A 144179-nucleotide genomic window follows, 5' to 3' on the forward strand; every position below is an offset into this window, starting at 1 on the left:
TGTAATCCCTGACCTGGAAGCTCCATACGCTGTGGGGTGGCCAAAAATGAAGAAAAAAAAAAACCAACATAGTTTCAGTGAGGATGTAGGTTCCATTTCTAGCCTCGATCAGTGGGTTAAGGATTCTTCATTGCCACAAGCTTTGGCGTATGTTGGTCATGGATGTGGCTCAGATCTGGTGTTGCTGTGGTGTAGGCCTGCAGCTGCAGCTCCCATTACCCCCGGCCCAGGAACTTACATGTGTCACAGGCACAGCCATAAAAAGAAAAAATAAAATAAAATAAAAAGATTTTTTTTTAAAAAATGATGCAAATGGAGTTCCTGTTGTGGTTCAGTGGTTAATGAATCCGACTAGGAACGTTGAGGTTTCGGGTTCAATCCCTGGCCGTGCTCAGTGGGTTAAGGATCCGGCACTGCTGTACGCTGTGGTGTAGCTCACAGACGCAGTTCGGATCCTGTGTTGCTGTGGCTGTGGCGTAGGCAGGCGGCTACAGCTCCAATTCGACCCCTAGCCTGGGAACCTCCATAGGCCTTGGTTGTGGCCCTAGAAAAGACCCAAAAAAAAAAAAAAAAAAAAAAAAAGATACAAAAGAACTTACAGAACAGAAATACACTCAAAGATTTCAAAACCAAATATATGGTTACCAAAGGGGAAATATGGGAAGGAGGATAAATTGGGATGTTGGGATTGACCTGTACACATTACTGTATATAAAATGAATGGGTAACGAAGACCCACTGTATAGCACAGGCTAACCTACTCAGTGCTCTGTAATAACCTATATGGGAAAATAATCTGAAAAGGAGTGGATATAGGTACATGTATAACGATTTACTTTGCTGAACACCTGAAACAAACGCAATTTTGTAAGTCAACTGTACTCCAATAAAATTTATTTTAAAAAAAGAAGTGGGAATTAATTATAAGTGTGTCCCCCTAAAACTGATATCTTCTGCTAGTTTATGATTCGCATCTCTATCCAAAATAATTATTCCTTTTCTTGTCCTGTTCTCCTCAAAAATTGAGGAGTATGAGAGAAAAGAGGAGAGTGAAACTGAGCAGGACTCTGTGGGGCTCCCGGGTACAAGAAAATCCTTTCTGTGTCCCCATTTCTTTTCTTTTCTTTTCTTTTTTTTTTTTTTTTTTGCCTATTTGCCATTTCTTGGGGAGCTCCCGTGGCATATGAAGGTTCCCAGGGCAGGGATTGAATCAGAGGTGTAGCCGCTGGCCTACACCAGAGCCACAGCAACACGGGATCTGAGTCGCGTCTGCAACCCACACCACAGCTCACAGCAACGCCAGATCCTTAACCCACTGAGCAAAGCCAGGGACTGAACCCACAACATCATGGTTCCTAGTCCCATTCATTAACCACTGCACCACAATGGGAATGAGCAAGGCCAGGGATTGAACCTGCAACCTCAGGGTTCCTAGTTGGATTTGTTAACCACTGAGCCGCGATGGAAACTCCCCCATTTCTTATCTGTAGGAAATAGGCCTCATTCAGCCTCTGTGACCTTCCCTGAGTTCCAAAATTATGTTCAGACAGCTGCTAGTGAGGGAAGGGATGGGATGCAGAGACATGGGAGGAGCAGTTTAGAAACAATAGTGCAGCCTTGGGGCAAGGTCCTGGTTCCCCCTCAAAGAGATACACAGAACTAAAACCCCCAACAAATGGAAGATAGTAACTACTTGGAGAAGCATTCTTCATTCCAGAAAGAAAGTCATAGGTCAATAGCCTCAAAGACTACCAGAACCCATCCCAGGACCAGCCTTGAAGAAGAATCCAAGCTTGCATCTACCCCTTTCGGCATCTGGACCCTTATCTTTTCCATTCTCCAAACTATTGAGACCAACTCCTATTCACTCCCAAAGGAAGGCACAGCCTTTTTGTTGTTGTTATTGTTGTTAATTTTACGGCCACACACGTGGCATATGGAAGCCAGGGATTGAATCTGAGAACTATGAGAACTATGCTTTCAGCCCTAGCAACACCAGATTCTTTAACCCACTGTGCAGCCAGCTGGGGATTGAACTCGCACCTCCACAGCAACCCGAGCTGCTGCAGTCAGATTCTTAACCCGCTGTGCCATGGCAGAACTCCAAGGAGGGCACAGTCATTAGGGCATTGGCCTACAGTGGCCTCCTTTGCTTGGTAAAGCAATAAGGCTATTCTTTTCTCCTTTGCCCCAAACCCTCTGGGTTTCTGCTCAGCACTAGTGGACAGAGTTTTGGCGACACTCCCTGCATCTGAAGGTAAATTCCCTTATCACCAGAGACAGAATTCAGGCCCAGATACCTACATGTAAACAAGCCTTGTTACTTCTTTAATTAACTACCCCAAGGCCAAACTCTGTTTAGATTCCTCACTAATTAGGTATCTAAAGCCGGGTTTTTTTTTTTGTCCTGTCAATTCCTCAGAAAGGCTTTGTTTTTTGTTTTGTTTTGTTTGTTTGTTTGCTTTTTAGGGCAGCACCTATGGCATACTGAAGTTCCCAGACTAGGGGCTGACTCAGAGTTGCAGCTGCTAGCCTATGTCACAGCCACAGCAATGCAGGATCCAAGCCGAGTCTGCAACCTACACCACAGCTCATGGCAATGCTGGATCCTTAACCCACTAAGCAAGGCCAGGGATCCACATCCTCATGGATAATATTTGGGTTCATAACCTGCTGAGCCACAATGGGAACTCCACAAATGCATTGTTTTTTGTCTAGAAGTATAAAAACTGCCTGCTTTTGAAACAAGAGGGAAGAGGGCAGGGCACAACCTTTAAAAAAAAAAAAAAGACATAGCCATTGAGGACACAACAATAACTGGTTAAATCCAATTAGGCCCACGATGGAGGACTGCTCAGCTTCCAGTGGACGTTGGGCCTCATTACAAGCTCACTGTGATATGTAAGCATCTAAATGACATGCCCAAGGCACCAAGACTATTCCCAGTCCCCATCATAAAAGGCTGAAAGAGTGGACAGTGGCCCAGTTCCCCCAGCCCCTTCCCCCCAAATAGTTGGAATAATCCTCCCGCTCATTAGCCTATGAAATTACCCTGCCCATAAAAACTCACTACCCCTTATCACCTTCTGAGATGCCTCACACTCTGTGGACTGTGTTTCTCCCAGGGCTTCTCTCTCATCTTTTGAGATGGCCCACACTTTATCTATCTGTATGTATCTCAATAAATCCGCTTCTTACTTATCACTTTGCATCTCGCTGAATTCCTTCTGCGCAGAGACAAAGAACCGAACTTCAGTAAGTCCTGAGACCAGGTGTGAGTATATCTAAAAAACCGTGGCTTCAAGCCCCAATCTGAGTTGCATGGTTTCACTTTGGCTACTTCTTAGGTCCCATTTCCATGAGCCTCTATGCACACCAATTAAAGCTTGTTTATTTTTCTCCTGTTAATCTTTTTTTTTTTTTTTTTTTTATCTTTTTAGGACCGCACCAGCAGCATATGGAGGTTCCCAGGCTAGGGGTCTAATCGGAGCTATGGCTGCTGACCTATGCCACAGCCGAAAGAATTGAGACCCGAGTTCAGGCATAAAAGACTTTATTAGCGGGGAATACTGCCAGCCTGACTCACAAAGGGAGGTCAGCAGTCAGCCTGTTGGAGGAGGGAGGTTATATGTGGGTGCCAAGAAAGGGGATTTCTTATGCAAATAGGGTGAAAAGGAACAGACCAATCAGTTTGGGGGAATTGTTAGTAGGATATGAACGGAAGTACAGACATTCTTCTGGGTAGTGGGATAGTCTTGAAGACTGGGTCACATGATTTCAGGGAAGACTTAGTCATGTCTCAGTCATGTCTCTCCAGGAGCTAGGCGAGAGCCTAGAGCTAAGTCTTGTTTTTCCCGGGACGAACCTAACGCTGGCAAGCCACGTACCTGCTGTTATTATTATGATGACATATTTTGACTGAAAATAATGCACAATCTAAAAGTTGAGAATTATCTTTTATTCAGTTGAGAATTGTATTTTATTTCTGAGGACTCAAGCCCAGGAGGCAGCCTCTCAGCTCACTCTGAGGGACTGCTCTGAAGAGGTAAGGGAGGAGCCAGGATGTATAGAAGTTTTTGCAGGAGTTTCCTTCGTGGCTCAGTGGTTAACAAACCCAGCTAGTAACCATGAGGTCGTGGGTTTGATCCCCGGTCTCACTCAGTGGGTTAAGGATCCAGTGTTGCCATGAGCTGTGGTATAGGTCACAAATGAGGCTCGGATCCCGTGTTGCTGTGGCTGTGGTGTAGGCCGGCACCTAGGCACCTAATCTCTGACCTAACCTCTAGCCTGGAAACCTCCATATGCCACAAGTACAGCCCTAAAAAGCAAACAAACAAACAAACAAACAAACAAACCAAAGCAAACAAACAAGTTTTTGCAACAAAGACCAGGAAGTCAGAACATCAAAAGATTACTGCTAATTATAGAAAATCAGACATTACAAATTAATGAATTTAGTGCTTTTCTAAGTGTAAGAAGGTCCAAGAGTCTGGACTTATTGAAATCATACTTTGGATATACACCATAGCTATCTGGGGCCAGTATCTTGTTCCAGCCTGAATTCCCCTCAGGATGCACTGTTGGGGGTGGCTGCAGTGGCTTGATGGCTCTCAGCCTGTTTATCTCCATCCTGAGTTCCCTCAGGGCTCACCATAGGGGGTGAGGAGTGGCTTAGTTGGCTGAAGGTAACATCCTTTGTTTACAGATATGGCAGGTGGCATTCTTAGTCCTCACAGATAAATAACATTTTGTGTTCAGGTGCCCGCAGCTGTCAGCCATCAGCAGAGGTGTGACTCCTTCCCCTGCTGGCTTTAAGTGGCTTAGATATCACTTCCCAAGAGGCACTGGAAAGTGGCAGCCCCCCCCCCCCCCCCCCCCCCCCCCCCCCCCCCGCCGCCCGCCCCAGTTAACATTACAAAGAGATCTGCAAGGAAGCCCAAGAGCTCCAGGAGGCAAAGCACCCTTGAGATAGCTGTGCTTTGGCCCAGAGAAGGCAGCACGGCCACCCCCTTGCCAGGGACCTGCCTGATGCAGGCTGTGCATCCAGCACCGCCACTGTCCTGCACCTGCAAGCAGTGGGAGTACCCAAAGGCCACCTTGGGATCTGCGGGGATGCCATGAGCACCTGGGATGGTGGTGGCGTCCTTTCATTCTATTTCATCCTTTAAACATTTATTAAGCCACTGCTGTGTGTTAGGCTCTGGGGATATGGGTAGAAATAAAAGTACCGTCTTTTCTCCCATGGCATTCAAGGCATGATGGAGAAGACCGACCCTCAATAAATGATTCAATGTGCAATACCAAGGACTAGAAAAGAAATTCATACAAAGGCAGGAATAACTAATAGAGAAGAAGTTTATTGGTGCCAAGCACAGTTTTGGCAATGAAAATAAAAGAACAAAACAGCCCTCCTGCCTCCAGGGAGCTCATAGTGCAGAGGACAGACACAAACTTAGAGGGAAGAGACAGAACTAAGGACTCAGACTGGGATCAGAGGTGTCTGGAGGGAGGTCAGGGAAAATTTCCAGGAAAGCTTGTTACTTAAATCGACTCTTAAAGAATGGGCAGGAGGAGTTCCTGTTGTGGCTCAGTGGTTAACGAATCCGACTAGGAACCATGAGGTTGCGGGTTCAATCCCTGGCCTTGCTCAGTGGGTTAAGGATCCGGCATTGCTGTGTGAGCTGTGGTGTAGGTCACAGACACGGCTCGGATCCCACGTTGCTGTGTCTCTGGCATAGGCCGGCGGCTACATCTCCTATTAGATCTTTAGCCTGGGAATATCCACATGCCATGGGAGCGGCCCTAGAAAAGGCAAAAAGACAAAAAAAAAAAAAAAAAAAGAAAGAAAGAATGGGCAGGATTCCGGGAGTTCCCGTCGTGGATCAGCAGTAACAAACCCAACTAATATCCATGAGGACTTGGGTTCCATCCCTGGCCTCACTCAGTGGGTTAAGGATCTGGGGTTGCTGTGAGCTATGGCATAGGTGGCAGACGTGGCTCAGATTCAGTGTTGCTGTGGCTGTGGCGTAGACCAGCAGCTGCCACTCCAATTCGACCCCTAGCCTGGGAACCTCCATATGCCTCAGGAGCGACCCAAGAAAGAAAGAAAGAAAGAAAGAAAGAAAGGAAGGAAGGAAGGAAGGAAGGAAGGAAGGAAGGAAGGAAGGAAGGAAGGAAGAAAGAAAGAAAGAAACAGGATTTTGCCAGGTTGAAAGGTGACAGATGAGAATCTTCGGTAAAACGATGGAGGGGGACGTGGGACTGGAAAAGGAGGTGTGGTCAGATCGGGAAGGGCTTGGTTGGACAGGTGAAGAAGTTCCAACCTGATCCAGAGCAGCAAGGAGCCTCAGGGGTCTAAAGCAGAGACCTGAGCTATAGAAACCTCACTGCCAAAGGCAGAAGTGAAGACCGGAGAGAATACTAACAGCTCAAACTCAAATGTGCTGAGTATTTGACATTCACTTTTTTAAGTCCTCTAAATGGCTCTGGGATAAGAATTATTGTTTTGATTTTACCAATGGAAAAAAACAGGTGGCCATCAAATGCCCACAAGATTCAAGCCAAGTTCACATCCACTAGATGCAAGCGAAATTCACAGTTGGCCAGCTGCAGAGCCGGAGCTCTTCTTCAGGGTGAGCAAAGCCAAAGGTGCTGGTGAGGGGACCACAAGGCTGTGGGGCCAGTGGGCATGGACTGGCGCTAGACTCAAGATCCGATTGGTGGGTGGAATCAACAGTACTTAATGAATTTATAAACACCTTCTGCAGCTCAATACCAAAAAAACAAAAAACCCCATCCAAAAATGGGCAGAAGATCTAAACAGACAGTTCTCCAAAGACATGCACACGACCAAAAAACACATGAAAAGATGTTCAACATCACTCATTATTAGAGAATGCAAATCAAAACCACTATGAGGTACCACCTTACACCAGCCAGAATGGCCATCATCAAAAAGTCTACAAACAATAAATGCTAGAGAGGGTGTGGAGAAAAGGGAACCCTATTACACTGTTGGTGGGAATGTAAATTGGTGCCACCACTGTGGAAAACAGTATGGAGATGCCTCAGAAAACTAAAAATAGAACTACCATTTGATCCAGCAATCCCACTCCTGGGCATCTACCCAGAGAAAACCATGACTCGAAAAGACACATGTACTCTGATGCTCACTGCAGCTCTATTTTCAATAGCTAAGACATGGAAACAACCTAAATGTCCATCAACAGAGGAGTGGATCAAGAAGAAGTGGTACATATACACAATGGAATATTACTTAGCCATTAAAAAGAACGAAATACCAGCATTTTTTGCAACATGGATGGACCTAGAAACTATCATGCTAAGTGAAGTCAGCCATACAATGAGACACCAACGTCAAATGCTTTCACTGACATGTGGAATCTGAAAAAAGGACAGACTGAACTTCTTTGCAGAACAGATACTAACTCACAGACTTTGAAAAACTTATGGTTTCCAAAGGAGACAGTTTGGGGGTTGGTGGGATATGCTGAGGGTTTGGGATGGAAATGCTATAATTTGGTTGTGATGATCATTGTATAAATATAAATGTAATAAAATTCATTGAGTAATAAAAAAGCAGTACTTAATGACTGTTAGAGCTGCTAGGTGAAGATTAGGAAAGAGCTAATGAAGAGATTATTATTAAAAGTTCTTTTTTTTTTTGGTTTTTAGGGCCGCACTTAGGGCATATGGAGGTTCCCAGGCTAGGGGTTGAATTGGAGCTGCAGCAGCCAGCCTATACCACAGCCACAAAAACACCAGATCCAAGCCACATCTGTGATTTACATCCCAGCTCCTGGCCGTGCTGGATCCCTGACCCACTGAGCAAGGCCAGAGATCAAACCCGAGTCCTTCTTGCATACTAGTTGAGTTCATTACTGCTGAGGAAGGACAGGAACTCCCAAAAGTATCATTTTTGAGATAAAGTTTAGACCTGAAAAAAAACTTATTGATCATCCAGAACAACCCTTTGCTCTAGTCATGCTCCTAGACAGGTAAAGGCAACACACATGCATCTGTATCCATGCTTTCCTCTGCTGGGAAGGATGGGGTCCCATCCTTGTGTCTGCTCATGGCCACCTGGGTAATTTTTTTATCCTTCTTTCTACTGAATCATATCCCAAAACATATGTTCACTGTAATTTCTCTCATCTTAAAAAACAAACCCTCTTTTGGCCCCAAATCTCTCCCCACCATCACCATTCTGTTATGTCAACCCTCCTCAGAAAACTTCATTAGACTCCACTTTCTCTCCCCTTATTCTTTCTTGAAGCCACTTCAATAATTCTATTCCCACAACTCCACCAAAATTGCTCTTCTTGGAGTTCCCATCTTGGCGCAGCGGAAATGCATCTGACTAGGAACCATGAGGTTGTGGGTTCAATCCCTGACCTTGCTCAATGGGTTAAGGATCTGGCATTGCCGTGAGCTGTGGTGTAGGTCGAAGACGCAGTTCAGATCCTGCGTTGCTGTGGCTGTGGTGTAGGCCGGTGGCTACAACTCCAATTAAACCCCTAGCCTGGGAACCTCCATATGCCACAGAAAGTGGCCCTAGAAAAGACAAAAAAAAAAAAAAGACAAAAAGACCAAAAAAAAATTGCTCTTCTTGTGCCCACAATCACTCCACATTGCAATTTCAAGTCAACTGAGAGATTTCATCTTAGGTGACCTGTCAGCAGCCTTCAACACACTTTCAAATGAGCTCACCCTGCTGATATGGGACCTCCCAAGTACCCTGTGCCGATCCACGAGTCTCACCCTTGGGGTACCCCAACCTCATGCCCTCACTATGGACAAAGTTACAGCATGGCTACCCGAGCATCAGCGTTACCTCAGCACTTTTACGGAGTTCCTGAGGCCAGAGGGATGATCTTCAGGCCTCTGACAATGAAACGAAAGCGCAATAACACCAAACTCAGCATAGTTAACTTGATCATGGACCTGTTTGGGGCCCACATGGTGATCCATGTAGCAATTTTCCCCTCGCTTCCCCATCACTGTTCCCCATCTCTCTCTCTGTCTCCTGGATCATCCTCATCAAATTAAAAGCATGCTGCAACTCTTCCCATCTTGAAAAATAACCTGTCGGTCTCTACCCCCCTCATACTCCATCTCATTTCTCTGCTGCTTTCTTGCAGAACTCTTCTAAAGACTCACCATGCTCACTGCCTCCAGTCTCCACCTCTGTCTTCTAGAAAAACCCTCCCCCAAACTGCTGTGGTCCATCCAGGTCAGCAAGGACCTCCAGACAAAAGCCGTGGTCAGCAGTGCAGCACCTTTCCTGCCTCATCTTCCAGACCTCTTAAAGTCGGAATTTTTTTTTTTTTTTTATAATCTTCTTAGGGCCGCACCTTCGGCTTATGGAGATTCCCAGGCTAGGGGTTGAATCAGCTGTAGCTGCCGGCCTACACCAGAGCCACGGCAACTCGGGATCCAAGCTGCATCTGTGACCTACACCATAGCTCATGGCAACGCTGGATCTTTAACCCACTGAGCAAGGCCAGAGATCAAACCTGCAACCTCATGGTTCCTAGTCGGATTCGTTAACCACTGTGCCATGATGGGAACTCCCCTATAACATCTTTTTTTTTCTCATATTTTACTCCTTTCTTTTTAAATAAAAAAAATTTTTTGATGGCCGCATTTGCAGCATATGGAAGCCAGAGATTGAATCTGGGCCACAGCCATAGCAACACCAGATCCTTTAACCCACTATGCCAGGCCAGGGATGGAACCCGAGCCTCTGCAGCAATCTAAGCCACTGCAGTCAGCTTCTTAAGCCACTGTGCCACAGCAGGAACTCGTATTTTTTTTTTTATTTATTTTTAAGGTGAGCTCATCCAATTCCATTTTAACACTGTTATACATACATACATATATATATATATATATGTATATATATATATATATATATATTTTTTTTTTTGTCTTTTTTCTATTTCTTTGGGCCGCTTCCACGGCACATGGAGGTTCCCAGGCTAGGGGTCTAATCGGAGCTGTAGCCACCAGCCTACGCCAGAGCCACAGCAACGCAGGATCCGAGCCGCGTCTGCAACCTACACCACAGCTCACGGCAACGCCAGATCGTTAACCCACTGAGCAAGCACAGGGACCGAACCCTCAACCTCATGGTTCCTAATCGGATTCGTTAACCACTGCGCCACGACGGGAACTCCCTAACATTGTTATAAATTTAGGACATCTTAATTGTTGTCTCAGCCTTAGCAGGCTCCTGGACTTACTCTCTGTCTAGATATCAAATTAGCTGCTCAAATTCCACATACTTCAGACAAAACTTATCTTTCTTTCCTTTCTCTCTCCCCTTCCCTTCTTCTCTGCCTTCCTCTCCATCAGTATCTATTTTTTAATCTTTTTTTGCTCATGATAATGGGGAATTTCAAGCACCCATCAAACTAGCTAGGCGGACTGGTATAATGAATCCCCATGTAACCATCACAGAGGTTCAGAAATTACTAACTCATGGTCAATTTTGTTTTTCTCCGCCCACCCCGTCCCCGCCTTGTATTAATTATTTTGAAGCAAATCCAGGGCATAAACATAAACATAAACATCATTTCATCTGTGCATATTTCAGTGGTTATTTCTAGAAGATAAAGCCTTATTTATTTGTTTATTTATTTATTTATTTATTTTTGCTTTTTAGGACCACCCATGGCATGGAATTCCCCAGCTAGGGGTCAAATCCAAACTGCAGCTTTCTGCCTACACCATTGCCATAGCAAGGCTGGATCCAAGCCACATCTGCGAACTACACCACAGCTCATGGCAATGTCAGATCCTTAACCCACTGAGCAAGGCCAGGGATGGAACCCTCATCCTCATGGATACTAGATGGGTTTGTAACTGCTGAGCCACAACAGAATGGCCTTTTTGATATTAGAGCCTCATTTTTAAACGTCATCATATGACTGCTACACTCATAGAAAATAATTTCAAACTGTCTCATAATTTTTTGAAGTTTGTTTGAATCAGGATCCAAATAAGAGCTATACTGTGTGAATGTTGACGTATCTTTTTTTTTTTTTTTTGCTTTTTTAGGGCCATCCCCGCTGTATATGGAGGTTCCAGGCTAGGGGTCTAATCGGAGCTACAGCTGCCAGTCTGTGCCACAGACTCAGTAATGCAGAATCTGAGCTGTGTCTGTGACCTACACCACAGCTCACAGCAACGCCAGATCCTTAACCCACTGAGCAAGGCCAGGGATCGAACCTGCAACTGCGTGGTTCCTAGTCGGATTTAGTTCCACTGCGCCACGACAGGAACTCCATACAAGGGAAATCCCGATATATCTTTTAAGTCTCTTTTAACTTATAGGTTCTTCTTCCCTCTTTTTTCTTTTCAATTTGTTGAAATGAGGCCTTTTCGTTCCACATTTTGGATTTTGCTCAATGCACCCTATGGTATAGTTTAACATGTCCCTCATGCCTCTGAATTTTAGGAAGTTGAGATTAACATAAACACACTGCTATATATAAAATAGATAATCAACAAAGACCTACTGTATAGCACAGAAAACTCCTCTCGATATTCTATAATGACCTATATGGGTAAAGAATCTGAAAAAGAATGGATGTGTGTATATGCATAACTGAATCTCTTTGCTGTACACCTGGAACTAACACTTTATTAGAATGATTCTACCTCAATAAAAATTAAAATTAAAATGAATAAAGAAAACTGATGTTCCCATTGTGGCTCAGAGGAAATGAATCCAACTAGTATCCATGAGGAGGCAGGTTCGAGCCCTGGCATCGCTCAGTGGGTTAAGGATCTGGCATTGCTGTGAGCTGTGGTGTAGGTCACAGATGCAGCTTGGATCGTGTGTTGCTGTGGCTGTGGGGTAGGCTGGCAACTGTAGCTCTGGTTGGACCCCTAGTCTGGGAACCTCCATGTGCCGGGGGTGCCACCCCCCCAAAAAAGAAAAGGAAGCTGAGTGGCCCCCTGAAATATTATGACAACTACCACAAAGCCAATTATTTCAAGATATGATATTATGAGTTGCTAAATCAAGTAATCATATGTAGGCATTGCATAGCCAAACCCTGAAGACTCTCTAAACTGTATCGAAGAAGATAGCATAAGCACAAGTAAATCTTTTTTTTTTTTTTTCAAAAATTTTATCTGTTTTGGTTACAGCTATGGCACGGGTTCAATCCCTGGCCTGGAAATTTCTGCATGCCTCAGATGCAACCAAAAAAAAATTTTTGTCGGTTTTACATCAATTGCATTTTTTTCTTTTTATCTGTGACCCCTTTCGAAGCCTGATCTGTCTCCCAACTACCTTCTTACCTCATCTCTGTCCCTCTCCCCTTCAGGTCCTCTGCCCAGCCACACTGGCCTCCTTGCTCCTCAAGAGGTCTTGCTATTCGTGTGCTTGGAAAGTCCTTCTCCCACGTACACACCTGGCTCGCCCCTTCCCTAAAAGGCCTTTCTTCTCTCCTCCGTATAAAACAGCCACACTGCCCCCCACTCCATCATTCTCTATCCTCCTCCCCTGCTGTATTTTCCTCTATAGCACCAACCACATGCGACATAATATATGTTAGGTGTTCACTCTCTCACTACAAGGATATAACGTTTCTCTATTTTGTTCACTACTGTAGCCCCACCATCAAAAACAATGGTCCTGGGAGTTCCCGTTGTGGCTCAACGTGACATAGTGTCTATGAGGATGAGGGTTCGATCTCTGGCCTCGCTCAGTGGGTTAAGGATCTGGCATTGCCATGAGCTGTGGTGTTGGCTCAGACACAGCTCAGATTCTGTGTTGCTGTGGCTGTGGTGTAGGCCAGCAGCTGCAGCTCCCATTCAATCCTTAGCCTGGGAACCTCCACATGCTACAGGTGCGGCCATAAATGAAAAAAGAATTGTCCTGCAGTTCCTGCTTAACGCAAAGGGATCAGCAGCATCTCTGCAATGCCAGGACACAGGTTCAATCCCCCCACTTGGCACAGTGGATTAAAGGATTCAGTGCTAGAGTTCCCGTCATGGCTCAGTGGTTAACGAATCTGACTAGGAACAATGAGGTTGCAGGTTCGATCTCTGGCCTCACTCAGTGCTTTAAGGATCCAGTGTTGCCGTGAGCTGTAGTGTAGGTTTCAGACACAGCTCAGATCCTGCGTTGCTGTGGCTGTGGCGTAGGCTGGCAACTACAGCTCTGATTAGACCCCTAGCCTGGGAACCTCCATATGCCACAGGAGTGGCCCTAGAAAAGACAAAAAGAGGCCAAAAAAAAAAAAAAAGAAAGAAACGAAAGGATTCAGTGCTGCCACATCGTTGGCGTAGGTCACAACTATGGTTGGGATCTGAACCCTGGCCCAGGAACTCCATATGCCACAGGGCAGCCAACAAAGAAAACAAAACAAACAACCAAAACGAAAAAAACAGTGGTTCTAGTAATAGTTCAACCAATATTTGTTGAATGAGTGAGCTGAGGCAAGAGAGAGGGGCAAAGAGAGAGGTTGAGCATCTGGGGTAATTCGCTGCTTGCGGAGTCTGGGGCCTAAGGGAAAGGTTTCAAGGAGGAGGGAGAGAGTGATTAGATCAGAGAAAGGAAGAGCCCTAGTCAGTCTGAGGATGTTGGGGCTGCAACTTCTTCCTCTCTCCTTCCTTTTCTTCCCCCTCCTCCTTTGAAATATCATCTATAATGTACAGGATGTTAAACTAATCTGCTTGAGTGGGGAACTCTAAGTGAAAAATATCCATCCAGGGGAGGGAGTGGGATGAGCTGGGAGTTTGGGGTTAGTAGATGCAAACTATCTATTGCATTTAGAATAAATAAGCAATGAGGTCTTGCTGTACAGCAGAGGGAATTATATCCAATCTCCTGGGATAGACCATGATGGAAGGAAATGGAAGAAACCGTAGTGTGTGTGTGTGTATACATATGACTGGGTCACTTTGCTGTATAGGAGAAATTGGTACAACATTGCAAATCAACTATACTCTAATAAAGAATTTCAAAAAGGAAAATATCCAAAGCCTAAGGCTGGAGCAACTTCCAGTCTCTAAGGTGAATCTGAGGCTCAAGGATGAATTTTAGGGCAGTGTCCATTGTGGCTTAGCAGAAACAAATCTGACAAGTAACCATGAGGTTGCAGGTTTGAGCCCTGGACTCGCTTAGTGGGTTAAGGATCCAGCGTTGCCGTGAGCTGTGGTGTAGGTCTCAGACACGGCTTGGATCTGGCATTGCTGTGGCTGTGGTGTAGGCCGGCAGCTGCAGCTCCGATTAGACCCCTAGCCTGGGAACCTCCGTATGCCATGGGTGTGGCCCTAAAAAGACAAAAAAAAAAAAAAAAAAAAGATGAATTTTAGGACATGGACAATCAGGATGCAAATGGTGGGATGGTGGCTGTTGAGAGTGGGATGGGGTTTCCAAATGCAACCACACAAGGAATCTCCAGGGCAGATCTCCTGACAGCCTGGATGGGGTGCCAGTGCCACCTCCCTCCAGAGGTGCATCTCCTCAGCAGGATCTGGGCAGCGTCTGGTTCTAGGGAGCTGGATTCCTAGGCAGGGGCCGAGGCATGCTGCAGGCTCTAGGCAGCAGGGGCTCCCCAACAGTCCGTGTGGGCTCAGAAAGCAAGGGGACCACAGTGTCGTAAAGCCTGGAGGCCCTTTCTCCGGAGCCACTGCACTGCGATGCTCCCAGGGACTCCCACTCTATCCTGGGGAAGGGAGAAGCATCACAAAAATACTGGATATTGGACATTCATTCTCTTGATGAGGGAGGACTCAGAGTTACTGTGACATCTCTTGCATCCAAATGTTGTGACATCTCTTGCATCCAAATGTTGTAAAGCAAATTCACACTTGCTTCATACATCATGCATACAGATTGACTAATACACATGTACAAATGCTCTTTTCCCAGGGTTCTCACTCTACGGAGTACAGGGTAGTGGCCGAATGGCAACATCTGGGGCTTAGAAATTCATAGAAAGTTGCCAAGGAACGTGTCACCTGGTTCTGTTTGGTCCCTCCCAGATAGAAGGCAGAACTGGTCCCCTGGGATAACTCTGGTGCCCCAAGGCGAGGATATTTTGACATGATCGAGTAAACCAAAAACAGGAGCTCAGAAGCTCACTGGTCCACCCTGTCCAGTCTCCAGCGTCATCAGGCAGCTGCAGATGGTTCTGGCCGTTCCCACTGCTTATTAAGGAGGAAAACACTTCATGAAACAAAGAGTACGCATTTCTCCCTTAGCAGACCTGAAGTCCTGGCACTTCCAAGGGTACTGATTCCTGTTGATCTGTTATCAAATGGGAGTCCTGCTCCTCGCCACTTAGAAAATCAGTTACGTATTCACAAATGATGGTAGAAAGGAAAAGCACCTTTATTCAGAATGCAGCAATCTGGGGAGATGGTGGACTTGGAGTCCCCCAGAAACTATCTCTGAAGCTTCTGCCATGAAACCTTTAAAGGGAAGGAGGGAGGTCATCTCAGTTGATCACTGAGATGGGGGATCAGAGTCGTGACCATCTCCCCGCTGGCCCCCCGCAGGCAGGCTTGTCAACTCCTTGTGATCTTCTAAATGTTCACACAGTTTGGCCACACAGTTTGTTCACAAGATTACTGAAGGGGGCGCTAGGGAAGAGATTTTAAGGAAGAGATTAGTAAGTAATCCATTAATTACTTAGTCTTCATTCCTACTTCTTTGATCTATGGAAAGAACTGACAAGTTAGGCAATATATGGTGGGATCAGGAGGTCTGCAGGGTACACTTGGGTCAAAGAAGAGTAGAGCGTGGGGGCACTTGGTTTAAAAGTCAGTTACAGGAGTCCCTGTCATGGCTCAGTGTTTAAGGAACCTGACTAGTACCCATGAGGAGGTGGGTTCGGTCCTTGGCCTTGCTCAGTGGGCTAAGGATCTGGCATTGACGTGAGCTGTGGTGTAGGTCGCAGAAGCGGCTGGGATCCCATGTTGCTGTGTCTGTGTCCAAGGCCGGCGGCTATAGCTCTGATTGGACCCTAAGCCTGGGAACCTCCATTTGCTGCTGGTGCAGCCCTAAAAAGCCAAAAAAAAAAAAAAAAAAAAAAAGTCAGTCAATACAGCTGTTTTTTTTTGGGGGGGGGGTTGTTGTTGTTGTTTTTGTTTTTGCTCTTTAGGGCCGCACTTGCAGCATATGGAGGTTTCCAGGCTAAGGGTCTAAGGGTCTAATGGGGGCTACAGCTGCCGGCCTACACCACAGCCATAACATTACAGGATCTGAGGTGAGTCTGTGAACTAAACCAAAGCTCACAGCAATGCCAGATCCCTGACCCACTGAATGAGGCCAGGGATGGAACCAGCATCCTTATGGATACTGGTCAGGTTAGTGACGCCGAGCTGGGACAGAAATGCCACAGCTTTGCTAAAGTGACAAAAAAAAGGGGGGGCTTCCTGCAGAGGGTGGTTTCCTGCCAAGAGATTCCTACATTTCCACATTCCAATTGGCGCCCTTCATGTCTGCTTTCCCTGGAAATGGGCTTGCAGGCTGGAGAACAGAGGCCACGAAGAGAGAAAGAAATGTGTTTATCACTAAATGACAGAAGGCCAAAGGCCACAACACCTCCTGATAATACAGAGAGAAAGGCCCCCTCCCCGCTCCCCACCACCCTGGGGTGAGATCAGGTACTGCCTGAGGGCCAGGTTCTTAAGGTTTCCTGTGATGCTGATATCTGAGCTAATATCAAGGAACCACACCGGCAGCAGACGAAGCTTACAAATAACAGAACAAAAATGTTCACGCTGGGTAAGGAGCTAAAATCCCCTCATTTTACAGAGCAGGATGGCAGCCCAGGAAGAATGGTTGAGGCATCCACATGATCTACAGATACACGTGTCAGGCTTTTCCCAACCTGAAACGGCGGGTGCCGTGTGAAACCTTTGATATCAATTTCAAGAACATCATTAGTAAACACAGACAAAGAAGAACAACTGCTGTCCAAGACAAAAACAAAGGCCATCTATAACTCCACAAAGAGACTCAGAAATAACTTATGTTAACTACCTGGAGTATAGCCACAGTCACTCTGCCTCGATGCTTGTCTTTCCCTCTCTCTTTATCTAATTCCATGTCCTCCACCAGAGAATAGAGAGTTTTTAGACATATCTAGAAAGGTTACAGCATTGCCAATAGACCCAACCAGCAAAAAGAATCAGTGAATTTGGTTATACCAAAAAAAGGATTCCTAGTCAACCAAGGGTATTGTGGACAAAATTAACAGATTGGAAGAAGATGCACACAGTATCTAAAGCCAACAAGAGACTGATTAAACAAGGGACTCCAGCAAATCAACAGGAGAAAAGAAAGAACCCTTGGTGAAAAATCAGCAAAGAGGGGAGTTCCCATTGTGGTTCAGCAGAAATGAATCTGACTAGTATCTATGAAGATACAGGTTCTATCCTTGGCCTTGTTCAGTGGGTTAAGGATCTGGTGTTGCTGCAGCTGTTGTGTAGGCCAGCAGCTACAGCTCTGATTCAACCCCTAGCCTGGGAACTTCCATATGCCTCAGGTGCAGCCCTGAAAAGACACACACACACACACACACACACACAAAGAAGAAGAAGAAAAGAAAAAAGCAGAGCTCCTATTGTGGCTCAATAGATTAAGGACTTGTTGTCTGTCTCTGTAAGGATACTGGTTTGATCCCTGGCCTCGCTCAGTGGGTTGGGGATCTGGCGCTGCTGTAAGCTGTGGCATAGGTCACTGATATGGCTCTGATTCAACCACTGGCAAGGGAACATCTATATGCCACGGGTGCAACCCTGTAAAGAAAAAGAAAACAAAAGAAAAGAGCCGGAAAATCCTTGTAAAGACTAGAAAATGCCCTGAGGACTGTGGGTAATCTAGACTACTGGTCCTGGGGCCCAAACCAAAGAACACTGAACAACAAAGAAGGAAGTGAAAGGTGAGACAGGCTGGCAGAGGCTGGAGAAGGCTGGCTTTTTCTTTAATGTTGCTAATCTCTGGGTTGCTTCTCTATACCCTGGAGGTCACTGCAGTGGCTCAGGTTTGATCCCTGGCCCCAGGATTTCCCAGCTGGAAGCAACCTGCATGCAGACTGTCCATTTGTTTTTTGTTTGTTTGTTTTTTGTCTTTCTGCCATTTCTTGGGCTGCTCCCGCGGCATACAGAGGTTCCCAGGCTAGGAGTCGAATCGGAGCTGTAGCCGCCAGCCTATGCCAGAGACACAGCAACACGGGATCCGAGCCACATCTGCAACCTACACCACAGCTCACGGCAATGCCGGATCCTTAACCCACAGACTGTCCATTTGTTTGAAGGAAATGGATTTCCCCAGGGGTGAGGAACCCCCAGAAGAGGTGGGAGTTGGGGAGGGGGCAGCCCGAGGGAAACCTGTGAATGGCCCAGAGGCTTTTAGTGCCTCCAGAGGAACCTGTTTTAAATTCTACACAGAGAAATCTCCCTTCCGAGCATCTTGTTCAGTCTTATAATCTACGGGGAATTAGGGTTCCATCCACCGATGAGCCCCAGTGGGAAAAGGGAGAGCAGCTCTTCTCTGAGGCCCGGTGATGGGGCAGCAGCCACCTAGGGAGTGTGATTCTACCACAACTGCCCTGAGTGGCCGCTGAAGCTGGCAGGCCCTGCAGAGCTGCCACTCCAGAGCACCTTTGGGGTGCCCAAATCCCAGAGGTGGGAAATCCGAGGAGGAGCTGCTGAGGAATGGGGCTGAAACCCCACATGGTCCTGTAACAGGCTATCTGTATACTGTCAACAGGTACAGGATGGTAAATATCCTGCTGTTAACACCAGAAGAATTTTTTGTGTGTGTGTCTTTTTGCCATTTCTTGGGCCATTCCCGCGGAATATGGAGGTTCCCAGGCTAGGGGTCGAATCGGAGCTATAGTCACTGGCCTACGCCAGAGCCACAGCAACACGGGATACACCACAGCGACCTACACCACAGCTCATGGCAACGCCAGATCGTTAACCCACTGAGCAAGGGCAGGGATCAAACCCGCAACCTCATGATTCCTAGTCGGATTCGTTAACCACTGCGCCACGACGGGAACTCCAGAAGAGTTTTATAGGGTACATGCCACGCACTTGATGTCCAGCTCCGGGCCCTGCCATCCCCGGCGGGCTCTGCCTCACAGATACTGGTTTTCCAGGAGCCCTTTGTCAGCCAACTTCCCGCTGGGTCAGCCAATGGGAAACACTGCAGAAAACTAGAGGGTGGGAGGGAGAGGCTAGGGCATTTCTAACCACCTCCCACCCCAGCTCTGAGGTTCCAGCTTCTCCACCTCCTCCCCAGCTGAGAAGCTCCGAGTCCAAAGATTCTGGCCCAACCAATGGGAGAGAAGTGGCTTTTTCTTTTAATGTTGCTAATCTCTGGGTTGCCTCTCTATACCCCAGAGGTCACTGCAGTGGCTCAGGTTTGATCCCTGGCCCCGGGAACTTCTACATGAGGTGGGTGAGGGTAAAAGAAAGATAAATAACTTTTCCTTCACCACTAGTGAGGCTGAATTTTGTATCTGGCTATCTCTAGGATCCTGTTAACTTCCTGCCTCAGTAATTGTCAAGCAGGGCCATGTCAATGTCAGTGGGTATCACTAGGGACTTGGGAGGAGTTTATTTCCCAGGTTTGTGTTTTGCTTATTAGGGAGAAAGTTTGAAAGATCAGCAGGGAGAGGACAGAGGCAAATGGTTTTTTAGATGCTCATGTATAAGTAAGGGCATTATATCCTGAATATGAATCACGAATGCCTACGGAGACTAGCTGGGGTCCCAGAGGGTTCTGCTACATCTCAGCCAAACTACTGGGATGGCTGGGCCAGCCCTGGTGCTTCAGTAGTGCTTGAAATCGAGGGGCTCAAAGATGGAAAACTCATCTGTCCTCCAGTTCCACAGGGACCAAGTTTCTGGAGTGAGAAATATCTGGAGGCAGGGAGCTTGGGGCTTGGTCACATGCCTGTCAAGCACGTACAGTCAAAATCAAGGCATTCATCAGCTACTCAGATGGGCCAGGAAGTATTAATATGCTCAAAAGATGACAGCGCTCTTGAAAAGGCTCAGGAACCACACATTGACTCTTTCGAAAAATGTTAAAATTTATTAATAATAGTTAACATCACACAGTTAATTCAACTAGCTCTTTTATCATACACGACAATATCTTCACTAGTCTGAGCGCTCAAGGATGTGAGATGATCTGCTATTGAGCACAGTACAGTCAAAGGCTGAGAGTCAGTGTATTTACATGGGCAGGGCAGCATCCACAAGGAACTATCACCTAATCGTGGCAACAAAAACGTTCAAAAGGCATTCTCCAGCGTTCTTTCCTGAAAACCAACAATACATCTTAAATAGCCACACACACAGCTCTACCTTTTAAAAATGTGCAATTTCATAGACGGTGTCTGCTGTTCAAGTTCAAAAGTTAAAAATCCATCTCTGTTTCTTGGGCATCCCTTAGTGACACACAAATCTAGACACTGTTCTCAGTACAAGTTGGATAAACGTGCAAAAGTTGAGTGCTGTTGAGTCATGTCATTCCATCGTTCTATTTTGAACCTTGCATCCTACTCAACAGTGTTACAAGGCTATCTTCTCCTTACCATGAAATATTCAAGTGGAGTATGTGTGGATGTGCATATTTTCTTTCAGATGCAGAATTAACTGCCCTCAAAAAGCAGGGTACGGAAGGTTTTATATCCCACCCCTCCACCCTGCCCCCCGAAGGCAATTTCAAATAAATACTTCTTATAAAAACAGCTCAGCCTAGGCAAGTCCGTGAACAACACTTCTGGTAGAACCGTCACAAACCAAACCCAAGGCGAAATTGGCTAGGAGGGCACAAATCCACCCAAAGTGTTGTCCCTGAGGTTTTATTTGTTTGTTTGATTGTTTAATTGTTTAGTTTTGGTTTACTATCAACAATGAGACTTTTTTTTTTTTAAGGTCTTGGTGGCTTCCTTTACCTTGTTAGAGGGGTTTAAAATATTACCAACTAACTACCCTAAGAATGATGATTTCTAAGCAGGGTCTGTGGAAATGCGTCCCGCTTCCTTTGTTACAAGTCTCTAGGCAGAGCAGCCACGTTGGCGTGCCTTCTTCGGTCCATAGCCCCAGCCTCCTTCACTCTGCCCCCAGCCACCTTCCAGGTTTCTGAGTCTGCAGGAAAGGAGGAGCTGGGAAGGAGCTGCTTGACCATTCACTCACCCTAAAGAGGCTTTCCTTCTCTTCCTGTAGGTGAATGAGGTATTTCCAGTAACCAATCCATATCTTCCGCTTCCATCCTTCAACCACACTGACCTACTCATGAGGCTGAGGCTGAGGAGACCCTGTGCATCTATATACATAACAAATTAACATATAAATACATCACGTACAACCAATCGTAACGTACAGTGTCAAAAGGAAGGAGAGCAGGTGTACTTCATGAACTAAAGAAATTTCAAATATAAATTAAAATGAAAATACAGTGTTTCTACTTCTGCAAGAAAAAAAAAAAAAAAAAACATTTTAAAACATACCAAAAAGTCTCCCCTCCCCTAAAGGTCCACTGCTTACAGATGACTCGTGAACCCACAAGGAGATGGGGCAACAAGCCCACTCCCAGGCCATGTTGACCCTTGGCTTTGGTTTCGCTTCCTCAGATACAGGATGCTGCGATTCCAGGAAAAGCATCCACCGGAACCCACTGGGCAAATGCTTGTAGATGTGATTGAAGAGGGGCTGGCCATGTGGCTTTCCCCCTCCGTTACCACCCCCGCCTCCTTGCAAGGAGGAGGTCTGTCTGTCTGTGGGAGAATCAGGCTTAAGTCAGTGGAGACCTCTCAGAGCTCTGAGAGGAGAAAGGGCAATCCACCTCCTTGCCGGGGGATGCTCTCCACCTAGAAAATTCAGGTTCAGGCTCCAAAGTGAAGCAACCGTATCTTGTCATTAGTGTCCTCATCCTGTAGGATTATACTTGGACATGGAATCTGGCCACGGGGATTAGCAAAGGTTCATTTTTTCCCGAGTTTTAAGAGAACCAATGGTAACGGTTGTGATGAGTGTGAACAAATCCTTACTTCAAACTGGGTTTATCTCAGCGGGCCAAGGCTTGGGTACCAAACTCTACAGTGAGTAGACAGAGGAAAAACCCAGTTCAATTAGGTCCTCTTTGCCAAGGAAAAGCCAAGAGGGTCTGTCTCTGACACAAAGGGATAGCGTCTTATAATTTAAAGCAGAAAAGAGGGGAAATCAGAGGAAGTTCTTCCAGCTTCTGGGGGTCTACCGCTGTCCAGCCTCTCGGATGCGGCAGGCCACAGCAGTGATGAGGGCTGCCCCCTTCCCACTGCCGTCCTCTGACTCCAGGAAGGACACGTCACATTTTGGAGCCAGGTCCTTCACTGTCTCATGCATGATTTTGGCAAAGCTGGAAAAGACAGGAAAAAGACAGGGAAAAATACATTAGTTGTGATTGAATTGTGTCCTCAGAGATGGGACCCTAAGAAATAATGCTGGAAACCTAGGAGAGGGTGAGAAGTACCATGTGTGAAATAGTATGTTTTGTGTTTCAGAAAACAGAGGCTTGGAGAGACCAGCAACATTCCCAAACTCCATATCACAGAGGGTGAGGGGGATGCTAAGATTCAATGCTAGGACAGAAGTCTGAGATTCTGGCAAGCTGTGTTCTTAAAACCTTAGCAGTGAGAGAGAAGTTCAACAGTGGTGGACCCCACAAGTGGGCCTTGTCGAAGTGCATTAACCTGTTCATCAGCTCTGGAGGGGAGGACCAAGCCCCCCCACATGGGAGATGCCATTTTCCAGAGCTGTTGACTCACATCAGACCCATACCTAACCCCAAATGTCATTACAGGCAAAAGGAGCAGACTTAGGGTGGTGGGGAGATTATGGGGATCCCAGATTCTCCCTGATATGGGACTACAGAAAGGGATCATTGGTCACCATGTGTCCCAGCCGAGCAGGCTCCAGTTGCTCGTCCCCATCTGCAGAGCTGAGAGCACCAAGCCCCAGGGCTGGTAGCTCGACCTCTGTCCCCTCCCGACCTCGCTGGGGACTAAGGTTCCTATTTTCACAATGATACTGATCCTCAACTAGATAAACTTGGAACCTCCCAAGGTTCACTCTTTTCACTAATTGTGTAGACTCTGGGTAAGTCTCTCAACTCCTTGAAACGATCATAATGAGAGCAGGTAACAATTTAATCGATGGTCCCTCTCCATCCTACCCACTGTCCTGGGAAAGGGCACAGCCCTAGTCTTTTAACTTTTAGCTGAAAAGCTTCCAGAAGAGAGGGACGGTATGCAAGTCAGGGAAGAAAAGAGGAGAGAAATAATGATGAGAGGAGAAAAAGGTGGAAGAGATAAAGACAGGAAAAAGAATAAAAAGAGAAGAGAATTCAGTACTTCCATACTGGGAGCAACAGTGGGAAACGTTCTAGAAAGGGCCAGACAACAGATACTTTGAGTTTTGTGGGTCCTGTGGTCTGTGGCAGCTACTCTGCGGTTATAGCTGAAAGTAGCCACAGACAACACACCAATGAGCACAAAGGTTGTGTTTCAATAAAACTTTATTTACAAAAACAGTCGCAGCTATAATCTGCCAACCCCTACCCTAGACTGTAGGAAAAAAAAAATCTTGCTCAGAGTTCCAGCGTATATTTACTAGAATATTGTGGCAAGAGCACTGTTTGGAATGGTAAAAAATCTAGCAATAACTCAAATATTCATCAGTAGAATAAAACTATAGTATAGTCATTCAAAAGTATGCTATGCAGCCCTGAAAATTAATGAACTATGATTGCGTACTTGCATGTGGATGCATCTCAAAACCATGAATGCAGTATGAGAAAAGCCAGTCCCAAAAGAAAAGAGGCCAGATGATTTCCCTTACGCTAAGTTCAAAATTAAGTAAAACTAGAGTTCCCATCGACTAGGAAAAATCCGACTAGGAACCATGAGGTTGTGGGTTTGATCCCTGGCCTTGCTCAGTAGGTTAAAGATCCGGCGTTGCCCTGAGCTGTGGTGTAGGTTGCAGACGCAGCTCGGATCCCTCATTGCTGTGGCTGTGGTGTAGGCCAGTGGCCATAGCTCCAATTAGACCCCTAGCCTGGGAACCTCCATATGCTAAGGGAGCAGCCCAAGAAATGGCAAAAAGACAAAAAAGACAAAATTAAGTAAAACTAAGCAACATAGATGCATATGGAGACATATGGGGGAAAAAAAGAAAGCAAGCAACTTCACCACCACAGCACTTACTCCTGGTAGGGTAGAGTGAAGGTGCAGTTGAGAAGGGCTCATGGGGGGCCTCCAAGCTGGGTGGTGAAACACAGATTAGTTTATTAATCTTTAAACTATAACATACACGCTTTGGAATGCCTGATAATTTGCCATAAAAAAGAGAGAGGAAAGTAAGGAAAGGCAGAGAGAGAGGATGGACAGGAAGATGGAGACCAGACACTCACTGAGGATGTAGCTTGTAGAGGGTCCCGTCCACGCCCACCGTCACTTTGAGGGTGTCCAGCCCCCGGTTTTCTCGTATTTTGTCCACCACGGCGGCCATGCCTGCACCGCAGAGCTGGGCTGCCCGCCGCGCCACCACCGTGCACACCTCCTTGACAATGATGCTGTCGTCGCAAGTGCTCTCAAGCCCCAAGTGGTGCAGGATGGCGCGGACCTGCAGCAGGGCCAGGCAGTCACTGGGCAGGAGAGACACAGCAAGAGGTCAGTCACTTACTGACAGGGCCTGGTGGCCCGCCACTCTGGGGGCCCTGGCTCCTTCATCAGGAGCGGTTCCAGGGGATCTGGCCTCCCCCAGAGACGTGCCTTCTATTCTCAAACTCAGTTCAGGGCTCATGTCACTGGCGCGTGTGGACAAGAATGTGAAGAAACTGTTCCCTACGCCACTTTGCCCAGGCAAGGGAGGGCACTACTGCCACAAAACTGATACTCAAAACAAAAGGAAAGGAGTTCCCATCGTGGCACAGCGGAAACGAATCTGACTAGGATCCATGAGGACACAGGTTCAATCTCTGACCTCGCTCAGTGGGTTAAGGATCTGGCATTGCCATGAGCTGTAGTGTAGGATGCAGACACAGCTCAGATCTGTCGTTGCTGTGGCTGTAGTGCAGGCCGGTGGCTATAGCTCCAATTGGGCTCCTAGCCTGGGAACCTCCATATGCTGCGGGTGCGGCCCTAAAAAGAAAAAACCCCACAAAACCCCAAAGGAAACTTACTGCCCTTGGTTTCGACTTGTTTGGAAATAGCAAAGATGGTGATCATATGTGCATGTGACAGTTTTCAGCCACGAAGCCCTTTCCTGCCCAAACTCTCATTGTTCACAGGTCAGCCGGACAAGCATCACCATCCAGATGAGATGCCTGTTCTATTTCTACTCCTTACCCTTAGATATCTGAAACCTATTATGCACTATTTATGAAACTAATGGAAAAAAAACTATCTGAAAAAAGTAAACAGAAGTGCAAACTAGAACATACTCTGTCTATTCACTGGTACAGATACACAGGTGGGTTGTCCAATTCCTGGTTTTCTATATGCCTGAGAGTAATGACAACAGCATTAATTTTTAAAAGGCTCTGAAATTCAGTGTTTTAATTTGGAGCAGACTTTTCCACCATTGGACTGGAGGAGGAAGGCTTTGCTTTAATGAGCCGCCACAAGGCATATTTCTGCCTTGTCTGACAGGCCAACCTTCGCTCAATCCTGGCTGCTTTAGTACCGCAGTCAGTGGTTAAGAAGAACTCTCCTGCCAAGCATAAGTACCTCAGTGGGTTACCTCCCTCCATGCATTCTTTTTTTATTAATTTTTTAAATCTTTTCCTTTTTGTCTTTTTTTGGGGGGGCGCACCTGCAGCATATGGAGTTTCCCAGGCCAGGGGTTGAATGGGAGCTAGAGCCACCGGCCTACACCACAGCCACAGCAATGCGGGATCCGAGCTGTGTCTATGACCTACACTATAGCTCATGGCAACACTGGATCCTTAACCCACTGAGCGAGGCCAGGGATCGAACCCACAACCTCATGGTTCCCAGTCAGATTCGTTTCCGCTGCACCACGAAGGGAACTCCTATCTTTTCCCTTTTTTTGGTCTCCCAGAGACATGGAGATCCCAGGCCAGGGGTCAGATCTGAGCTGCAGTTGCAACGTACACCACAGTTACAGTAATGCCAGATCCTGTAACCCACTCTGCTGAGCTAGTGATGGAACCTGCATCCTAGCACTGCAGAGATGCCACTGATCCTGTTATGCCACAGCAAGAACTCTCCTCCGTGCATTATAATTTACATTCTATGAGCAGCTATCTTTTTCTCTACCTTTGAAATTGATCTAAAACCCAATAGTACTGCTTTGCACGGGCCCACGACAGCTTAGCATGATTTTTCATGAGAATATTATGTATTTTCCCTTAAAATGCCAACTCTCCATAAAAGATTTTCCCCCCAAAATAATAACATTTTTAATGAAATCAATGACATGGGAAACATAACATTATGTTAAGTGCAAAAGTCATGATATAAAACAGAATATATGGCATGACCCCAACTGTATTTCTAGAATGTATTATATTTTATTCACTCACCTACAAATATTGATAGGGAAAAGACTGGAAGGAAATATACCATGCGTTAATAGTGAGTGGTGGGATTCTAGATGGTTTTTATTTTCCTTACTGTATTTTTTTTAATTTATTTTTTATTTTTTTAATTACTCAATGAATTTTATTACATTTCTAGTTGTACAATGATCATCACATCCCGATTTTATAGCATTTCCATCCCATTTATTTTCCCTTAAAATGCCAGTGTCCATAAAGTACTTTAAAACAACGCTGTAGGTACCAACCGACCTCTGCATAAGCCACACCCTGATCTTACTTGACTGTGGAAACCCTTCAGCTTGTCTGACCATGAAAGAGAGGATATACAGTCACATCCTATTCCAGGCACTAAATTCTCACCTCTCAATCTGAGACAGGAACTTGGTTTCAAAGATGCCCCTCGTCTTGAGTCGCTCCGAGATGCGGCCACGAAAGAGCAGCCCACGCTTGGTGAAATCGATGAGGATGTTACGAACAATCTCACCCAGGTACATGCCGCTGATCATTTTCTCGAACCTGCAAGAGGGGGATGCTCACAGGGGTTAAGAAGGAAGGTGGGAGTTCCTGTCGTGGCTCAGTGGTTAATGAATCCGATTAGGAACCATGAGGTTTCAGGTTTGATCCCTGGCCTTGCTCAATGGGTTAAGGATCCCGCGTTGCTGTGGCTCTGGTGTAGGCTGGTGGCTACAGCTCTGATTAGACCCCTAGCCTGGGAACCTCCATATGCCACGTGTGCAGCCCTAGAAAAGACAAAAAAAAAAAAAAAAAAAAAAAAAAACGCAAAAGAAGGAAGATGGTGGGATGCGGTGAGACAGACCAGCTTAGTCACCCCTCCTGCAGCAGAAGGCAGAGGGCAAACACATTCTCCTTGGTGGGAAAAGAGATGCTATTTGACTCACTTGGGCAGGACTCCTAGCATCCACACATACTGACTCACAGTTTCTGGAAAAATGCGGCCAGAGGCCCACAGGGCTCCTTGAGATTGACCCCACCTTATGGGTCCATTTCCCTTCCAAGGCTTATTTCCAACACCTCCAGAATGAATGCACGCCCAGACCCCACCACACTTCCAGAAGGGTAGGATGCTGAGTCAGTCCTTAGCATGAACATCCTGAGTCAATTCTGAGCATGTTGCTGAGAATTTAACATGCTTTCTTTACCACCTCATCCTTTACCCTCAGTAACTAATGACAGCTGGAGGCCCCTGCCCTGGTCAGAGCATGACTGCTCAATGGCTTGAGGGTCTTCTGGCCCTGCACAGGGCCATTAAAAAAAATCGAGGTTCATGCACACTGTGGTGTATGGAATGATTGGCCAAGGGAGAACTGCTACCCAATATTTTGCCACCCAGTATTCTGTGATAATCTACGTGAGAAAAGAATGGATGTGTGTATAATTGAATTACTCTGTTGTACAGTAGAAGTTATCACAACTTCGTAAGGCAACTATACTTCAATAAAACTTTAAAAAAATCAAAGTTGAGGTTCCCAGTTTCAACCAAGGCCCACCACCATTCACTTTTGTCTCACTCCAGCCTGTTTCTTTCATTAATATTGCCTGCCTGGCCCCTGGAGGCATTTTAGTCTGTGACCTCTATTATGGACAAATAATTTGTGAGGTATCTTCTACAGAATGGTGGTCCTGGATTAATCCACTTAGGAAACCTTAAATGCAACCTCTTCCTGATGCATGTGTGCTGGATCTTATACGGATGCCTCCCTGACTACTAGGGGCTTTTGATGCTGGGGCTGGATCCTTGTCCAGTTTGACAGTAGAGGGTGCTACATACTGGATGGACAGAGGAGGAGAAACAGCCCTGCTGTTCTTCGTTTCCTGTTCCTGTCTGCCTTGCCCCAGCAATGCTTCTTCACCCTGACAGCAGCAGGTGGTTCAGCTGTCTGTTTTTCCTCAAGTCCCAAACGTAGGTTTTAACGCTCTCCTGGGCCTGTTCTCACAGTCCTCAGGGCAGGAGTTGCTTCTCACACATGCTAATGTCTGTGCTCTCCAGAACCCCCTTTTTGTCTTTTCATTGCTCTACAACCCATGTGACAAGTTCCTCTCTGAAATTCTCCTTGCAGCATAACTGTTGTGATCTGGTCTCCCAGCTGGACTTCAAAAGCATCACTGTCCAGCAGGGGGGAAGGACTTAACCCAGAGCTTTCCAGAGGTATTTGATAAGAAGCCCTTTCCAAAGAACTCTCTTTATTAACATATCAAGAGAGGGAGTTCCCATCATGGCTCGGTGGTTAACGAATCCGACTAGGAACCATGAGGTTAAGGGTTCGATGCCTGCCTTTGCTCAGTGTGTTAAGGATCCGGCGTTGCCATGAGCTGTGGTGTGGGTTGCAGATGCAGCTCAGATTCAGCGTTGCTGTGGCTCTGGCGTAGGCCGGCCACTACAGCTCCCATTGGACCCCTAGCCTGGGGAACCTCCATATGCCGTGGGAGCAGCCCAAGAAATGGCAAAAAGACAAACAAAAAACAGACAAACAAAAAAAACATGTCAAGAGAATGGGTGTGCTGGGATTTGCTGTCGTGGAGGACACGATCATTCATCTCCATCTAGTTCAGGGGACAAACAGACCAGGGCCCACATCAGCTGGGTGCCTACCTCTGTTTGCCAGCATTGAGGGAAAGTTCATCCACGGCCGCATCAAATTCTGTGCGCAAGTCATCCAGGCATCCATTGTCCCCGAAGGCCCCCCACTCCATGTTGACACACATCCGCCCCTCTTCCCCTTCCACCAGCTCGACATTCCGCATCTCCTCCATGTAGCAGGCATTGCTGCCCGTGCCTGCCAAGCCCAGAGATGTCAGTCAGGGCCTCACCCAGCTCTGTTTCTCCCACCCATCCCACCCACCTCCCACGCTAGGCTGTGTGCCCCTTCACGGGAGGGACAGCCCGAATCCTTACCAACGATGAGGCCGACTTCGCAGTGAGGGTCTTCATAGCCACAGGTCATCATAGTCCCAACCGTGTCATTCACCACAGCGACCACGTCCAGGTCAAACTCCTGAGAGCAACCACAGATCTCCAGTTCACACAGGAACCAAAGAGTCGCCCTTCAGAAACTCGCAAGGATGCATGCATATGCAACTTATACGGCAGGGCTCACTTTCTTCAGTCACGTTTCTGCTCAAATGTCACTTCCTCAGAGGCCTTCCCTGGTGAGGCTATTTATTTATTTATTTACTATCATTATTATTTTGTCTTTTTATAGCCACGCCTGTGGTTTATGGAAGTTCCCAGGCTAGCAGTCGAATGGGAGCCATACGCCCTAGCCACAGCAACCCCAGATCCGAGCCGAACCAAAGACTTACACTGCAGCTTGCGGCAACTTGGGATCCTCAACCCACTGAATGAGTCAGGGATCGAATCCTCATCTTCACCATGTCAGGTTCTTAACCCACTGGGTCACAATGGGAATTCCTGGTTAGGCTGTCTAAAAGAGTGTCCTTCTCTAGCCCAGCTCACTCTGGCCTCACCCAACTGCATTTTCCGTCATAGCTCATAGCACCTGCGACATCAGCCCGTGGGTTTGTTTACAGAACAAGAGCTTGCTGCGGGCATTCCTGAATTCCCGGTTGCCAAGAGCAGAGCTTGACACACAGTGGGTGCTCACCAACTGCTAAGTTAATTCTCCCTCTGACCAATCCAACCTCACTCAATACCTCCCCCCGGCTTCTGAACACACACATCACACTTGAGGCCCATGCCATAAAGTGCTCTTCACCCACCTCTCGCCGGTGGATGGCTTCCTTCAGCAGTGTGACCACGTCCTCGCCCTCACAGCCAGAGGCCTTGAAGCCTTTAGTCCACTTGAGAAGGATGCTCTAAAAATCACACGTGGGCAGGGATGAGGAGAACGGAGAAGGGCTGCTGAGTCATGCTCTAGTTCTCAACCTCACAGGCTATCCAAGTGCCCTTTAATAACCAATCATCTCACCCATAAATGATTCTACACCTGTTTCGCCAACTAGGATTTACTGAGCAATGACTATGCACCAGGTACTCGGCCAAGCACATCCCATGTTCTCCATCATTTAATCCTCACGGCAACTTTGTGAAATGTGTATCATTCTTGTGCCCTTTTTGCAGGTCATTGTGGCTCTGGAGTAACTGCTCAAGGTCCGCAGCTTGGAGGAGAGGATGGCGCACCGCTAGGCCCACCAAGTCCAGTGGATGGGCCTGTAAGCACCACACAGTGCACCCCAGGGGACAAAGTTCTATACTCTGGTTTCCTTCACTGGGCAAAGCAGTTTGCTCTATACATCAATAGAGAGAAGTCAGTTTGTCTCTTAATTTTTTTTTTTTTTTGTCTTTTTGCCTTTTCTAGGGCCACTCCCATGGCATATGGAGGTTCCCAGGCCAGGGGTCGAATCAGAGCTGTAGCCGCTGGCCTATGCCAGAGCCATGGCAACTCGGGATCCAAGCCGCATCTGAGACCTATACCACAGCTCACAGCAACACCAGATCCTTAATCCACTGAGCAAGGCCAGGGACTGAACCTGCAACCTCATGGTTCCTAGTTGGATTCATTAACCATTACGCCACAACGGGAACTCCTGTCTCTTAAATTTTTTTTTTTTGGCCATGCTCATGGCTTGCAGAAGTTCCCAGGGGCAAGGATCCAACCAAGCCAACCAAACGGCAACCCAAGCAGCTGCAATGAAACACCAGATCCTTAACCCGCTGTGCCACAAGAGAACTCCTTGCAGTCTCTTAATTTTCAGACTCCAGTATGAAGTGAACAAGTACCCTGAACTGTGTCACTGAACCCTCTGGGAGCAGATACATGGCTTTGAACATGGGGCAACTGTCTCATGTACCATGTCCTGGTTCCTTCTTTCTGCTGTAGCCCATCAGGGAGCAAGCATCAAGGATCCTCAGACCCCCTTCCTGAGAGGTCAGAATCCACACATGGACTGTGTGCTCACTATCCACATACTTGTATGGTTTCTCCACCCACTCGTTTGGTTGGCATTTCATGGCCCAGGAGTTTGCTGTGTTCAGATCCCAGGAGATTCGGAAAAACAAAGCGAAATCTCAGCAGTGATCCAGTGTACACACCTATATCCAAACAATGATGTGCTTATCTCCACCTAAGTTTCTTGTCTGCAAATTAGCTTGACATCGCTGATGAAATTTTGTACTTGGCACTTTCAGGCTTACAGAAAGGTTCAAATAACATTATTGCAGGTGGTCCTTGATCATAAGACACACACAGAGGCCCTGACAGCTGGGGAGAACGGCCTGGGGCCACCAGCTAGTCCGGGCAGCTGGAAGCCTCTGGGCCTCAGCACCTGCTGGTTGTCCCAACCACAGGGTGAACTCCCCAGAGCAGAATCCAGCTTACAGACAGAACGCAGCTTCTGCTTCCTTTGCTCTCAATTTTCTCAATTCTAGACTGACTTCATGCTCCTTACAGAAACTTAGAACCTACAGAATAAAATCCAATAGAATGACCTGGAATTTTATAATTCAGGCACAAACTGAAACAGTTCACATGTCTTGGAGACCACCAGATAAAGAAATATCTATACATGTTGCTATACGAGAAAAATATTTCAGTAGGAAACGTCTGGAAGCATATACACTGGAATGTTATGTTTTTATCTTCCTAGGAATCACATGTTTTGTATGTTTCTATATTATAGACATTATACTTTTCTTAAAAATATTTCAGTCTTACCACCAGTTTTTCCCAATTCATTGAAATTTCCTCCAAAAAACCAATATGAGGCAGTGAATGACTGATGAATTGGCTATTTCCCAACTGTTGAACAATTAGGTTTCTTTCTAATGACTCTGTTATAAGCAGAATCTAACTCTCAGAGGGGAAGAGGAGGAGGCATTTATAAAACTTAACTGAAAACTCAACTCAACTGTAAGGCCTGCTGCTCCAGGGATGCTGGGCAAGCCCACTGCACCTGTGACTGTCCCCACCTATGTGCCTTTCTCCATACTGCGGAGTGAGTATTCCTCATGCCCTCCAGGTATGTGCTCAGATTATCAGCAACATTATCTTCCCACTGGTGCCATATTCCAAAGAGCAGCTCCTGATTTTCTGAGCTTGCTTCATCTGTCCAGTCTGTAAGCACCTAACACAGGAATCGTGCCTTTTATACCCTGGCAACTCTGTCCATCTCATAAGTCCACTTATATGGCAAGGAAGCAAGCTTCTAGAACATTGATTAAGACATAGAGGAAAAGGAGTTCCCGACGTGGCTCAGTGGTTAATGAATCCGACTGGCAACCATGAGGTTGCGGGTTCCATCCCTGGCCTTGCTCAGTGGGTTAAAGATCTGGCGTTGCCATGAGCTGTGGTGTGGGTCGTAGACACAGCTTGGATCCTGCGTTTCTGTGGCTCTGGTGTAGGCCAGTGGCTGCAGCTCCGATTTGACCCCTAGCCTGGTAACCTCCATATGCCATTGCAGTAGCCCTAGTAAAGGCAAAAAGACAAAAAAAAAAAAAAAAAAAAAAAAAAAAAAAAAGACATAGAGGAACAACTGCTTAAGTAATAGTGTTCTGATCTCTAACATACCAGGCATCCATCCTGAGCAAGACTAAGCCTTGCCTACTCAGCAATCCTACACTTTAACACACCCATGTCCAGAATAGGTTGGAGCGCCTTTGCCACCTGCTTCATTCATCCAAGGCAAGTTGGACAGGGAATGAAAAGCAAAGGGGAGAAACTCCAGGGCATCCAAAACAACAGAAGGTGGAGTGAAATGAACTGAGCCCCAAACAGGAGCCCTCAGGAGCAGCTGAGCATAACGGAGGATGGGCTCAGGTGTCAGGAAACCAGAATGAAATCATGGCTTAGCTGCTCCTAAGCCACACGACCTGGGGCAAGGTACGTGGCATCTCTGTAGACCTGGTTTTCCTTTCTGCAAAGCGGGTATACAAACACCTGCCTTATACGATTGCCGTGAGGGTTAAAAGAGATAACGCATGTGGGAGGCCTAGCAGAGTCCCTCACGTAAAATGCTTAAAAAATGCCAGTTGTTAATACTGATTAGCATCTTCATCAGCCCAAAGATTGTTACCTTCTTGACCTCCACTAGCTCTGACTTCCTCATTCCCATCAATAAGTCCTTCCCCATGACTGGTCACTAGTGCCCTTCTTTTCTGTCCCTCGGCTCAGCTTTCTCCCCTGCTCCAAACGAGGAGTGGTTCAGAATCAGTACAGCCCACAGGAGAGCCCTCCAGGCAGGCCCTGTTACCTCATCCAGGCTGTTCTGCTGGCAGGGGAAGGAGAAGGTGAAACCCAGAGGCAGGGACACGCCCTTCACGCCCATGTACTCGAGGAAATCAGCAATGCACTGGACGATGTGGTCAAAGAGCTGCAAGGAGAAGAAGTTAGGCTCTGAAGGGCTGCCCCCAGCGGCGCCTCCACCCAGAGAAATGCTAGCTCAGGCGCACACCTATAAAGGCCACCCCATGGCCCTGACCCTCCTAGCCACCCGCCCCCACGCCCAGGGACCAAGGGTGAGCAGAGAAAGCCCTGTGCTCCAGGTGAGAAGCGAAAAGCGGACAGATGATCGGACTAGGAAGCAGATGTCTGTACACATAACAGAAGCGGACTCAGCAATAACATGGAGCAGAAAAAGGTGCCATTGGCAACCACACTGTTGGACAGAGAAACGCTCACACGAAACGAAATAGGTCTGTGAGAGAGACACACATACCATGGGGAACCCTGCCCCTCTCGAATCTTACCAATGACACCCAGGCACCTTCCTACAGGAAAGAAACCCTTGGACTGCCGTACAGATGGTGGGTGCCAAATGGGAGGGGGAGGGTGTGGGAATGCTGGGATTTGGGAGGTCATAGATCCAAACAAACCCCTGCCTCACCTCGTCCCCTGTGCCATGCATGACCTCCTGCGGGATCGAGTAGATCTTGTTGTGCATCTCCACTCCGCGTCGCTTCCCATTCCGCACGCGCACCAGCAGGACCCGGAAATTGGTACCCCCAAGGTCCAAGGCCAGGAAGTCGCCTTTCTCTGGAAAATAAGCCCAGGAAGATGATCCAGTGGGGCTGGAGAGAGTGATGGTCTAAAACACCTTCCCCAAAGCTCCCTATGGGGAGTTCTCCCAGGAGGCTCTGGACAACCTCGGGGAGATGGACCATGAGCTCCACCTAACGGTAAAGAACATGAGATCCCTGGACCAGAGACCTGCTTGGCTCCTTAGTGGTTCTCACATGAATTCAAGTGGCAGGATCCCAGGAGTCATAATGAGCTCCAGAACACAGGAAAGACACAATGATACAGGACACTCAAAATATCCAAACAAATCATCACTCATCCTAAATCAAAGGCCACCTTACGTTAGGTTCCAGAATAGAGAAGAAATAGCAGAGTCCAACTCTTTAAAGGAAACTGAAGGAAAGTATTTCTAAATGAGAAAAGCCTCCATCCATTGACAGAGAAATGGATAAAGAAGATGCAGTACATATATACATGGGAATATTACTCAGCCATTAAAAAGAATGAAATAATGCCATTTGCAGCAACATAGATGGACCTAGAGATTATCATACTAAGTGAAGTAAGTCAAAGACAAATATGACAGCATTTATATGTTGAATCTAATTTTTTAAAATGATACAGATGAACTTATTTACAAAACAGAAACAGACTCACAGATTTCAAAAGTAAACAGGTTAACAAAGGGGAAAGGAGGGGGGAGGGATAAATTAAGAGTTGAAGATTAACATATATGCACTACTAAATATAAAATAGATAACTAACAAGGACCAACTGAATAGCACAGGGAACTCTACCCAATATTCTCTAATAACCTGTATAAGGAAAGATCTGGAAAAAAGGATGGATATTTATTTGTATATGTATAATTGAATCATTTTGCTATACACCTGAAACTAATACAACATTGTAAATCAAACTCCAATGAAACTTTAAAAAATAAAAACAAACACACACACACACCCCTTCTTTTTAGGACAGTCACAATGCACTACATGCCTCACACACAGTCTCCATGCAACCCTCAGGCACCCCCAAGATGGAGGGAGCCAGGACCACTCTCTCAGTCTCCAGGACCACGCTGGATCCTGTACCAGCTGTGCTGGCCTGGTCAATGATAATTTTCTGAATTGGGAGCAGACCTCTATTTCTTATATTGCAAGACCTGCAGCAAGGGTCAGCAATCTTGTTCAGTAAAGGGCTGGGCAATAAACATTTTAGGCCTGTGAGCCATAGTCCCTGCTATAACCACACAACTTTGCTATGATAGTACAAAGCAGCTATAACATGTAAGCAAATGGGCGTGACTGTGTACCAATAACACTTTATTTACAAAACGAGTCACCGGGCCAGATTTAGCCATGACCCTTAGTTTGCCAACCCCTGACCTTATAAGAGCTAGCCCTGGGACCAAAATTTCTGGGTTTGAATCCCAGCTCTGCCTATTTCTAGCTGTGTGAAGTTGGGCAGGTATCTTAATTTCTCTGTGCCTAAGTTAACAAACAAAACTACTGATCCCTGTTGACAGTTAAAGATGAAATGAATTAAGATGTGTAAAAAGCTTAGTGTTTAATACATAGCAAGCATTCATTAAGTATTTACAGTTATTATGATTCACTTTTAGCAGAGAAGTGTGTTGGTTGAGCTCATTGAACACTAGAATTTTCCAGGAGGATAGCTGAAAAAAATACATTCAACTATCTGGTCTGAATACTCAACACTAAGGCAAAGGGAGTCGTCCTGGAGCAATCGAACACGGGCCAGGGACAAAGGCACACCGTGGTCAGCTGGGGGGCAGCCCCACCGCATACCTGTGCCATCCGGGGTGGCACACACATAGGTGGGCAGCATCTTGACTGGGGCAATGGCGTGAGTCTCCTTGCTCAGACCTCGCTCCATTTCCACCTTCATCCTCCTCTTGACCTCCAGCAGCTGCTCACGGCTCAGCTTTAGAGGCTCCAGAGTCTTCTGGCGGGCTCGGTGTTGATCGGCCAGCCGGTAGGCCACCGCTGTCACCATGGCAGCCCCCTTGCCACTGCCGTCCTCAGAGCGGAGGAAGCGGATGTCGCAGTCAGGCACCAGGCGCCGCAAGGTCTTGTGAAGACGCTTGGCGAAACTGCAATCAGAGAGGGGACAAGAGGTGGGTGTCCCCTGTTAGGGTCAGTCATCCAAATGGTTGGGGCAGTAGCTCACCACTTCAGCCCAAAGGGCACCCTAAACACCCTCTCCCTACTCGTTCCCAAATTAGGGAACACTGCATAAAAGCTCAGATATTCAATGGCCACCACCCCACTAAAAGGAAAGACCCTCTCTGGGAAGCCACTGTCTCTTGCATGCAGTCACAGAAGGCCTCTCCTTCCCACAGGGCACAGCCTCTCTGCCCAATTCATCAGCCTCACTGTTGGAGGAGCCCATTGGAAGCCAGAGACTCTGACATCAACACTATTCATCAGTGTTCCCGTCGTGGCTCAGTGGTTAATGAATCTGACTAGGAACCATGAGGTTGCGGGTTCGATCCCTGGCCTTGCTCAGCGGGTTAAGGATCCTGCGTTGCCATGAGCTATGGTGTAGGTCGCAGATGTGGCTCAGATCTGGTGTTGCTATGGCTGTGTCGCAGGCCAGTGACTACAGCCCTGGTTGGACCCCTTGCCTGGGAACCTCCATATGTTGTGGAAGCAGCCCCAAAAATGGCAAAAAGACCGGAAAAAAAAAAAAAAAAAAAAAAAAAAACAAAAAAACCCAACACTATTCAGCTGTCACCACTCATTTCATTAGCTGCTGCCTGGGAAAGACCCCAAAGGAAAACATCAAGAGGCTCTTCTGGACTTTGGCCTCTCTTTGGCCAGTTTCTGCCAACGATCCCAAGGGATCTGAACAGCTAAAGGCAATGGATGTCTTCAGCAAGAAATTCTTGTGTGGTGCCTCCGAGAAGCCACAGTCTCCAAGGCCTCGTTACTCCAAGTGTGGTGTGTGGGCCAGCAGCTTTGCTGGGGGCTGTTAGAGATAAATCTCAGGCTAAATCCAGACCTTCTGAATCAGAATCTGTCTCTTAACAAGATCCTGAGTAATGCATGCACACTTTAGAATTTCTGAAGCACTAGACCAGGAGCCTAGGCAATGGAAGGGCTGAGATCTTCATTTAATGAAGGCCCACTGAGCTGGTACTCAGATTAGGTGAAAACGATGGGAGAGTAAGCAGATGCAATAATAGAGAGCTACCATTTAGATCCCAACTGAAATCTGAGTATTTCAGCACATATGACCGAGGGGTCAAAACGTGGAGGGCAAGATGGGATCCATGCAAAAGCCAGCAGAGCCAGAGAAGCTGCAAATAAGCATGCAGACAAGGAGCCCCCAGCAGCCAGGAGCGTCTGACTACAGCCTCTACCCACGGGACACACCCCCAGCTCCCACCTGCCCAGCTGAGAACCTGTATTCTACAAAGAGCCTCAACTCCATGGCCCATCTCCACCACCCCACATCATGAAACAGAGTTCCCAGAAAGTCAAGCCCTCTGAGGTCCCCAAGCGCTCTGCGTGCTGGCTCACTGGGGGTGTTTCTTGTAGACAGAGCCGTCCACGCCGATGGTGGAGCGCAGCCGCTCCTCGCCCTTGTTCTCCTTGATGCGCCGTAGCACGGCCGCCAGTGTGGCCGCACACAGGCTGGCTGAGCGTGTGGACACGATCTGGCAGACCCGGTGAGTGGCCACACAGTCCTCCTGTGTCGGGTCCAGGCCCAGCCGCACCAGGACCTCCCGGGCCTTCCGGATGCCATCCTTCTCCCTGGAAAACAGAAACAGAAACAGTGTGTGGGCAGGTGTCCACTCAGTGTGGCCAGTATGTGGGCTGACAAGGAAAGCCCTCGGCTGCAGCAGACGCTGTATCTCAATGCAGGCAGACACTGCTTTAACTGGCATCTAAAAATAGTGATAAAGGGTCGGTGCTTTGAGATTAGTCCTCTTAGGGGATCTAAGTACCACAGAAATATGAGTATTTTCATCCCCTCTGAGTTTAACAAGCAGGTGTAGTTCCTTCAAGAATTCCACATAAAGTTATTTGAACTGGCTTACTCCTCTCTTTAGAACCAAAATCACCTCCTCTCCACCACTGACCCCTAAAACAATAAGGCCTCCTCAAGTAACAAGTGGAAACCTCAAGAACAGGTAACCAGAGAGTTCCTGTTGTGGTGCAGCAGAAATGAACCCAACTAGGAACCATGAGGTCTCAGGTTCGATCCCTGGCCTCGTTCAGTGGGTTAAGGATCTGATGTTGCCGTGAACTGTGGTGTAGGTCACAGACATGGCTCAGATCTTGCATTGCTGTGGCTGTGGTGTAGGCTGACAGCTGTAGCTCTGATTTGACCCCTAGCTTGGGAACCTCCATGTGCCACAGGTGCAGCCCTAAAAAGTTACAAAAAACAAACAAATAAAAAAACCCCAAAACAGGTAACCAGGCCCAACTCTTTGGATATTGCTAACTGAAAAAGAAAAATCAGGCCGTCCTCACTCCCACCCCTGCTGCTCTGTGAAAATTCAGGCCTCAGCTCCTAACTTTCAGAACTTAAATGGGTCAGTCTCAGAGCCATCCAAGGACCTATTTTTCTGTTATGAGGCAGGGGTCAGGACAGAGCCCTTTTTGAAAATTGCCAAAAGGGAATCAAACATCAGTGCTTCAGGAGAATGGAGAGGGAATCGATGCAAACAAGTCATTAAGGAGCCCACGGGGAGCCTCCAGCAATAAGCTGAGGCCCATGTGCCCGGCAGGAACGCAAGTGCAAAAGTGCAAATCCCTGCATGGGGGCCAGTGGTCCCCAACACGGCAGGTCACTTGGGTAGGCAGCACATTCCCAGCAGCCAAGAGTGGAGACTCCCTGGCAAGTGAAGTCCAGCCACAGGCTGCCATGGCCATGCTGGGTGAGATCCTTTTGCCATCCACATTTGAAGGGTCAAGGGCCTGTGCCTCGTCTTCATTCCCCAGCTGCCTGACCACCCTTCCAGGGATCCAGGGAACAGAGAGAGACCCGAAGCTTACCCTTCAATATCCGAAACATCTTTGGTCTCAAAGTGGCCCGTGGCAAGGAGTTCAGGACTGAGCTTCCCCCCGAAAAGCAGCTCCTCCTTGGCCATCTTCACCAGGATCAACCTCACCAGCTCCCCCATGTACAAGCCACTGATCATCTTCTCAAATCTGGAGGGAGAGACACACCAACAAAATAAAGTCCCTGCTGCCGCTGACCTCACACCTTCCTTGTGGGAGCAACACGCATACACGTGAGGCTGATGCAGGACAAAGCACTAACTTGCATGGTGCCTACTAGGAGCGAGATGCCTATAGAAGTGAGAGCTGGGCAGGGGTGGGGCTGGAGGAGCCAGGAACCCAGGCTGGCTCTGCAGGTGGGTGAACATGGAGAAGGATGGGTTTTTTGGATTTTTTTTTTTAAATTTTTTAGGGCCACACTTGCAGCACATGGAAGTTCCCAGGCTGGGGGTCAAATTAGAGCTGCAGCTGCTGGCCTATGTCACAGCAACACCAGATCCCAGCCACATCTGTGACCTACACCAGAGCTCATGGCAATGCCAGATCCTTCACCCACTGATAAAGGACAGGGGTCAAATCCATATCCTCATGGGAACTAGTCAGGTTCTTAACCTGCTGAGCCAGAGCGGGAATTCCAAGAAGGATGGATTTTTAGCAGCCAAACCAAATATCCAGGGAGTGTGGGGCATCCTGGAACAGCCTAAATTTGAGGTAAACTGAGTAATGTATAAGGTAGTGATTTTTAATAAATTTTTAATGAATTTTTTTTCCTCTAGCAAGAAAATGCTCCTTAAAATAAAATCTTATATAGAACCTCAATATTTATGTACTAACGGGGGGGGGGGGGTGCATACAGGTAATCAGTCTGATTAAATTTGAGGCATAGGCCCAGCAACTCATCACCTCACACACCTCGTGGGCCATTTGTGGATTTTTTTTTTTTTTTTTTTTTTGTCTTTTTGCCATTTTTTGGGCTGCTCCTGCGGCATATGGAGGTTCCCAGGCAAGGGGTCGAATCGGAGCTGTAGCCACAGCAACTTGGGATCCTAGCTGCGTCTGCAACCCACATCACAGCTCATGGCAATGCCGGATCCTTAGCCCACTGAGCAAGGCCAGGGATTGAACCCGCAACCTCACGGTTCCTAGTTGGATTCGTTAACCACTGTGACACGACGGGAACTCCGGTTTGTGGATTCTTGAGAAAACTGTAAAAACGACCCTGGGCAGGAAGATGGGGGCGCGAGGAGAATTGAAGGGCAGGCTGAGACCAATAAGAAGCAGCTCTAGGCATCAGGTGGTCTTGGGAATCTGGGAGGGAGAAGTCAGAAGCTTCTGAGCAGGCAGGAGACTACATCGCCGAGGGCAGGCAGGTAATTTATTTTTTCAACACTAGGTGACACTGTTTTCTTTAGAAGACAGTCTTTCTCCCTCAGATTATGTGATGGGAGAAACCGAGCCCTTACAATTCCTTCCAGCCCAAAAGGCCCTTGTCTGGGTATCCGGGAAAAGATCTGGGTCCTAGAGAGAGGAGCAGGGGTGTGGAAGGGATTCTGATGCCACTCAGTGCAAACTATAAGAGAGGAAGCTGGAAGTGACCTGCTCAAGACTCAAGGCCAGGTATGGCTGAACGGGAGCTAATAAGAGGTATGGTGGAACTGGAGCTCAGTGGAGAGCTGGCAAAACTGCTTGAGCAGAGGTATGTTTAAAATGTTTAAGCACCATCACAGGCCCACGGCCTAAGAGGCAGCCCAGCTCCAACAGCAAGGAATTCCCATGTCTGCTGGCTTCTGTACCTTCTCCAAAATAGCTGGTTCTGTGTGAGAAAGGGGAAGGGGCCAGCAGGGCTCTGGAGTGTAGGTGGTAAAAGTTGTTTTTTTTGTTTTTTTGGTCTTTTTGCCATTTCTAGGGCCGCTCCTGTGGCATATGGAGGTTCCCAGGCTAGGGGTCCAATTGGAGCTGCAGCCGCTGGCCTACGCCATAGCCACAGCAATGCGGGATCCAAGCCGCGTCTGTGACCTACACCACAGCTCAGGGCAACACCGGATCCTTAATTCACTGAGCAAGGGCAGGGATCGAACCTGCAACCTCATGGTTCCTAGTCGGATTTGTTAACCACGGCACCATGACGGGAACTCTGGTAAAAGTTTTTATTTCAGTTTTTCAATACACTTTGTTTCACTGTTCAGAAATATTTATGTAGAAACACATAAAGAGTGAAAAAAGGTTCCCACTCAAGCCCAATAATAACTGCAGGGAGAGCGGACACATCGGGATATATGTCCTTCCAACAAATTTTTTTTTAAGTAGTTTTGGGGTCTATAAATTTCTCACCAAGCCATGGCAGACACAGCACGTATTCTATGAACGTGACAATTAAAGGACTCACATTTCAATGTGTGAGAGAAGCTTGTGACTTTAACTATGCTTTGAGGAAGCGAGGACTTCCCCTGTAAAGAAAAAGGCTCTTTTTATGGAGCTGGTTTATAGGCTGGATTTTCCTCTCCAAGCGAGGATCAGCACCAGAAGACTTCCTATAATGGTCACAGCACCAGCGAGGCCAGAGAGAGCCTGATTGCTCAAAATGTTTTGTAACTGCCTTCAGAGCTTGCAGCAACCTCTGTCTCAAGATCTTGAATGAGGACATTAGGCAAATGTCTGCGAGTGAAATAATGTTTTGTAAGAGTCCAAAGTAACCAAATACCAAGTCTGACCAAGCTGGAGAGTGTAACATTCAAGATGCCGCATGCTAGAGCCCCTTCTCTCTCTGTTCACTCCAGGACCCTGGCTGGACCACAGGTGCAGGGAAAGTGGCTTTCTTTTTTTGTTTTTTGTTTTTTTCTTTTGTATTTCCTAGGGCCACACCCTCGACATATGGAGGTTCCCAGGCTAGGGGTCGAATGGGAGCTGTAGTCACCAGCCTACGCCAGAGCCACGGCAATGCCAGATCAGAGCCATATCTTCGCCATACACCACAGCTCATGGCAACGCTAGATCCTTAACTCGCTAAGCAAGGCCAGGGATGGAACCCACAACCTCATGGTTCCTAGTCGGATTCGTTAACCACTGAGCCACGGTGGGAACTCTGGGAAGGTGGCTTTCTTAACCAACTTTTCCATAGGCCTGGGGTCTGCCTACAGCTGGGGTGGGAGGCAGGGCCCAGCCGAGCTCACCGGCCAACACTGCCTGAGATCTGGGTCAGAACCTTGGCCAGGAATTAGAAGCCAATGGTCTCAGCCTCATCCTCTGGGCAGTCTCAAGGTGGGAGCTACGAAAGATCCCTAATCTTCCCCATCTCAAAATGAATTTTCTTATGTGATGCACAAACTGTTTCTATGGGCAGCTTACAAACTGAAGGTGGAAAGGAAGAAGAGCAGGGCCACAGGGCCTTCGAACAGGATGGCTCTCAGAGACACAGCCAAATTGTGACCTATGTATGATCTGGCTTGTCCGCTTGCTCTGTCTGTCTCAGATCCCTCTCAGCATCTTAGAGACACAGTGTATGTCATAAGCACAACATTCCCGTAACCAGCGTGTGCCTTGGCAATGTTGAGGGGCTAATAAGACTGCAAAGTGAAAATGAGGACCACCCGCGGGCCCTGGCCGCCCCCCACCGCCCCCCATCCCCAGCCCACCGCACACAGGGGAGGTTGCTCACAATTGCTTCCCGGGGTTCAGAGAGCCCATGTCGATCTCCTGGTCAAACTCGGTGCGGATGTCGTCAAGGGCGCCGTCATCCCCAAAGGCCCCCCACTCCATGTTGATACACATACGCCCCTCGTCACCTTCTACCATGTCGATGTGACGCATCTCCTCCATGTAGCAGGCATTGCTGCCCGTGCCTGGACAAAACAGGGGGACTGCTCAGCACCCACCTGTACTGCACTCCCCCCCAGCCCCCCACCTCCTTCTTATTTACTTATTTGTCTTTTTAGGGCTGCACCCAAGGCATATGGAGGTTCCCAGGCTGGGGGTCGAATTGAAGCTACAGCTGCCAGCCTACACCACAGCCACAGCAACACCAGATCCCAGCCTCATCTGTGACCTACACCACAGCTCACGGCAACACTGAATCCCTGACCCCCTGAGCAAGGCCAGGGATCGAACCTGCATCCTCAAGGATGATAGTCAGATTCGTTTCTCCTGAGCCACGATGGGAATTCTCTTTTTTTTTTTTCTAATTTACTTATTTTTTCCATCTCCTTCTTAAACCCTCTCCTGAGACTTCCTAGGGTGGCTAGGATTCCTCAGCACAGATTCATGGGGCACCCCCACATAGAGCGCCCCACAGCACGGTCCAATCACTACCACCCCCAATGGCACAAGTCAAGGCTCAGCTTTCCAAGGTGACCACACCATTACCTCCCCATATGAAGTACAAAGGAACGTCCAGGCCCTGGACCCCTCTCCCTTCCCAATCCACTGGCCAGCACTGGTCCTCACACCTAGAGCTTACGCACCCACAATGAGACCGATCTCGCAGTTCTGGTCATCATAACCACAGGTCATCATGGTCCCAACTGTGTCATTCACCACGGCCACAATATCAATATCAAAGTCCTGCAGGGATAAAAGGGGGGCTCTGACATTCAGTCACAGAAAGATCACAGATGTGACGATGAAGAGAAAGAGCAATACGACACACAGCTCAAGTGCAACAAAGCTGCCCTCTTACCAATGCTACTCGAAGCCAAAGATGGCTAGAGCTGGAAATGGAGTCCGGACTCAGCCTGACAGCAATATCCCACTTCCGACCCTGCTTGTCCTCACACGGAGGACCTTCCCGACAGCAGCCCTGCAGTCTAGTTCACGGCCATGGCTGCACTAAGGAGAGCCCGTCTTGTCATCACTGTCTTCTTCTTTCTTCTCTTTCTCTATCCCCCGCTCCCTCCCTCCCAGGTCTTGTCCTTTCTTGGCCCCATTCCACCCTAATACAAACATCATCCCAATTTTTCTTATTTGAAAAGGATATTCAAGTCTTCTTCACGTTAAAATCTAAGGGTTTTTTTCTTTGTTTTTTTAGGGCCACACCTGTGGCATACGGACGTCCCCAGGTTAGGGATCGAATCAGAGCTACCTACAGCTGTCGGCCTACATCACAGCCACAGCCACAGCAAGAGCAATGCCAGATCTGAGTCAAGTCTTTGACCTACACCACAGATCACAGCCATGCCGGATCCTTAACCCACTGAACTGGGGGGCCAGGGATCAAACCCGCATTCTCATGGATCCTATACCAAGGCAAAGATTTTTTATCCATCACGCCAATCTGAAGACCCCAAAGGCATCCCATCACTAGTGTGCTAATTATCTCTTAATATAGGTATGTCATTATACAGCATGCCTTAAACTTATACAGAGCTCTATCTCAATGAAACTGGGAAAAGAAAGATTATTGGGTAAATATAGCAGAGAAGAAGAAACAAAGACCGCTCCTTAAGAATAAATGAGGAGTCCCCTGGTGGTCCAGCAGTTAGGAATTCATTGTGGTCACTGCTGTGGCTCGGGTTCGATCCCTGGCCCAGGAACTTCCACATGCCTCAGGCACAGCCAAAAAAAAAAAAAAAAAAGAACAAATGATTCTCATGTTGATTTGAGAACGGACAGGGAATAATCGTCTGAAGACCCCAAAGGATGTAAAGAGCCTCCAGACCCCAAGCTCCTGCCCCCCACCTCTGCTGCCCGTACTCACCCCTCTCCTCTGGATGGCCTTCCGGATTAGAGTAACCACGTCTTTCCCTTCCACACCACTGGACTTGAAACCCTTGGTCCATGAAACCAGGAAACTCTGGAAAAGGGCCAAAGGATATTGATTCCCCACAATATTCAGACCACACTGTGCACACAGCCATCAGGAGGAGACCTAATGGAGCCAAGGGGCTAAATTAAAGTCAGGATTGAATTTGTATATTGCTGCCGGACTAGCCTAGAAACTCTGTCAAAGACCAAGAAAGGAGGTTAAATGAATGCTTTACTGCCCAAGAAGTGGAAAGAGCAGGCTCTAGGACTGCCAAAGTAAGATACTTGTATGTCAACATCATTAACTTTCAAAGATCTTTATAACACTTAAAACAGGGTCCCTGGTTTCTCGCTCCTGTTTCCCTAAGGGGGATCAAGACACTGTGCAGTGTTAGTGAGGCTACACATTGTCATTTGAGGGGAGAGTGATACAGAGTCCCCCACACCCTTATACCTCTTTACCACCCCCCTCCACACTCACCCAGAACCGAACTCCCAACACTCAAGTATTAGAACCAACACCATGGTAGCAGGTGGCTCAGAGTTCATCCCAGTCCTCCCAGCCCAAAGAATAAAGCAACAAAGGTGTCCGAAGAACTCATCTTACCTCATCTAATTTGGTTTGGATGCAAGGGAATGAGAAGGTGAAACCCAAAGGGAGCTTCTTGTCTTTGATTTGTAGCTTATCCATGAAGTTAGCCAGGCACTCGGCAATGTGGTCGAACAGCTAAGGGCACACAGCACAGGAAGATGAGCAGAAAGGCCAAAGAGCATTGAGGTTAAGGGCACGGACTTTGGGCTCAGAAGGGAACTTGCTGTGTGCACGCAAGGTTTAATGTATGAAGGTTTAATGCAACCATCTCTACAATGGGGGGCAGAGGGGAATGACTGTACCAACCCACTTGAGATACCAAAACGATTAAATGAGTCAATAACATATAGATTGATTATTAAATACTATCTTCCACTTAAGCCATTTATCTAAATCACTGTCAAAATAATCCCATAAGGCAGGGGGAAAATCATGGCCCAAGTTAATCCATATGTCATCACAAGCCCTGGGAACAGAAGATCCTTTGGTGGCTCTGCCAGAACCTCCCTTGACACGGATGCACAGCTGATTGTCTTACAAGAAAGGGCAGCCATCTCACTGCCAAGTATTTTAGCCTCCCTGTCTCTCATCATTAGGGAGGGGAGGAGACATGCTCTGTTGGCATTCTGTAAACAAACTAACAAAAATAATTAACTTTTCTGTTTTTCCTCCATTCTGGAAAACTAATCTCTTCAGGGCAAAACAAGGTATCTTTGTTCTCTAACTTCAGCATGGAACACCCAGTGAGTCCATGAGGAGCACCAAGAATAAACAGGGTTTTGTGGATGGGCAGCTTCACAACCATGACTAAACAGGACCTGAAGCTTCTAAGAAGAATCCTAAGACTAAGAAAAAGCTCTCTTCACCATCGCCTAGGCTTTCAATCTGCCCCAAAGCCTACAGTCCCGATGACATTCTTTTGCCCCTCAGCATTCCCAAAGAGAAAGTTGGTGACCACCCAAACGCTCAGAGGCTGAGGCCAGGAGCAGTCTGATGCAAAAAGTAAGCAAAAGTCAAAGAGACTGAACAAATTTGAAGGGCCAGGTTGACCAGATGGCAAAATCAAAAAGCCAAGGAAGTTACAAGAGGACAACATTCCTTTTCCCTTCCAGGCAGAAGCAAGGGAGATTCCACTAAAAAAGGGGTTCCCCGGGGTGAGGTCCACAGCAGCACCACCATCATGTTATAGATGCAAATTCTAGGGCCCAAACCCAAACCTGCTGAATCAGAAATGGTGGGGGTAGAGCCCTCCAGGTGATCCTGAAGTTTGAGAACCACTACACTCAACCACAATTAGTATTTGCATTTATACAGGAAGAGAGAGATTGGGGGTGGCAGGGTAGGCTGAGAGGAGCACTGGCTCCCCAGATGTCTGGGGTACGCTCAGAGAGAGGGATCCAAGAAGACCAGAAGGCCATCTACAAGGTTAAACTTCCTAATTAAACTTCCTGCATCGATCCTGTCCCTCTGTCCAATCACAGGCAAAGTTGACCTGGGATGATGCTGAAACTCCCATCCCCATATCAAAACATTCTCAAGACCAAGGGCTGGCCAATGAGAGGGCTCTCGGCCTAAGGGGATACCCAACTAATGCACAAGTGCCAACTCCCGGGAGCAGAGGTGAAGTCTTTTCATAGGTAAATAGGGTTTCTAGACAGATATTCAGCAAATTCTATTCTTCTGTGGGGAAGTTGATCAGACACAAAATTTACAGTAGGGTTAAACAAGTTTGCAGCACCTCCTTCCTGGTACTCTAGTCAAAATGATCTTTAATACAATACCTTTATCTGAAAAAGGGAAGTTGCAGAATCTTGCCAAGAGATAAGGTCAATCATCAGAGATGGGGATGAGACAGGGGAGGGGAAGCAAAATAGTTTCCCCTCACCAGCCCTGATCACTTCTCTCTTTCTTTCTTTTCTTTTTGTTTTTGTTTGTTTGTTTGCCTTTTCTAGGGCGGCTCCCACAGCATATGCAGGCTCCCAGGCTAGGGCTCTAATCAGAGCTGCAGCCACCACCAGCCTACACCAGAGCCACAGCAACAGGTGATCCAAGCCACATCTGCAAACTACACCACAGCTCACAGCAACGCTGGATCCTCAACCCACTGTTGCAAGGCCAGATATCAAACCCACAACCTCATGGTTCCAAGTCGGATTCGTCAACCACTGCACCATGACGGGAACTCCCACTTCTCTCTTTCCAACTGCACTGCCAACAAGAGGCTAGAGTTTCCCTTGTGGTGCAGCAGGTTAAGGATTCAGGATTGCTGCAATTGTGGTGCAAGTTCAATCCCTGGTCTAGGAACTTCCACACACTGCAGGTGCAGCCAAAAAAAAAAAAAAAGAGGAGGCTGGTGGGGAAAAAAAGGAGAGGCATTAAATAATATGTTGCCCAATAAAATGGCCACTAGCCATCTGTGGCTATTTCAGTTAATTTAAATCTTTAAAAATTAAAAAGTCACTTCCTTCATCACACTAGGCATATTCAAGTGCTCAGTGCTGCGGGTAGCTAGTGGCTGCCTCGTTGCCCAGGGTAGGTACTGAATAGTTCCACCACTGTGAAAAATTCTATTAGGCAGTGCTGGGTTAGAAGAACCTACCTCTCTCTCTCTTTTTTTTTCCACCCAAAGTTCGTTTTATTTTTTCTGCATCCTTTACCTATTTTTTTTTTTTTTTTTACATACCATTAAGTGTTGCATGAAGGGAGGTATCACTAGAATTCTACATTTCCTCTCCTAACAAGAGAGAGTACTCTGCCTTTGAACCTTGAAGTACGTGTCACTGTCCCTTCCCTATGCTGTACTTATCTTCTGGCAGAAGACTAAGCTCCATCAGCGTCCCTGATTTCCTTGGGTCTCTCTGGGTATGAGTCCCGCTAACATTCATTCATATGGAGCACTTGCGACAGGCCTTGCACTGAGACATGTGTGACCCACTTGATCCAGAAAGAGGATGGCTGTCCTGCTTGTACACACGACTGGGATGTCCTGGAGGTGAGCAATCTCTACAAGCAAGAAGGGCGTTTGTTCCCTCATGCTTGCCCATCCCTCCTTGAGGGAGGGTCTAACAGGGGGCTTGCATTTCCATTGTTGTATTGGTTAATGGCATGACAGAAGCCAGGCCTCATGCCACGGCAGATGCTGTTGTGCTGAGCTACAGAGCAGGCAGGGGTCAGGGTAATATTCTAGGATCCTTCTCTTTGAATGTCAGGTTCCAAGGCAACTTCCCATCAGGTGAGGAAGGTACAGATCCTTCTCAAAGTAAGTACTCCTTACTATTGGCTTCTGTTAGACCACCAGCCTGGCTTGAATCTTCCATATGTTGGATAGATGTGCTACAGAGGCTGGAAGTCCAAGATTGAGGTGCCATAAGATTCAGTGTCTAGTGAGGGGTCCTTTTCCTGGCTTGCAGATGGCTGCCTTCTTTTGTCTTATCACATGGTGGGGGGGTGGGGAGCGAGCGAGCCAGAGAGTATCCCTATAAGGATACTCAAAACAGCACCTCGACCATCTGCTTCCTTTAATGAAAGACTATCTTCTTTTCTGTTAGCTGATTGTGTAGGATAAGATGCTGGGAGAAAGAGTTAACACCTTCCTGCCATAAAAAAGGTGCAAAGGGCGTCCCTTTATGAAGGTACAAAAGGCTTCCTTTTCCTTATTGGTCTGAGAATTTGTTAACTCCCTTTTCCACAGGATACACTGAAAAATCTAAAGTGGCTGCTATTGCAATTTGTAATGCACTGCTCTCAAGTGGAACTTGCTGCATCAGAAAATAGATTTTTATCCAGGGACCCACCCTGCCTAGGCTCATGGATATTCCAAAACCTTTGCAAATTTTAAGTTTGGTGATGTGGTCTTGGTTTTAACTAAATTTAATTTTTTAAATCCATTTGTTTTCCTTAATTAAAAGATTGAGACCTAAAATTCAAAAGAAAAGAAAAGAAAAAAACAGGGGGAAAAAGGAGTTCCCGTCGTGGCTCAGCGGTAACAAACCCAACTAGTATCCATGAGGATGCAGGTTCGATCCCTGATGTGGGGCAAAGATCTGGCGTTGCTGTGGCTGTGGTGAAGGCCTATGGCTGCAGCTCTGATTCAACCCCTAGCCTGGGAAATTCCATATGCCACAGGTACGCCCTAAAAAGCAAACAAAAAAGACAGGGAGAAAAAAATCACCTATAATCCCATCTCTGAAATAGCCATTATGAATTTCCTTCCAATCTTTTTATCAAGTGTTTTCTGCTTTTAGGTCCATAGCATTCTTTCCCTTCCTTAGGATGGAATAAGCACCTATATTTTCTGGTTTTCTTTGTTTCATTTTTATATATGGCTTTTTTGTGTATTTGGAGCCTTTTCAATGTCCCAGTAGTTTCATAGTTTCTTCCAGATGGGTCTCATAGATTTTTTTGGCCTGAAATATTTTCTTTATGTACACCAGAGCTAGGGACAACCTGAGTAGAGCTCAGATCCCACAGTCCCAGAAACTCCCTTGTCCAACACCAGCATTAAAATAAGGAAAGTAGGCTTACACTCAGGCTAACCCCCAAAGGCATATAAAGGGTCTAAAAATATCTCCCCCACATGTTCTATTCATGGTCTGAAATGCTTTTCCCAGGAGGTAGCCTGCTGTGGTGGGAAGAAGAGTACACTAGGAATAAGAAGGTTCCACCTCTTCCAAGTGCTAAGGCTCAAGAGATGACCATGCAGGAAGAGCAACTTCCTTGGACTCCTCTTCAGCCAATCACTCTTTTATTGAGTATCCATTAGGTATCATAAATACAGCAGCAATAGCCAGTGCTCAAGAGTGATCCCTTGGAGTTCCTGTCGTGGCGCAGTGGTTAACGAATCCGACTAGGAACCATGAGGTTGCGGGTTCGGTCCCTGCCCTTGCTCAGTGGGTTAACGATCCGGCGTTGCCGTGAGCTGTGGTGTAGGTTGCAGATGCGGCTCGGATCCCGTGTTGCTGTGGCTCTGGCGTAGGCCGGTGGCTAGAGCTCCGATTCGACCCCTAGCCTGGGAACCTCCATATGCCGCAGGAGTGGCCCAAGAAATAGCAACAACAACAACAACAACAACAACAACAAAAAGACAAAAGACAAAAAAAAAAAAAAAAAAAAAAGAGTGATCCCTGTAGCTGTGCTAGCATCCAGGAATGTCTCTGGTGATTCCTCCCCATGGACTGAGAGCAGCTGAATATCCCAAGGAAGCTTTGGCAGAGCAGGTGAAAGGGATACCAGTGTCTCTGGACACCCAAGAACAGAGTAGACAGTGGCTGGACCTGTGACCATCACCCACCAACCAGCCAGGTATTTGTGGTGTGATGGCAACGAGTGGCCTCCCGTGGGAGGGTGCTCCTTGGGGAAACTTGAGAGGGAGAGCCAGAAAGGGCCTGCCCTACGGGATCTCACTTTTTCAGGAGCCCCAGACCCTTTGGGGAGTGCTTCCCACTGTGGAAGTAGGGGCAGGTAGTGGGGCCCCAGGACCACCATGTTGCCTAATTCTAGGGAGCACCATTCCCATGGACCACAGCAGTGCACAGAGCCTCCTAGAACTGGACAAACACAGGCTCTGGTCACATGGATCTGGCTTTGTGTCTTGCTCTGTCTGGCCCCTCCCACCCCTTTAAGGTGAAGCAAAGTCACTCAATCTTTCAAAGCCCAATTCCACATCTATAAAGTGGAGATAAAAGGAGCACCCAGCCTTAAAACTGAGGATAAGATGGGAAATCCATACAAAGGACTTCTGCTCACACTTCAACACAACATTTTTACTTCCTGTGGGTGGGAGGGTGGATGGTCTTAGTGGTCCAGTTGGACTTGAAGCCCTGGACAGAGAGGACCAGGACTTTGACTCTCAGCAAGGATTGGTGGCCCAATGCACAGCAGATGCTCGATACATCTTTGGACACTATCATGATGGCAATTCCATCCTTTCTTGTTATCTTCTAGCTGTTACCAGCCACTCTTTTTATTGTTGGGTGCTGAGTATAAAATAAAGCCCACAGAGATATGGAGATGACTACGCTTGAGTTGGGGCCAGTGTGTAAGCACATGAAAGCCACTGCAGTGGGGACAGACACTCAGAATCTGGATTTGTGTTTCTTCAATTGGCTCCCATCCTTGTGTGCAAAACGTCTTGTTTTAGAAGGTGAAAAAGAGACAGCGCACTTCCCATCGTGGCGCAGTGGTTAACGAATCCAACTAGGAACCATGAGGTTGCAGGTTCGATCCCTGGCCTTGCTCAGTGGGTTAAAGATCTGGTGTTGCCGTGAGCTGTGGTGTAGGTTGCAGACACGGCTCGGATCCTGCATTGCTGTGGCTCTGGCGTAGGCCGGCAGCTACAGCTCCAATTAGACCCCTGGCCTGGGAACCTCCATATGCCGGGGAGCAGCCCTAGAAAAGGCAAAAAGGCAAAAAGGCAAAAAAAAAAAAAAAAGAGAGAGAGACAGAGAGAGAGCATGCAAATAACCAAAAAGGCAAAGGAGCGGGTTCTATTTTCATGCAATGCTATGCTAACAACTGTGAGTAGAAGAGGCTGCAGAATGACCACCATGCCCGGTGGCAGTATCACACCACTATTGTGTATTCTACTGACTTGCGATTCAATGACACCACTAACTACAGGCGTCCAGCGTATACAAGCAGACCTCAGATGAGATGGAAAATCAAAATCCCTGCCACTACAGCACACCCAGACCCGGGGGCCTCATGTACATGTTCCCTGCTCTCTGGCCTTGTGCACCGTTCTGGATGAGGACCCCCAAACTAATCACCAGGCAAAAAAGAGGACAGGAAATCCAAGCCTTAGTCAGGGTCTCCTCCCTCCAGACTGCAGGGAGGGAGCAGCATCTGCTCCTGCCGGGCTCAGAGCCGCCCACCCGCCATGGCCACCCTGAGAGCAGGGGCATACCTGGGTGCCACTGCCTCGCATGATGTCCTCGGGGATGGCGTAGATCTGGTTCTCCATCTCAACCTTCTGGAGTCCGTTGTCTGTTACTCTCACCCAAAGCACCCGGAAATTGGTCCCCCCAAGATCCAGAGCCAGGAACTCTCCGTGTTCTGCAGAGAGAAGGGCCACTGTTAGTTGGGGAAAGACAAGGTGAAGCTGTTTCACAGAGACCAAAACCTAAAACCCAAGAATCCTGCCATAAACACAGCCCATCTCTGCAGAATGAGGTCGCCAGTGGGCCTTACATTTCTTCTACACACTTTTTTTTTTTGCTTTTTAGGGCCACACCTGGACCCTTGGGAAGGTTACAGTATAGTAGCTGACTTTGTAGGCTGCTTTACCTGGTTATCCAAGGACCTACATGTGTTCCTCTGCTGTTCCTTTTTTTTCTTTTTAGGGCCACACCTGCGGCATGTGGAAGCTCCCAGGCCAGGGGTCAAATCAGAGCTACAGCCGCCGGCCTACACCACAGCCACAGGAACGCAGGATCCGAGCCACATCTGTGACCTACACCACAGCTCACAGCAACACCAGATCGTTAACCCACTGAGCAAGGTCAGGGATCAAACCTGCATCCTCATGGATACTAGTCGGGCTCATTACCACTGAGCCACAATGGGAACTCCTCTACACACTTTCATGTTTTGTCTTGTCTCATTCTTTTCCTTAATGCTAAGCCCTTTTCTATTACTTGCAGAATTCACATCAACAGTGAGACAGTTTCACATCCAATGATAGGGGGCCCACCCCCTCGCAAGAGCTGACTGCTTCCCAAGGGCTTTCAGCCAAGTCCCCAGGGAGCTCACAAGGCCTTCCAAGCACAGCAGCAAGGAGACCCTAACTCAGTTTTGTCCTTTACAACCCTAACTCAGTTTTGTCCTTTAGACCCCCAGGACACCCAGCATACTCCTACAAGTTTGTGGGCCCCTTGGCCTTCTGCCAGCTCGTGATCCCTGAATTTTATGTTTGTAGACCCTGAGGGCAACGTCCCTCGGCAGGACGCCAGGGTCACATGCTAGACTGGAATGGGATCCAGCTGGTTATAAACTAAGAGGCCTAGAGTCAAGCAGGTGCCCCCACCAAAGATCCTAGGCTGACTGCTGTGTGAGGGGGTCCTGACCTGCAAGTATGTAAGACAAGAGGCAGCCCACTCGGCTGTCCTCAAACAAGCCTCAGGCCTGGGGCGGAGTGGAGAGAGGGAGACTCCACAGACCCAAGCGGATCAGCAGGAAGGCACAGCCCAGTCCCTCCAGGAAGTAAGCAGTGCAGAACAGGAAACATCCAGATTCTAGACAATAACACCGGCCACAGGGACACGTGCCATTGTCTGGCACAGAATGGAAGTGCTGAAGAGGCATGGAGGCTGGGGCCGGGGCCGGGGCCGAGGCCGGCAGGGCAGGCAAGGACCAGGGAACAAGGCGGCTTATCCCCGCAGCAGCCCCTTCAACCCATCTCCCAAGGCCCTGCTGCAGCCCTTCTTGAAGGATACCAGTTATTTCCTGGAGGTTACCTCACTGGGCGGCTTGACAGCACTCAGTCCCTGTCCTCATGGGAGACTGCCCTGAAGTCGGGGACACTGGATGGCGGGTCAGGAAAGGGCTCTGACTAAGTGAAATGAGGGTCTATCTGGCCCACACCCTCTCAGCAACAGTAACGGCTTGGCCCTGCCCAGCTCCCTTGAGGGCACGGTCCACAGCCCCTAGAGTCCAGAGGGGCAACGTGGAATGGACATTATCTTGCCTTCCACACAGCCATGGTCTACTAGGAATGATATATGGAGACTGGCCCCAGAGCCCACATTTCCCACAGCACAACTCCAGCCACTATTCCATGTAGAATGGATAAGCAATGAGGTCCTACTATACAGCACAGGGAATGCTATCCAGTCTCTTAGGATAGGAGATGATGGAAGACAGCATAAGAATGTGTGTATGTTTATGATAGTATTAGAAAAAGAATGTGTGTGCATATATATATATATATATATATACACACACACGTATATATGTATATGACAGCATGAGAAAAAGAATGTATATATGTGTGTGTATGTATATATATGATAGTATTAGAAAAAGAATATGTATGTACATACACATGTGTATATATATACATGATAGCATGAGAAAAAGAATGTGTGTGTATATACACACACACACACACACACACACACACGGACATACCTATGTATGTATGTATGACTGGGTCACTTTATTGTACAGAAATTCAGAAATTGGCACAACATTGTAAATCAGCTACTCTTTTATTTTTTTGACTTTTTTAGGGCTGCACCCACACACATATGGAGGTTCCCAGGCGAGGGGTCTAATTGGAGCCACAGCTGCCGGCCTACACCACAGCCACAGAAACGCAGGATCCGGGCCGCATTTACAACCTACACCACATCTCATGGCAACACCGGATCCTTAACCCACTGAGCGAAGCCAGGGATTGAACCCGAAACCTCATGCTTCCTAGTTGGATTCGTTTCCGCTGCTCCACAATGGGAACTCCTATATTTTAATTAATTAATTAATTTATTTATTTATTTAGTCTTTTTGCCTTTTCTTGGGCCGCTCCCATGGCATATGGAGGTTCCCAGGCTAGGGGTTGAATCAGAGCTGTAGCCACTAGCCTACGCCAGAGCCACAGCAACGCAGGATCCAAGCCTCTGCAACCTACACCACAGCTCAACGGCAACGCCGGATTGTCAACCCACTGAACAAGGGCAGGGACCGAACCCGCAACTTCATGGTTCCTAGTCGGATTCATTAATCACTGCGCCACGATGGGAACTCCCTAATTTTTTTTTAAGTATTAAAAAAAAACCCAAAAAAACAAAAACTTCAGCCACTTCTTGGACGGCAAATTCCTGAGCCTCTGAGCCCCCACTACCTTATCTCTAAAATGGGAATATCATGGAGTTCCCACTGTGGTGTGAAGGGATCTATGGCATCTTGGGAGTGCTGGGACACAAGTTTGATCCCTGGTCTGGCACAGTGGGTTGGGGATCTGGCATTGTCATAGCTGCAGCCAATGTAGCAGCTACAGCTTGGATCTGACCCCTGGCTCAGGAACTCCATATGCCATGAGGTGGCAAAAAAAAGAGATTTAATTAATTAATTAAAATGGGAACACCATACCCCATGTGGTCGATGTGAGGGGAAAACCAGATAATGGGCCCCGAGCACCCAGCACAATGCCAGGAACTTAGAACACAGTAAGTACTAGAAACTTAGCATCCAGGCTCTCAGCAAACACTGCCTGATACCCACACTTGAGTCTCTCAGTCTCGGTGTCAGGGCTGCCTCTCAGGACTGAAAAAAGTAAAAGCACCTTCAGAGAAGAGGCTGAAGAAACCTGCCCAAGAACAGCCACTGGCATCTTCTCCACTGACTTCAGCCTTCCTCCTCGGGGGTGTGAATTTCCAGTCCCCTCTCTGACATTTGGAGGTTTGGTCCCCCCCCCAGCCCTCTGACTGCTGTCATTAGATGGCTGAGGCAGTCTCAGCCCCATCTCCTGTGGCCATGGGTGACTTTTCCAAGCCCTCCAGTTCTGACCCTCCCCTGGTAGTGGGACATCAGCCAGTTTGTAGGGAAAACTATGCAGTGGTTGTCATGGGGGATGAAAAAGAAAATCAAAGATGAACTGTCTGCATCAGCATTCTGCAGCCCAGGACACGTGCAATCTGCTGAATCGGCGACCGTGGGGGATTGAGGCGGTGAGGCTGCCCCTGGCTGGGCATGATTCAAGGCCAGCTCCGATGGATTCACTGGAGACACCTCCATCAAGAATGGTGGTTTTCAGAAAAGGAAATCATGGACCTGGAGAACAGACTTGTGGTTGCCAAGGGGGAGGGGGAAGGTGTGGGATGGACTGGGAATCTGGGGTTAATAGATGCAAACTATCGTCTTTGGAATGGATAAGCAATGAGATCCTGCCGTGTAGTGCTGGGAACTATACTTAGTCACTTATGATGGAGCATGATAATGTGTGAAAATGGAATGTGTACATGTATGTGTGACTGAGTCACCTTGCTGTACAGTAGAAAATTGACAGAACACTGTAAACCAGCTATAACGGAAAAAATAAAAATCATTATTAAAAAATAATAAAATTAAAATAACATTTTAAAAAAAAGGATGGTGGCATTGCACCAAATTTATGGTTACCAGAGGGGTAATGTGGGTGGGAGAAGAGGGGCTAGGGATTGACACATGCATGCTACTCTATATAAAACAAATATAAAATAGATGGGTAACAAGAACCTACTGCCCAGGGTACCGCTGAATACTGTGTAATAATCTAGTGGGAAAATAATCTGAAAAGGAAAGGATATCTGTGTATTATTACTGGTTTACTTCATTGTACACCTGAAACTAACACACTTTGTTAAGTCAACTATACTCCCAATAAAATTTACTAAAAATAAAAATGTTTTTTAAAAGGTGGTGGTTTTGCAGTCTTTCCTGATGGACTGACGGGAAACCACAAATAGGCAAGTACTGCTGACAGTTCCGTCCTGGGGAAAGGAACGTCACTCCTCGATTTCTCTTCAGATGCCACAAGGACAGACATTCCTCCGGGTCCCTCCTCCCTGGAGCCCCGACCCCCACAAATACACATGAACCACCTGCGCCAAGGATGTTATGCCTTCCAGGGCCCAATATTTCTCAGGCAGGCTTAGCACGGTTACTGCGGGAGCTACATCCGAAGGCGACCTCTTGCGACAGTGGATGGATCCTTCTGCCTAAAGCCCATCTCCACACTGCAGGAGAGGCCGTCACACAGCGCAGGAGTTAAGAGCTGAACCTCAGAGACAGGTAGGCGGGCTGTGTTTTAAATTCCAGCTCGGTTGTGTGACTACCTGTATGGCTCCTCTGAGCCTGTCACCTCACCTGCAGAACGGGGCTCTGATGCTGACGTTCCGGGGCAGGGCGGTGGCGGTGGCGGGGCGGGGGGTGGCAAGGGAGCTCATGAGCTCAACGTCAAATACAGAACATATTATGTGTGAATAAGTACGGAGTAAACCATCACGAAACAGCTGCTGCCCTCACAGTTATTTCCCTTTGATAAGGGGTGGCTTCTCTCCTAGTTCTCCCCAGCTCTTCCACTCCCTGCTCACTTCTGTCCTGCTCCTGGCCCGAACCCTACCTGGACTGTGAAACCTCCAGGACATCCCAGAAGCCCAGAGCTGAGGAATATTTGTTAAGTGATGTGGCGTGAAGGCAGCTGGCATCTATGTGCCTGGGACATTCAGAATGGACGGGCAGGAAAACATGCCTACGGCAGGTTTCTTAAGTACACAGCCACAAGGCAGACGACCCAATAGACTCCAGAGGGATCATTCTGCTGAGTGACTCTAGTTGGTATTGGAGGCAACGTATTAAGAAAACATCTCATATTGCATTTGCTCATTGATGGTTCATTTGTTAAACAAAATATCTGAGTGCCAGCTGTGGGATTTATATATGAGACCATAAGGCCAGAGGTCAGATTGCTTTTATTGTTAAGCGTGCTGTTATGTCTCGAAAAAAGTTTAAAGTTTTTAAAAATAATAAAATAAAACATCTGATTTTTAAAAGTATAAATAGTACGAAAGCGGAAAAAATGAAAAGCAAACATCTCTTTTCTTCTCCACACCCTAAAAGTAACCACTATACTGTTTCTTGAGTGTCTTTAGATATATTTGTATTAAAAAAGGGGGAGGAGTTCTCCTCGTGGCTGAGTGGTTAACAAATCCAACTAGGAACCATGAGGTTTCGGGTTTGATCCCTAGCCTTGCTCAAAGGATTAAGGATCTGGCATTACCGTGAGCTGTGACGTAGGTTGCAGACGAGGCTCGGATCCCTCGTCGCTGTGGCTCTGGCACAGGCCAGCGGCTGCAGTTCCAATTAGACCCCTAGCCTGGGAACCTCCATATGCCAGGGGAGCAGCCCTAGAAATGGCAAAAACAAAAAACGAAACAAAACAAAAACACAGGGAAGGCTGTTAACTGACACATTCTAAGAAAAGGATGTGAATTTCTGGGTCTAAGGATTTCTGCTTTTATTTTGAAAGATATAACCTAATTATCTTCCTAAAAATTCTCTCCAATTTCTGCATAAACCAAAAGGTGGGTTTTACTCTCATCCTATGTTTTGTACAATTAATCTTTGCCAACCTCATAGGTCCAAGTGGTATCTCATTTTTAAACTTGGTTTCTTTTCTTTGTGTAGCTTTAGACACTTTGAATTGTTATCAGCTTGGTAAATTCCCTTTTCTATGAATGTTCTACTCAGATCTTTTAAAATACTCATTATTTTCTTAATAACCTAAGAAAGCTCTTTGTATATTAATGAAAATAGTTTTGTTGGTTGTATATTTGCAATTACTTTTTTCTCCAGTTGGATGTTTATCTTTTAATTTTGCTCATGGTATTTTTTGCCATGAGGAAGGATCTAATTTTTATGTGGTCAAAATACTTAGTTTAGTTAATTTAAGGCCCAATGTTGATATTTTTAACAGACGAGAAATATTTAAGTGATGTTTATAAGCATTATCTCCATATTCCTCAACAACCCCTGTTGGACATTATGATCTCAATTTCCAGATAAGAAAACCAAGGTTCGGGTCAAGTAATTGAAACCAATATTTAAATCCATGTCCAGCTCTCTAGCAACGTTCTGTACTGTAATGAGCAAGAAGGCGACTCATAAGAAAGCTCTAAACCCTCAAAAGAGGAATTCTTCACTAACAAATGCTAAGAGCATAAAACTCAGAGGTTATCCCAGGCCCTAAGCGGGCCTGGGTGGCAAAGGAAGTGACATTGTGGTTCAGAAGCTGAGTCACTTGGTTAAGATCATCATAAATGATTGCTGGATTCGACCCCACCTGACCCCCAAAGCCCAGGCCTGTCCCTATGCACCTCCCATATCTCTTGTGATGCTGGTTCCTAGAAGCTCAGAATCCAGGAAGGAAGTAAAGAAGCCATAAAGTGGTTAAAAAAAAAAAAGAAAGAAAGAAAGAAAGAAAGAAAGCAATAATGCCCTAATCTTTATCAGTAACTTCAGCCCATCCCTCTGGGCCAAATGCTCTCAAACTTGAACGGGAGATAGCAGACTTACATCCACTGGCGAGGGGTGACGCGGCCTTCTCCCCAAAGGACCCTGGGGCTTACTGAAAGTTTTTCGATGCAGGCTTTTTGGTAGGCACAAATTGGCGCCATCTCACCCAGTTATACCAAACCTCTGTTCCCAACTTACTGGACACTCTCCAAGCCCTCTCCGATGAAGATCCTCCTAATTAAGATCATCCCCCTCCAAATGACTTTGGATGGAGTTCCCATCGTGGCTCAGCGGAAACGAATCTGACAAGCATTCATGAGGACCCAGGTTCAATCCCTGGCCTGGCCTCCCTCAGTGGGTTAAGGATCCAGCATTCCTGTGAGCTGTGGTGTAGGTCGCAGATGCGGCCAGGGCCTGGCATTGCTGTGGCTGTGGTGTAGACCAGTGGCCACAGCTCTGATTCGACCCCTAGACTGGGAACCTCCACATGCCTCAGATGGGGCCCTGAAAAGACAAAAAAGAAAAAAAAATTTTTTAATTAAAAAAAGATGTGTTCCCGTCATGGTGCAACAAAAGTGAATCCGACTAGGAACCATGAGGATGCAGGTTCGATCCCTGGCCTTGCTCAGGGGGTTAAGGATCCAGCGTTGCTGTGAGCTGTGGTGTAGGTTGCAGATGCGGCTTGGATCTAGCATTGCTGTGGCTATGGCAAAGGCCGGCAGCTATAGCTCTGAGTAGGCCCCTAGCCTGGGAATCTCCATATGCCTTGAGTGCGGCCCTTAAAAAAAAATAACAATTTGAAAAAAAAGAACAACCCCCTCCAAAAACTGACAAAAGAAGAGGTAACAAGCTTCCACTAAAAGAAAACAAGGGTGTTCCGGTCATGGCGCAGTGAAAACAAATCCAACTAGGAACCATGAGTTTCGATCCCTGGCCTTGCTTAGTGGGTTAAGGATTTGGCATTGCCGTGAGCTGTGGTGTAGGTGGCAGGTGAGGCTCCAATCCTATGTGGCATAGGCTGGCAGCTGTAGCTCCGATTCAATCCCTAGCCTGGGAACCTCCCTATGCCAAGGGTGCGGCCCTAAGAAACGAAAAGGAAAAGAAAATACTTACAGTCGAGAGGAACTGGGAATGGGAACATTAGGTCTCACCACCCTCCACCAAATTGCCCAACAGTTAAGACTCGAGCTGTTGTTTGCTGACTCATTTTGCATCCTGGACTACATTTCTGCCCACTTTCAGTGAGGCTCTTATCAAATACATAAGGTCAGCAAGATAAAGGAGTTTCAATTTCTCCTGGGAACTCACCTGTCCCAGGGAAAAGGCTGAAGAGACGAAAATGGCCTCTAAGAGTTCCCATTGTGGCACAGCAGAAACGAATCTAAGTAGGAACCATGAGGTTGCGGGTTCAATCCCTGGCCTTGCTCCGTGGGTTAAGGATCTGGCATTGCCGTGCTCTGTGGTATAGGTCGCAGACGTGGCTCGGATCTGGCGTTGCTGTGGCTGTGGTGTAGGCCGGCAGCTACAGCTCCGATTCCACCCCTAGCCTGGGAACCTCCATATGCCGCTGGTACAGCCCTCAAAGGACAAAAAGACAAAATAAATAAATTAATTAAATAAAATGGCCTCTAAGTAACCATCTGAATGTGATAGTCACTGTCATCTCAGTTGAGGGGACACTAGTAATGTATGTGAGCAGGCCACATCCCCAGCGTTGTTCAAATCACACGTTCACAATGTCCACGCATTTGGTGAGGGGTGAGGGGCAAGGGCCAGCTGAATTTTCCAACAGTCTATTTTCGATCACTAGGTCCTTGCCACTAATTAAAATAGACCGCCACCTGTTCCTCCCATCAGGAGCTCGGAGCCGTGTGCCAACTACTGCATTGAGTGACCTGCGAACAGAGCAGGTCTGGGTTTGTTCTGGATTTTTAAGCAGAGGTGCCCTTTTATCAAAGGCAGCTGTGTTCAGAAGTGGCAGTGTCCTGCCTGGTCTCACCCCAGGGCTTCTTCAGGTGATTAAATGGGCTTCTTCAGAAGGACCTCCAGAAGATTCCCTTTAATTGAGTAGATTTTTTTTTTTTTTTAGGTCTTTTTTGCCATTTCGAGGGCCGCTCCCGCAGCATATGGAGGTTCCCAGGCTAGGGGTCGAATCAGAACTGTAGCTGCCAGCCTATGCCAGAGCTACAGCAAAGCAGGATCCAAGCCGCGTCTGTGACCTACACCACAGCTCATGGCAACACTGGATCCTTAACCCACTAAGCAAGGCCAGGGATCAAACCTGCAACCTCATGGTTCCTAGTCAGATTCGTTAACCACGGAGCCACAACGGGAACTCCTAATTGAGTAGATTTGATGCAGCATTCCTAGAGTTCTCGGGATCCTTGAAAGTGGCAAAGTCTGCCCTTACCCTAGGCTTAGCCTCACTGCCCACATCCTCACTTCCAATTTTATTTCTTTTCCTTACTCTTAATTGTCTTGTATATGGCATTCAGCATAAAAGATTCCAATCTGTTTAAAGTTGGGAGTGGGGCCCACCACTTTAAAAATATTTTTTAGGAGTTCCAGTGGTGGCTCAGCAGGTTAAGAACCCAACTAGTATCCATGAGGATGCAAGTTTGATCCCTGGCCTCGCTCAGTGGGTTAAAGATCTGGCATTGCCGTGAGCTGTGACGCAGGTCACAGACGCAGCTCAGATCCTGTGTTGCTGTCGCCATGGCTGTGGTGTAGGCCCGCAGCTACAGCTCCAATTCAACCCCTAGCCTGGGAACTTCCACATGCTGCAGGTGCAGCCCTAAAAAGCAAAAAAAAAAAAAAAAAAGTTTTTTAAATCACTGTCGAGTGTCAAATGCTGAATCTATTCTAGGACCTACCAATGATACACTTGCGATTAGTTATTCCAACACTAAGCTTTGAACACAGTCACTAAAATCCACTTAGCCACCCAGTGTGGTTTGCAACCTCGTCCCTGCTTGGATGGGGGATGGGAGAGGTAGGTACACTGTAGCAGGTACCATGACCAGAGTGTTACAGAAGGAGTCATTATTTCTGCTCTGAAAAAGGAGGCTTCTTGAGATGCAACACAGGGCAAGCAGGGCTTAGTGGCTGGAGTTGCCAGACAGAGAAAAGGGGACACATATAGAGGTGTGGCAGTTCATGGCATGCTCAGGGAACAGCATGTCAACAGGGTCTGCAACACAGGGCTCTCATGGCACGGCTACAAGCACACAGCCAATGCCCATGCCAAAGACTTTGGTTTTTAAGCAGAAGGTCAGATTTTCAAACAGGCTCCAGTGGCATTGAGGATACGGGTCTAGAGCTGGAAGGCTGGTGAGGGGTCTCTGTAATACAGTCCAGCTGAGCAGAGATGACAGCTTCGTTTTCAGGGCCATGCAGAGACACCCTGGTTTGTTCAGGATTGACATGGGGCTTTCAGTCCTAAAACTTGGAGATTCCCAGGCAGAGCAGGATGGCTGGTCACCCCGGGGCCATGTTAGATCCAACCATAGCGCCATCAGCCCTTCCTTGTCACCCAATGCCAAAGGCATGCAGCCTTGAACTCTGAGATAGGATGAAGACACATACATACATACTTTCAGATACAGTTCCTGTAATAACTCAGTGGCCTCAAAGGGACCTGCTCCTACCTGCCCTGCCATAGCAAGAACATTTTCAGGGGCCCCAGGTGACTGCACTGAACATTTTGATCTTCTTCCACGGAGGAGTTCTGGGTTGAGGGGGACCTTGCTTAACCTTTGTGATCAAGTGCCTTCCAGCACACCACTACAGACTGCTCTAAGAATGTATGGTATGGACTCCACTTGAGAGGCCAACTAAAAATCTTCAGGTCTTGGAGAGGCAATCCAGCAAAACAAACTTTGCTGGACACAGGTTTCAAGGTACATATTTCCCAAGTACCTGGCAACATCAGTCACTACCACACCTGGCTGCCCCTTTGTAAGCTCCAAAATTCCAGATACCCCAATATAATACAATGGCCAGTCTCCACCCCAAAGCCTGGAAATAAAGTAAAATAAAATAACATGGTATATTAAAAGGATCAAATCACAGTCGGTAAAGGATGGTGTCTGGTAGAGTCAAGGAAGGGGGTAACGTGATATTCTGTGTTGTTGCTTTTCAAACCATTCCAAGCAACAGGATACCGAATGTCCAAATGTAGATGTGGAGAAATTATGTTGCTCCAAATGAAGGGAGGGGCCTGGAACACAGAACCCTTTGGAAGTAAGTGCCCCCCAAAGCTCCCAAAACACCATCAGAAAGCACCATGCTGGTGCTTTTATACTTAGGTAATGTTTCTTAAGCCCAAAATATGTGGCACTCACAGAGAGATGTTATACTAGCTCCCCAGATGTCAAACAATCCTGTAAAGGATTAAAACATGATTATGTTTCAATACAGTATAGGCGATGGGTGTGTTTTCAGGCAAGCTGACCTTGGTTCAAATCCTGTTTTGTTGTTAGCCATATACTTTTGGGTAAATTATAAGAAATTTAATAATTAGATTTCATTATCTGTTTCACTCCCCAGGACACAGGGACACAGACACACACACATACACAATTTGGGGTTAAGGTTCAATGCGATGAATGCCTAAGATGTTTAGCACAAGGCCTGGTGCATATAAATGTTTAATAAACTCCAGCTACCGCTATATGGAGGCTACTTATCAATACAATCTTCATCTTAAATTGTAGACACCACATAAATCCACTTATTAGGAGTGCCCATTGTGGCTCAGCAGTAACAAACCCAACTAATATCCATGAGGATGTGGGTTCGATCCCTGGCCTCACTCAGTTGGTTGCTCAGTGGGTTAAGGATCTGTCATTGCCATGAGCTGTGGTATAGGTTGAAGATTCGGCTAGGATCTGGCATTGCTATAGCTGTGGTGTAGGCCAGCAGCTACAGCTCCGATTGGACCCCTAGCCTGGGAACTTCCATATGCCATGAGTGTGGCCCTTAAAATAAAAGTAAATAAATCCACTTAATAAGCTGCATGTATGCCAGCTATTGATCTGAGTCTCCACTGCACAGCTGATGATGCAACGCTGAGAAAACAAGATAAGGGATCCTTTCAGGGTTTTACCAACCTCCTTGCAACTTATCACCAGCCTTGTCTCTCTTTATCAGAGCTTGTTGCAGGATATGACCCAGTATCATTGAGTAATCATTTCATCTATGCAAGCCATATGACCCCAAGATAATCTTCATTCTTCAAAGGTGGGGCACAAGGCAGCTGGGCACCCTGCTGCCCCACAGAGGACCAGCCTACAGAGGACCAGCCTCTGCGAGGACTCTATTGAATGAACTGAACAGCTAGGCCAGAGTTACCAATGGAAGAATGAACGTACTGTGCTAGCAGTGCTAGAGGTAGATAAGCATAAAATGCACCACCAGTGATAAGCCTAAGGGCCCAGGCATTGGAACGCTGCTGGCTGGGTTCAAATCCCAATGCTTCCACTTGCTCAGTACGTGACTTTGGGCAAGTTGCCTAATCTCCCTAAATCTACTTAACTTTTCTCTAACACAGGGTTTAAGGTGTCTACCATTGGATCCCAGTGAAAAGTAATGAGACAGCTCAAATTCAGTTCTTACCATAGTTCCTGGCATTAAATAAGCCTACATTTTAAATTTATCATCATTATCCTCATTCCCTGCTCTCGAGGGAGTTAAGTCCAACTCGAGGATGAAGATATACTCACTCAGCTGTAAAAAATAATTCACAGTTCAGGGAGGTGGGGAAGTATCAAAAGATCAATACAGCAAAGCCTTCACCTCACTCTGCCTTTAAGACACACTTATATCTAAATAATCCTGCCAAGACAATGAGGGCAATAAAGACACTACAAAGAGGTTTTTTCTAAATTGGAACCTACAGCTGGAATATGTTGATTTTCAATTGGGTTGTACTTGAGTTTCTTATTATTATGCTTCAAAATCAATCCATATTTATGGTCTATTTAAAAAGATAATAACCTTATTTGCTTTAGAAACTTTTGTTCAGCAACATGAGCCAAAGTAAAGCATGAATCTTATGGTCATGGAGTCAAAGCTACCTATGCTTCAATCCCAACTCTCCATTAACTGGCCGCAGGTGACCTTGGCAATCTCTTTTGGCCTCACTTGCCTTATTTTTAAATTGGGAATCCAGAGTTCCCGTTGTGGCTCAGGGGTTAACAAACCCAACTAGTATCCATCAGGATACAGGTTTGATCCCCGGCCTCGATCAGTGGGTTAAGGATCTGGTGTTGTCATGAGCTATGGTGTAGGTCACAGACGTGGCTCAGATCCCCCCACCCCCACCCCGTTGCTGCGACTGTGATGTAAGCTGGCAGCTGTAGCTTTGATTCAACCCCTAGCCTGGGAACCTCCATATGCCATGGGTGCAGCCCTTAACAAAAAAAAAAAAAAAAAAAAAAAAAAATTGGGAATGTCTCTCTTGTAGAGTTTGTGTGAAGAGTAAAATAGATCATTTATGTACACAGACGTTGTGAGTGCTCATTAACTGGTGTGTTATTCCTGCATTTCCTCTTGAGGGAACTGTCCTCTGAAAGTCATATCCCTATAATATATGTAGGGGATCCCAGGCCCCCATTGGACTGTGATTGAGGCTGATACTTCAGTCACATGTATGGCCACTGCTTAGGTCAGGGCTGCCTACAGAGAGGCCGAGATGGTGAGATGACTCCTGGCAGATACAAATGAATACTTTTTTTTCTTTCTTTTATTTTTTGGCTGTGCCAAAAAAAAATAAAATGCTTAAGTTCCCTGGCCAGAGATTGAACCCGAGCCACAGCAGTGACAATGCCAGCTCCTTAGCCTGCTGAGCCACCAGGGAACTCCAAATGAACGTTTTCTTTATGCAACTCTGCAGTGCCCAAAACCAAAGGTGGGGGGCAGTTACAGACAATAAATACTGGTGACATGGGCAAGTGGACCTCTTATACATCATCAGTGGGAGTGTAAAGTTTTAAACACTTTTGGGAGAAGGTCCGGGAGTTGCCTATAAATTAAACACATCCCAAACTATGACCCAGAAATTCCACTCCTACTTGTTTACTCAAGAAAATGAAAACACATGTCCAAAAAAAGGACTTGTGCAAGAATGCTTATAGCAGCTTTCATCATGATAAGCAAAAATTATAAATAGCTCAGGTGTCCATAGCATTCATGTCACATAGGATTCCAACCATACCATGGAATCAAAAACCGAAAAGGAACAAACTACTGATCTACACAACACGGGTGAAGGGCACATTATGAGGGGCACATGAAGCCCTTGCACGAAGAATCAATACTATATGGGGGGGGGCGGGGCTGGGAGTTTGAAGTTAGTAGGTGCAAACTATTCCATTTAGAATGGATAAACACAAGGTCCTGCTACAGAGCACAGGGAACTATATCCAGTCTCCTGGGATAGACCTCGATGGAAAAGAAGGTTTTTTAAAAAAGAATGTGTATGTATACACACATACACACATAGATATGCCTGAGTCACTTTGCTGTATAGCAGAAATTGGCACAATATTGTAGAACAACTATACTTTAATAAACAAAATTTTTTTAAAGAGTAAATACGTATGGTTGTAGGTATAGGAAGTTCTGGAACACGCCAAACTAATACATATGGAAAACTTAATCCAATGATTGCCTCTGAGGCTCGGGGACAGTGATTGCCTGGGAAGGTATGTGCACAGAAGGACTTCTGGGCTGACGGTAATGTTCTCTCTCTTGGTAGGGGTTGTTAAACAGGTGTGTTATTTGTCAGTTCAGAGGATACTTGGGCTTCTCATACAAAATTTTACATCAAAAGAAAACAGAGCAAAGCTTGAACTCTCGTTGATAATGTGCATGCTGCAGTTTTAGGGTTGAAATGAACTGATTTTCGAAATTTACTTTGCAATGCCTCAAATAAAACAAGACAGACAGATGGATGGAAGGACGGGAGCATGTTAAAACACATCTAGTAAGATATCAATGTAGACTCTAGGTAGGCTGTACAGGGATGTTCGTTACATAATTCTCACTGTTTGAAAACTGTTCCAGAGAAAAAAAACAAATGGGAGCGTGTTTTACATGCATACCTACCCCAGCTGATACCACATTCAGTCATCTAAGTAAGATATTCTTGGACCATTTATAAACATTTCATTTTTATCTGTGCCAACGATGTTTCTTTGTACTGCAGGCTCCACACAATCCATGAAGCACGGGTATTTTAGAATCAGCCCCCGTGGGGTTCTGGCTACTAACATTCTCTTCCTTCTCACAGAGAACTCAAACCATAATTTGGAGATTCATTTATCTTTAGGCTTCCACCATAAGCAAATGGCCTGAACCTTTCCAGTCTCTCCCACAATCTCTACCAGGTCTTTGACTACCACTAGAGCTGGGACTATGTAAATGCATGGTGGGAACGGTTCCCGTCGTGGCTCAATGGTTAACGAATCTGACTAGGAACCATGAGGTTGCGGGTTTGATCCCTGGCCTCACTCAGTGGGTTAAGGATCCAGTGTTGCCGTGAGCTGTGGCATAGGTTGCAGACGTGGCTCAGATCCCAGAGTTGCTGTGGCTGTGGTGTAGGCCAGCAGCTATAGCTCCAATTAGACTCCTAGCCTGGGAACCTCCATATGCCACAGAAGCGGCTCTAGAAATGGAAAAAAGACAAAAAAAAAAAAAAAAAAAAAAAAAGGGCATGGTGGGACCTGTATAAGTGAATGGTGGGATCTGGTTCTTGCTCCAGACGCAGGTCCTCCGGTGAGAAGGACGAACCCTCACACCTGCTCCCTCCAAAAGAAAGGAGCTGGGAGTAACATCGGTTCTGGGCAAGCATCTTGCTTGCTGTGGGGCTTCATAGGACTGGGTTTATAATACACATGAGAGAGTTATCAAACCAATTCTCCTTTAATTCTCAGACAGCCAACACTCTGATGTTTCCCCTTTTTACAAATGAGAAAAACGGAGGATCGGGGCACAAATGAGCAGCTCTAAGGCACACAGCTTGAATTCAAAGCCTTTTAAGCCTAGAATTCTGATCTTCACCCCTCACCACTTATGGCCCTGAAATCACCTCTCACCTCTGGCAACAAGTAGTCAATTTTACAAATGCCCGACTACGACACAACTGGGTGAGAAGCATTTAAGACAGTGGCTTTCACACAGCAAACGGAAAAAGAAAAATTAGTGCTTCCTGACTAGAAACTTATTTTTTTTTTTTTTTTTGTCTGCCTTTTCTAGGGCCACTCCCATGGCATATGGAGGTTCCCAGGCTAGGGGTCCAATCGGAGCTATAGCCACCGGCCTACACCAGAGCCACAGCAACGCCAAATCCAAGCCATGTCTGCAAACTACACCACAGCTCACGGCAACGCCGGATCGTTAACCCACTGAGCAAGGCCAGGGATTGAACCCGCAACCTCATGGTTCCTAGTTGGACACGTTAACCACTGAGCAACGACGGGAACTCCTAGAAACATTTTTTAAAAAATAGAAGATAATAGATGTAACTGTGACACGTTGAAGAATAAACATTGGTTTCTAAAATTTGTTTCAGTTGTCTCTCAGTATTCATATGTGTGTGCTTCTTCTCAGTATTCATATGTCTGTAGTCCAAAAGTTAGAGAGCCACTAAAATTAAGGCCTCTAAATCAGAGGTTTAGAGCTGAGGCTTAATTTCCCAGGTATGAAAGAAAAGTAACGCTGGAAAGAAATGAGCTGGGTAAAGTTCTGAGGCAGGCTCGCATAGGCAGGCCCCTCCTGAGCAAAGGCCTTCCATGGGAGAGAAGCGTGATCGCCAGTAGCAGCAACAGTGCCCAGACTGCAGCCTCCGCCAGCAAACAGGGCACAGCCGAGCCTCATGGGCTGTGTGACCACATCCAGGGGAAAGGCAGCGGATCCCTCCATGCCATGCAACTGCTCCCTTGGTCTCTCCTCTCAGTAACTTACTGAGGTGCCAATAAATAACAAAGAAGAATTTTCATTTTTCTTCATTTTTTTTTCTTTTTCTGGCCACACTTGCAACATATGCAAGTTCTCAGGCTAGGGGTTAACTCAGATCTGCAGGCCTACACCACAGCCACAGCAACACAGATTCAAGCTGCACCTGAAACTTACACTGCAGCTTGTGGCAACACTGGATCCTTAGCCCACTGAGCAAGGCCAGGGATCGAATCTGCATCTTCACAGACATTATGCCGGGTTCTTAACCCTTTGAACCACAATGGGAATGCCAAAGGAGAATTTCATTTTTGATGGGCTTTATCTACTGAAGAGTCACTGGTTCTCACTGCCACATTCCATGACTCACAAAGCTGACTAACAAAACAAACTCAAAGCCTTGATGGGGACCACTTTCAATGACATTCCCAGTCTTCTCCTCCCCATTCCATTTTCCTGCTCTCTCTCCAGAAGCAACCCCTATCATTTATCCAGTACACACTTTCTGGTGCATATTCTAATAATTTTAGGATGTGTACCTGTCCATGAGCAACGTATAGCATAGCTTTGAGGGATTTTTTAAAATTACATCCAACCGGAATTCCCGTCGTGGCTCAGTGGTTAACGAATCCGACTAGGAACCATGAGGTTGCGGGTTCGATCCCTGGCCTTGCTCAGTGGGTTAGGGATCCGGCGTTACTATGAGCTGTAGTTTGGGTCACAGACGTGGCTTGGATCCCGCGTTGCTGTGGCTCTGGTGTAGGCCGGTGGCTACAGCTCCGATTGGACCCCTAGCCTGGGAACCTCCATATGCCACGGGAAGCGGCCCTAGAAATGGCAAAAAGACAAAAAAAAAAAAAAAACCAACCAAATTGGATTATGATGATCATTGTACAACTACTAATGTAATAAACTCATTGAGTAATAAAAAAAGAAAAAATAATAATAATAATAAAATTACGTCCAACTGCTATGAGGTATATGCCCTTTTGCAGTTTTTCACTCATTGTTCTTTAGTATATCCCTATTTACAGACGGACACTTCTGCTACATGCTATATATGCTAGTATCCCATCCCATGGACAATCAACTGTTCCCAACATGCTGTCATTATAAGCATCTCAGCTACGCGCATTCTTGGACATGTCTCCTCAAATTCACATGGGAATCGGTTCAAGGTATAGTCGGAAGTAGAACTGCTGAGTTGTCATATACACATATTTTCAACTGAACTGGTTGCTGCCAACCTCACATCCCTGGCAAACCACTAGCTCAATATATATCCTTCAGACTTTATACACCTGCATATACGCATACATACACGATTTTACAGGACATAAGGTTTTACGATGGCTTACAAAGGACGGTTTTCTGCATTAATTGACCGGTGCCTAACTGGTGGACATTAAGAGTTTTTCCCTCAATAGCAATTCCAGGAATGTTGTGCCTAAGTACGCTGACACGCTAATTCTAGGACATGTGTAGAACAGACCAGGACTGCTGGATCCACCTCTTTATTTTTACAAAGGAGAAAAGGCTGATTCCCAGGGAGCTGGGGTGAGGACCTGGCCCATGGATCCCCCGGCAAGGGAGGAATGAAAGAGTTCTCTGGTCTCTGGTACTTCAGGAGGCATCAGGTCTGATTAAGGGAATAAAACATTCCAATACACAGCATTTCTTTTACACACCATCTCCATTTACACTGTAGAATCCGAGATTATACAGAGGCACTCTGGGTATCACAAAAATCACTTAAAATCTCCCCCTTTCTTTCTTTCTCTCTCTCTCTCTCTCTCTCTCTCTCTCTTTTTTTCCGGCCACACCTGCAGCATATGGAAATTCCCAGGCTAGAAGTTAAACTGGAGCTGCAGCTGAGGCCTACGCCACAGCCATGGCAACACCAGATCCGAGCAGCATCTGTGACCTACACCACAGTTTGCAGCACTGCTAAGCAAAGCCAGGGATCAAACTCGCATCTTCATGGACTCTAGTCAGGTTCTTAACCTGCTGAGCCACAACAGAAACTCCAAATCTCCCCATGTCTGCGTGTAAAGGAGGCCCGGCCCCCAAGTCTTACACCAGAACTCCACTCCCAAGAGGGCTGCAGGCGTCAGCTGCTGGCTCCTATCCTCAGTTCATGCAACCCAATTCATAGAGACTAGATTCACTGTGGACAGAGAGGCAGGCCTAAGATGGGCTCCCAGGACTCCGGCCAGAGGTCAGGGCAAGAGACTCCATGACCAAGTAGTTTAGCAAAGTACAGCCCCCGGTGCAAACTAAGAGGCAGAGGGAGGTCTCAGTGCTTCAATCTCAGGAAAGCAGTGAGAAGAGATAAAGTTGGTGCCATACCTAGTTTTCCCCAGCAAACTTACTGCCTAAAATACAGGCCAGAGAGCCAAGTCCAGCCCCATCTCAAAATATTTCAACTGAATATACACTGTGTGCACTGGTGCTGAGCATCCATACGCATGCACACATACAGACATGATGTATCAGGTGCTGTCTTGATGCCTGACCTTTGGTATATGAGTTTGAATCCTGACTCAGCTTCTCATTAGCTGGGCAACCTGAGGCAAGTTACCTGACCATCCAAGCTCGCAACCCCTCATCTTTCTTTCTTTCTTTTTTTTTTTTTTTTGCTTTTTAGGGCCACATCTGCAGCATATGGAGGTTCCCAGGCTAGGGGGTCGAATCAGAGCTCCAGCTGCCAGCCTACACCACAGCCACAGCAATGCCAGATCCAAGCCATGTCTTCAACATACACCACAGCTCACAGCAATGCCGGATCCTTAACCCACTGAACAAAGCCAGGGATCGAACCCACAACCTCATGGTTCCTAATCGGATTCGTTTCCACTGCACCATGATGGGAACTCCCCAACTCCTCATCTTTAAAAAAAAAAAAAGTAGGTAAAATTTGTACCTACCTTTTAGGGTTTTATGAAAAGGAAATGAGTTCCCTACAAGTAAGTGCTCAGAAAAGCCCATAATATATATTTAGAAAATATTGCCTGAAATAAAGACAAGGTCCCTGGCCTCAAGGAGCTAATAAATATATCTGAATGTCAAATAAAAACAATGAAAGCGGGTGTGGCTGCCAGTCGGAGGGAGTGGCAGGACAGTAAAGGTGCCCTTCTAGAGGGCATCAATGGGTACCCGGGAGGAGGCCCTCACCTCAAGCAGCTCTTTGAAGGGCTGAGACACACACACACTCAGGAACAATCCCGAACAAGGGCACGCCCGCAGCGCTGGGCCAAGGTTGGGTCCCAAGGCTTCAGCAAACACCTACTACTTTTAGGTACAGAGTCTTGTTAGACAAGCCAGTCCCCCAGAGACTGTCAGCAAGTAAGCCTCAGGGATGCAGAGGGGATGGAGACACTGAAGGCTTGTGGTGCCAAACAAGCCCCGTCCTGTGCCTCCCCCACCCCAGCCCCAGGGCTTCTCTGCAGAAGCTTCCGCAGTCCCCTGGCCTTCTCGCCTCATTCCGGTTCTCAGACTCCAGGCCTCCTGGCTCCTCCAAAGCCCTGGCAGCTGCCCCTTGGGCACTTTCTCACACCTTCCACATGCCCCACACCCCTCACCCCTCATAGCCCCAGAGTCACGGTATCTCTAAATCAGAGGGTTATCAGGAGTCTAGTGGCTAGGACTCTGCACGTTTGCCACTGCAGCCCGGGTTCAATCTCTGTCCTGGGAACTGAGACCCTATATCCAGCATACTGGGGCCAAAAAAATTAAAATTAAAAATAATAAAATAAGGAGTTCCCTTTGTGGCTCAACGGTTAACGAGCCCGACTAGGATCCATGAGGATGCGGGTTTGATCCCTGGCCTCACTCAGTGGGTTAAGGATCCGGCATTGCCGTGAGCTGTGGTGTAGGTTGCAGACGTGGTTTGGATTCCGTGTTGCTGTGGCTCTGGCGTAATAGTTCAGATTTGACCCCTAGTCTGGGAACCTCCATATGCCATGAGTGTGGCCCTAAAAAGCAAATAATAATAATAATGAAATAAAATGGAAGGTTATTATGAGGATTAAATGAAAGAAATTGTGAAAAGGATTAAATGAAAGAAAAGTTCCATTCCCCTCTCTGAGGATGCTGCCACCCCCAGACAGCAGCTGGGCTCAAGGCCCTGGCACCACCTTGGAATCCGTTCTGCCCACTATATTCCACCAGGGCCGTCCCCTGGGCTCTACCAGCCAATCAATCACCACCCCCCTCCATTCTACATAAACCGCTGAGGCTGAGGATGTGGTTACCCAGACACTCCTGCTCACACCCCTCAAAAACCTTCAGCTACTCCCCAGTGCTTGCTACTAAAGAAAGACTCAACACTTCAGGCATGCACACAAGGCCTCCTGGACTTAGCCCCAACCCGCTTCCAACTTGCGTCTCCACTATGACCCTCTTCTCCAGCTTGAGTCAATCCCTTGCTGGGCGATGCCTCATAAACTAGGCTCTATACCCAAATGAGGGGATTAAACAAAGCTTGACAAGTTCTTATTGCACAACTTTGGATCCTTTAAGACTTTAATAGGTACCAGGTCTCCTCACATCCTACAACATTCCTTTGGATTTCTAGTACTCTTTTTTTTCACAGAGTTCAAGAAACCAGTCTAGGATGATCCGTACCACACTGCTTCTCCAGTAAGCCTGTGGAATGTGCCCGCTAGGGGGACAATGACTGCCCTGGCCTATGGGCCACGATCTTAGGCTCGTCTGTCATTCATCTCGCTCATGGTGTGCATTGTTGGCGAAGCTGTAAAATCCCCAATGGAGCCAAGCAGCCTTTCTCGGGGCATGGATGGGGCACAAATGGCCGATGGCGGTACCCGGCCCGGCTAGCCCAGATCTGCTTCTCCCCTGACTGCCAGGATTGCCTGCTTTCCCGCTATCCCGCCCCACAGACTTTCCTTCCAAGCCCCACGTGCTCCAATTAGCCAGGAGTGGCTTCAGAGGCTTGAAAGCAAAGAACTTCCCCTGAAGTCACCCATGTCTCCCGCCCACCGTGGAGCCCCCAGAGCCACCCCCTGGGGCATCACCTGTCCCATCCGGAGTAGACCTCACAAAGGTGGGCAGCATTTTTACTGAAGCAGTGGGGTGGGTGGTAGCTCCAAGCCCTTTCTCCATCTCCTTGCGGAACCGCTTAGCTATCTCCAGAAGGGTCTCATCGGAGAGGCGCATGTGGTAGAGATACTGGTCAACCTGAAAGAGGAGAAAATGAGAAGAAGCGACCTGGACGTTAAATGCATTATGTCCTGCAGCTATGTCATCAAACATCACTCAGCTCTTCAAAAGGATACAACCTTTTATGTTCAGAAGGTTATTATTAAAGACAATTTAACCAGGATCTATGACAGAACTTGGTCTTAAAAAGAATAAACTATGGAGTTCCCATCATGGCTCAGCATTACCGAATCCAACCAGGAACCATGAGGTGGTGGGTTCGATCCCTGGCCTCACTCAGTGGGTGAAGGATCTGGCGTTGCTGTGAGCTGTGGTAGAGGTCGCAGCCTCAGCTCAGATCCTCAGCTGCAGCTCCAATTCGACCCCTAGCCTGGGAACCTCCGTATGCTGCAGGTGCGACCCTAAAAAGACAAAAAAAATTACTAATTCCCTGTTGGGTTGGGACCCACCACTCTCTTCGGGCTTATTTCTGCCTCCAAGGAATGATGAGATTGGCCCTTCACAGATCATTTCAAATATCCAGACCACAGCTAATCGTTGATCCTTCTGAGACCTCAAAAGTTGAAAGATCAGGGGCTGGAGATAGTGCTGAAAGCAGCTGTAAGCAAAGGCAAAGGAGAGCCTGTGGCGACGCAGCCCACCCCTCTCCATAATCACCATGTGGTTAAAATACAACAAAATGGACAGACGGCATCCTCCCCTGGGATGAGAAAGGACAGAGCAGGCATGGAGACGTGTAAAGGCCCTGGGCCACTTGTCCAACCCTCCTCGGGCAGCAGAGGAACCAGGCTTGTCCCACAGGTTTTCAATTTGCAGAAACGAGGACTTCCTCAATTTCCCTGTGCTGCCAGCCTTTATGAAAGACAGTGAACTCCACTGGTCTAAGTCAGGAAGGCTCCAACCATCCACTCTGCTTTCTTATTTCAGGCCCCTGGCATCCCAACTGCCTTGAGCGCACTGTCTGCCTCGGCCTCCCAGCCCCCACCCTGAGCGGGGTCACTGATCTGGGCTCCCTGCAATACTGGGGAGCTAGGGTGCTCCTGAGGAGGCCTGGCCTCCACCACGAAGACATTTGAGGTTTTCCAGGAGGGAAAACTATACAGACTCAGACAAGATCTCTCCTTATTGGTGCAGTGGGTAGAAGACAAGTATCTGGAGACTCAGGGCCTAGGACCATTTGAATCACCCCCAGAGGCCTCCTGCTCCAGATCCAATGACACCTGGCCCAGGAGCACTACATTATGGCTTACACATCCCAGTGCTAAAGCACGGAAGTCTCAGCCACCAGACCAGAGGCCAAAGCTAAGGCATGTCTAAGTGAGATGCCCTGAAAGGCAACAGTAATAACAACAAACCCTTCAGCAACCTATTCTCATGGTTTTATGCCCATTAACTCAATTTAAACAGCCCTGAGAGGTAGGAAGTGTGATTTCCTCCATCCTAGCGAGAGGGAAAGGCCACAGGCTCAAAGTCACACAGATGCAAAAAAAAGGTTAAGCCAGGAATGAACGGGGCAGCCTCAATCACCTGTGCAAGGTGAGCCTTGCCCACCTGTCCACTCTGCTTGATAGAGGCCCCTCTCTGGCGAACAGCAGGGTCTAGATAGGACAAATGGCACTACAGTGCATCAGGCTAGCCATGTCCCCGAAATGGCCATCTTCTCTTCCCATCACCCCAGCACACAGATATGAAGGGCAGACAGCAGAGGGCATGGCCCACAGGGCTACCCTAGCAGGTCAGAGAGCAGCAGATGTATCTCTGGACCTTATCATGAGTTTGACACATGATAAAATTGGAGCGCCCACATTATTGCTTTCCCAAAGAGAGGAAAGAGCCAGAAGCTATGCTGCCACCCAGCCCCACCTCCGTAGATGGTTCCAGGTGTTGCAAAGGAAGCCAGAGAATTTCCTCATGGGAATGGAGAGCCTGCACTGCCTTGCGAAGAAGCCGCACTGTCACTTCCTGGAGTGTGAGGTCATGTGCACAAAAGAGCAAAGGTAGGGTGGCCACAGTGATACAGTGGCCATTAATTTAACTCTGATGCTGAAGCTGCTATAATGCCTGTTGGAGATCCAGTCAATGCTCCTCATCCTTCACTCTCAAAGAACCTACCAAGTTGAACAGCCAGCCTTTACTCAAGCCTCGTTGCCCTGTACCCAAGAGATTATAACCATCTTTCAGTGTTCAGTGGTAGAGGAAATGATGATGATGGTGAGTTATGGCAGCTAAATATTTACCAAGCATTTCTTACCTGCTGGACACCATCCTATGAGTTTCCTGACTTGATTTCCATTGTTCTTTTGTAAAACTTCGCTACCCCAGTTTTACAGGTCCCTGGGCGGTGAGGGGCAGAGCTAGGATTCAAACTGAGGGGTGGCTGGCTCTCAAGCCAAGCCCTTAGGATCACCGCCCTCACCGGTCCCTTGGACCCTCTTAGTGTGGGGGGTACTCTCTGCCCTGCAATTTCTCCAATGACCTGAGGGCTCTGATTTCTTCTCCATCAGATGAGATTAAGAGAAAGGATATGGGACAGCTCTGCAAAATGCAACTAGAGCACCTTGGCCCAAACGTCCTCTCTTTGGAGCTTGGTGACGGACCCACCCTGAGTTTATTAGGGCCACTCAGGAAGAGATGATTAATCACCTAATGTTATAGCTTCCTAAACACACCACTGAGGCCCACCCCACCTTGGCCAGCACTGCTGTGTTAGCTGAAGGGTAGCCAAGGGAAGCAGAAGTCAGAAATAGGAAGCAGCCTCTGTACAAAGACCTTTTCCCTGCACTGGGAAGGGAGCAAAGGGACTTGGTAGAGTCCTGCCACAGTGCAGCCAGAGCGAGGAAGGAGCACAAGGCCCAAAGTCTTGGGAGAACATCATTTAGGAGATACCAAATGTACACAGGCCTTTGGCATAATGAGAGTTCGAAATCCCATTGAACACAGGCAGCATCTGAGTTTGTCTAGTTTGGCCTTCTCACTCCAATGGCCATCGGGCCTAGGTTTTTGTTTTGTTGGGGTTTTGTTTGTTTGTTTGTTTTTTGGTCTTCTTCATCTTTTCTAGGGCCACACTCATGGCACATGGAGGTTCCAAGGCTAGGAGTCTAATTGGAGCTGTAGCCACTGGCCTACGCCACAGCCACAGCAATGCCAGATCCAAGCCACATCTGCGACCTACACCACAGCTCACGGCAACGCCAGATCCTTAACCCACAGAGCGAGGCCAGGGATGGAACCTGCATCCTCATGGATGCTAGTCAGATTCATTAACCATAGCACCATGACAGGAACTCCAGGCGTAGGTTTTTGAATGCTTCCAAGCATGATAGGTTCCTTACTTCTCTAAGTTGGTTAGCTTCTACTGTTGGTCAGCTCTGGTTGTTAGAAAGCTCTTCCTCAATTTCAGATAAACCTGCTTTCTGATCACTTCTGTCTAGCCTCCGTTCTGCCACTTGGAATAAGAGTTCTTGAACTTGGCTGCACATTAGAATGACACATGGAGAATTCCTGAAACCGTGGAGTCTGTCTGGGTGCTCCAGCCATCTTCCTCACTCCTTGGGCCGGTCTCTGGCATCCAATAATGTGATAACGATGGGCTGTGCTCTGGGCAACTGTTTAAGGTCATTTTTACCACTTTCTCCCTGGAGCCTTTGCAAGCCATGACTTAAGACATTAGTCTAAGTGTGAAATAATCCTGTGTGGATCCTGGATGCTGGGAGTTGGGAAGTCAAACCCTGGGCTTGTTGGAAACAGATTTCAGTGGTTGGATTATCAAAGCAGAATCATTCAGGCCAAGCCTGCTTTCCTAGCTGGTAGTGGTAAAGTGTGTGCTGTGACATTAGAAAAACCAGTGCTCAGGAGTTCCCGTCATGGAGCAGTGGAAAAGCATCCAACTAGGAACCATGCGGTTGCGGGTTCGATCCCTGGCCTTGATCAGTGGGTTAAGGATCTGGCATTGCCGTGAGCTGTGGTGTAGGTTGCAGGCAGGGCTTGGATCCTGCGTTGCTGTGGCTGTGGTGTAGGCCAGCAGCTGTAGCTCAGATTAGACCCCTATCCTGGGAACCTCCATATGCCACGGGTGCGGCCTAAGAAAAAAGACAAAAAAAAAAAAAGAAAAGAAAAAACAGATCCTGGCTCTAGCCCCTTGACAGGTCTGTAACACTGGATGAGTCACTCCTGTCTGAGGCCCAGCTTCCTCCCTATAAAATTGGGAGGGCAGGGCTTACAACAGAGTCATCAGCATAAATGAGGCAATGAATGTAAAGCCGTCTGTCTGTCTCTTTCTACCCCTTTTCCTGTTTTTTCTCACAGATTCCTCTCTGCCAAGTGGCACCCTCAGGGGATCAAGGACCCTTCTCAACCCTACATAGTCACGTTCAGGGTTCACAAAACCAGAACCGTGTCCCCCCAACGTGCCTTTTCTTCCTGTGGTGGGCTGTGTCCCAGTACCCTGGACTACTTTCTCTTTAAATCTCTATCCAAAATAAAGAAGGGGGAGTTCCCGTCGTGGCGCAGTGGTTAACGAATCCGACTAGGAACCATGAGGTTGCGGGTTCAGTCCCTGCCCTTGCTCAGTGGCTTAACGATCCGGCGTTGCCGTGAGCTGTGGTGTAGGTTGCAGACGCGGATCGGATCCCGCGTTGCTGTGGCTCTGGCGTAGGCTGGCAGCTACAGCTCCGATTGGACCCCTAGCCTGGGAACCTCCATATGCCGCGGGAGCGGCCCAAGAAATAGCAAAAAAAAAAAAAAAAACAAAAAAAACAAAAAACAAAATAAAGAAGGAAAGGAGGGCACATTCCAGGCTGGGGACACAGAGGTAGGCCAGAAGCAGAGCCTGGCTCAGGTGAGAGAAGTCCACCTGCGTACCCAGAGGCCAGGGTGTGCAGGAAAGAGAGAAGGACAGTCGTTTTAGACACATCTATTTAGCCATCTTGCAAGGACTAGAATTCCTCATTGGGCCATTTTGGTCAATGTCTTCCTTCCCCTGGCACGCCAGTCCTCGCTTGCCTCGTCTACAGAATTGTGGCAGAGGTAGGAGAAGTTCTACAGAGAAATCGAAAACAGGCAGGACGCCGGGGGGCCTTCCCAGGTACAAAAGCCTTTCTGTGTCTCCCGTCCATGTTTGCAAGAAGAAAAGGCTTCAGCCCCTTAGTCCTTCCAGAGTTCTAAAGAGCTGATTCGAGCAGAGCAGGTACTACTTAGGGAAGGGAGGGGATGAAGAAACAAAGGGAAGGCAGTCAAGAAACAATAGTGCAGCGGAGTTCCCAGTGGAACTCCGACTAGGAGTTAACGAATCCGACTAGGAACCATGAGGTTGCGGGTTCGATCCCTGGCCTTGTTCAGCGGGTTAGGGATCCGGCGTTGCCATGAGCTGTGGTGTAGGTCGCAGACGCGGCTCGGATCCCATGTTGCTGTGGCTCTGGTGTAGGCCAGCTGCTACAGCTCCAATTAGACCCCTAGCCTGGGTACCTCCATGTGCCGCGGGTACAGCCCTAGAAATGGCAAAAAGACAAAAGAAAAAAAAAAAAAAGCAAACAAACAATAATGTAGCGATAAAGTAGGGTCCTGGCTTCCTCTCAAGGAAATGTATGTAACAATATCTTTGAGTTCTTCTGCAAGAACTCAGGCCCCACCCAGGGGGAGAATGGTGACTTCAGGAGGCTGAGCACAAGATTCCTGGAGCACCACCCTGTGACCTCATCACCAACCAATCAGAAGTCATACCCTGCAGCCCTCACCCCAAATGTTGCCTGTAAAAACTCTTCCCCAAACCGCTGGGTCTTTTGAGCTCAAGCTACCCACTCTCCTTGCATGGCCCTTGCAAAAATGTTTCTCGGCTCCAAAGTCCAAAGCTTCAGCCTCACTCTGTGTGTCAGGTACACCAACTGTTGTTTTGACAAAATTAACTCCACGATCTTTTCTTTTTTCTTTTTAGGGCCACACATGTGGCATGTGGAAATTTCCAGGCCAGGGGTTGAATCGGAGCTTCAGCTGCTGCCCTGCACCATAGCCACAGCAACACCAGATCCAAGCCCATCTGTGACCTAGAATGCAGCTTGTGCCAACACTAGATCCTTAACCCATTGCTCAAGGCCAGAGATCGAACCCACATCCTCAAGGATACTAGTTGGGTTCTTAACCTGCTGGTCCACAATGGCAAATCCACTCTCTTTTTTTTGGCTGTGCCCATGGCATGTGGAGGTTTCTGGGCCAGGAATCAAACCCAGTCCACAGCAGTGACCGCGTCAGATTCTTAACCCCTAGGCCACCAGGGAACTCCCAACCCCATACTCTTTCTGAAATAAGGGAACACTCCAAATGGAAAGCTCATCTCCTGAAGTGCCCAAGGAAGGGAAATTATGTCACAGCAATGATGCAAGGAATGGAAGAGGAAAGAGAGCACCCTCATAGAGGCTCCACTTCAGAGTTTACAGTGAGTGGGCTCGGGTGTGGCAGACACAGCCCCAGTCAGGTATGAGGAAGCCCAGAAAGGAAAGGTTTGGAGGTGAAAGCTGGAAAGGGACCTCAGAGAAACTGAGGTCAAATCCACAGCCTTGACCAAGGTCACGTGGTTGAAACTAGACTCTGGATCACCCAGATCCCTTACTCTACTGTCCGAAACAATAAATGACAACCCTACCTCTAAGGGTCCCCAAGGGCCTACATCATCTTGCAGGCCAGTTTCAATGAAATTGGACCCTATTTGGTTGCAGTGGGAAAATGGTCCTAATCAAACTATTTCTATCCAAAATAGAGCAGCATGTCAACTTTGACCGTTTCTTATCTAAAGTGCTACAAATCCTAAACCTTAAGGAGTCTCAAAAGAAAGTGGAGAAGACACCTTACATTTCAACATGAATCTGTATGATTCTTATCATTCAAACCCCGAATCCCTGACCGCTGCTGTGACCCCCAGCTTCTCTCAGCCTCTGTGGAAAACCAGTTACAGGCAAAGCACTCCAGTGCACAGGAACACAATTTAAAAGCAATCAACTGTGGAGATGCAGAGTGGTGATAATGGTACAACAACGTGAATGTACTTAACACCATCAAATTGTATACTTTAAATATATATACAATTGACCCTCAAACAATGGGGGGGTGGGGCACCCACCCCCAAGCCGTGGAAAATCTGCACAGTTGGCACTCCTTATACACAGTTCCACATCTACAGATTCAACCAACCATGGATCATGCAGGAATGTGGTACTATAGCACACATTTATCAAAAAAATCTGCACATAAGTGGACTTGTACAGTTCAAATCCATATTGTTCAAAGGTCAACTATGTGTATATATGTATGTATTATATATGCATACATACATACGTATATACACGCACGATTTTTTTTAATATTTATTTTTTAAGAAATTAAAAAAAAAAAAAAAAAAGAAGAAATCAAGATTCCTGTTCTCTGGAACCTTGCAGGATAGCACAGAACTCAGCTCATTATAGACTCAATCAATGTCTCTGAAATGAATGGAGGGAGGGGTCTTAGCAAAATAAGATAGGCACGTACAGTGCAACAAGAGCCCATGGGGAGCTGTGTCACAGGTATGAATGAGGAGCCCGTGAGACCAGCATTCAGGGGACACTGCTTCTAGGCTAAGCGCATACTTATCCAACACATATCATAAGCACATACTTATGTCAGTGGGTGTATGTTGACCTGGAGACAAGAGGGAGCTCATGTGAAAAGGCTGAAAAGGTGTGGGCAAGCCCAAGATGCTGGAAGGAGGTTATGAACTTGAGGACAAAAAAGCTACTCACCTCACTACATTGCATTAGCTCCCTACTGATAAGCCTTCATATTGGTATGATCTAATCCTATCACCTATAAGCAAGGGATCGATGCAGAAGGAAGAATCATAACACTCACCCCACTGTATAAAGTTGCTGTGCTGTTCCCTGACCAGTCAATTTCTCTGCTGGGTTTAGAGTCAGGAGAAAGTCTGGCTGCCCAGAGTCACTGTGCTTCCTGCTATAGGCCATGTCAATTTCATTCACAACAACTGCCTCAAAGAGAGCTGTCCTTTTTGCCTTGGCTATTAGGAAGCTCAGGGCTCTGTACTGAACTTCTATGAACTAAGTTTTTTTGATAATCATCCCTACTTGTAGTTCCATGACTCTTATTTTAGAAATGTTCTCAGTGAAAACTGAACCGTATCAGCTAATTCTTTCAGTAGGTAGAAGAAAATAAATCGGCCATTCCTACAGGACACACCCTCCCAGTATAGAAGGGTGAATTCTAGTGATGGAATTGGATAAGAATTCCAAGTGATGGAATTGGATTCTACTTATGCAGCTCCATAAGTACAATCAGGACCAAGGACACAGGGACACCCTGAGGCGCTGTTGCACTGTTGTACCTCTTTCTCCAGTCTTTGGGTACTACTGATTAGTGTCTAGAACCTTCTCTCTAGAAGGTGTTGGACGAACACTAGCTAATTCCTAATGGTTAGCTTCTTCTAGACACAGGTAGACCAGCTAATTGAATTTCAGCTTTCCTAACACTTGTTTTTGTCCTAAAGATACAATCAGGTATATACACATATTCCAAAGATTCCAAAGCTCCATTCTAGCCTCCTAGAACGAAATTTAGGAAAGACCATACCTTGAAGTGAAGGGCTTTGACCAGTCTCATCTGTTTCAATTCAGCTATAGTCAAAGCAGGGATGGAGGGGCAGGGCATGGTACTATACAGCCGTAAGAATGCACCACCTAAGGAGTTCCCACCGTGGCTCAGCGGTTAACAAACCCGACTGGTATCCATGAGGATGTAGGTTCGATCCCTGGCCTTGCTCAGTGGGTTAAGGATCTGGCGTTGCCATAAGCTGTGGTGTAGGTCACAGACATGGCTCAGATCCGGTGTTGCTGTGGCTGTGGTGTAGGCCAGTAGCTGCAGCTCCAATTAGACCCCTAGCCTGGGAACCTCCATATGCCACCGGTGTGGCCCTAAAAAAAGCCAAAAAAAAAAAAAAAAAGAGTGTATCACCTACTATCACATGCCAAGAACATGTATAGATGAATCTCACAATATAAAGTTAGGTAAAAGAAGCCAGACACAAAGGGGAACATACTATGAGTCCACTTATTATAGCATGTACTGAAACAGATCTCTGCTGGTAGACGTCAGGATAGTGATCACAATTAGCAGGCGGCACACTTACTGCTGCTGGGAATAATTTGTCACCAGATCCGTGCAGATCCACCGTGCAGTGGTTACCTGATGCCTTCCATTCCCTATGTATGTTACACTTCAATGTAAAACTATAGGAAGATTTGCAGCAACATGGATGGAACTAGAGACTCTCATATTAACTGAAGTAAGTCAGAAAGAGAAAGACAAATACCATATGATATCACTTATATCTGGAATCTAATAGATGGCACAAATGAACCTTCCCCCAAAAGACAAAATCATGGACCTGGAGAATAGACTTGTGGTTGCCAAGGGGGAAGGGGGAGGGAGTGGGATGGATTGGGAGCTTGGGGTTAATGCATGCAAACTATTGCCTTTGGAATATATTAGCAATGAGATTCTGCTGTGTGGCACTGGGAACTATACCTAGTCACTCATGATGGAGCATGCTAATGTGAGAAAAAAGAATGTACACATGTATGTGCAACTAGATCACCTTGCTATACAGTAGAAAATTGATAGAACACTATAAACCAGCTATAATGGAAAAAAATAAAAATCATTATAAATGAAAAAAAAACTATAGGAAGATAGATGAAACTAGAGATTCTCATGCTAAATGAAGTGAGTCAGAAAGATAAATACCATATCATGATCACTTATATCTGGAATGGAATATACAGCACAAATGAACCTATCTACAGAAAAGAAACAAACTTATGGACATGGAGAACAGACTTGTGGTTGCCAAGGAGGAGGGTGTGGGACAGACTGGGAGTGTGGGGTTAATAGATGCAAACTACTGGATTTGGAGTGGATAAGCAATGAGATCCTGCTATCTGGCCCGGGGAACTATATCTAGTCACTTGTGATGGAGCATGATGGTGGGTAACATGAAAAAAGGAATGTATGTATATATTACGTATCACTGGGTCACCTTGCTGTACAGCAGGAATGGACAGAATATTGTAAATCAACTATAATAAAAAAATGAAAAAAAATATATGTGAAGAAGAAAAGGGCAAGGCACTGACTAGGCCCTAATCTATCTACTGCACATGGTCAGAAGACCAAAGAGGTCAAACCAGAGGGGAAAGCCATAACTTAAAAGCAACCACTCACAGCCTTCCGGTGACTATGTGTTGACACATGGCTGCAACTTAGTTACGAAAGAATTTCATATTTTTGCATTGTTCCTTTGCCAGGGTTTTACCACAAGTCTCTGACAAGGAAACCAAGGCTTGGAGAAGCGTCCCCAAACCATAGGCCAAGTCCCTAACAGGACCCATAATATCCAGTGGGCAGCTGAGTGCCCTCACCTGAGGCAAAGGTGTGCCCCATCCTGGGAAAGCTAGGTAAATGCTGCTGTCAGTGACCTCATTAATAATAAAGCCTTCACAGACTCCTCCTGGGAGGACCAAGGCTGTACAAAGAGCAGCAAGTTTATCCCGTAAAGTTGCCAAGCCAGGGCCAGATGTTTCTGATATGATTTAAAACAAACAAACAAAAAGGATGAGCTGGGGAGGACAAGACACAGCAGATCCTAGATTTTTTAAGGCCCCTGTCCTCTGAAACACAGCCAACCAAAAGTGACAGACCTTTTTTTCACCGGGGTGCCACGCCACCTCTGGGAGAGCCCGGCTGACGCAGCACCCAGCATCGTGCACTCACCTGCCTGGAGCAGCAGGGTGACTGCGGGGCTGACCCAGGAGGCTCCCAGGCCCCTCCCCCAGGATCCTGTTGCACCATCCTGAGTCACTGGCTTTCCTGTTCTTCCAGTTCCTGCTCTCAGCTGCATCAAGTAACAGCCAGACTGCGCTCAGGCAGTAGCACCTGCCAGGGGTCCAGGAGATGGGCATGTGGGACGCCTGTCCTGGGACCCTCCTGTCCTCAAACTGGGGCAGCAGTGCAAAGGAATAATATGTCCCCGTGGTCCCTGACTCTGGAACAGTTCATTCACCTACACATGTCGATGGAGCATCACAAGGAGTGTGCCAGGGCTGGCGCAGAGGACACGGGGATACAGCGCACCTGCAAGGTTCTCAGTCTCTAGGTGGGAGGCAAAGACGCCAATGAGTAAGTACAAACTGAAGGTAGTAAGGACAGAAAGTAAGCAATTTCTTTCACACAGATCACATACATTAATACACTTTTTTTTTTGTCTTTTTGACTTTTCTAGGGCCGCTTCCTGTAGCATATGGAGGTTCCCAGGCTAAGGGTCTAATCAGAGCTGTAGCCACCAGCCTGCACCACAACCACAGCAACGCAGGATCCGAGCAGAGTCTGTGACCTACATCACAGCTCACAGCAACCCTGGATCCTTAACCCACTGAGCAAGGCCAGGGATGGAACCCGCAACCTCATGGTTCCTAGTCAGATTCGTTAACCACCGCGCCATGACGGGAACTCCAATATCGATACACTTTTGAGGAGTTTCCGTCTTGAAAATGTTAGAGGTCTGTGTATGTGTTGACCCCATACCTAGAATGTTCTCCTCATCTGACCTCACAAACTCCCACTTGCCCTTCAGGGCCCAGTACAAGCGGTCTCTCCCCCAAATACCTTCTCCCAAATTCTCAGCCAGGTATGCCAACACGCTTGTGACACCTGTGCCTCTGGCCCTCACTGGTCTCAGAGGATGAAAGGCGCTGACTCCTTTTTCCCAAGTTGATTTGTGATGCCAGAGCCATCTCGGTACTGCGATACAGCAGGTGCTCAAGACATAAGTGTCGTGGTGACACCAAGGGGGGATGGGAGTGCAGGAGAGTAACTCGGGTGACTGCAGCTGCCCAGGAGCCCAGAGCCTGACCCCGTTCTTCAAGCCTGGGTCTGATCGTGCAGCCCCATAGTTTCCTCTCCAGCTACCTGGCTGCCCTGGCCAGTGCCCCAGTCCCCTAGGGGTCAAACTCTGCCTCCCCTGGACAGACTCTGCCCCTGAGCCTCTCAGCCCACAGACATATCTAAACTCCCCATTCCTGTCTGCTGCCAGCTGTCCACCCACCTGACCCAAATCCCTCTGGACCATATCCAGCCCCAAAGCTTCCCAGTTGGCCCCACTCACCCCAGACTCACACCAAAAGCAGGACAACCATACATCCCAGTTTGACAGGATAATCTCAGTTTACAGTGTAGTAGCAGCAGAACTGTTAATAGCTCCCCTTTTTATTCCCCAAAGTGGCCCCAGTTTGGAGTTCTCTTGTGGCCCAGCAGGTTAAGGATCCAGCATTGTCACTGCTACAGCTTGGGTTGCTGCTGTGACGCAGGATCGATTCCTGGCCCAGGAACTTCCGCATGTCATGGGCGCGGCTAAAGGGGGGACGACAAAGGTGGCCCAGTTAAGGCAGTAATTATAGGGTCGCCTTAGATACAGGCTACAAAGCAAACTCCGCTTGCGGTTCTTGGGGAGCCCACCTCTGAATGATGAGAAGAGCTCCTGCTGTACTAATGGTGCCAAAGGAAACAGGAAGGATGGGGATTGAGAAAGAGGGTTCCTGGTTGGTCCCTCAGTACAAGGCACCTGGTTTCCTCAACTGTAAAATGAATCATCTCAAAAGTCCCTTCCCAACTGATTCCTGACTCATACATAACCCCATGAAGGTGAGGAGCTCCCGTTGTGGTTCAGTGGTTAACAAATCCGACTAGGAAACATGAGGTTGCGGGTTCAATCCCTGGCCTCACTCAGTGGGTTAAGGATCGGCATTGCCGTGAGCTGTGGTGTAGGTCGCAGACACAGCTCGGATCCCGAGTTGCTGTGGCTGTGGTGTAGGCTGGAGGCTACCGCTCCGATTAGACCCCTAGCCTGAGAACCTCCATATGCCACGGGAGCGGCCCCAGAAAAGGCAAAAAGACCAAAAAAAAAAAAAAAAAAAAAAAAAAAAAAAAAAAAAAAATTGAAAAATTATAACCCCATGAAGGTGAGAGACAGGAAGCCATCTCCAGTTGTCCCAGGAAGCCCCATGGAGCCAAGGGCCTGGGCTCTGGAATCAGACTGCCTGGGTTTGAGTTCTGGCTTGCCCTTCAGCAAGCTTCTATCCCTTTCTGTGCCTTAATGTCTTCACATGAATTAACAGGTAATAGTAAAGTAATGCCTGGAGGGCTGCGTGAGGATGGCCAGAGGTGCAGGAGCATCCCTAGAGCCGGGTGCTTAGCAGGTGGAGCTCATGTTTGTTATTTTAAGACCTTTGGGAATTGAGGGAGAAGGGAAACTGATGGGAAGTGGTTGGAAGGCTTCATTGGAAGGAGTTGAGACAGAAAAATTTGGGAGGAAGCAAGAGGAAAAAGTCCCTCAAATGAGAAAAAGGAAAACTGGCAGCTTCAAATTCCCTTCTTTAACCCTCAGTTAGAGCTGTCCAGTGGCTAGCTGGCTTCATTCCTTTATCAGGCAAAATGGAGATGCCAGAAGGCAAAGCATGGGAATAAGGCCCTCTAAGAACCTAGACCGTCTTCAGGCCTCCAGGGCAGGGGCGGGTGGGTGGGGGCAGAGGGCTCCCAGAGCCAGGTTCTCGGGCCTAACTCACTCTCTCTGTTGACTCCAAGATAAGGCCCCTCCAAGGAAGGGACATCAAGGAAATGCTAAGGACAAAGGTGCAAAAAGCATGGCACTTCAGGGAAAACAAGATGGCCTAGCTCCTGCTCCCAGGGGAACAAGGCCAAGACTCCCAAGGCTGGACAAGGAATGGGGGGAGTTGAGTGTAGGTTCCACACAGAGGGTCTCTCTGGCTTTGTCAAGAACCCTGGGCACCCCAGTTTCAGAAGGGGCCACACTGCCCAATCCAAAGTCTGTATATTCGGGCCAAAGAGTTCTGCTAAGACCCAAATGGCCAAGGACTCTCCATCCAATGTGCCAAACAAAAATGTGGGAATGATTGTCCACTTCACTGACTCTTGGGGGTTCAGGTGGACTGAAACCTCCCATGACCCAGTCCTATGACTCAGCAGCACAGGGCAGCTCAAGTGGTCTCCCCAGTGGGAAGCCAGAGTCTGAAGCAGATGTGAGGAAGTGGGAGCAGGCATCTCATTGACCAACTGCAGCACAAGTGGCCTTAGCAACTGCCCTGGAGCAATGCGATCCTGCCCTCCAGGGGAGGCAAAGAGAGGGGGAGGGCGCTAGGCTTCAGTAGGGAGAGGGGCTGAATGAATGCTGTGATTATTGGTTCAGCCCTTCTCCCAGTGTCTCTCATGACTTCCTAAGGAGGATGCCTCAACCTGAGGGGCACCAAAATAGCCGAGGCATCCCAGAGACCCCATCACCACCCCAGCCCTGGGGGGAGGCTACCTTCCAGAGGACCAGAAGGAAAGCAAGTCAGAGGGAAAGTTCAAGGTTGGGTCTCTGCTGTCCAGGAAGAGGTGAAGAGGGAAATGAGGACACTGCCTCATGTCTCAGCTTTAGGAATTGTCCATCCTTCTCGCCTTCCCTGTCCTCTGCTCTAAGCTGACAGCAGACAGAGAGTATAGATAGACCAGAACCATGTGCCCTAAAAGCCCTCCGGGAGAAAAAGCAAGACCTCTTTGGCTCCCATCCAGAGGGACAGCAGTGCAGTCGAGAGTGCGTCTTTCTCTGTGTACCTAATATTTGACCCGTAAAGTGTTGACTAAGTGTCAGGCACAGCACTAAGAGCTTCCCATATATTCACTCCCTCTTTATTTTTTTATTTTGCTTTCTTTGGAGACCACACTGGCGGCACATGGAAGTTCCCAGGCTAGGGGTCAAATCAGAGCTACAGCCACCTCCCGGCCTCCACCACAGCCACAAGGGATCTGAGCTGTGTCTGCAACCTAGACCACCGCTCATGGCAACGCCGCATCCTTAACCCTCTGAGTGAGGCCAGGGAATGAACCGGCATCCTCACAGATAACTACTCGGGTTCGTTACCGCTGAGCCACAACAGGAACTCCTCACTCCCTCTTAATCCTCACAAGGACCCTCTCTCAAAGTGTTATCTACTCTTCATTTTATAAGAGGAAGAAACAGGCTAGCGAGGTTAAATAACTGGACCGTGTTTTTTATAAGAGGAAGAAACAGGCTAGCGAGGTTAAATAACTGGACCGTGTTCACGGAACAGGTTTGTGATGAGCCAGGATCCAAGTCCAGGAAGCCTGGCTCTATATCTCACCACACAGCCTCTCCCAGTGACTGCTGGACTGTCCCACAGTGGGTATCAACAGCCATAGTAATTCCACCAGCTCACACGCCTGCCTTGCTCAGAAGCCTGGTAGATGCCTGGGCTCCAGGGGGAAGCCAAACAACAGCCAGGCTGAGATTCTCCTGGGGGATGGCTGAGCAAACTTCTCCCCCCACCCCTGGCTTCCTGGGGTGCTTGCCCACATTTTTCTGATTGAAGAAAGAGAAACAGTAACTCAGGTAACCCACACTTCAGCCAGGGGTCGTGGACATCTGCTAACTACTGTGGTCTGCAGATGTCACCTTAAATTCATCTTTCGTCAAAGGCTACTTCCCACCATGACTATCCCATGACATAGCACACAGAGCTAAGAACTGTGGTCCTAGTTGCAGCTACTGCTAAGTAGCTGTATGAACATTAGTGATGCCCTGAAACACTGGGGGTTGTTTTTCTGATGCACTTTCTCAACCTATAGATTTATGGGTCAGAAACGTCTTTTTGGGGAGGATGGGGGGGCTGTCCTGGATATTGTAGGATGTTTAGCATCATCCTTTGCCTCTACTTACTAGATGCAAAAACACATCTTCATCCACCTGCCTGTGAGAACCAAAAATGTCTCCAGACATCACCAAAGTCCACCTGGGAGACAAAATCTCTACTAGTTGAAAACTATTCCCTAAAGGAGTAGTTTAAAACAAAACAAACACCCCACAGGCTTTGCCCCTATAAATCGGGGTAGGATAAAAACTCTTACTCTTTCTGATAGACTGGGATAGTCCCTCACAAAAAATTATCCAGCCCCAAATGTCAACGTTCCCATCATGGCTCAGCGGTACTGAAACTGACTAGTATCTATGAGGAGGCAGGTTCACTCCCTGGCCTCATTCATTGGGTTAAGGATCGACCCCAAGTTGCTGTGGCATATGTAGGCTGGCAGCTACAGCTCTGATTCCACCCCTGGCCTGAGAACTTCTATAGGCCATGGGTGCGGCCCCAAAAACCCCAAACAAAAACAACAACAAAAAAATGCAACCCAAATGTCAATATCACTGATGTTAAGAGAACTGCTTTAGAAGTAAGCAGAAACCGCCACCTGAAATCTATGGGGCGGATGATAAGCCATGGCCAATGAACTCTGATTGGATCTGCCCCCCCTCCACCCCAACTGCTTTGGAAAGGCAAAAACAGACAACACAGAGGACTGGAAAACAAACCAAACTTGCTGACTTCAAAACTCCACAATGATAATGAGGAACCAGTTCTCAGGATTCATCTTTTAAACCGGAAGTACCTGAACAAAGGAAGCCAGTTATCTGGGGTTCCTGAGTTCTTTCAATACATCAGATCTCCTTATTCTGGCTGCCACATTTTGAGAAAACTGTTGTGGTTTGTGTTTTGAGTCCCCCAGGAAAAGGGCCCTGAACCGCCCTCAAACTCCACAAGGTGCTAGTGATGGTAACAAAAAAAAAAAAAAAAAAAAAAAAGTTGGCTTTGTCTGAGGAGTCTCAGACTTTTAATTTATTCAGGGGTAAAGAAAAAATGCTTCTCAGTGCTCTCTGAAATAGAAGGTCAACAATACAAAACAAATGGGCAACTAGCAAAACTACAAAATACTCCTGCTAGCATCAATTGTCTGGAAAAGGAAAGGGACTTAGTATCAGGATACTCAGTATCAGGTTACAGTTTACAAGGCAACCTGTACCTGTCAATGTCAGTTAACTCAGCCCAAAATAATGTTATTAAGGTTTTGTCTGTTTGGGTTTTTTGGTTTTTTTTAGGGCCACACCCATGGCATATAGAAGTTCCCAGGCTAGGGGTCGAATCAGAGCTACAGCTGCCTGCTGGCCACAGCCACAGCCATTCCAGATCTTAGCCTCATCTGCGACCTACAGTACAGCTCATGACAATGCCGGATCCTTAACCCACTGAGCAAGGCCAGGGATCAAACCCGCATCCTCAAGGATGCAAGTCAGGTTTGTAACCCGCTGAGCCACAATGGGAATTCCCATTAAGGTTTTAATCAGTAGTATACTCCCATACTTGCATCCCCTATCTGAAGATTAATGGCACGTAGTAGGTGCTCAAAAAAAAAAAAAAAATCAAGATTCCCTTGAGGTCCTAAACTCCCTACGCCATGGGAATGACTGCCACAACCAGACTAGACACCACCCTTTACTGGTTGTAAAGTATCTATTCCTGGAGCTTTATCTCACCAGACAACAGAAAGATAACAGTTTCAATTGCCCACATCTGTATCTAGGTATCCAGAGGGGTCTTGTACCCACAGTAGGTTCTCAAAAAGCATTAAACTCATATCTCCTGGGGGCTCCATTGAATCTTTCTGCTTCCAAGATATTCTTCCCCCCACCCCCGTCTCACGGGCTACCCCTCACTCATATAGCAAAGAGCCCAAGTGAGCTACCTGTCCTCCAAGACTGTATGTCACCAGTCAATGCGTGTTAAAGCAATCCGGTTAATGGCTGAAGGAAGCTGTGTATACTTTTCATTTCCCTTCTAAGGTTAATCCTGATTCTCATTCCTAAGAGACAAAAATCCTACATTGTGTATTAATTATACCTCAATTAATAAAAAGAATTCTCTTGGAGTTCCCTCGTGGCTCAGTGGGTTAGGGATCTGCGGCACAGGTTCTATCCCTGGCCTGGGAACTTCCGAATGCCACAGGCAAGGCCAAAAAAAAGAAAAAAGAATCCTCAAACTCTCCAAACACCCTTGATTGCGGGAGCACTGGAAACACCCTTTCTCTCCCTCTCCCCCACCCCTTTCCCCTCAGGATCAGCCTCAGGCCAAGATAAAGAAGAGCTGTCTTCCCTCCAAGGGTCCACCCATCCACCCACCCATCCTCCAGCCCAGTACCAGCACTCCCCTCAGCTGCCTCTCACCCTCCTCCACTTCCTGCAGCCCTTGCTCAACTTCTTTTTCCAGGAAGGTCTCCTCCTTCATCCTTGCACTTGCGGAGCACCTCTCCAGTGGCCACGAATTGCCTATAAAAGTGAACAGCTAGGATTCCACCTGCCCGGAAACTCCCAGCTCCAGTGTATGAAGGAAGGATACACTGGGGCAAAAGCAGTTGTGTAAACAGGTGTCACATTCACAGGAAGGATGATTCAAGTCTTTGGGGGAATGAAGATAGAGATGAGGCTGAGGTTGGGGGGAGTCGGGGGCAATCAACATGGAGTCTTGGAGTTCCCGTCGTGGAGCAGTGGTTAACGAATCCGACTAGGAACCATGAGGTTGTGGGTTTGATCCCTGCCCTTGCTCAGTGGGTTAACAATCTGGCGTTGCCGTGAGCTGTGGTGTAGGTTGCAGACGAGGCTTGGATCCTGAGTTGCTGTGGCTCTGGCATAGGCTGGCGGCTTCGGCTCTTAATTAGACCCTTAGCCTGGGAACCTCCATATGCTGTGGGAGCGGCCCAAGAAATGGCAAAAAAAAAAAAAAAAAAAAAAATGGAGTCTTTTTTTTAAGTGTAGTTATTTTATAGTGTTGTGTTGGTTTCGATGTAAAGCAAAGTGACTCAGTTATACATATATGAACATGTCCTTATCCCTTACGGTTTACTACTGGACACTGAATATAGTTCACCGTGCTATACAGTAGAAACTTGTTGTTTATCTAAATTTTATATATGGTAGTTTGCATCTCCTAATCCCAAACGCCTAATTTACTCCTCTCCATCCCCTTTCCCCTCTGGTAACCTAAATTTGTTTTCTGCGTCTGTTTCTGTTTCGCAAATAAGTTCATTTGTGTCATATTTTAAGAGATAGTACTCAGTCTTAAAAGGCTTCTGAAATGATCCAGTCTGGCTCCAGAAACAGACAGGGAAGAAACACTAGGAGGCCTCTGAAGTAACCCAGAGACCAGTGGACAAAGGTGGAGCAATTGGAGAGTCAGTGAAATGGATCCAGGGCTCCCAGCCAGAACACTCAGAGGGTACCGGTGCTACTAATATAACCAAGAGGATAGCCAGCTGGAGTTCCTGTCAAACGAGAGAAACAAATCCGACCAGGAACCATGAGGTTGCAGTTCGATCCCTGGCCTCGATCTCGGTGGGTTTAAGGATTGGGCGTTGCCGTGAGCTATGGTGCAGGTCGCAGACGCGTCTTGGATCCTGCGTTGCTGTGGCCGTGGCGTAGGCCAGCAGCTGTAGCTCCTATTGGACCCTTTGCCTGGGAACCTCCATATGCCGCAGGTAAGGCCGTAAAAAGCAAAAGCAAAAAAAAAAAAAAAAAAAAAGCCGATAGCCTGTTGCATTTCTGGACATGCTGGGTGAGGATGCTGCCAGCATCCAAGAACCAACACAGACACCGGCCAAGATATAGTCCAGTAAAGGTCCCAGAGGCAGGGAGTATGGCCAAGAGCATGGACCTCTGGAGCCCACCTGCATGGCTTCACTTCCGAGCTCTTAGGAAAAAAGCTAGTGACCTTGACGAGTCACTCTGTGATAAGGAAGTCACTTCCTTATCAGTATCTGCTTCACGGTGTTGTTGCGAGTGTTAATGAACTAATGTGCAAAGAGCTTAAAACTACCAGTACACAGTATATGCTATATGTGTTTGCTCTTGAGTTTCAAAATGCCAATCAGCCAAAGTGAGAAAATAACCTTACTCTCCTCCTAATGGCTCAAAACACTGGGCTTGTCTATCAGGAGACAAGTGATTCTTCGAGTTTGGGGCAGGTGAACCTAAGCTTTCCTTGCCTCAGACTACAAAATGATGGGGATTTCAGACAAGTCCAAATCAAGGCCTTTTCAAAAGGATCTAAAATTAAACTAAAGCATCTTCTGCTCCTAATTCTTCCTTTGGGCAGCAACCTTAAAAGATGCTTCCAACTAGTCTCTCTCATTCTCTTCCTACTTCCTAGTTGCAGCTGGAACCCAACAGCTTTGCTCACCTAAACTGAGAGGCTAAGTCCTAGGTGCTGACACCTGCTGAGTTAAGGCCTGACTCAATTCTGCCTCCATTGGTAGTTTAGGGGAAATACACCCAAGTGTCCCGAGACATTGTCACAGGCTGAAAGGTAGCTGCAAGCACAGAGAAGCCTATAAAAAAGACGTTTTCACGGTGCTTAATCATCACAGCTTAATCATCACAATCCCTAAAATGGAGAAGATCGCTGTTCACAAAAAGAAATTGGCGGTCCAAAGCAAAATGACTTGCTCAGGGTCCTGTGGTTAATAAACCACAAAACTCTCTTCCCAATGTGAGGCTAAAGAGATGACCTCTCCCATTCCAGACCAGGCAGGCGGTATAACTGCACAGTTCTGGTCCTAGCCTCCAACCTCTGATTTAAGGGAGGTTAAATTTGTGGCTCTAGGTTCCTTCGTCTGGATTAGGGTGGGGAGATGGTGAGTAAATTTAAAAGTCCTGGGGCAACATTCAGCCAACTGAAAAGACCTCCCCAGGACTAATGATCCCCTAGCTTTGTATTCTAGTATTTGCCAAGAAATGAGTCTTCCACAAGGGTTAAGTCACTTCTTGGGCAAAGAAGCCCGAAGAAGCTTCCAAGGTCCTTCCGGCTGGCAGACACGCTCTTAAATAACTGAAATAAACTGACGCACAGCAGCGTCCCAGGAATGAGTTAGTAACAGCCAAGTATAAACAGAGTAAAACTCAACTAAACCAGCCACCTTCCGCTCCAGTCTGAGACTAGGTAAAGTCATGCTTTATTTGGGGGGTTCATCTGTCATGGCTCTGAAAATTCCTTGATAGCAACCCACCATCCTCTCTTTGCTCTCAGGTTCCCCGGAATGGGAGTATGAACAGGTCGCCCCACAGAAAGATAACGTCAAAACATTTTACCAAAAATGTGTTCCTACGAAGACACAGAAATTCCAAGTATGTAATTGAGCAACGCTCCGACATTGACTCACAGATCAGGACACCGTTCGCCCCTGTCCAAACCCATCCCCTCTTCTCAAGTCCTAGCAGAGACCCAGCCAGGGCCAGGGGCCAATCCTGAAATCCCGAGCGTTTCAGGAACTCAATTCTCCCCAGAGAGCGCCTGGGGCCGGGCCTAACCCCACCCCCCACTCCATACCCGGAGGCACGGAAAGCGAGCCTCTCCGGCAGGGCCAGAGGCTTTGTCTTACGTAAAAGACTTGGCCTGAGCGAGAGCTCGGGCGTGGGGGGCTACTGGGAGGGGAGAAGGCAGACAGGTCCGGGCCTCCGACGGGAAAACGACAAAAATTTCCAAGAAGGCGGCAAAGTTTCGGGGGGTTGGTCCTCTCGGAGAAACTTTTAGGAACCGCAGAAGTAACATCCAAAGGCTGCCCCCCATTTGGAAGCGGGCCTGGGAGGTGGCGGAGACTCAAGGTGAAGCGGAGCAGAGCGAGGAGCTGCGGGGCGCGGGGAATGGGGGTAGAAGGGGAGAGATGCCCCTTGAGGAGCCTCAGTTCCGGGCGCCTCAGTTCCGGGAAAGGGGTGCGACGAGTGGAGTTCCTCTGCCCCTTTCCCAGCTTTTTCCTCTGTCGTCTTCTCCCCAAGCCCACCTCCGCAAGGCCCTGAGGAACGCTGGGGAAATCGTAGGTCCCCCAAACTCCTTTTGCGCGGGAGGAACCGGGACAGCCCCGCGCAGCTGTGCCTTCCCCTCCTCCCTCCAGGATTCTCTCCACGTGCTCTCGCCGGAACTCAGGCTGCGAAAGAGGGGCTCCTCCCACGTGGGCCCAGCAGTCTAGGACTACGTGCCGGGTGGCCCGCCCCTCCAGGAAAAAAAAAAAAAAAAAAAAAAAAAAAGCTCGAGCGCGCGCTGGGTGGCAGAGAGCGAGAGCCGCCTTGCACGCGGGCACACGCCTGCCCGTGCCTAGCGGACGTGGCTCCAGCTCAGGAGTTTCCCCACCGCCCTGATTTTTTCCGCGTCTGCGGCCCGGAATGGGGAAGAAGCGGGTCCCCGCAAGGTCTAGGAGAGTCCCAGCGGGCCGGGACCCCGGAAAGAGGCCTGGGGACAAAGCAACGTGGTCGGAGACGAGCCAGCCGCCCCTGCCCGTGTTTGCTTACCTTCTGCACTTGGTCATGGTTGAGCTCTGTAAAGAAGTAGGCGAGCAGATGCGAGGCAATCATCCTGCTGTGGCCAGACGGCGCGGAATTGGGAAATTGAGGCTGGTGCGCGTGTAAAGGATGAGAGCGGCGCGGTCTGACCGCTTTATACCAGGGCTAGGCGGCGCGTCCGGGAGCAGTGAGTCCGGGAGGCACACAAAAAAGGCACACGGTGGCGCGCCCGGCTGGAGGTCTTCAGGTCTCTAAAAACAGGCTTTGGTAGTCACAACGGCTGGAAGGAGACCGAGAATTTCTCCCGGCGACGTGTTGGGATACCCCACTGCTAAGGTACTAACTTCAGCCACAGGATCACTAAGGCTCAACTTGAGAAGGACCGCAGCGGGGCTCCACTAGGGTGATGCTACTTCTCCGGCTCACACGCGCGCTGCTGTCGCCCGCTGATGTACACGGCTTAGTGACACAGCGGTGGTAGCTGAGGCCCGGGACTCTTGCTCTGGAGTTTCGTGCAACAATGTGGCTTATTGAGGGGTTGCCGGCTCTGGGGCCGCCCAGTCAGTGACGCGCGCACGCCCATTGGCTGTGCCGGGAGGGTGTGTGCGCCCACGGGCCGCCCACCGCGGCGGCACAGCCAGTCAGAGCGCAGGGCCCGCGGGCGCGGCCTCTCCGATACCCGAGCCGGCAAGCTGGAGGGGCGCGCCCGGGGCTGGGGGCGGGGCCAGGCGGCGTGGTTGAGACGTGTGGTCCGTGGCAAGAGGCTGGGGCGGAAAGGCGCCTGAGCCACCGCCGCGTCAGGCTCAGCTCTGGGTGGGGGGGCGCATGATCACAGACCCAGAGTGTGGAGACTGGAAAGACGGGTCACCGGACTTGCACACGCCCTGGGCGGGGAGAGAGACACCGTCTGGCATCTCGGGGTCATGTGAGGGGCCTTCCCGCTACTGGGTCACATTTCTGAAACGTTTTAGTTCTCACCTACTGTGGCTCAACGCTGATGCAAAATAAGCCGCCACAGCTACTGCTTATTTTATGCCAGGCATCACAAAACTGAATGGGTGTGGGTTTTACAAACCTCCTTTTACAGATGAGGAAAATGAGGCACAGAGCTGTTAAGAGACTTGCCTAAGGTCACACAGTTAATGAATGGCAGATAAGGGAAGGAACCCATGTCCCTCCTTGAGGCCCTATTGTTTTCCTTATTATCCTATCCTGCAACTTTAAGAGCCAGGGAAGTAGAAAGCGGGAAAAGAACTTTGCAGCTGTGGGACTGATGCGTGGTGTGCAACTTTAAGAGCCAGGGAAGTAGAAAGCGGGAAAAGAACTTTGCAGCTGTGGGACTGATGCGTGGTGATTAAGGGTGTAACCTGAACAATCCTGGACACGTGTAAGGTGGGATGCTGAGAAGAGTAGAAGCCCCAGCCACAGCTAATACCTAGCACCAGGCTTTTATATCTGTTGGAAGCTGCAAGAGTGACTGCAGCCTGCAGGTGCTTGTGAAGAATAGCAAGCCTGGAGTTGGAAAGGTCACTGGGAGGGAAAATGAGGGTTCGCAGTGTTCTGCTGAGGCATTTCTCCTGTCATAAGCAGTGGGGTGCTACCAGCAACATATTGATAATGATAATAACAATAACACACAAGCATTAAATTTCATTGCTGGAAAATAAGAATATACAAACAGAAAAAACAAAAACAGGGAGTTTTTGTGGTTCAGTGGATTATGAACCCAACTAGTATCCATGAGGATTCAGGTTCATTCCCTGGCCTCGCTCAGTGGGTCAGGGATCCAGTATTGCCATGAGCTGTGGTATAGGTCACAGACCGGGCTCTGATCCTACATGGCTGTGGCTGTGGTGTAGGCTGGCAGCCCAGCCATAGCTCCAATTTGACCCTTTGCCTGGGAACTTCCATATGCTGCATGTGCAGTCCTAAAAAGTAAAAAAAAAAAAAAAAAAGCCTTCATATTGCCAAATCCTGTGTTCCTATCTATTTTACACCCTTGTCTTATTGACCCTCTCAGGGATGTTGGGCACAGTTGACCAAATCCCTCATCCAGACACACCTTCCTCTTCTGAGCCAGGGAAGCTCTACCCTCCTAGTTTCCCTCTAACCTCACTTCCTCGGCTCTTCAGCCCCTGCTTTCCCTGCTGGTAAATGTGGGTGTATTCTAGGCTGTCCTTCACCCTCTTCTCTGATCTAGTTACACTCTCTCCCCAGTGTTCCCTGCCAGCCCCATGACTGTTATATCATTTACACCCTGATGACTGACAAGGTAATTCTACAGTGAGGACCTCTCCGGAGCTCCAGACTTATCTCTCCAGCTACCATGTGTCATCTCCTGCTGAAGTGACAAGCATCTCACACTCAGGATGCCCAAAGCTGAACTCAACTTTTCTTCCCAAATCTATTCCTTTCCCAGTTGTCTCAGCAAATTGCATCACCATCCACCCTGAATCATCTTTGAGTCCTTCCTGACACTCACCTTAATCCAATCAGTCTATCAGCAATCAGTCAATTTGACCCATAAAGCAGATCCTATAACTGATCTCTTCGCTCTGTGTCCTTGAACACCTCTTGGCCAAGCCACCAACAACTCAGCCAGAGTCACATTGTCCTACTTTGCCCCTGCTTCCATTCACCCCTCCCTCCACCTGACCCCTTATAGTCACGGAGCCAAAGTGACCTGAGTATAATGTAAACCATTCATCTCTTCCTGGCTCCAAGCCATTTCCTGTCTTGGAGTAAAATTCAAACTCCTGACAATCACCATTCAGTCTGTATATAATACGGCCGCTGCCTCTCTCTTCACGCCATCCCACACACACTTCCCCCAATATACGGCTTGGAGCTCAAGCTAGTATGTTTTCCTCAAAAATGTCATACTCTTTCCCACCTGAGGGCCTTTCCTCTTCCTTTTTCTTCTTTCCAAAATGTTCTTCTCCAGTTCTGTATCCAGCTGCCTCTTCCTTCTTACCAAGACTCAACCAAAATATCACCTCAGAAGAACTTCTGCTGACCGGTTTGTCTCAAGTAGTTCCCCAAGTCACTATCACGTGACTCTGATTGATTTCCTATTGATTTTCTCTCTAGTCTTTCTCTCCTTACTAGACAATGAGCTACAAAAGGGCAGGATCTATGTATATGTGGTCTCCTTATATCCATGGAGCCTAGAGTGGTACTTGTTACATGGTAGGTGTGCAATAAATATTTGTTGGATAAATGAATAGAAAATCTTAGAGATAACCATTGTTCATATAGTGTAGAAAAATTCACTCAATATCTCTCATCTGATTGCAACAGTCTCACAATTAGGCTTCCCTCTTTAGACATAGAAACATCATAGATTTTAGAGTTAGCTATCCAGCAGAGATTCTTAGAGAAGTGGTGTGACCTGATTTGCTTTTTTTTTAGGGTAATAATTTCCCTCCATGTGGATAGAGGGGGAAGAGGTCAGAGACCAGAGGCAGAAAGAGACTAAAGCTGTAAGATAGAATCAGGGCCTGAACTAAGGTGAGGGTGAGACAGAGAGACAGGCTATACTTTAGATGTTTTAAAGTCTGATGTGGAATTGATGGCATTGGCTAGGAGTGGGGGATGAAGAGGAGAATGGCTGCTGCCTAGCTATTCTTGGAAACCCTAGAGTCCAGTGCTGCAAAACTAGTTGACCCCCAGCAGGTGGGACCAAAGCCAGTGGGTCATGGCAGTCATGATCCCTTGTCCATACACTAACTCAGAGCCTCTTCTCCACTCCCGTCTTTGGTCCCATTTCATATGGACCAGAATGCTATCACAAAGTGCTTTATTTATTTTTTTATTTATCTTTTGTCCTTTTTTAGGGCCGCACCCGTGGCATATGGAGGTTCCCAGGCTAGGGGTCTAATCGGAGCTGTAGCCATCAGCCTACACCACAGCCACAGCAATACCAGATCTGAGCCGCGTCTGCGACCTACACCACAGCTCACAGTAACCCACTGAGCAAGGCCAGGTATCAAACCCGCAACCTCATGGTTCCTAGTCAGATTCGTTTCCACCTTACCACGACCTGGAACTCCACAAAGTGCTTTAAATGCATATTCTCTCATAGGAAGTTCCCAATCCTGGGAGGTGGACTAAGTATTGTTTTAAGCCCCACTTTAGGAATTCCCTTGTGGCACAGTGGATTAAGGATCTGGTGTCACTGCAGCAGCTCAGGTCGCTGCTGTGGAGCAGATTCAATCCCTGGCCCTGGCCCAAAAACTTCCAGGTGCCATGGACGTACCCCACCCCCAAAATAAGCCCCCAACTTACAAATGACTAACTAAGGTGGATTACTCACTCAAGGCTGAGACTTGCATCTCAGACTTTTCTGACTCCAAACTCCATGCCTGGAATTTATTATTTATTGATTCTCAGTTCTCTCTCTCTCTTTCTCACTCTCTCCCTCATACACACAAATGTTGAAGAGTAATGAGACACCCATGTAATCTGCATTCCACAATCCCAAGGGAGAAATCAATCAGCATTTTTTTTTTTTTTGTCTTTTTAGGGCTGCACCCACAGCATATGAAAGTTCCCAGGCCAGGGGTCGAATATGAGGTATAGCTGCCGGCCTACACCACAGCCACAACAATGCAAATCCAAGCAGCATCTTCAACCTGCATCACAGCTTTCGGCAATGCTAGATCCTTAACCCATCGAGCAAGGTCAGAAATCAAACCCAGGGCCTCATGGATACTGGTCAGATTCATTATTGCTGAGCCACAATGGGAGCTCCAGCAAATATTTATTAAACAAAACTTTGCTATTTTTAGGACAGTCTGGTCCGTGCTGTGAGAAATACAAAAGAAATACAAGATGTGGTTCTTTCTTGCCTCTGCAGGATTAAGTATTTCATCAGAGATATAAAAGAGTTATTACAGAATGAAAAGGTCTATCACTGAGAGCCAAACATGCTTGTGTCTTTGTATGCGATGGAGTTTTGAAGGGGGGAAGAGACAGAGCTACAGGTCAAAGTCAGTCAAAGTGCGTCTGATGGATACAATACCAGCTTTTACACAAGACTGTCTCTTGCCTCATGTAGGACTGACCTGAATCTGACCATCAGGCTTCAGGGAGCAGCCCAAGAAAGAGGCCACTTCGCCAAAAGACCTCTACTTACCAAATAGTCCTTTTTCTTATTAGGATTTATTAAGTTTGCCACATGTTATAAGTAATAGGATTATGTGGAGAATTTTAAGACTGAGGGTGGGCCTGCCCTAAATATAAATATTCGGATTCCTGCATTGAGTTATCTTTAATGCCAAGCCCTAATAATCTGCATAGTCTCTTGTGTTTCATAGTTAATTATAATCTATGAATTTGAGGGACTGTGGGAAAAAAAAGAACCTTTAAGAGCAGTTAAAATTTAAAGATTTGAAACCAAAGGGTACATAGCAACTTCATTTTACCTGTCATAGTTGCAAACTGAACCCATTCAAGTTAGTTTAAGCAGAAAAGGAGTTTATTGGGAGCTCTCTTGTGGCTCAGTGGATTGAAGATCCAGCATTGTCCCTGGTTGTTTCTGTGGCACAGGCTCAATCCCTAGCCCAGGAGCTTCCACATACCATGGGTGTGGCAAAAAGAAAGGAAGGGAGGAAGGAGGGAAGGAAGGAAGGAAGGAAGGAAGAGAGGAAGAAAGAAAGAAAAGAAAGAAAGAAAGAAAGGAAAGAAAGAAAGGAAGGAAAGAAAGAAAGAAAGAAAGAAAGAAAGAAAGAAAGAAAGAAAGAAAGAAAGAAAGAAAGAAAGAAAGAAAGAGGGAGAGAGGAAGGAAGGAAAGAAGGGAGTTTATCGGAGAATAAAGACCCTTTCAGGATCATAGGGAGAGCCAGAGAATCAAGCTCAGAGTCTAGCAATCCAAGGATGATGTGCAAGTTATGCCACCAAACCCCACTAGTGGAAACGCTATTGCTATGGCCACTGGGCTCAGGCTTCTCTGCCCAACTCCTGATGCTGGGCATAGGATTTTACAGCCAGGACATGCCACAGCCACCTATGATGGTTAGACGTCTGTCTCTCAGGAATTCTACATGGGACCCCTTCCTTTGTGGTGTTTGTTTCTGGGTTGACATCTTACAGCTGGTTGTTGCCAGAGCTGGGGCCGTGTGCCTGTGCCCTCGCTGTAAGAGAAGCTGGGGAAACAGGCCCCCTGTTGACATGGGAACATTGTGTGGGCTTGGGCCTTTCTGAGCCCTACCTTCTTCATCTGCAAAGTGGAGACCATGGGACAGAAAATGAAAAGACTTGGGAGTTCCCATCATGGCACAGCAGAAACGAATCCAACTAGGAACCATGAGGTTTCAGGTTCAATCCCTGGCCTCACTCAGTGGGTTAAGGATCCGGTGTTGCTCTGAGCTGTGGTGTAGGTCGCAGACGCGGCTTGGATCCCGTATTGCTGTGGCTCTGGCAAAGGCCAGTGGCTACAGCTCCAATTAGACTCCTAGCCTGCGAACCTCCATATGCCTTGGGTGCAGCCCTAAAAAGACCAAAAAAAAATAAAAAAGTAAAAAAAAAACAGTATGGAAAGACTTGAATTCAGAGCCTGGTACACGGTACATCCTGAATACCAGTTTCCTAAATACATCACTCTAATATCAAGTTGTTGTTTTTTTTTTTTTTTTTCTTTTTAATGCCACATTCTCAGCATATGGATGTTTCCACACTAGGGGGTCTAATCAGAGCTGCAGCGGCTGGCCTAGGCCGTAGGCACAGCAACGCCAGATTCAAGCCACATCTGTGACCTATACCAGACCTTGCAGCAATGCCAGATCTTTAACCCACTGAATGAGGCCAGGGATCAAACCCCCATCCTCACGGACAGTATGTTGGGTTCTGAACCTGGTGAGCCACAACAGGAATTTCAATATCAAGCTTTCTATGTGATAAGAACTCAGTAATTAAAGAAAATTCCAGCTATCAGAAATAGCCAATGCAGAGTTTAGGGGACTGGGAGAGACTGGCTTGTTCTGAATGGCATACGGTGCTCTGGTCTAGAGAACAGATTTCAGTGGGAACTGGCAAGAGGGAAGCTGGCCAGGTAGGCAGGGAAGGCTCAGGGAAAAAAAAAAAAATCGGGGGTTGGGGGCTAGTCATAGAATCCGTCAGCATTCAAAAGCATAGCGCCTGGGCTGGAAGCAGTGTGGAGGACAGATCTGTGGGAGTGAGACCAGAGTTCAGGGGAAAGATGCTGAAGGTCACTACTAGGCTTATGACTGCAGGACAGAGAAGTGAAATTAGTGAGAAAAGTATGAGACAGCACAAACAGGACATGACAAAGGAGTGAGTGGGAAGGGCAGGGACAGTAAAGACTTCAAGGCCATGGTTCTCACTATGGGCTGTTCTTTGGAAGAGTGGTGAGTGGTGTACTATATAAAAATCTCCAAATTAAGGAGTTCCCGTTGTGGCTCAGTGGTAATGAACCCAACCAGTATCCATGAAGATGCGAGCTCAAATCCTGGCCTCGCTCAGTGGGTTAGGGATCTGGCATTCTTAAATTAATAAGAAAAAGAAATTTAAAAAAACTTTGGTAAAGGATACAAAATCTGATATAGGCAGAGTAGTGAAAATGCTCATTTAAAATCTACTGATCCTTCATTTTTCACCCATCAGCTTGGCAGAAATCAAATAATGATAATACACCATGCCATAGAGAAAGAGGTACTTTTTCTTCCAGCACCTTGTTGATAAGAGAACGCAGCCTCCATGAGGTCAGTTTGTCACACTCCATCAATTACAAGTACACCTTCCCATTGATCCTAAGATCTCATTTTTCTTACCGGTATACCTACATATGCTGTGTAAGTTTATTGCCTGGGGCATAATTTGTCATAGTAAGGCTGAGACCAACTTCAATCCTATCATTTGTGGACTGGTTAGGCAAATTAAGCACATCTATACAAAAGAATCACTTAGTTATCACATATTAAAAAACCAAGAAGCTATAGTCTCCAAAATATACAAACAGCTCATATGACTCAAGAAAAACAACAAAAACAGCCCAATTGAAAAATGAGCAGAAGACCAAAACATACATTTCTCCAAAGAAAGCATACAGATGGCCAGTAGACACATGAAAAGATGCTCAATATCATTAATTATTAGAGAAATGCAAATAATTGAAATACAAGACATAGTGAGATATCACCTCATACCAGTCAGATTGGCCATCATCAAAAAAGTCCACAAAGGGGAGTTCCCGTCGTGGCGCAGTGGTTAACGAATCCGACTAGGAACCATGAGCTTGCAGGTTCGGTCCCTGCCCTTGCTTAGTGGATTAAGGAGCCGGCGTTGCCGTGAGCTGTGGTGTAGGTTGCAGATGCGGCTCGGATCCCGTGTTGCTGTGGCTCTGGCATAGGCCGGTGGCTACAGCTCCTATTCGACCCCTAGCCTGGGAACCTCCATATGCCGTGGGAGCGGCCCAAAGAAATAGCAAAAAGACAAAAAAAAAAAAAAAAAAAAAAAAAATAGTCCACAAAGGACTTCTCGTGTGGCTTACAACCTAACTACTAGGCATTGCTTCTACAGTGGCTATGGCTCCACCCCTGGATTGGGAACTTCCATGTGCCGCAGGTGCGGCCACTTGGTTTTTGGGGTTTTTGGGGTTTTTTGTTTTTGTTTTTGTTTTTTTTTTGTCTATTTGCCTTTTCTAGGGCCACTCCCTCGTCATATGGAGGTTCCCAGGCTGGGGGTCTAGTCAGAGCTGTAGCCACCGACGAGCACCAGAGCCACAGCAACACAGGCTCTGAGCCACATCTGCAACCCACACCATAGCTCACGGCGATGCAGGATTCCTAACCCACTGAGCAAGGCCAGGGATCGAACCCGCAACCTCATGGTTCCTAGTCGGATTCGTTAACCACTGAGCCACAGATGGGAACTCCCCAAGTCACTACTATGCAGCAGAAATTACCACAACTTTGTAAATCAACTATACTTTAATTTAAAATGTGAAAAAAAGCAGCTAAGTATTAATACAGAATAGTCTATAGGAGAGAGTTAAGTAAAAAACGTAAGATATAGGCAGTTTTCATGCAAAATTATAATTAGTGTATACAAAGGAACTGAAAATAAAATAAAGATAAACCTGTGTGGGATAGTCATAAACTTTCTTCTAGGTAGAGGGCCTGGGTGACTGGAGACAGGCATGGAATAGAGACTCTATTGTGGAGTCTTACTATCTACTTACCAAAAAAAAAAAAAATGAAATTAAGAATCTACTGGGGTAAATGCACTGGGGAAAGGACTTGAGGTTAAACACTAAACATGAACAGTTAAGTTTTTTAAAAATGAGGAACTTCTTCTTGGTGCAGTGGGCTAAGGATCCGACATTGTCACTGACGTGGCTTTGGTTGCAGCTGTGGTACAGGTTCCAGCGTTGGCCAAAATACTTCTGCATGCTGTGGGTGGGGCGAAAAAAAAAATGCCAGGCCACATACCCGTCCAATTAAATCAGTATCTTGTGGGGAAGGTGGGGAGAACCCAGGCATTATATATATATAATGGCTGCATCTGTGGCTATGGAGGTTCCCAGGCTAGGGGTCAAATCAGAGCTGTAGCCACCGGCCTATGCCACAGCCATAGCAATGCTAGATCCTTAACCCACTGAGAGAGACCAGGGATCAAACCAAAATCATCCTCATGGATACTAGTCATGTTCTTAACCCACTGAGCCACATTTGGAACACAGGCATCAATATATTTTAAAGCTTTCCAGGTACTTCCGCTGTTCAGCCAATGGTAAGGGAAAAAAAAAAATAAATGGTGGTATCAATTTTGGGTGTTTTGGCTTCTGTACTTGGGGGGAATCGGCTGAATCTAGCATCAAAATCTGACTCTGCCATCCCCTAAACACCAGCTTGATCCCTTTGCTTTTCTCTGATATTTGTATCTCTTCCTGGCCCAGCAGCATCTGGTCCTTATCTTTGTAGCTGCCCCATCCCTGCCCTCTAGACAGTAGGAGCTCAGTTTTCTTATGAACTTGCCAAAAACCCAAGTAAACTTCCTAGGGTCCTGTCACTTCAGTGATGGGGAATGTGTTACTCTTAACTGTCCCAGCAGGAATGAGTGAGGGACCTCCCTTTCTCTATGCCACCCCCTCCCAATGACTTCAGTTCAGATGATCTCAGGTGCAGGAACACAACACTCTGGATCCAACAATAGAGATACTTGTTTCAAGTAAAAAGCTGCCTGTTAGAGAGCTCCTGCCTGAGTGCATTAGGGCTTGGGCCTCACTGCTCTGAGAATCTCTTGGCTCTGCCTTATTCCCTGAGTTGGCTTCATCTTCTGGCCGGTAGCAAGATAGCTGCACCATGTCCAGATTTCATATATGAACTACAAGATCCAGAAAAAGAGAAAGGACCTGTCTCCTCCTAGATCTCTTTCTTTCTTTCTTTTTTTTTCTCTCTTTTTTGGCTGCCTGGGACATATGGAATTCCCAGGCCAGAGGTCAGATCCGAGCCTCAGTTGTGACCTAAGCCACAGCTATGGCAACACTGGATCCTTTAACCCACTGTGCTGGACTGGGGATCAAACCTATGTCTTGGTACTAGGAGATGCTGCTGCTGATCCAGTTGTGCTACATCAGGAACTCCATAGATCTCTCTCTCTTTTTTTTTTTTTTTTTTGGTCTTTTTGTGTTTTTGGGCCGTACCCACAGCATATGGAGGTTCCCAGGCTAGGAGTCTAATCAGAGCCACAGCTGCCAGCCTACACCACAGCTACAGCAGTGCAGGATCTGAGCCGAGTCTGTGACCTACACCACAGCTCACGGCAACGCCAGTCCTTCCCCCACTGAGCAAGGCCAGGGATCGAACCCACGACCTCATGGTTCCTAGTCGGATTCATTTCCGCTGAGCCACGACAGGAACTTCAGATGTCTTTCTTATAAGGAAAAAAAAAAAGCATATCCTGAAACTCCCCAGCAGCCTTCTTTCCACTTAATCTCATTAGTCAAATCAACACATACCTACTCTAAACCCAGTTATCTTGAAAGAGGTGTAGGATTATCATAGTTGGCTTACACCAGTGGTTCTCTACTGGGGGGTAATTTTACCTCCAGGAGACACTTGACAATATCTGGAGACATTTTGGGTTGTTTCAGCTGGGCTGGAGGTGCTACTGCCAAAGATGCCACTCAGCACCCTATAATCAGACAACCCCCGCCACATACAACAAAGAATGATCCAGTCCCAAACATCAAGAGCACACCCTGGCTTGGACTAAACAGGGGCCATCCTAGAACTGAGACCAGGATTATCTTACCCTGGTCACTTGGCGAATTCCAAACAATATCAGGTTTTTTCAGGGAAAAGAAGGGATGTGGTAGGCAGCCAGTAATGCCCCTTGCATCACCACTTCGAAGGTCCCAGTGTCCAGCATCTGCCTCCTGCAGAGTAACCCAGACAGGGAATTTGTGAATTGATGACAGAATCGCAATATAGTGCTTGGATCTATAGTCCCAGAGCTCAGCGAGGCTAACATTTGTGATTTAATATTCATGTCTCTGCAGCTCTAGAAGGCTTGCACTCAAAATGGCCACAGGACATTTGCTCTTTGGTCAATCCCAGAACATTAAAATGTTGCTTCTCTAAATCTTATCAGAAAGGACTGCGTGACATCACTCTTGGTAGAATTTTAGCCATCAGAGATAAAGCATGGGTGGCTACTCTCACTTGCAGCACTGGAGGGTGGCTCAAGGAGACGTGGGAGTTCAGGGAGTCAAGATTAAAGTATCAGCTAAAGCATCCAGAACAAAGTATCCCTGTTCTTGGCAGTCAAATGCTCCACCACTGAGCTATACCCACCCCTCCCCCACCCCCCGTTCTTTGGTTTTTTTGCTGAGGCAGTTATTTATCCAATATCTCTTTGGCCTGAAAACAAAAGCATTAATTACAAAGACAAACTTTTTAGGGCACAGATCAAGGTTGACATGCTATCCCAGGAAATGTCTATATTTGTGTCAATTTCTAATTACGAAGCCTGGAAATATCTTGAGAACTAACTTATGGCTACGAAACAGGTACAAACTGGAGTTCTCTTGTGGCCCAGTGGGTTAAGGAGTTAAGGATCCATCCGGCATTGTCACTGGTTGCTGCTGTGGTGCAGGCTCAATCCCTGGCCCAGGATCTTCTACATGCCTCAGGTGCAGCCAAAAACAAACAAAAAAGCCAAAATCAAAACAAAAAACAGGCGCCAACTTCTAGGGTCATCAGGACCCAGCCAACTCCAGGGATGGCAGCTGGTTTCCATGCCAACATGACTGTCCTAGAATTGTGTTCTATAACTTTGTTTTATTAAACTTAACACTCCATTCACCCTATGGCTCACATCCCTATTAAGTAATAGTCACTACCTGTGGTAACCATTAGTTCTAGTCACCAAATGTTTCTAGTTCTCCCTCCAAGTTCTTGGTAGGATTACAAAACCTTGTCCCTTTAAATTAGATGTGAACATGTAACATGTTTCGGTCAATGAAAAGTTCAGGAAGTCCACACAAAAAAATTGAGCTTGAGCTGTATGATGGAAGCACAGAGGCCCCCTCTGTCAACCTGGGTCCTGAAGTTAGGATGATCTGGGGCAGAGTTCCCATTAACCAGCAAAGTCAGGGTTAGGGCATATAACCAATAGAGGTCTCTAAATGTCATTTGTTTCCTCCTACATCTTCTCCCTTTATTGCTCCAAGTTTGCTTGCCTCTATCTAATTCCCTACCTCTCTTTTCACATCCCAATAGCCACAGCATGGCTTCTGGAGCCCCAGTTTCGGGCCAAAGAGACTCTCCTGCATCCTTAGCTTCTCCACAGAATGTATCCTTTACCTCTGGACCTTACCTGAATCCTGGCTCTCTCTAGAGGACTCTCACCCCACACACCTCACACCTGAGGGTTGGGAGGTGAGATTGCTATTGCCAGTGCCAATGCTGGCCCTGTCCTTGAGTAAAAGTCCCATTCCTTTAAGACTCATGGCCTCCAGCTGAGTCACCCCAGGTCTTTCCTGATTTTACTGACATCTCGCCCCCCTGGGCACCGGTATTACAGTCTTCCCGCCTTTTCCAAATCCTGCAGAATCCTGGGAGACTTCAGTGGCCCTGTGGACAACTACCAAACACTCTGGCCTCATAGCTTCCAGATCCTTCCAAATCTGGCAACCTCCACCCTCTTCGTATTCTGGCCACTCTCTCTGAGGCTGCATCCTGAACCTTGTCACCACTCAGAATTGTTTCCCAGAGTTCCCAATGTGGCTCAGCAGAAACGAACCTGGCTGGTATCCATGAGGATGCGGGTTCGATCCCTGGCCTCTCTCAGTGGGTTAAGGGTCCGGCATTGCCATGAGCCGTGGTATAGGTCGCAGCTCATATTCAACTCCTAGCCTGGGAACTTCCATATGCCACGGGTGTGGCCCTAAAAAGCAAAACAAACAAACAAACAAAAAATATTTCCCTTTTGCAGTCAAACTGTGGTGGCCACTGTAGAGGGATAATGAAATGGCTTAGTAGGTTGAGCTGCACCGGGTCCTGAGCAGACTTCCTCTTCCCAAACCATGTCCTAAAGCAGAGGTTCTCAAATTTTAATGATTTCTTCTCATCACCTGGGGCTCTTGTTAAAAAGCAGACTCCGATGAAACAGGTCTGGGGTGAGACCTGAGATTCCACAGCCATATCTCTGGACCTTACTTTGAGTTATAAGGAGCTGTGACCACGAGACCTGGCTGCCCTGAGCTTTCAATTCTTCCTACAAGAGAAGCTCACCTATGCCTCTTTGAGTTCTAGTCAATCCCTATATAACCTGCCCAACAAGTGGAGACCTGTCTCAAGGAGTCCAGTGACCTGTGGGTTCTACCTTGAGTTTTACATTTTTTTTTTCTTTCTTTTTAGGGCTGCACTCATTGCATATGGAAGTTCTCAGGCTAGGGGTCGAATCAGAGCTACCGAACTACACCACAGCTACAGCAATGTCAGATCCGAGCCACGTCTTCAACCTACACATCAGCTCATGGCAACACCAGATCCTTAACCCACTGAGAGAGGCCAGAGATTGAACACGCTTACCTCATAGATATTCCTCGGATACTTATCCCACTGAGCAACAATGGGAACTCCCTGGAGTTTTACAAGTTAACTTTAAACTTCTTAAATAATCTCAGGAGTTCCCGTCATGGCTCAATGGAAATGAATCTGACTAGTACCCATGAGGACACAGGTTTGATCCCTGGCCTCGATCAGTGGGTTTAGGATCCGGCATTGCCATGAGCTGTGGTGTAGGTAGCAGACAAGGCTTGGATCTGGTGTTGCTGCAGCTGTGATGTAGGCTGGCGGCTACAGCTCTGATTCAACCCTTAGCCTGGGAACCTCCATATGCCATGGGTCAGGCCCTAAAAGACAAAAAGGAAAAGGAAAAAAAGAGAATCTCAGATATAAATGGTTCACTATTCTTCAGTGCATTATCATCAGCTCATAAAAAGTCCCTCTTCTTGTAATTTCTTTCTTTTCATTTTTTTTTTAATTTCAACCCTGATAGTTCAAACTTTTCCTCCCTAGCCCTTGTCATAGACCAGCACTCTAGTATGTTTGATATGGGTCCTTAACTATGCATGCATTCAACCTTGTAAAAGAAGTTGTATATGCTTACATTTTAAAATTATATAAACAACATGCTGCTTACAAAGGAAAAACCACGAGACTTTCCTATGAGGTCTTGTTGTGGCTTTCTCCTGATGAGGTAGCTGAGATTCATGTCTCCTTTATTTATACAGAAAAAGAATACACCCCTTGTTATTTGAACTAACTCCAGAGAGTATTTCTTGCAACCAAAATAACCCAAGGAACATACTTCCTCCTTGGGTGGTTGTGAGCTTACCTGAGAGCATGATGTGGTGTCTAGACATCCCTGGCCCACAGCTCCTTAAGTCAGAACATCTTTTGTTGTAGTTGGCAAAGGGCTGGATGATGATTACGAGTTCCCATCATGGAGCAGTGGTTAACGAATCCGACTAGAAACCATGAGGTTTCGGGTTCGATCCCTGGCCTTTCTCAGTGGGTTAAGGATCTGGCATTGCCATGAGCTGTCGTGCAGACGTGGCTCGGATCCCGCATTGCTGTGGCTCTGGTGTAGGCCAGGTAGCTAGAGCTCCAATTGGACCCCTAGCCTGGGAACCTCCATATGCCGCGGCAGCAGCCTAAGAAATGGCAAAAAGACAAAAAAAAAGAAAAAGAAAAAGAATTCAGTCTCCATATGACCCAGTGACCCTTTCTAGACATCAACAGCACTCCTAACACTAGCCTCAAATACTGTCATAGGCCCTGGGACATATGATTGAAGTTAAAGAGGCTTTGTTTTGTTTTGTTTTTGTTTTGTTTTTGTTCTTGTTTTTTGTAGTTTTAGGGCCACACCCACAGCATATGGAAGTTCCCTGACTAGGGGTCTAAATGGAGCTGCAGCTGCTGGCCAATGTCACAGCCACAGCAACACCAGATCTGAGACACATCTGCAGCCTACACAGCAGCTCATGGCAACACCAGATCCTTAATCCACTGAGCAAGGTCAGGGATCAAGCCTGAGTCCTGATGGATACTAATATGGTTCATATTAGTGTCCACAACGGGAACTCCGAAGATGTTAAAAGTTTAAATCATGACTAGACAGAGTAAAAAGCCCAGTACCGACCCAGAAACATATAGGGATTTTTAGTATATGCTAAAGACAGTTTTTCAAGTCAGTGAGGAAAAGACTGATTCATAAATGGAACATCAGGGTGATGATTGCTGATGAAAAATTAATTTGGAGCCTTATCTTACTGCTTACAACAAAATAAATTCCAGATGAAACAAAGATTTATAGGCTAAAAATTTAATTATTAGAAAAAATCATGGGGAAACTTTTGCAATAACCTCCAATTAAAGCTTTTCTAGGGAATTCCCATCATGGCTCAGTGGAAAGGAATCTGACTAGCATCCGTGAGGACGCAGGTTTGATCCCTGTCCTTGCTCAATGGGTTAAGGATCCGGTGTTGCCGTGAGCTGTGGCTAGGATCCCAAGTTTCTGTGGCTGTGGCATAGGCCAGCAGCTACAGCTACAGCTCCAATACAACCCCTAGCCTGGGAACTTCCATATGCCATGGGTGTGGCCCTAAAAAGACAAAAAAAAAAAAAAAAAAAAGCTTTTCTAAACATCACATAACAACTTCGAAGTCTTAAAAGAAAGATGAATTTAGCTACACTTCAAAATGTTTAATTCCATGATACAAACCTACCATAAATAAACTTCCTTAAAATATAAATGCCTGTAAGGAAAACATCTCTGTCCCATCTAAAAAAATGGGCAAGAATGTGAAGAGTTCATAGAAAAGAAAATATAAATGCTCTAAACATATGAAAATATGCTTAAGATCACTTATAATAAGAAAATGCAAATTAGATTTACAATGACGTTGCATTTTTCAGCTCATAGACTGACAACTTTGAAAGATTTTAGAAAATATGTTAACAAAAATATATGGAGAGTTCCCGTCATGGCACAGTGGTTAATGAATCCGACTAGGAACCATGAGGTTTCAGGTTCCATCCCTGGCCTTGTTCAGTGGGTTAAGGATCCGGCGTTTCTGTGAGCTGTGGTGTAGGTTGCAAACACGGCTCGGATCCCGCATTGCTGTGATCCCTGTCCTTGCTCAATGGGTTAAGGATCCGGTGTTGCCGTGAGCTGTGGCTAGGATCCCAAGTTTCTGTGGCTGTGGCATAGGCCAGCAGCTACAGCTACAGCTCCAATTCAACCCCTAGCCTGGGAACCTCCACATGCCGAGGGAGCGGCCCTAGAAAAGGCAGAAAGACAAAAAAAAAAAGAAGAAGAAGAAGAAGAAAAAATATGGAAACAGACACTGATAAATTACGCCAGAGGGCAATAATCGATCAAATTAAAGACGAACATAACCTTTGACTTCTAGGAATGTAGTTACAAATATGTTTGAATCTGTCTAAAATTACATGTCATTTTGTTAATGCAAATTATGATTTGCCTAAACAATAGAATACTATATGCAGCAATAAAAAATTGTTGGTGTTCCCACTGTGGCTCAGTGGGTTAAGAATCCGACTGCAGCAGCTCAGGTCGCTGTGGAGGCGCAAGTTCAATCCCCAGCCCTGTGCAATGGGTTAATGGATCTAGCATTGCTGAAGTTGTTGTGTAGGTCACAGCTGGGGCTCAGGTTCAATCACTGGCCCAGGAACTTCCATATACTGCGGGTGTGGCTGTAAAAAAAAAAGTTGTGAAGCTTTTGTGTTATTCATGCAGAACATGTCATTCAGAGGAAAGAGAAAATTGCAGAACAATGTAAGAGTGGCGGGAGAGGAGGAAGAGTGAAAATTCATGCATGTTTGTAGGTACACAGATCTCCAGAAGGTTATGCAAGAAACTTACAGAGAAGTGGGGGCAGGGGAGGGAGACTTAACATCTTGTGTTTAGCTTTTCATACCCATTGAATTTTATAGAATGTGCATCATTATAAAATATAATTAAGTTTTAAACAATAATAAATAAATATACCAAATGCTACCAGTTTTTCCAGCAGAGACTTCAGTGTCTGATGAGTTATGGTTCAAATTTCTATTGACTATATATACAAACAAATAAGGAAGTTTAAAAAGGAAGCAGAAGGAGACTATAGACAGAGTCTGGCTTTTATTCTGCGGTTTGGTTTCCCTAGGCATTTAGTGATGAAGTAATTCCTGCTCTCTCAAACTATGAGAGGGTAAGAAACAGCTCTCCCTCCCTCTTAAGAGATAGCTACAGTGTAGCCTCAGAGAAGGGGGGTTAGGTCACAGAGATGACAGCCTGCTGGTGAGAGCCAGGGCTGGTCAGTGGGGACAGGCAGGAGGTGGGGGCTCTCCAGCCAAGACAGTGGGCAAGCCCCAAGGGAAGACCAGAGCACGGGGACTGCACATTTGGCAGTTGCACCCAAGGCAGGGGCCAGAAGGCCACGCAGGGACCAAAAAAAAAGGGCAGCCTCCCAGGCATGGAGAAGGGAGCATCAAAAAAATAGGTAAGGAGTTGCTGCTGTGGCATAACGGTCTCGGGGGTGTCTCTGCAGCGCCAGGACACAGGTTCAATCCCAGGCTCAGCACAGTTGACTAAAGGATCCATTGTCTCTGCAGCTGTGGCTCGGATCTAATGCCTGGCCCACGAACCCCATGTGCCTTGGGGCAGCCAAAAAATGGAGAGACATTACCTAAACAAATAAATAAGTTCCAGAGGCAGATCATGGCAGCCTGAAAGGGGAAAGAGTATCAGGAATGGAATGGGGTGTAAGGGGAGGGAGATAGGCAGAGGTCCAGCACGCCCAAGGCAGAGAATACCCATCTCGCTTCATTTTGAGTCTGGTGATCATCTCAAGAGATAAGGCCTGGTACTGTGCAGCTCGAGCTCACATTCAGGGTAATGAGGGTGTGTTAATATTTATCCCCACTTAGAGAATGATCAGCACACAGTTCTAAGAGCTTTGACAGGTGGGACTCAGAGAAGCACCCAGCCCGTCACGCCTTCATGCTTCACGTTCTCTCAGCATTGGTTCTGTGCTGCTGCTTAATTGATCATTACCCAGCCTGTAAGACTCTGTACCCATTGCCCTGTGGGCTTTCCTTCATCCGTCCACTCATTCAACAGGAATCTACTGAGTACCTGTTAAGCCCAGAGGGGCAGTGGTTAACACATGGCAAATGTGATTTCTACCTTTGTGGAGCTTACCGTCTAGTGGGAAGACAATTAAAAAGTAAAAATCCAAGGAGTTCCCTAGTGGCTAGTGGGTTAAGGATCTGGCCTTGTCACAGCTTATGGCTCAGGTCACTGCTGTGGTGCAAGTTCAGTCCCTGGCAGGGGAACTTCCGCAGCTAGAGGCATGGCCAAAAATAGTAAAACCCAAATAAATATGTAATTCAGATTATGATACATGCTATGAGTTAATTAATGTGCTCTGAGAATGAGAAGCCAGCAGCTGATTTTGGATCGTGTGGTCAGGAGAGACGGCTGCCTGGATAACAGCCCCCATGGACATTGAGCAGTATGCATGGCATCCCCAGACACCCACTGGGCAGAGTGGAGACAAAAACCTCTGGGAAAGAGAACAGCATGCATGCTCAAAGTCACCAGAATAGGAAACAGTGCAGCAAGGACAAGCCACTGCGGGAAGTACCGACTAGGGATGGCAAGAAGGAAGGGATATGAGAAGAGGCTCAGATTCATGGAGAACCTGGAGAACCATGGAAGGAAGGTGGGATTTTTGTTCTACATTCTAAAGGGTACTAAGCAGGTAAGTGATGTGATTCAATGTATAAAGAATTTAAAGCCACTCTGGGAATTCCCGTCATGGCTCAGTGGTTAATGAACCTGACTAGCATCCATGAGGTGGCTGGTTCCATCCCTGGCCTCACTCAGTGGATGAAGGATCCACCGTTGTCATGAGCTGTGGTGTAGATTGCAGACGTGGCTCGGATCTCATGATGCTGTGGCTGTGGTGTAGGCCAGCAGCTATAGCTCCAATTGGACCCCTAGCCTGGGAACCTCCATATGCCACTGGTTCAGCCGTAAAAAAAGACAAAAAGCATCTATAATAAAGCCACTCTGGCTACTGTCTGGAGCATGGATTGGGAGAGAACAGAAGAGGAAGAAGGTAGGCAATTAGGAAGCCACTGAATCAGCCAGACAAGAGAATGATAGCTGCAGAGGGAAAGAATAGTGCAGTCAAGATGTATTTGGAGACAGAACTGCCAGCACTTGCTGGTAGATTGGATGTGAGAGGTGAGCAAAGACAGCAGGTTTCTGGCTTAAACAAATGAATCATTTGTTGGGGGGAATATGGGGAAGGATGGATCCAGCAGATGGACCCAGGGTGCCGTGTTGGACTTGCTAAATTGAAATGCTAATGACAAATGATAATCTAAGTGGAGATGACAAATAGCTGGTTCTATGAGTTGGTTGGTTGGTTGGTGGGTTTTTTTGTTTGTTTGTTTTGTGGGGTTTTTGTTTTTTGTTTTCTGGGTTTTTTTTGTTTGTTTGTTTTTTGTTTGTTTTTTGCATTTTAGGGCCAAATCTGCAGCTAATGGAAGTTCCCAAGCTAGGGACTGAATCCAAGCTGCAGATGCAGGCCACAGACAACTACGGCAACACAGGATTCAAGCCGCATCTTCAACCTACAGCATAGCTCATGGCAATGCCAGGTCCTTAACCCACTGAGTGAGGCCAGGGATACTAGTTGGGTTTGTAACACACTGAGCCACACAGGGCACTCCCTCTATGAGTTTTTTCATATCAGAGGTTCTGCTGGAGATAAAACATAGGAGTTGCCCACATTTGGTTGTATTTAAAGTCATGAGAAAGGATCAGATCCCCTGGTGAGGGAGTGTGGACAAAGAAGCTTTAGCTTCCTGGGTGTTTGAAATTTTTCAGCCTCTGATACATTGTTGACTATGCTACATAAACCTGCTCTGGAGCACCTGAGAGCAAGTCTTCACATGTGTATTAGGCTGTTCAAACAGTGGAACGAACCTCCTTTCTCAGCAGCAAATGTTTGACCAACTTGGTGTTTGTGATGCCCTGGGCTAGAGTCTCATATGAGAATCTTTGATTTAATCTCTACTTCTTTACCTCTGATTCTGGGTCTATTCACGCTTTGATTAAAAGGTCTTTTAGGAGGTCCTATTGTGGCACAGTGGTTAACGAATCTGACTAGGAACCATTAAGTTGCGGGTTCAATCCCTGGCCTTGCTCAGTGGGTTAAGGATCTGGCGTTGCCGTGAGCTGTGGTGTAGGTCGCAGGCACGGCTGGGATCCCGTATTGCTGTGGCTCTGGTGTAGACCGGTGGCTACAGCTCTGATTTGACCCCTAGCCTGGGAACCTCCATATGCCGCAGGAAGCGGCCCTAGAAAAGACAAAAAATAGTAATAATAATAAAAATAAAAGGTCTTTTAGTTGGAGTTTCCGTGGTGGCTCAGTAGATTAACAACCTGACATAGTGTCCGTGAGGATATGGGTTTGATACCTGGCCTCACTCAGTGGGTTAAGGATCCAGCATTGTGGCAAGTTGCGGTGTAGTTTACAGAAGTAGCTTGGACAGCTCCAATTTGACCCTGAGCCCGGGAACTTTCATATGCTGCAGGTGTGGCCCTAAAAAAGAAAAAATAGAGATATATTAATCAATTAGGGCATAATAATGTTACTCTATATGGTGTCAAGGATGGATTAGAAACAGAGATGAGGATACAAAACAATGTGAAGAAATGCAGGATCTGTTTATTATTTTTTCTTTCTTTTTTCTTTCTTTCTTTTTTTTTTTTTTTTTTTTTTTTTTTTTTTTTTTTTTTTTTGCTTTTTAGGGCCGCGCTCTCAGCATATGGAAGTTCCCAGGCTAGGGGTCCAATTGGGATCTGAGCCAAGTGATATGGGATCTGAGCCAAGTCTGCCACCTACACCATAACTCACAGCAACACGGGATCCTTAACCCACTGAGCAAGGCCAGGGATCGAACCTATGTCCTCAGGGATGCTAGTCAGATTCATTAACCACTGAGCCACGACAGGAATTCCTGTTTATTCTTCCTAATTCTTCCATTTGTATGGATTCCAATGGATTCTGGAGTTGAATGACCAGCAGGGCTCAAGAACCCAAGCACAGCTACCTTGCTCCCCAGGGGCTGCCAATGTCTCTCTGTAGATCTGACATTTATATCCTTCAATAAAGAGGATTTGGTTGGGCTTATTTGGCCCATTCAATATAGGTCCCTTTTACTGAGCTAAATTTTTCTTCAGTCCACATCACAATGGGTCGGGCTCCGTGATATTCAGTCTGTCCCTAGCTGTCTTTGGTATGGCTAACAATCCCCGATTCAATCAGTCATGGTACTAGAAACAAGATCAGTTTCATTCAATGTGCAGGCCTGGGCCCCTGCAGCAAGATGCAGCCTCCACTTCGGCCGCTAGCCTCAGAAGGGGCAAGGATATACCCTCCTTCGGAGCACTGGCTTGAATGAACCATAATTTCTAGTCCCATCCTCAGGGCTGTTGCTATAAATCATCCTCGGCTGAGGCTGCCAGAGTGCGAATCTGAGATTATAAACTAAACAGACTGGTGGCCTAAAAGAACCCCCCCTCCCATCAAATATGGAAGCTTATTCTCTTCAACTGCTTCATAAAATATTCCATCAGGATATACTGCTGCCTTACTGTACGACTCTTACCTGCAAAGCTTTATATGCATTTTATTTCTCTCAAACTTGAGAAAATAACGTAGGAGAGTTTCCCTTACATGTATCTTAATTATGAGCTCAGGAGTTGGGTCCAAGTAATTAAAATTGATCCAGTTTTTAGCAAGGGACCTGAGAGTAATTTTCTCTTTTCTCTTTCTTTTTTGTTCCCAGGCCAGGGAACAACAACCACACCACAGCAGCGACCTGAGCCACTGTGGTGACAACACTGAATCCTTAAACTGCTGTGCCACAAGAGAACTCCAAGAGCTTCGAAGGAAAAAGAATCAAAGTAGTTTGTAGACCTATTGGTGAAGGATCATTAAACTAACTATGTATAGACAAGTTGAGCTTCCCTTTAGGGAAGAATTTCAGACATACAGAGGTCAGATCTTTGAGACATTTTAAAGAATGCCAGTGTAATAGTAATAGAAGGTTTGACAGTTTAGGTCACCTGTAAAAGGCACATGTGTATTCTAGGTCCAGTGTGAGAAAGAGATAGGGAGTGAAGGAAATTAATCACCCCATCAGCTCATCATCATCACAGCCTTGTCCTGCTGGGAGACAATTCTCCACCATTCTCTGGCCTTTTTGCATCTCTTAGGATCAGATGTTTACCTGCCTGTATTCCAGACTATTTTTTCAGAATGTTTGTATAGCAAACACCTTGGAAGACAGAGATAGTGTGTGCCTCCAGAGCATGGGACAAATTTGTTTACTGTCTGATAAAACAGTGTCTCCCTAACGGAGCCCTCCTACACTGTTGGTGGGAATGTAAATTGGGCAGCCCCTGTGGAAAACAGAATGGAAGTTCCTGAAAAAAACTAAAAATAGAGTTACCATATAACCCACCAATCCTACTCCTAGGTATATATCCAGAAAAAAAGAGAAAACTCTAATTTGAAAAGACACATGCTCCCCAATGTTCATAGCAACACTATTTACAATAGCCAAGACATGGAAACAACCCCAGGGCCCATCAACAGATGATTGGCTTCAGATGTGGTGGAGTGGGTGGGGGGGGCAAATGGAATATTACCCAGCCATAAAAAAGAATGAAATATTGCTATTTGCAACAACATGAACAGACCTGGAGAATATCATACTTTTAGTGAAGTAATCCAGACTTAGAAAGACAAATGCTATCATGTATGTATGGAATCTAAAAATAATACAAATGAACCTATTTGCAAAACAGTAATACACTCATAAACACAGAAAACAAACTTGTAGTTACCCAAAGGGAGAGGGATAGAGGGAAAAATTAGGGGTATGGGATCAACAGCCACAAACTGCTCTGCTTAAAATAGATAACAAGTACTTACAGTATAGCAAAAAAAAAAAAATTACACTTAATCTTGCAATAACTTATAATGGAATAATCTGGGGAAAATCATTGCACATTGCTGTACACTTGAAATTAACACAATATTGTAAATCAGCTATACTTCAAATTATTAAAAAATTTTAAAAGTTAGTGTCTTCCTTCGGAACAAAGTTCAGGTAGACTTACTATCCATTATATAAGAAGTTCCCTAGGAGTTCCCATCATGGCACAGTGGAAACGAATCCGTCTAGGAACCATGAGGTTGCGGGTTCAACCCCTGGCCTCTATCAGTAGGTTAAGGATCCGGCATTGCCATGAGCTGTGGTGTAGGTCGCAGACGCGGCACAGATCCCATGTTGCTGTGACTGTGGTGTAGGCCGGCAGCTGTAGCTCCGATTCGACCGCTAGACTGGGAACTTCCATATGCTGTGGGTACAGCCCTAAAAAACAAAAAACAACAACAACAAAAAAATGGGGTTCCTCTCTTGCAGTGTAACCCACTACATATGCAGGCATTACCTGGCTCTTTCATGCCTGCTGTGGAATTGGGATTTGATGAACCAGTGCAAAAATGGTGCTACTGCTATTGCTGTGAGTAGTAAATTGTTCTTTGTCTCAGCCCGGGAATCTTGGGCCCTTCACATTTCTTGCGTTTTGGGCACCTGCGAAGGTAGTTTGTCCTACAGGAAGTAACAGCAGTGTTAGCCATATCAAGAATCATGTTGGTGGAGTTCCTGCTGTGGTTCAATGGGATTGGCAGCATTTGGGGATCGCTGGGACACAGGTTCAATTCCCACCCTGGCACAGTGGTTTAAGGATCCGGCATTGCCACAGCTTCTGCTAGGGTTGTGACTGTGGCGCAGATCTGATTCCTGGCCTGGGAATTCCATATACCCCAGGGCGGACAAAAAAGGAAAAGTAAAGGGGGGGGGAGTTCCTGTTGTGGCTCAGCAGAAACGAATCCAACCAGTATCCATGAGTATTTGGGTTTGATCCCTGGCCTCGCTCAGTGGGTCAAGGATCCAGTGTTGCTGTGATCAGTGGTATAGGTCACAGATCAGGCTCGGATCCAGCGTTGCTGTGGCTGTGGTGTAGACTGGCAGATACAGCTTCGATTCAGCCCCTAACCTGGGAACTTCCATATGCTGCAGGTGCAGCCCTAAAAAGACAAAAGACAAAAAAATTTTAAAAAAAGAACCATACTGAGTTCTTCAAATGAACCTTACCTGACAGCCCGATGGAGGAGTTTTTTACTTCAGATTGTCAGACTGCATGAACAAATAAATACACAGTACTGTACTTTTCATGAGATTCTAAATTCCCAAAGCTTTTTTCAAAAGTTCTTCCAGGAGTTCCTGTCGTGGATCTGCAGTTAGGGAACCCCAACTACCATCCATGAGAACTCGGGTTTGATCCCTGGCCTCACTTGGTAGGTTAAGGATCTGGCGTTGCCGTGAGCTGTGGTGTAGGTCGCAGATATGGCTTGGATCTGGTGTTGCTGTGGCTGGTGTAGGCCAGCGGCTACAGCTCCGATTGGACGCGTAGCCTGGGAACCTCCATATGCTGAGGGTGTGGGGTGTGGCCCTAAAAAGACAAAAAGATCAAAAAAAAAAAAATTCTCCCAGAAAGTCCCAGCAATTCTTGGGGACAAGAAGTAATGATCATCTGGAACACAACTGGACCAGATGTTTTTAAGTTCTTCTCCGTTGATGGCAGGCAAGAACCTCACACACACACATAGACTGAAGCAGGACCCTTCCTTCCCCGCCTCCATTGCCTCTCCCTCCCAAATCCTTCAAACCCACCTGCTCCTTTCACCTCTGCTGCCTCTTCCATAATCCACACCCTCATCACCTCTTTCTAATCTTCCTCTCAGCTTTCACCCTCTCCCCCTCCACCGAATCCTATATGGTCATCGGAGTTGACGACTTCCTTGGATTCTCATCACCTTCAGGGCTTTGCTTTGCTTTTCTTTCTTTTTTAACACATAGACTTTAATCAGCTTCATATTTATATATATAATTTTTTTTTAATGTCTTAATGTCTTCTTTTCTTTTCTTTGTAGGACCCCACCTGTAGCATTTGGAAGTTTCCAGGCTAGGGGTCAAATCAGAGCTGCAGCTGCCAGCCTACACCACAAGCACAGCCACGCCAACACCAGATCTGAGCTGCATCTGTGACCTACGCCACAGCTTGCAGCAGCTTGGGATCCTTAACCCCCTGAGCGAGGCTAGGGATCAAACTCGCATGCTCACAGACACTATGTCGGGTTCTTAACCCACTGTGGCACAGTGGGAACTCCCATCAGGGTTTTTCAAACTAGGCAAACAGGATGGCTGCAAGTATCTGAAATATTGGTTAAGATTATTTTGAAAAAAAAAAAAGAGTTACACTGCTTTAAACCTTTTTGAAAAATGCTAGCCTGAAAGATAAACATCAAACCCTTAGCTTATCATCCAAAGCCCTTCATGACATTGCCATGCCGCCTAACCCCCCTCCGTCCCCAGAAACCCTACATTTTAGTTACTCTTCCTACATCCGTATCACCTACAATTTTTTTTTTACCACGCTGCTGCTGTGATCAAGCCTCATTGCACACAGGATCAAGTTCAGACCACTATGGCACTCACAATGCCCCACAGGCAGAGTCTTATTTTGTAGCCTTAGAGGCCACATTTTCCATTTCAACTAGAAGTGTCTTCAAATGCAGAAAAGAAGGATCCCACATCCACCACTCTCTTGCTCTCTTGGCCACCTGCTTCTTACCCTGGAGCCCAGTACCCCCCTTCCCACTTCATGACAGCTGCTGCCCTCCACCTGGGTGACAGCTGGGTCACTCCTCCATTGCCCTCCAGCCCCAGCCATAGTGGGCAGGGGCAGGCGTAGGTGTGCTCCCTGGAGAACGTGATGGCAACCCTCCCTGCCTGGGGATGGCAGTGCCCTGGTGATAATTTTTGGCAGGCATCCCTTCCCCACTCCTGACCCAGGTTCTGAGCATGTCCCTGCATAGAAGGTGCCATCTCTTGGTGGGGGGCGGGGGAGGCACCCATCAGACAGGAGTTGGGACAGTGAGCCCACCAGAAGCGGAGAGTGATTTCTCAGCCCCCTGCCAGGTCACACAGCCTCACCTTGCACCAGGCCCTGCAAATTTTGCAGCCAACCCTGCTGTCCCCTCTACCCGTGATGCCCTCCACCTCTTCTCCCCCGTTTAACACAAAATGGTAATAACAATAACAGTAAAAATCATTTACTGAACCATTAGTGTATGGTAAGCACTTAGACTGTAAAGAAGACAAGACATTCTCAGTAGAGTTTAGGAGTAAAGTAAGTCCAGGTGAAGAAGAGGTGGTTTCCAGGAGTTCCCGTTGTGGCTCAGGGGTTAACGAATCTGACTAGGAACTATGAGGTTGCAGGTTCAATCCCTGGCCTTGCTCAGTGGGTTAACGATCCGGCGTTGCTGTGAGCGGTGGTGTAGGTCGCAGATGCAGCTTGGATCTGGCATTGCTGTGGCTCTGGCATGGCAGGCGGCTACAGCTCTGATTAGACCCCTAGCCTGGGAACCTCCATATGCTGCGGGAGCGGCCCTAGAAAAGGCAAAAAGGCAAAAAGGCAAAAAGCCAAAAAAAAAAAAAAAAAAAAAAAGAAAGAAAAAGAGAGAAGAGATGGTTTCCAGGTGAAGGATCTGAGAGCTGGAGGTGTGGGAGCTGGTGGCCCTGAGGAATTTATAGCAATTCAAGGCCCCTGGGCCTCCTTGTTCTGGGAGGAGGCTCAGGTGGGAGGCTCTGTCCTTGGATAATGGGAACAGGCAGGAAGCAGCTGCCAAGTCTGTAGGGCGAGCAAGGAACACACTGTAACACCCTAGAACTGATGACCCAGTGCCTTCCGAGGACCTCTTTTGGGTTGCGTCCAGAGCTTTTTTAACCCGAAGTGAGAAGCAGCTCAGTTTGAGCAAGCACTGTGAAGTCTGTCCCCTGAGACACCCCCCTGACTGTAAATAAAATCCCAACTAATCATTTAGTGGCAAGTGCTCACCTCCCTGCCACTATGTCAGAGAAAAGGACTTCTCTAGGTCTTGGAGAACCAACCCAGGGGACCCCACACAGAAGGATGAGCTAAAAGATGACTGAGGCACCTGGCTTCTTTTTGCCAGTTCCTCGGTGCAAGGAGTACTGTCCAGGCTCAGGCACACTTTAAACCAGTGGTTTTCAGACTTCAACATGCAGGATTTTTTTTTTTTTAATCTTTTCTAGGGCCGCACCTGTAGTATATGGAGGTTCCCAGGCTAGGGGTCGAATCAGAGCTGCAGCTTCCGGCCTACCCCACAGCCACAGCAATGTGGCATCCGAGCCACGTCTGCGACCTACACCACCGCTCACAGCAACGCCGGATCCTTAACCCACTGAGCAAGGCCAGGGATTGAACCTGCAACCTCATGGTTCCTAGTCAGATTTGTTAACCACTGAGCCACAATGGGAACTCCAACATGTAGGATTATTAAAACAGATCTGGGCTCTCGCTGCTGAGTTTCTGCTGCCATATGTCTGGGGTAGGGCCTAAGAATTTTCATTTCTTTCCTTTTTTGTCCACCCTGTAGCATATAGAGTTCCCAGGCCAGGGATCAGATCCAAGCCACAGTCAAGATGTAAGCCACAGATGTGGTAATGCTGGATCCTTAATCCACTGTGCCAGACTGGGGATTGAACCTGCGTCCAGCCCTCCCAAGATGCTGCCATTCCCTTTGCGCCACAGTGGGAACTCCAGAATTTGCATTTCTAACAAGTTCGTTGGCAAGGCCAGTGCTGCTGGCCTGGGGACCACACTTTGAGGGCCACAATTTTAAACCCTGAGCAGAGAAGGCTAAGGGCCTTTTTGTTGTTGTTGTGTTGTTTGTTTGGTTTGGTTTGGGGTTTCGTTTGTTTGTTCTGGCTGTGCCCGAAGCATGTAGAAGTTCCCAGGTCAAGAATTGAACCAGCACCAATGCAGTGACAGTGCCTTATCCTTAACCTGCTGTGCCATGAGAGAGCTAAGGGCCTTGAAAAGAGGGTTCCAGAAGCACAGCTGTCATTAAACTCCCAGCAACCCATCTCCTTCTATAAACCTTCTAGACACACTCAATGGCTTGTGTTTTTCCCAAATCTCCCCACTATTTCACATGTCCAGGCCTTTGTTTTTTCTTAAGGCAGAACCATATAAAAAATAAAATAAGAATCAACTCTAATTCTACTACCCAGAGATAAATAACACTGAGAACTGAGTGAGTTGCCAGCAAGTTACTTTGGAGCAAAGCTTGCAAATAAATCTTTCAAATGCCTGTTTCAAATCTCAAGTGTAAAGCAGAAGCACCATGGCCTCAGGGAAGGTGGTATGGGAAATTCTTTTTTTTTTTTTTTGTCTTTTTTTTCCTTTTCTTTTTTTTTTTTTTTTTTTTTTTTTTTTTTGGTCTTTTGTCTTTTTGTCTTTTGTTGTTGTTGTTGTTGTTGCTATTTCTTGGGCCGCTCCTGCAGCATGTGGAGGTTCCCAGGCTAGGGGTTGAATCGGAGCTGTAGCCACCGGCCTACACCAGAGCCACAGCAACGCGGGATCTGAGCCGCGTCTGCAACCTACACCACAGCTCACGGCAACGCCAGATCATTAACCCAATGAGCAAGGGCAGGGACCGAACCCGCAACCTCATGGTTCCTAGTCGGATTCGTTAACCACTGCGCCACGACGGGAACTCCTTTCCTTTTCTTTTTAGGGCTGCACCACGGCATATGGAGTTTCCCAGGTTAGGGGTCGAATCGGAGGCTGTAGCCACTGGCGTACACCAGAGCCACAGCAACTCAGGATCCAAGCCACACCTTCGGCCTACACCACAGCTCACAGCAATGCCAGATCCTTAACCCACTGAGCGAGGCCAGGGATCGAACCCACAACCTCATGGTTCCTAGTCAAATTTGTTAACAACTGCACCACGACGGGAACTCCAGGACATTCTTTCATGTCACAGGATTGCTCTTCTAATGAAGGTTTACCAATTATTGAAATAATATCTTATTCTTGTGCAGCATTTTACAAAACACATTGGACCATATTGTCTTATTTGGATTGTTTGCTGCAAAAGGGTGATTTGCTCAAGGGCTAAAACACAGAAGTTGAGACAGAAATCCTGGTTTCCCGGCCCCAGGCTCTTCCCAAAGGGGAGGTCTTCTACCCAGGTCTCAGCCAGGACCGCAGGACACCATCTGCTTCATCGGGTTGTCTCCTGACAATTACAATCACACTGTCTGCCACTTCTAGCAGCTTTTTCTCTTATAGTGGTGTACCTTCCCCAACTCTGTCACCCCCTGTCCCCAGCCAAATACCTTGGGGCGGAAACTGCAGGGAGCTCAAAACACTCACCTCCAAGTCACTCTCTCCAGGTCAGCTCTGGGCCCAGTTGCCAAGTCACCCCCATGGCCCCATTTTCCTCCTCACTCTAATGGATGGTCCCAAAGGGGATATTCAGAGTAAGACTCTTGGATGGAGACGCAGAGAGGGTATTATGGAAGCCATTTGGCCCAGGAGACCCTGGAGCTAGAGACCTGACCACTCAGTCACTGGGTGGATCTGGGACAAGAAAACTGGTTTTGTTTTTCTTTTTTTTTTTTTTTTGGTCTTTTTTTTTTGGTCTTTTCTAGGGCCGCATCCGCGGCATATGGAGGTTCCCAGGCTGGGGATCGAATCAGAGCTGTAGCCGCCAGCCTACACCACAGCCACAGCAATGCAGGATCCGAGCCACTTCTGAGATCTATACCATAACTCATGGCAATGCCAGATCCTTAACCCACTGAGGGAGGCCAAGGATCAAACCCACAACCTCATAGTTCCTAGTCAGGTTCGTTAACCACTGTGCCATGATGGGAACTCCAAGAAAACGGTTCCTTTGCCTGCTATATGTGGATAATAAGAAGGGCTTAATTTAAGCAACTCGTTCGTATTCTAACAGCTGATGACAATGATGGCAAGGTCCCTAAAGGCCAGGAGAAGAGATGAGCCTCTGATGGGGGAGAGGCTTTGGGGTCACAGGGAAAAAAAATGGTAGAGAAGGTAGTTGGAGCCAAAGAGAATGGTTATCAACAAGCCCTTAGCTCTCCCAAAGTTTTTTGGGCCGAGGTTATACAAGCGTATTAGATAGAAATACCTCATATGTTGTCTTCACTGTTCTACTTACATTTATAAGATGCCCCTACTCCCTCCCCCTCAGCCTCCTTCCAGCAAACAGACAAGCACACAGACACACACACACAAAGCCTCCTATGTGTACACACACTTTTAACTTTTTTTTATTTTTAGTTTTTGCTTTTTCATGGCTGCAACCACAGCATATGGAGGTTCCCAGGCTAGGGGTCAAATTGGAGCTACAGCTAGCTACCAGCCTACACCACAACCACAGCAACGCCAGATCCGAGCCACGTCTGCTACCTACACCACAGCTCACAGCAGCGCCGGATCCTCAACCCACTGAGCGAGGCCTGGGATCAAACCTGCATCCTCATGGATACCAGTCGGATTCATTTCTGCTGCACCACAACAGGAACGCCAATATTTTATTTTTTTGGCTATGCCCCTGGTATGCCGAAGTTCCTGGGCCAGGGGTCGAACGTGCTGCACCTCAAGAGAACTCCCTAGGAGTTCCCATTGTGGCTCAGGGAGGTATGAACCCAACTTGTATCCATAAGGATGCAGGATCGCCCAGTGGGTTAAAGGGTCTGGTGTTGCTCTGAGCTGTGGTGTAGGTCACAGATGAGCTCAGATCCCTCCTTGCTGTGGCTGTGACATAGGCCAGCACCCTCAGCTCCAATTCAATCCCATTCAGCTTCCATATGCCTTGGGTATGGCCCTAAAAAGACAAAACAAACAAACAAAAACCCCACGTTCCCATGCAGTAAAATGTTTTTCTTTCTCTTGGTTTAATACTTAAGAGTAGCATTGCTGGATTATATGGTAAGAGTATGTTTAAAACTTAAAAGAGGAGTTTCCATTGTGGCTTAGCAGTCACGAGTCTGACCAGCATCCAGTGTTGCCTTGAGCTGTGGTGTAGACCGGCAGCTGTGGCTCTGATTCAACCCCTAGCTTGGGAAATTCCATATGCCACAGGTGCAGCCCTAAAAAGACAACAACAACAACAAAAAAGTTATAAAAATCTACCAAACAGCTGTATCATTTTGCATTCCCACCAGTAGTGTGTGAGATTTCTATTGCTCTGCATTCCTGTTAACACTTGGTATTGTCAGATTTTTTTTAAGCCGCTCTAGTGGTTAGGAGTATAATAGTAGCTCGTTATGGCTTTAATTTGCATATTCTTAGTTACTAATAAGGTGGAGCATCTTTTTATGTGCTTATTTGTCATCTGTACCTTATCTAATGTGAAGTATCTGTTCAAATCTTTCGCCCATGTCTTATAAGGTGGTTTATGTGGTCTGGATACAAGCCTTCATCAGGTATGTGTTTTGCAAACAGTTTCTCCCAGTCTGTGACTTTTCTTTTCATTTTTTGAACAATGTCTCTTAAAAGTCAAAAGTTGTTTTAAGAGGTCCCCCTTGGGATATAAGTGAGGTTACTTCAGAAATATCCTGCCAACTGTAGGACATCTTTTTCTGACAGGAATTGTTGAAAGAGGGGTCAGGAGGAGAGTCTGCATGTGAGTTTCAGGAAGACATTTAGAATTTATATCAGTTTGCAAGGGCTGCCATAACAAACACCACAGACTGACTTAACAAAAAAAATTTTTTTGTTGTTTCTTTTTTTTTTGGCTGCACCCAGCCTAAGGATCAAATCCAAGCCACATCTGCAACCTATGCCACAGCTTCAGCAACACCAGATCCTTAACCCACTGTGCCACAGCAGGAACTCGTTCATAACAGAAATTTATTTCTGAAAGTTCTGGAAGCTGGAAGTCCAAGTTTCTTCTGACGCCTCCCTCCTTGCATTGCTGGTGGCCACCTTCTCATTGTGTTCTCATGTGGTCTTTTCTTTGTGCATGTAAATCCCTGTTGTCTCTTCATTTGTCCAATTTTCTCTCTTATAGGGACACAAGTCAGAATGGATTAGGGCCCATCCTAACAGGCCCTATCATCAAATACAGTCACATTTTGAGATATTAGATATTAGGGGTTGGGGTCAAAGTTCAGCCCATAACAGAGTTATATGCTCATTTATGTGGGAACAGCCTACAAAGGGCTTAGAAGTTAAAGAATAGATTGCCGGAGTTCCCGTTGTGGCGCAGTGGTTAACGAATCCGACTAGGAACCATGAGGTTGCGGGTTCGGTCCCTGCCCTTGCTCAGTGGGTTAACGATCTGGCGTTGCTGTGAGCTGTGGTGTAGGTTGCAGACGCGGCTCGGATCCCGCGTTGCTGTGGCTCTGGCGTAGGCTGGCAGCTACAGCTCCGATTCAACCCCTAGCCTGGTAACCTCCATATGCCGCCAGAGCGGCCCAAGAAATAGCAAAAAAAAAAAAAAAAAAAAAAAAAGAATAGATTGCCTATGACATAATGACTAATTTTCCTGTTTCCATTCTTCACCCCCCCAAAACTATTTTCAAAACAGCAGCCATAATTACAAGGTGTATGTTAAATTGTGTCACTGCTCTAATGGTTTCATGCAGTAGGCTGAGTAGTAGCCCCCCAAAGATGTCACATCTTACTTCCCAGAACCTACAAATATATTACTTTACGCGGTAAAAGGGATGTTGCTGATGTGCCGAAATTCAGAATCTTTTTTTTTTTTTTTTGTCTTCTTAGGGCCACACCCATGGCATATGGAGTTTCCCAGACTAGGGGTTGATTTAGAGCTGTAGCCACCAACCACAGCCACAGCAACGCAGGATCTGAGCCGAGTCTGCGACCTATACCACAGTTCACAGCAATGCCAGATCCTTAACCCTCTGAGCGTGGTCAGGGAACCCACATCCTCATGGATACGTCAGATTTGCTTCTGCTGAGGCACAATAGGAACTCCTAAATTTAGAAACTTTTTTTTTTTGTCTGTTTTAGGACCACACCCTTGGCATATGGAAGTTCCTGGGCTAGGGGTCAAATCAGAGCTGTAACTGCCAGCCTGCACCACAGCCACAGCAACGTGGGATCCAAGCCACACCTGGGACCTACGTTACAGCTTACACTGGATCCTTAACCCATTAAGCAAGGCCAGGGATCGAACATGTATCCTCGTGGATCCTAGTCAGGTTCATTACCACTGAGCCACAATGGGAACTCTCACAGGCAATCTTATAAGAGGGAGATAGGAGTGCTAGAGTCAGAAAAAGATGTGACAACAATAGAAGCAGCATTTGGAGTGACGTAGCCACAAGCCAAGGAATGCCAACAGCCTCTAGAAGCTGAAAGTGGCAAGGAATGGATAGTCCAGAAAGAATCAGCCCTGCCAACACCTTGATTTCAGTCCCTTAAGACTCAGTTCAGGAGTTCCTGTCATGGTACAGTGGTTAACGAATCCAACTAGGAACCATGAGGTTGCAGGTTCGATCCCTGGCCTTGCTCAGTGGGTTAAGGATCCAGCGTTGCTGTGAGCTGTGGTATAGGTCGCAGATGCGGCTTGGATCTGGGGTTGCTGTGGCCCTGGCCTAGGCCAGCAGCTACAGCTCCGATTAGACCCCTAGCCTGGAAACCTCCATATGCTGTGGAAGCAGCCCTAGAAAAGACAAAAAAAAAAAGGTCAGTTCAGGAGTTCCCACTGTGGCACAGAGGTTTAAGAATCAGACGGCAGCAGCTGATGTCAATGGGGAGCAGAGGATTTGATCCCTGGCCCAGGAAGAGAACTTCCAAATGTAGTGGGTGTGGCCATTTCAAAAAAAGACTCAGTTTAGGGGAAACGGGGAGGAAGAAGGTTATATTAGGGGTTTGGGATTGATATATACACATAGTATCTATGAAATAGGTAACAGTGATCTCCTAGATAGCACAGGGTAAATTATTCAATACTGTGTAATAACCTATATGGGAAAATCTGAAAAGAAATGGATATATGCATATGCACAACTGACTTCCTTTGTTGTACACCTAAAACTAACACAACTTTGTAAGTCAACTATATGCCAATAAAATTTACTTAAAAAAAAAAAAAACCACTCAGTGCAGACTTTTTTTCCTTTTTTTTTTTTTGTCCCTTTGCCATTTCTTGGGCCACTCTTGCGGCATATGGAGGTTCCCAGGCTAGGGGTCCAATCAGAGCTGCAGCTGCCAGCCCATGCCAGAGCCACAGCAACTCGGGATCCGAGCCATGTCTGCAACCTACACCACAGCTCACAGCAATGCCGGATCGTCAACCCACTGAGCAAGGGCAGGGATCGAACCTGCAACCTCATGGTTCCTAGTCGGATTCGTTAACCACTGCGCCACGACGGGAACTCTCTTTTTCTTTTTTTTTTAATCCAAACAGTTCATACGTCTGGCCTCCAGCGCTATCAGAGAATAAATTTGGGTTGTTTTAATGCACTACATTTGTAGTATTTGTTACAGCAGCCATAACAACTTCCCGTTTCACAGTGTAAAAGACAAAGTCCCCGTAATGGATGTAATACCCTCTGTGGCCATCCCCCTGTTACCTCCTTGACCAGGCCTCCTGCAGCTCTCCCCCTTGCTCACCCTGCTCTAGCCACACTTACCTCCTTGCTGCCCTGCCTCAGGACCTTTGCACTTGCTGTTTCCTTGCTGCCTGATATTATCTTCCCCCAGAAATTATCTTCCCCCAGATATATATATATATATATATATGGCTTCCTCCCTCACTTCCTTTAGGATTGTATTCCATTGCCCCCCTTCTCACTCGGGACTTCACTGGCCCTTTTGTCTAAAATAGCAAATCCTCCCTCTGCCTGTTTTCCTTCCCTGCTTTGTTTTTCTCCCTAGCACATTTACTTTTAAATACCATCTGTTTTAATTTTTTTAATCTCGATTATTAAGGTTCCCCTCCAAGAATGTAAGCTCTGCAAGGAAGAGTTTTTGTCTGTTTTGCCACAGCTCTTTCTACAGTGCTAGAGTAACAACTGACCCAACACACATTTGATAAATAAATGAATGAATGATGTAGTAATTTTAGTTCAATAGCTAATTCATTCCCCAATTGCTTTTTCTTTTATTCAGCTATCAGCAACCAGTTAAAAAATTGCATAGTTGAAGAGAGGGATGGCCTGACATTTCTTTTCTTTTTTCTTTTTTGCTTTGTTTTTTGGCCGCCCCACAGCATATGGAATTCCAGGGCCAGGGATCCAATCCAAGCCAGAGTTGTAACCTACACCACAGCTGCAGCAACGCCAGATCCCTAATCCACTACACTGGGCTGGGGATCGAACCCATGTCCTCACTCAAACTGCAGAGACACCAATGATCCCATTGCACCACAGCAGGAATTCTTGGTCTGACAATTCTCTATACCTCCTGCTCTGTTTTAAAAGCACTCACACCTGAACAGCCATCAGAACCCCTGGAAGGTGCCTCGCCCCCAAAGTTTCTGATTCAGTAAGTCTGAGTCAAGGTGCTGCCTTGCCAACACCTCCACAGGAATGCAGATACTGCCAATCCCCAAACCACACTGTAAATATCAAGTGTCTACAACAGGAAGCAGCATGGTCCTAAATCCCACTGCACAGTTTCTACTTGATGTCAGTCTGTTGCCAACTCAGGTCGTCTTTCATCTGTCTCCCTCCAGAATTTCATCTGTCACCCTACCCTGCCTTCAATTTCTGCTTGAACTTTCCCCGACAGGCCCTGGAAGGATTAGGATGGCATCAAGTGGTAACCATCAAGTCCTGCTTTAGTGCTAGCTGACCCAGACCCTCTGAGCACTGCATCTCTGCCACTGTCACCAGACTACACTCCTTTTTTTTTTCTTTTTCTTTTTTCTTTTTTCTTTTTAGGGGCGCACTTGCAGCATATGGAGTTTCCCAGGCTAGGGGTTGAATCAGAGCTACAGCTGCCAGCCTACACCACAGCCACAGCAACTCAGGATCAGAGCCTTGTCTGCAACCTATACCACAGCTCACGGCAACACTAGATCCTTAACCCACTGAGCGAGGCCAGGGATCAAACCTTCAACCTCATGGTTCCTAGTCAGATTCCTTTCTGCTATGCCACAATGAGAATTCCTCTGCTACACTCCTAATTCTTCCCTTCTTTTTTTTCCTTCCTTCCTCTACCCACAGCTTTTTAGTCACTAGAGTCCTACCTTCACCGCCTAATGGATTTGGTCCTCAGGTTCTCTGGGTCCAAGGCTAGTTCAAGTCCAGAAAGCAAGTACAAGTTTGCTAGTTACAGAAAGCAGCAGTGGGCTCCACCACAGCCCCACTAATGGCACAGGAAACTGGAGAAAGGCTGATGGGACAATACTTTCCCAGCGCCCAGTGAGAACAGAGTCTTGAAGGTGCTGGGGTAGGAAAGGCAGAAAGTAGATGTGACGCACACGCCCAAGGAGAGAATTGAATAGAGATTTTATGGTAGGAACTAGTTGTATAGGAAAGTTATGGGAGAAATTAAGGGGTCATATAGGGCAAAGGATTTGAAAGCAAAAGATTGGCAGCCTAGATCTCTAAATCTGGCCAGTTGCAAATGATCTTGTGAGGGATATCAAACACTCAATGCCAAGACAAGAGGTCATCAATTTCAGACTCATTCTTGGTATCTTCTTCTTCTTTTTTTTTTTTTTTTCTTTTTCTTTTTTGGCTGCCCCGTGGCATATGGCGCTCCCAGGCCAGGGATCAGATGGGAGCTGCAGTTGTGCCCTAAGCCTCAGCTGTGGCGACACCTGATCCTTAACCCACTGCCAGGCTGAGGATGGAATCTTCATCCCAGCCCTCCCAAGACACCGCTGATCTCGTATCTTCTTATCTTGACCTCTACAATTGCTTGGCTCAGAGAGCCAGCCCCCTTCTCTTGAACTCCTAAACTGCTGACATGCACAAGATCCAGGTCTCATGATAGAATTTACACGGGCTGCCCTCTGACACTTGTGGTTTGGTGATTGTAGCCTTTAATTCTGCATAATCTTATTTTATTATACCAATGGGTTTTTCAGGTAGAGAGTAAAGTTTTTGAAGGTCAGACCATGTTTCACATGGAGTGAGAAATCAAATACGAGTTTAGAAACTGAGCTGACTTTTGAACCTAATCTCCTTATTTTATTTAATCCTTACAGTATCAAATTAAATTTTTTTTATTTTGACAGCAGCTTGCAGCAGCTCGATGTGCAATCTCAGTTCCCAGACCAGGAATTGAGCCTGGGCCACGGAGATGAAAGCACCAGGTCCTAACCATCAGACCACCAGGGAAATCCCAGCAAATGAATCTCTTAATGAGACTTCAGCTATGAAAATTTAATGTTAAAACAGAATAGGAAAATTGAAGAAGTATTTCTGGATGAACTGTGAAGATGCCTATGATGTGCTTCAAAATATTCCCTCCCCCCCCCCAAAAAAAAAGAAGAAAAAAGAAAAGAACAGCTGGAGCGCTATATAAACATGAACAGCAAAAGCTGATGGTTGTCTAGGCTGGGTCCTGGATTCAAAGGGGGTCCATTGTTCCATTCTCTCCACTTTTTAAGTGTGTTTTTAAATTTACATCATAAAAAGTTCAACAATAAAAAGGTCAGAAATAACACATGCAGACAAGCAAGAACTCTTTTTGAAATTCACCACCCATCCTCCTTTTGGAGGTTAAAGGGAATTATTTAAATGTCCCACATCCACATATAGATATGCCTTTTATCATGTCCTCCAGTTCAGCTCAGTGGTTCTTTTTTGTGGGGAAGGCAGAAGGTGGTAAAATGCATATAACGTAAAATTTATCACTTTTAAGTATAGAGTTCAGTGGCATTCATTACATTTGCAAGAAGGTACCACCTTCATTAGTGGCTCTTGAGTATTAAATGCTAGTGTGCAAATGAATTCCTAAGCAGAGTGGGCTATGCAGATCCTGAATATGGTACTGTATGGGCAGAGGCAGGACTTTGAAGGGAATTTTGACAATATGGAAGTTTTAATTTAGGCACCAATATCACTCGCCTCCCCCACCAACCCTGCCAAGAGACTCCACTCCTTCTCCAGAGTGTCTGGCTCTAAGCTGAGGCCTTGAGCTCACTGCTCCCCCACCCCAACACACACACACACACACACACACACACACACACGTCCTCCCTTCTTAGAGGCCCTGCGCCTTTTTTTTTTTTTTGCTGCACCAGACCCACTGCTCCACCAGGGAACTCCATGGAGCCCCTGCTATTTACTTCACTTGGCAATTAGCTGACTTTTTTTTTTTTTTTGCCTTTTCTAGGTCCACACCTGCGGCATATAGAGGTTCCCAGGCTAGGGGTCTAATCGGAGCTATAGCCGCCGGCCCACTCCAGAGCCACAGCAAGACAGGGTCCCAGCCGTGTCTGTGACCTACACCACAGCTCATGGCAACGCCAGATCCTCAACCCACTGTACAAGGCCAGGGATCGAACCCGCAACCTCATGGTTCCTAGTTGAATTCCCTAACCACTGAGCCTCAACGGGAACTCCAATTAGCTGGCTTTTGAGTTGGGTGAGGTTTGAGCCAGGCTCCACATGTAGCCACAACTTGGGAATCTGTCGCCCCATCAGAACCATTGGGGGACTCTAAAAATACCCATACCTGGACCTATTGAAGCCAAATCACCAGAGGTGGGGGGAACTTTAAAAATCCAAGGATTTGGAGTTCCCGTCGTGGCGCAGTGGTTAACGAATCCGACTAGGAACCATGAGGTCTCGTGTTCGGTCCCTGCCCTTGCTCAGTGGGTTGACGATCCAGCATTGCCGTGAGCTGTGGTGTAGGTTGCAGACGCGGCTCGGATCCCGAGTTGCTGTGGCTCTGGCGTAGGCCGGTGGCTACAGCTCCGATTCAACCCCTAGCCTGGGAACCTCCATATGCGCCGCGGAAGCGGCCCAAGAGATAGCAACAACAACAACAACAACAAAAGACAAAAAGACAAAAAAAAAAAAAAGAAAAGAAAAAAAATCCAAGGATTTGGGGGGTTCCTGTTGAAGCTCAGTGAAAATGATCCCAACTAGTATCCATGCATGAAAATGTGGGTTTGATCCCTGGCCTTTTTCAGTGGGTTAAGTATCCACCGTTGTCGCAAGCTGTGAAACAGATCGCAGTTACAGCTCGGATCTGGTTGTTGCTATGCCTGTGGCATAGGCTGGCAGCTGTGGCTCTGATTCAACCCCTAGCCTGGGAAATTCCATATGCCACAGATGTGGCCTTAAAAAAAAAAAAAAAAAAAAAAAACAAGAAGTTTGGTGAGCCAGGAGAAAGGCGGGGCAAGATAGGCTTAGATTTAATCAGGGCTGGAGAACTCGGGGTCTTGAAGTCCATATTAAGGAGTCTGGATTGTATTCTGCTCTAATTTGCTCTTTAATGAACTATATATTAGGGAGAGATTCTACACTACCAGCTTGCACAACTTTCAGCAAAGCCACTCTGCAATTGCCCATTGTTATAATAGTAATAGCAATAATAATGACAAAGCTAACTAACAATTTGCTGTTTGTTTTGTTTCAGCCACAAGGCTAAGCGCATTCTCCATCACCTTGTAGAGCACATGCTCATAAATCAATGCAGTTTTCAGCCTTTATTGATTGTACCTTGGCCTTTGAGACTATAGCCAGAAAATCATAAAGGTCAGGGACTCTGACTGGTATTCATATGTTTGGAACCTGTGACTTAGAGCCACCTCCAGGGTCAAGGTTGGTAGAAACAACCTGATAAATGGGAGAATAGTTCCAAGAAAATTTCTTCTGCTATATTTTAGCCCCAACCTCATTCCCTTGCTTTCACATATTTTAAATGTATTGACATGAAACCACTTTGGAATGTTTAGCTGAATGACCTCTTGCTACTGAGAAATGAAAGGAATGTACTGAAGGCAGCCATTCTTGACTGTGCTGCTGATCCAGTGTCATCTTTTACCAAGAGAGGTCTTAACACTTTTTTTTTTTTTTTTTACTTTTTAGGGCTGCACCAGGGCATATGGAGGTTCCCAGGCTAGGGGTCAAATCAGAGCTACAGCTGCTGGCCTGCGCCACAGCTACAGCAACACAGAATCCGAACCTCATCTGTGACCTACACCACAGGTCACGGCAATGCTGGATCCCCGACCCACTAAGAAAGGTCAGGGATCAAACCCCCATCCTCAGGAATACTAGTCAGATTCATTTCTGCTGCACCACAATGGGAACTCCCAATAGCCCAATTCTTAATAATCGTCAGAAAATGTGACTTAATGAGTTCCCTGGTGGCTCTGTGGGTTAAGGATCTGGCATTGTCACTGCTGTACCTCTGGCTACAGCTGTGGCACATGTTCAGTCCTTGGCCCAGGAACTTCTGCATGCTTAGACGTGGCCAAAAAAAAGCTTGACCCAAGACCAACTCTAGACTTGACATTGTCATTTATATTCACACCACCACCAATTCTGAACTTACTAAGAGAACTTACTGAATGAAATTATTTAAAGTTTTCAACAGTTTTATCCAATAATTTCTATCACTCAGTTACTTAGTGGTTCTCAAACCAAGGCAATTTCGCCCCCCAGGGACACTGGCGATGTCCAAGGACACTCTTCTTTTTTTTTTTTTTTTGATTTTTATGGCCGAACCCATGGCTTATGGAAGTTCTCAGGCTAGGGGTTGAAATGGAGCTACAGCTGCTGGCCTACACCACAGCAATGCCAGATCCAAGCCTCATCTGCGACCTACACCACAGCTCACAGCAATGCGGGATTCCAGGGACACTTTTGGTTGTCACGACTAGGGGAGGGGGCAGAGGATGACACTGGCATCTAGTGTGTAGAGGCCAAGGAAGCTACTAACATTCTATATAATGCACCGGTCAATCCCCACAACAAAGAATCATCTGGTCCAAAATGTATAGCGTTCCAAAGCTAAGAATACTTGAGTTGCCCAGAAGTACATTTTAAGATGATGGTATTTTAGAAGGTTCAACAGGAGGTTATATTGCTTAATACTGTAGGTTCCCTGAGTTCTTTGTCGATGGTATTTTTATGGCCATATTGGATAATTGGTTACAACACTTTGAAACTCTTCCAGACAAAAGAGGTTACAGTCATGCTTTTGTGAGAAGAATGTTGAGACTTCCACCACCTACATGTTAGAGCTTGTACTGAGCACACCCAGAAGGAGTCTCGGCCTTCCATGTACATCAGCCATGTGGCCTGATCAGTATCTTTAACTTTCATAGAAGAATGTCCTCTTTATACTCAGCTTGGCTCCCAGAACCACCCTTCCTCAGCTTCACTCAACACTCAAGTTCATGGCCAAGAACATCATTGTGGCAGGGCAGTGAGCAGCCCCTGATAGATTTGCACTCTTCCCCTGGGGAGTATCACTACCCAACATGGGCAGCTACTGTCTTTCTCACCATGCACCCCATCCATACACCCCTTTGCATCTAAACATGGTCCGGCGGTATGTATATGAGCCACTTCTGGGCTAATATGATTGAGAAGCAGTCTTGCCATCACCTTATGTTCCTCCATCTGCTGACTAGCAGTGGAGCCACAAGGTGCATAGAGCTGAGTCACCCTTCGGAGGAAGGCCACCCACCCATTAGCACCACTTGTTAGAACACTATCTATGCACTCATAGTAAGCCACTGAGATTTTGAAGCTTGTCTGTAACTGTAGCTAGTGTTGTCCAAACCTCTGACCTCATGCTGTCTTAACCAATTTTAAAAATTACTGGCAGTCCTGCTGTGGCACTGTGGGTTAAGGATCTGGCATTGCTGTAACTGGGGCGTAAGTTGCAGACGCGGCTCAGATTCAGTCCCTGACCCGGTAATTTCCATAGGCTGTGGTGCGGCCAAAAAATAATAATAATAAATCAAAATGTACTGTTTATGAGAGGATGTGGCCCATATATAAAATGGAATACTACTCAGCTATAAAAAGAATGAAATAATGCCATGTGCAGCAACATGGATGCAACTAAAGATGATCATACTAAGCAAAGCCAGTCAGAAAGAGAAAGACAAATACCATATCATATCACTTTTCTGTGGAATCTAAAATATGATAAAAATGAACCTACCTACAAAACAGAAACACACTCTTGGACAAGGAGAACAGACTTGTAGTTGCCAAGAGGGAGTGGATCGTGAGAGGGATGGAGTGGGAGGTTGAGGTTAGCAGATGTAAGCTATTTTGTACAAGATGAATAAACAAGGTTCTACTGTATAGCACAGAGAAATATATTCAGTGTCCTATGATAAACCATAGTGGAAAGGACATATTTTAAAAAGAGTGTATATATATATGTACAACTGAATTGCTTTACTGTACAGCAGAAATTAACACTATAAATCAGCCATACTTGAATAAAATTTTAAAAATTACTCCTTAGGGAGGAATATCTGAAGCAGAGGTCGGCAAATCACGGCACACAGGCCAGATCAGCCTGCTGTCTGCTTTTGTAGAGCTACAGTCTACAAGCTAAGAATGGTTTTTACACATTTAAGTCTAACTAGTAAGAATATTTTGTGACATAAGAAACGCACATTTTAGTGTTCCATAATAAAATTTTGTTAGAACCAAGCCACACTCAATTATTCACAGATTCTCTATAGCTGCTTTTACCCTATGATGGTGTCGAGGACTTGAGACAGGGACCCAACAGCCCTCAAGTCTAAAACATTTACTCTCTGGCCCTTTACGAAAAAAGTTTGTCAGTCCCTAGCCTGAAGGATATGCAAATCATCCATTCATTAAATGTGATGTTTAGGAGTTCCCGTCCTGGCGCAGTGGTTAACAAATCCGACAAGGAAATATGAGGTTGCAGGTTCGATCCCTGGCCTTGCTTGGTGGGTTAAGGATCCAGGTTGCCGTGAGCTGTGGTGTAGGTCGCAGACGCATCTCGGATCCCACGTTGCTGTGGCTCTGGCATAGGCTGGCGGCTACAGCTCCGATTAGACCCCTAGCCTGGGAATCTCCATATGCCGCGTGAGTGGTCATAGAAAAGATAAAAAGACAAAAAAAAAAAAATAGATGCGATGTTCAGAAATTGTCTTCTGCGCCTGGTCTGGATGGAACAAAGAGAGCCTGGAGTTCATGGCAGGTCTGCTTTGTTTTAACCCCTCCTAACATGGTTTTCATTGAATTGTTCCAAGGCACTATTATGGAACTATTCCTAAGGACCCCAGGAGATATTCTCTTCAGTCTTGAGACCAGAAAAATGTGCGCCACTCTCTTTGTGACAATCCATATCTTTGTTGATACTTGACTCCTGTTCCGTCTCCCAGGTTCCCTGGACATGGTACCACCCTAGCCATGCCCTACGACCCTGAGGCTAAGTCCACATGATCACTGCTGGGTTCGTGGAATACACTCATGTCTACTTTCTGCCTGCCTACCAGGGTATCCATCTCTTTCAATCTCTTTGTATCTTCTTGTTGCTGATTGACCTCCAGTCTGAACTTCTCAGCACCAACTGTGCAATTTTTCCTGCCAGGGCCACCTTCTGTTCCTGTCTATCTAGCGTGCTGGTCATCGCCAACCTTGTTCTTCTCCATCCCTCTGCCACTAAGTGCCATTTTATATCTGTGTAAAAGTGGGCTTTGGACAATGCCCATACCTAGAGGCAGGAGGAGGGCAAGCAGATACTGGAGGCCAGCCTGGGCTGAGCCCCTTGCTCTCGTGGCATCACATTATACTTGATGTAACCCTGTCCTTCATGGTGTCCCCAGTGCCCGGCCCAGAATCTAGGGGCAAATATGCCTCTGATCAATATTTGATGATTAAATAAAAGAAAAATTGAAGAGTCAGGAAAGACCCAGAGAGAACTGACTTACTAAAGTGAAGGAAGGAAAATTTCCAGAAAGTATTAGGAATTCTATTCTTTGCCCTTCACCTCTTGCAGCAGGGGTGTACCAGCTGACAGTCTTCTGGGAGAGACTGGATGAGTGCTTGTCCATTCCTGATGCCAAAGAATATCCTTCAAGTTAGGCCCGCCTAAGAGGGTCTCAGTGGTGGTCATATTTCCTTGCACTAAAAGAAACCATGGGAGTTCCCATCACGGCTCAGAGGAAATGAATCTGACTAGCATCCATGAGGACGCAGGTTCCATCCCTGGCCTTGCTCAGTGGGTTAAGGATCCAGCGTTGCCATGAGTTGTGATGTAGTTCGCAGATGCGGCTTGGATCTGGTGTTGCTGTGGCCATGGTGTAGGCTGGCAGCTGTGGTTCTTATTGGACCCCTAGCCCGGGACCCTCCATATGCAGCAGGTGCGACCCTAAAAAAGCAAAAAAAAAAAAAAAAAAAAAGAAGAAGAAGAAAGAAAAACTAAAAAGAAACTATGTAATGAGGTAAGAAGCATCACGGCCTTAAAGGTCTGGGACTAAGCAGGTAACGTGCTCTTAGTATATAGACTCTCTGCAGTTATTCGAGGATCCTTGACATTAGCCTCTAATTCAGGGATTCACAGTGCTGGTGTGACCGTTCCCAAGGTGACTCTTAAATAATCTCAGGTATATCAACAGACTCTCCACATGATTCGAATTTACGCTCATCTTAATACAGGTTCCCAGGACCCAACCCCGACATAGTTAATAGGCATTCCTGCAGTTGCGCCTAGAAATCTGCATTTCTTGGTAACAATTCTCAGCTGGTTTTGATACCACACTTTGGAATCATTGCTCTATTCCAGTGCTCTCATTTCCCAAATGAGCAAACCGCCAGGCAGGATGGAAATGACTTAACACTGTCACACTCTACCAGGATGAGGGCCAGAATTCAGGCCTCATGACTCCAATCCCACTGCTCTCTCAACTATGACTGCTCTTCCTCAGAGGCCCTGGACCCTTGTGCCTGGCTTCTGGGAAACTGAGCAAGGCTTAATCACAGCAATCCTGCTCTGCCTGGCTTGTTCCTAAATGCAGCGCAGACTGTGGGGGCAGGGAAAGGGGCGGGCGCAGGGGGCCTGATGTAATGTGATTGGCTTGTTGGGGGGGCCTTTTCCAGCCACAGCCACAAAGCTGTGAGCCTGGCGCAGGTCACTGTCCCACTGATCTGCAGGGAGCACCTCTCTCCCCCTCCACAACTGTTTTCCAACCCCCCACCCCCACCCCACGGCTCCACTCAACCTCTCACCGCCCCTTTTGCCAACAGCTCCTCCCCAACTCTGTAGCTTCCCAGAGATGAGAAAAAGGAGGAGAGACAACTATGCACCGTGTTTCCTTGGAGTAAATGACTACAAAGAAAGGAACCTAGAGGTTGGGAGAGGAAAGGCTGCCTGGGCAGTTTCCATAGCAACGCCTCCATCCTGCCCTAGCAGCTACGTGCTGCCTGGCACATGCACTTTGCCAGGTCCCTGGAGGGCACTGCCGTCTCTCACTCGCTCATGGTTCAGGAGTGAGTTTCTAATCCTGGTATTCAAATAATACTATCCAAAGGCATTTGTGGGACCGTGAACCATCTGGAGCTGGGGGTCTGCAGGCCACCTCGGGAGTGTCCAGGACTGGGGCACCTCTCCCCTCCCCCTCCTACTCCAGGACTGGCTTGCAGCAGCTGCTAAAACACTGTTGGATGAATAGCCGAACACATGAGAGTTTCTCTGGGTCTACAGTAAGCTCTTATACTCATGGAGGTGAGAGAAAACCAGAGCAGGGTGTGCAGCAGAGGCTGGAGGAGAGGAAGGGAGCCCCTCTTCAATTACAAAAGACACGGCATTGCTGTCCCCATCACCTCGAAGAGCCTTCCCTCTTGGCTCCTCACAAACTGAGTGCCTGCTGGCAACTCTAAGCTGCAGACCACCAATACCGAGGAGTCAGTCCCAAAGTGCCCCCCAGGGGCATGTCCTCCCCTCCCTCTGCAGAAGCCTCCTCTCATACCACCTCCACACACACATACACACACACACACACTACACACACATGCACTTTGAGGGAGAGGTAGGCAGCAATGAATCATTAAAGAGCAGAGTATTGGGAGTTCCCTGGTTCAGGGTCTGGTGTTGTCACCGCCTCGGTGCAGGTTGGATCCCTGGCCCCAGAATTTCCACACATCGTGGATGTGGCAAAAAAAAAAAAAAAGAGTGGAATATTAGGCATGGTGATGAAAATGTTTTTAGGAAAGCCAAAAGGGTGCTTGGAGTCCTGCACATTATTTGCCACTGTAATGATAGCCTGGAGAATATTTAAAAACATAGATCTTCAGTATCTGTTAGTATGGTTTTCATGTTTGAAAATGGCAAAGAAGTCTGA

At 47.0% G+C, this 144179-nt stretch overlaps 1 protein-coding gene across 1 annotated transcript; it reads right to left on the reverse strand.

Annotated features, from left to right (window-relative positions):
- HK2 (hexokinase 2) lies at positions 21905-97436 on the reverse strand. The gene is given in 18 exon segments (NM_001122987.1): positions 21905-22408; positions 24461-24694; positions 26975-27130; positions 29226-29409; positions 29529-29628; positions 30353-30448; positions 33842-33961; positions 34475-34623; positions 36420-36724; positions 38157-38390; positions 39639-39794; positions 43300-43483; positions 44102-44201; positions 45334-45429; positions 45988-46107; positions 52877-53025; positions 74955-75117; positions 97370-97436. Coding segments are annotated over 18 exon segments (2754 nt in total). The 5' UTR covers positions 97433-97436; the 3' UTR covers positions 21905-22263.

Source organism: Sus scrofa, chromosome 3, assembly GCF_000003025.6.
Source record: "Sus scrofa isolate TJ Tabasco breed Duroc chromosome 3, Sscrofa11.1, whole genome shotgun sequence".
Classification (NCBI taxonomy): Eukaryota; Metazoa; Chordata; class Mammalia; order Artiodactyla; family Suidae; genus Sus; species Sus scrofa.